This window comes from Saimiri boliviensis, chromosome 9 (genome assembly GCF_048565385.1).
Source record: "Saimiri boliviensis isolate mSaiBol1 chromosome 9, mSaiBol1.pri, whole genome shotgun sequence".
In the NCBI taxonomy this organism is placed as follows: Eukaryota; Metazoa; Chordata; class Mammalia; order Primates; family Cebidae; genus Saimiri; species Saimiri boliviensis.
Window position 1 is genome coordinate 74,018,758 of NC_133457.1, and position 142,302 is coordinate 74,161,059.

The following is a 142,302-nucleotide window of genomic DNA, read 5'->3' on the forward strand; positions in this document are numbered from 1 at the left end:
TAAGAAAGACAAGGCCTTTGCTACTGATACGATAACCAGGTTGAGAGACGTGTTTTATTTTGGCAGGCAAGTGTACTTTCTAATTGCAAACTCCAGAAGCAGACTTCCACCCCCTTGTGCGAGCCACATTGGACCAAACTAGGTCTGTCCATGAACAAATTCCTCTCCTGGAGGAGTAAAGGAAAATACGTGCCCCGTGTGAAGGAGGCCGAGCTGGTGACAATGCCCAGTTCATTCTTCCCAAGCAGACCAGTCAGATTAATCCCAGCAGGAGAGGAAACCCCAAGGACAGGGAGAAGCCAGGGGTGCTCTGTTCAGGGGCTTTCTCTCCACAGAGGGCACAGCAGCCTTGGGAGGAAGCAGCCCCCAACTCCGCAGCCTGATTCGAGATCTTAGATGATATCGTCGGGCTCACCCCACTCTCCTTCTTCCTCCATGTGGTCTCAGGGAGGCTGCCAGCAGCTCAATGGGTCAGGTGTGTCCTCATTCACATCCAGTAAGAAAGGAAGTCTTCTTCCCAGGAGCTCAAGCAGAAGCCCTGGGTTTAATACCACGGGCTAGGTCTTCTAGGGACACCATAGCCAACACACACACACACACACACCCCACCCATCTCCCTGTGGGGAGAGAGAGTTGGGGCATTTATCCAACAGTTCCAGTCAGTGTTGGCTCTGAGGGGACAGGGATTCTCTAGTACTGGGGGTCTGTGGCAGCTCCAGGGCAGAGTAAGCACAGATAAAGGGGCACAGAGGCTGGCATCTGGAAGTCGAGCTGGCACACACAGAAAGGGCGAGACCTGAGAGATTTCTAGGCAGAGCACCAACAGGAGAGCTCTTTCACGTGTGAACTATGAGCCGAGGTGCCCGGCGGCCACACCCACTCTCCCCGAGATGGTGTCTTTGAAAAATTCAAACAGGTTTTTTGGCTTTTACTGTCCTTACTGAAGTGCTGGAACGTCCTGTTTCAGGTGAAGCCCAGGCGGGGTTTCCCTCTGCCAACTGCCTGGGGTGATGCTAACCTACAATATCTCCATTTTTAACTGAGAATAACGGTACCTACTCCTTGAGGCAGTTGTGAAGACTGATGATGATCATGCATATAAATTGCTTACCATAGTGCGTAACACGAAGCAAGCATTCAAATAAATTTCAGCCATTAGCAGGAATGCCAGCAGGGGCAGTGGTGATAATTTAATACTTTTCTGACATTTTTGGCTATGGTGCCCCCAAGGCAGTCATGATTGTTCTTGGGGAGATTAAAAAGAGAGGGTGGAACATTTGTGCCCATTAATCTCATGGATTTCTCAGCCAACATTGTGGGGGCTTTCTTTGAAGTTTTTTTAAAAAATTAATACATATTCATAGGAAGTTTCAAGGTAGTACCGTGAAATCCCCCGTGTCCTTCCTCTAGCTTCCCCTTATGGTTACATCTTATCACATCATAGAGAAATATCACAACCAGGCAGCCAGCATTGGTACTCTGTGTGTGTGTCCACGTGCTATGTAGTCACGTGTACAATCGTGTAACCAGCACCACACTCAACACCTGGCACTGCTCCATCACCAGAGGGCTCTGCTGGGCTGTCTCCCTCTACTCAGCCAGGGCCTGGGTGCCCACTCCTGTCTCAATGCTGGCTCAGGCCGACCCTTCCTGTTTGCCAGTTATGAAAGCAAGGTGGGCGGGGGTGGGGTGAGAGAGTTCACTTTAAAAAATTCAAAGTTTTTAGCTGGGCATGGTGGCACGTACCTGTAATCCCAGCTACTCAGGAGGCTGAGGCAGGAGAATTGCCTGAACCCAGGAGGCAGAGGTTGCGGTGAGCCGAGATCGCGCCATTGCACTCCAGCCTGGGTAACAAGAGCGAAACTCTGTCTCAAAAAATAAAATAAAATAAAATAAAATAAAATAAAAATAAAAAATTCAAAGTAATGCCATAAAGTTTAGTAAAATATTATAAAAGGAAGAGTGTTAATGAAATTGTGTTTAAAAAGATACAGATACACACTGGGTACAGCGTGCGCTGCTCAGGTGAGGGGTGCCCCAAAATCTCAGAAATCACCACTGAAGAATTTATCCATGTAACCAAACAGCACCTGCTCCCTCAAAACCTATTGAAATAAAATAATAATAACAATAACAATAATAAGATATGACTCTAAAGTTGGAAAGCAAAAAAAAAAAGATAGAAATAAAACAATCAGATCATACAAATAAAAGATATTAAAAAGTAAGAACTTAGGGGTTAAACAAGATTTAAATCAATATGTAAGTAACATTAGAAAAGCAAATTAGGTAAAAACCATACAACGTTTGAAAGTCTTGAGGGCGCCGAGAGCGATGGCTCACGCCTGTAATCCCAGCACTTTGGGAGGCCGAGGCAGATGGATCACGAGGTCAAGAGATCGAGACCATCCTGGTCAACATGGTGAAACCCCGTCTCTACTAAAAATACAAAAAAAAATTAGCTGGGCATGGTGGTGCGTGCCTGTAATCCCAGCTACTCAGGAGGCTGAGGCAGGAGAATTGCCTGAATCCAGGAGGCGGAGGTTGCAGTGAACCGAGATCGCGCCATTGCACTCCAGCCTGGGTAACAAGAGCGAAACTCGATCTCAAAAAAAATAAAAATTAAAATTAAAATTAAAAAAAAAGAAAGTCTTGAGCAAAAAATAGCTAAAGGCTGAACATATGCACATCCTATTACCCACTAACTCTTAGGCATATATCCAACAGAAACACATGGTGTGGCCAGGCACGTTGACTCACACCTGTAATCCCAGCACTTTGGGAGGCCAAGGTGGGTGGATAACCTGAAGTCAGGAGTTCAAGACCAGCTTGGACAACATGGTGAAACCCCGTCTCTACCAAAAATACAAAAAGCTAGCTGGACATAGTGATGGGTGCCTGTAATCCCAGCTACTCAGGAGGCTGAGGCAGGAGAATTGCCTGAACCCAGGAGATGGAGGTTGCAGTGAGCCAAGATTGTGCTACTGCACTGCAGCCTGGGCAACAAAAGCGAAACTCTGTCTCAAAAAGAAGAAAAGAAAAGAAACAAAATGCATGCATGTGTCCACCATTAGACAAATACACACATGCTTGTTAGTAGCTATTGTTCTTAGAAGCTAAAAACTACCCAAAAGTACATTATCCGTAAAATAGATAAATTGTGGTATATTTACACAATGGAATTCTATACAATCATGAAAATGAACTATAACTACACACAACAACACAGATGTATTGAATGCAAGAAGCCAGAAACGAAAGAATACATACTGTATGGCTCCATTTCTAAAAATGCAACCAACAAGCTGTGTTAAGCTAGGCCGTTAGAATCTGGGCAGAGGCTGCCTTTGGAGGCTCTTCATCTATAACGTGGAGGAAAAGTTGTCATTTCGTAGGGTGGTCATGACAATCAAATGGGGCAATGCGGGCAGCAGGCCACTGTTGGTCACCCAGTCACCCCTCAATTAGCTTAGATTTGCAGGACTGGGTGCTTTCCGGCCCTTTTGTTTCTGTGATGTTTGCGGGGAAGTTGTTTCGGGTTTTTTTGTACGAGAATTTCACCTCCTTTAGCTCTCTTCATCTCCTCTTCTCCCTCAGGCCTTGCTGGCAAGTTTGAGGTTCTTGCTCTGTGTTTATTCTTCCCCTTTAGCAATACTCCCCCAAGTTGCCATTATGACCTGCTGGTGGCACTGGTGCCCGGGAAGAGGTTGAATGGTCTAGTGGTACACTGGGCACACTGTCAGCCGTTATCTGTGCCCCATTTCTGGCCTAGCATGCACCTCCCCTCTTTGTGTGTGTGTGTGTGTGTGTGTGTGAAGGAATCTCTCACACTGTCACCTGGGCTGGAGTGCAATGGCACAATCTAAGCTCACTGCAACCTCCACCTCCTGGGTTCAAGCGATTCTCCTGCCTCAGCCTCCTGAGTAGCTGGGATTACAGGCACCCGCCACGCCACCATACCAGGCTAATTTTTTTGTATTATTAGTAAGGTTTCACTGTGTTGGCTAAGCTGGTCTCAAACTGACCTTGTGATCTGCCCGCCTTGGCCGCCCAAAGTGCTGGGATTACAGGCGTGAGCCACCATGCCTTGCACACGCACCTTCTCTAATCAACGATCAACCAGAGAAGGGGAGAAAGCATGGGTCTTGTTATACCAGTCATGAGAACATGGGAGGCTCAATGACTTAGTGTGCAGAAGAGAGCTCCATAGCCCGCCTGAACTGCTGTCCTTAGAAAGGCTGCTTGCAAGGCTGGCCATGGCTGGAGTTTGGGAACCTGGATGATCAACAGCTCCCTACAGCGATGGAAAACATTTCCTACATGTAAGAGGTCCTCAGTGTCTCTACACTGTCTGTATAGCAGTGAGGTTGTTGAACCCCTGCTCTTCTCTGGGTGTCTGGAATTTCAGCATGTGCCAGGCAGAGGCTGCCTTCGTGACCAGCTGCCAATAAAAACCCTGGCTGCCAAGTCTTAATGAGCTTCCTTGTGTCACATACTGTCACAGCTCACTTCGGGGGGACCTGAGCATGCTCTGTGTGACTGCACTGGGAGAGGACTTCGGAAGCTCCCTCCTGGTTTTCTCCGGACCTGGCCCCATGCACCTTTTACCTTTGCTGGTTTCACCCTGTGTCCCATTGCTGTCATATCAGAGCCATGAGAATGACTCTAGGCTGAGTCCTGTGAGTCCTCTAGTGAGTCACTCTGTGTGCATTTTGTCTTGGGAGTCTCAGACATGCTCACAAAAATGTGTGTGTGTCACAGTGTTGTGTGTGCTGGGAAGAAATAGGTCTCCCCACACTAGGGTCCAACTCAGGGTCATGCTAAATTCAGAAAAGCCACAGAGAGGTGGGGTGACAGAGAAAGAATGATGAGGCTTCCCCAAAGATTATCAACATTCTATTCAGATTGCACCAGCTGGATGGGAGCACTGGCACACGCCTGTAATCCCAACACTTTGGGAGACTGAGACAGGACGATCACTTGAGCCCAGGAGTCCGTGACCAGCCCAGGCAACATAAGATGTTGTCTCTATGAAAAAAGTGTTTTAAAAAGTTAGCTGGGGCCGGGCGCGGTGGCTGACACCTGTAATCCTAGCACTTTGAGAAACCAAGGCAGGTGGATCACAAGGTCAAGAGATCGAGGCCACCCTGGCCAACATAGTGAAATGCTGTCTCTGTTAAAAGTACAAAAAATTAGCCGGGCATGGTGGTACGTGCCTGTAGTCCCAGCTACTCAGGAGGCTGAGGCAGGAGAATTGCTTGAAACCGGAAAATGGAAGTTGCAGTGGGTCGGGATCGTGTCACTGTACTCCAGCCTGGCGATAGAGCGAGATTCTGTCTCAAAAAAAAAAAAAAAGAAAAAAAAGTTAGCTGGACATAGCGGTGTGTGCCTGTCATCCCAGCTACTTGGGAGGCTTACGTGGGAGGATCACTTGAGCCCGGGAAGTCTAGGCTTCATTGAGCTGTGATTGCACTACTGCTCTTCAGCCTGGGCAACAGAGTGAGACTCTGTCTCAAAAAAAAAAAAAAAAGAAGAAGGAAAGAAAGAAAGAAAAGAAGAAAAGATTGCACCAGTCCTTGAAGGCCACTGAATGTGTGTGCCAGTGAGTGACATGTATAAGTGGGTGTGTGGGTGGGTGGATGAGTGTTAAAGTGAGTGTGCATGTATGTGAGTGGTGAGCATGTGAGGGTGTCGTGAGTGTGAGCATTGTTGAGTGTGTGGGGGTTGTGAAGGTAAGGGTGTGCATGTGCGTGTGTGCACGTGTGTGTATGTTCCTGTGTAATGAGACCCCAATAGGGAGATATGGTCCTTTACAGTTTAATAAGAGCAAGTACACAACCCACTCATCTGAGCCCTCATCCAAGGTCTCCACCCGCATGCTCAGGCCTCCAGACAGGAATTGTTCCAGAGCTGGAAATAGTTTATCCAGGGCACGGTGTAGATCAAAGACTCGCAAATTAAACTCTGCAGAAGAAGAAAGAAAACAAACTTTGGGGGAAGTATTTTTCAAAGGGGAGCAGCAGGCGCCTGCTCCTAGGGTCTGTCCCTGTGGCTACTCATGAACCCCATGAGCAGACAGGGAAGCTGCCCACAGTCAAGGGTAGAAGGAGAGAGGACTCCCGGCCTAGAACAGGAATGTCACCCTGCCTTCCTCCTCCCCGGCCACTTGGGACCCACAGCAGGGGCACCTGGAACCTGCGGTCTGGCAGGACCTTGTGATGAGGGCCATGTAGGCCAGCAAGGGACAATGGCATCCTCCCCTCCCTACCTCCCCAGGCATGGGGGAGACACTTGTATCTGCCAGCTTTCAAGGGGTGCCACCAAGGAACCGGGAAAAGCAGAAGGGAACACGGAGGAAATTGGACAACCTTAGAGGCCTAGAGAGGGAGAGAGAAGACAGAAGAAGGACCCCAAGGCAAGGGAAACACTGCTTTTCACGCAGAGGGTCTGGGAAGCGGGCCAGGCTGGAGAAGGGTGCAGGCGACCAGAGGCCTGCATGCAGGGCTGTGCCAGCCCAAATATAAAGCCTCTCTCCTCCCCCCAGCTGCCTCAGGAGGTGCCTGCAGCCCCAGGGCAGAGCTCCAGGGCTGGGCCCCAGCGGGCCCCAATCCACACAAGTGGAAAACTGCCAGCTTCTAGTTGGTGCTTTTTGAAATGTTCACTTCCCAAGTCCCTTTGGGAGGGCTCCCACTACACACCTTCCTCAGCTTCCTGCTTTGCAGGGGGCAGGAAGCACTGCTGGTGTCATTCCTCTTGCATTTGGTCCGGCCGATCTTCACAGTGACGATGTACTCCACACCCGTCGTCAGCTGCGGGAAGCATTTGTGCCGTGAGTGTGGACTCCAGGGTCCAGCGGCTGACACTCCCGGAGAAGCTTGGGCTGACAGTAAACCTCCAGAGCCACAGTCGGTGTTCCCAGAGCTTACCCACCAAAATCATGGCTCCCTTCTCCCTACTCCTGGCTGGAGGGAGGGCAGTGGCAGCCATAGTCCCTGGTCCTAGGTTGGCTTTGTGTGGCAGCCCCACAGAGAGCTTCCCACCTGCCTCCCTTCCATCCTCAGGACAGAAGAGGCGACATCAAGCTGGGTTCCCGGCCACCACAGGCCACTCCTGGGCTGGCACACGTGACCCTCATAATACAACAGAGCCAGCATCTTGTCCCCACCCTCCCGGTGCCTTCTGCCACTTCCTCTCTACCTACTATCCTTCCTGACCAACCTTCCTGTGGCTTAGCAACACAGTTAAAGACAGTTTCAGAATCAAATTGATTTGCGGCACGCATTTTCCATTTACTGACTCTGACCCTGAGCAAGTTCCTTAGCATCCTCAGCCTTTTCACTTACAAAGCACACATCACAATTGGGCCTCCGCGAGGAGCTGTTGCGTGGGCTAAATGGAAGCATGCATTTCCCTTAATGCATAAAATAAATTTTAAATATTTTCATAATTATAAATTATTAAATGTTTTAGCAAAGTGTCTGCAGCGTTACTCTGAAGCAGATTCAGAGTCAGGAGAGCAACGGGACACAAAATCTGGCTGTACCCACTGCAGACTCTGTCACCTTGAGGGAGTCCCTCCGCTCTCCCGAGTCTCAGTTTCCTCATTTAGGAAACAAGGAGATTGATGCCAATTTCCTCGTAGTGTGTAGAGAAACGAAGGAAGAGGGTGTGGTGGGTACACAAGCCGTGGAGAACACACACCAGGGCTCCCCCCGTGGCCCTTTCACTTGTGATCAAGGTGAGGCTATGAAGCCTACAGGGGGTGGAGCCTGGAAACGTGGTTGTGGGCAGGGAGGTCCTACACCCAGAAGGGAGACTCTTAGCAGAGAGCTTGGGGATTACTGTTCCCTGTCGGGTTCTGAGCTGGATTCCCTGAGTAGATGTGTGGATTAGAGGATCTTCACCCGTGCAGGAGGAGCTCTGGGAGGCTCCCTGCTGCCTCGCCCTGTCACTGGTCAAGCCCAATGAGAGGGCTTGGTAGTCTCTGGGGTGGTGACTGAGGCAGAGAGTGTCCCACACTGCTCCTAGGAAGACACCCTTAGCAAACGCCAGGACAGAGCAGCTGGGGCGCTAGGCCTGAGGGCAGTACCAGGCTCCCAGCACCCCAGCAAGCAGGGGATGTGCATGCATGGGCATTTGCAGGGTTGCGCCAGGCACAGTCACGCTGACCTTCCGCACGCTGCTCAGAATGTAAGAGAAAACTAAAACACCCGTCATCAGTGTAACTGACGTTCCAGCGTGTGAAGTGCTATTCGTTATCAGACCTATCTGTTTGATAATGACAGGAGTAGTCATCATCACAGCAAGGGTTTTTACAAGTGCGATTGGATGTTGGCACTGTGCTAAGCACTTCCCTCCTATGCTGAGCCACCTCGCAGGGGAGAAACTGAGGCCTGGAGAGTCTGGATGTCACTTGACCAAGAGCCTCAATTGGGAGGAGCTGGGTGTGAAGCGCCGAGACACACGTGGCAGCCCTCCGTGCCTGCTCTTGTCCCCTCTGTGAGGTGTCGGGACAGACACAGTCGTCGCCTGGGTGTGGGGGTGCCCGGAGGTCCATGCCAAGATCACCCAGCCACCAGGAAGCACGCCTGCTCTATCTGCTTATTGATGTGAATCACATCCAATGCTTATCGTTATTCTTTAACAGCTCACTTAGGGGAAGTAGATTGATTTCTCAAGACAAGCTTCCTTGGGGTCTCGACCAATTCAAAAGCGGAGGAAGCACCAAGTGGGCAACATCGCCATCTTGTGGTAGCAGTGCCTCAGTGAGCCAGCCCGTCCGCCCCGGGATGAGGACTTTGACCACTAGGGCTCGTCCTCCCCACCCTGCCCTCCTTCCTTGTGGATTCTCACGGTTCCTCTCTGGAACTTTCCCCTAGTCAGTTGCGTTTTCCCAAATCCAGCTAACGTCGTATTGCTACCCTGACTTCTGCAGTCCGCCCTCCATACTTAAAAGCTCCACATCTGTGGATTCAAACAACCATGCCTCAAAATATTCAGGAAAAAAAACAATGTATGGTTGCCTCTATCTGGAACATTTTTTTTTCCTCTTAAACTATTCCCTAAGCAGTACAGTATCATAATGATCTACATAGCATTTACCAGGTATGATAAATTCATCTGGAGATGACTGGCCCTGTGTGGGAAGGTGTGCATAGGTTATGTGGAAACACTACCCCATTTTACATAAGAAACTTGAGAATCTGTGGATGTGGACATCCTGAGGGGTCCTGGACCCAATTCTTCATGGACACCAAGGATGACTGTATCGTCTACTCTCTGACCTTGAGGAAATGTTGGACAAATAAAAGCGATTCCCAAACAACTTTTCTTTCTTCTATTACCCTTCACTTGATATATTTGAGAGAAATTGTATATGTAAAACAGAGGCGAGGTGATCTGGCCAAAACCTATGTCTGACATCCCCTCCACTCCCAAAATAAATCCTCTGTGCAATTTAAAATTCGTTTAACACAGAAAACCCCGTTTTGCTGTCACTGTGGCAGGGTCAAATATCAGAATGAAAGGCAGTTCTTCCCCAGGAAGAAGAGTTGGCTGGGCATGGTGGGCCACGCCTGTAATCCCAGCACTTTGGGAGCCCAGGGTGGGCGGATCACCTGAGGTCAAGAGTTCGAGACCAGCCTGGCTAACATGGTGAAACCCTGTTTCTACTAAAGATGAAACAAATTAGCCAGGTGTGGTGCCGTGCGCCTATACTCCCAGCTAATCAGGAGCCTGAGGTGGGAGAATCATCTGAACATGGGAGGCGGAGGTTGCAGTGAGCTGAGATTATGCCATTGCACTCCAGCCTGGGTAACACGAGCCAAAAAAAAAAGAAAGAAAGAAAGAAAAAGGGTTAAATCCTCAGTGAACATTTTTGCTTCTAAGTATAATGGGGTTAGAGTTCACGCCAGTCCTTAGACATGCATTTTGGAAGTATGGCTAAGGATATTCTGGGATCTGAACAATTCTACAATGGGCCCGCTGCAAGTGAAGCTGCTCCCCACTTGGGGCCTGGCGGAGAACTTAGTCGGTTCTCTCGGGAGTCACCCCAGAATTCTCACGTGTCTGAATGGGCAAGAATGGGGCCTGCTGATATCTGGGGAGAGCAAGGTACAAACCTGCATCTGACTTCGAATTAGCTTCTGGACTCGGTATAAGTAGGTGTCGTTGCTGGCATTGTTGTAGGACTGAATGAAGAAGCTGAGCGTTGAATTCATGTTCTTCTTGCTCATGGGCTGCTCCTGGAAGCCCTTCCACCTTTGCAAGTGACCCAGTTTGGCGGACAGGACCAGGGCAATCAGCAGCAGCAGGGGTTTTCTCCAGCATCCGATCCCCATGTCTACAGCGCCTTCCAGGGTGCGGCAGTGCCAGGCAGGAGCTCACTCACTCTCCCACAGCAGCCCTCATCAACATAGGCTTTCCTGGAAGACAGCCCGCCTGCATTTAAACAGAGATCCAGGTCCAAACCTTGTCACTTGCTTTCCAGCCAGTTCATTTTCCACCCATTTACACCACCCATTCCGTTCTTTAGTGATCTAGGCAAGCAAAATTTTTCAACACCTGCCAAGGCATGCAAAGCCCCTCTCCCTGTCTTCACAGGTCACAGAGAAGAAATCCCCCAGAATAGCCCCCTCCAGTGCTCTGCAGTCAGAGCTGGGGTAGCAGACAGAGAAGCTTCACTTACTGGAAGGGAGGAGGCCTTACGGAGAAGGTCATATCTGAGCTGAGACGTAAAGAAGCAGTGATAAGGAGCATGGGGTGGTACCTCCTTCTTACCTACCTTGGGTTTCAGCTGTCTCAGCAAGCTATCACCTGTTCCCGGTGCTTCCTTTAGAGATACGTTCGTTCTGCCACGCGCCCACCACAGCTTCTGCCTGCGGGATCCCAGCATACCTGCAGACCCCGCACTGGCTTTTGCTATCTTATTGTGACTCTAATGGAGCTTTGTGAGGTAATCACAGCCTCCCTGTGAGGGAGGAATAAACTGTGAGCCCCGTTTAGAAATTACTCTGCAGGCCCCTGAAGATTAGGTGTCACTTGCCTCCCAAAACCCGTAAGTGCCCTATTTTTTTTATTCTTAAATATGGTTTAATACTGTTCTCCATTTCTGTACATCACAACACCAAGATTTTGCAGCTTAGGATCTCTCTGCAGAGGCTATAGAGAATGCAAAGGCTACGGTTTTCACCCGCTCTTGTTTGTGTTTGTATGTGTAAGTGTGATACATATCAATATATATTGATACACACATCAATATATAATGCAATATATATCACCGAAGGGAACGCATTAATTAAAGAAATACAAAAATTTGGCATCATTTCCAAACTTAAATAGTAAAAATAAAAACTACAAAAGGAGCTGCATCCCCTAAATGTTTCATGTGAAACAACAAGCATATTCAAAAATGTCAATTTACATCCAATTAATCCGGTCTTGTCATATCACATCAGACCCATTTACAATGGCAAAACCCTAAGGTACTGCTGTGAAGAGAGCATGTTCGCTCGCTCCCGGGTGTTCTGCAAACAAATAGCAGAGCCCAAAGCAATAAAAGCTGTTCGGTGAAGTCTCCCCCAGTGGTGAACACCAAAGAATCGACTCTTCTCATGGGGGTTGAGACGTCAGGTTACACATTGACAGACAGCATTTGGACTTCAGAATACAGCGTGAGAACCAGAAACTTTACATTTAAGACATACTCCCTTCATTCAAGTGAAACAGGATTATTGGAACCATAGGCAGGTCTGTAACCTGGGAACAAGGAGCTGGCTCAGACCAGTAAAGCTACAAGTGACTGAATCAAGTCAGTAAAGAACAGGAGTCAGGCACTAAAGTGTTAAAAGTACCCAATCTGAAAACCAAATGTAGCCCACTACCCTAGTCATTGTGGAGGTGATACCAATTGACTTTTAAAACCTTTGGTCCTTCAAAGTCCATTTGGTATACTTTTTTCCATTGCTGCCACTGGGCACATACTATACACTTTGTTCACTGTCATCACCTCGAGCACGCCATGACCTTGCATATCAGCTGGGTTCAAGTCTGCCTTACTGGCCAGCTGTGAAGCATAGGCTTCAGGGTTTCAGGCCAACTTTTGGATCCAACATGGTCTTAAAGTCCCTGGTGCCAGAAGCTGTGTCCCATCCCTTCCCACCTGCCCCTAATTTCTCATGTGAGAGGTGTTTGTAAGTCCCACATTTGAAACAGATGCTCCAACCCCACCTGGAGGTCAGGAGTGTATAATTACATGCAGTCATACAAGTCTGTCATTCCTGTGAAAAGCCTTGCAGTTCATTTTAATAAATCAAAGCATTCACATAATCTCATGCCATCCAACACAAGGAAAACACGTCCACCTCCCTTTTAACAAGGGTTGACCCAAGCAAAACAAAATCCTCTTTAAATTTCTTCACTTCCACTTAACTTGCATGTTTTATTTCTTCCAATCCCAGCAAGAGCGCAGAAGTCCCATCATATCCCTTCCAAACTGGTTTCCAGTAGGTTAAGGTTATAGGGACCCATGTCAGAATGTCGATACAAAGGGCTCCCAAACACCGGGCACAAATGTGTCTGCAAACAGATGGAAGTAAACGGTGCACTGGCCCAAATGCTTCATGAGTCAGTTTGATTTTGCAATGCAATTTGCATCCTTGAAACTGCCAGTCTGGAGGGGGACGGGGGAGCATGAGAAAGTGAAGTTGAAATTGCCTCCTATTAGCTCACCCTTTCAACGTTAAACAGAGACCAAGAGAGAAATGGTTCCAACATTTCATCACATGTATTTCTTCATACGTAGTCAAAGCTGAGAATGCCATGCAAATGGGTCACTGCGAAATGAAACAATTTAATCTTTTTTCCAATCAAAATAAGAAACAACCCAGTATGATCTCACTTCTATTAACTTTTGAAGGTTTACAGCAGTTAAAGTATTTTTGCTTCTATATATGAAGGTTAAAAAAATCATTTTTTTTTCATAAAATACAAGAGCAACCAATTTCATCATTGAGTAAAAGTAAAAACTGAGATTCTTTTTTAAATTACTCCAAAGTGGCATTTTAGGAACTTAGTCGTAGGCTGCTGCACTGACACCATGACAAACCAAAGCGTAGGGTTGGGTCTGGTTTTGTTTCGGTTTCTTTTCAATATCCAATGCTCATGGATTAAGTTCCAGAAATGTTCCAATTGTAAGGCAGGGATCTGTTTGGATTCCATCATGGGTATGCTCCTTGGGTTGGATGCTGGAGGGTGAGGCACGTTTTGCAGGACCCGTGTCGACTACCTAGTAGTCATCAAGGTCAAAAAATTCATCGTCTCCTCCTTGGTATTCCATTCCCTGGAAATCTACTCGGTACCGCAAGATACCTCCAATACCACCAAAGCTTTTCACAAACTGAGATCCTTCTTGTGATTTTTCTGTGACAGTTTCCAATGTAGCTCCAAATTTTTTATAGTTGTTAGCAAACCATTCCAACAGGGGCATGCTCTCAATAAGCTCATGTTCCTGTCCGGTCTCTTTGTCTGTGAAATGAGATTTATCCCTTTCTTGCTCTGGAGTTAGACAGAGAATTTTCTCCTCTTCTGTGCCTTGGCAATGAAGAATATATCTCATTATATCCAGATTTTCACTGACTATTAGAATTTCTACAGCTCCCATTTCCAAAGCCTTTAGTGTATCTTCAACGCCAAAACAGTACTTGCCCGTGTCCTGGCTGATTTCATCAAAGTATCGTCCTATTAATTTCTTCTCTTGAATGAATTTCACATTGGAGAGGACTTCAGTAGATAACTCAATAGCTTGGTTGAATCCATTTTCACCACCATAGGATATATCAACTAATTTTAAAACTTTCAATTGTAACCTCTGATCAAACATATCAGATTGACTTAGTTCAGTTTTAAAGTCAGCAGATCAGCCACATTCACTTTGTCCCCAGAAATAAACAGCTGCACAGCAGTCTCGGCTACTTTCCGAACATAGTTTTGTCGCTTTGACTTTCTTTTCCTTTCCTTCTTCTGTTACACTTGTTCCATAGTAAACAACCAGACCATTTGGAGGTACTTTGTTAACAAAGTTTGTCTTTGTTGTACAGATGTAATGGCTTCCAGGACTGAAAGGCAGTTTACTCGTGACTTAAAGTTAGATGCAGTTCCAAACTCATCTGCTAACATTTTTGCCACTCGTGAAATCTGGTCTTTGGGAGCAATGATCAATGATATCACGCTGGTGCCATTGCCGCGGGCCGCCTCCAAACCGCCATCTTCTCGCCTCCACCTCCCTAAGGACCCAGTCCCGGGCGGCAGTGGCTGCTCCTCCCAGTGGCGGCTCCGTGGCGGGGGTGGCTCTGACATAGGACACCGGCTCCCTCTCTCTAGGCAGCTGCATGTGTTGCAATCCGCTCACATGGGGCCTGTGACATCACTTCCAAGTGCCCTATTTTAAAAACATTTTTGGCTGGGCACAGTGGCTCACCTCTGTAATGCACTTTGGGAGGCTGAGGTGGGTAGATCACCTGAGGTCAGAAGTTCGAGACTAACCTGGCCAACATGGTGAAACCCCATCTCTACTAAAAATACAAAATTAGCCAGGCGTAGTGGTGCATGCCTGTAATCCTAGCTGCTCGGGAGGCTGAGGCAGGAGAATCACTTGAACCCGGGAGGTGGAGCCTGCAGTGAGCTGAGATGCCTGGGTGACAGAGCAGGACTCTGTCTCAAAAAAACAAACAAAAATTGTTTGTTAAGGTGGGACCCTAAACGGAATCCCACCAGAAAAAAAAAAAATCAGTGGTATAGTAGATGAAATGTAAATAAAATCTGCAGATTAGTTAATAGTATTGCGTGAACGTTGATATTCTAGTTTTCACTATACTGTGATTGCATAATACGTTAACATTTGGGGACGTGGGATGAAAGGTATACGAGAATGCTTTATGCTATTTTTGCAACCTTTGTGTAAGTCTGAAATTATACCAAAATAAAAGTTAAAATATCCAAACGAAATAAAGCATTGGTCTGTGAGAAGGAGCTTGCTAAGGAAGGGGAGCAGGAGCCTTAGGATCCAGCTGTCCTGGCTCATGGCCTTTGCTGGGGACTCTGGGAGAGTTCCCTAATCTCCCTAGGCTCTGTTTCTTCATCTGTAATATGAGAATGGGGAGAAAGACTCCTCTTGGATTGTGGTAAAGACTAATTGGATGTGGGCAAAGAACCAGCTCCCAAGTCAGGTGTCGGGCGTATAAAAACATCTTCTTCGTGATTCTTCTGTGACTCTGAACCCAGGCTTAAATTCATGGCCTGTCAGGTCCCACCTGTCCTGGAAGCCAGGCCACCTCTCATCGTGACAGTGTTGCTAGGACCTGTCACAACATCCTCCCTTGGCTCCAGAGCCTGCCTTGAGAAGACTTGTCCAGCCAGTGGAGGTGATATGCTTGGAATTCCCTGAGCCTGAGCTGCTGAGGGCCATGTGCTGTAGAATAGATAATGAAGGATTCTGAGTGATCCAGAGGCTGCTCAGACCTGGGCCATCTCAGCACGCCCTGGACACGCCCCAGGATCCTCTCATCAGACCGAGGTCCTTAGAGAGGAAAAGTAATATTGGGTGGGCTATATTAGAATCCCCATGGACGTGGGGCTCAAAGCATAAACAATAAATCTGCTTACGAACTATCGGAGTTGATTGTGTCCATAAAGGGGAAAATGAGTCAGTGGCAATTTTAATTGATGAAAAGGAAAACGTAGACCCTGGCTATGCCACAGAAGGACATACAGGGGCCCTAACAAGTCACACTGGCATTCTTTAGCTTGTGGCAGCAGAATGCTGATCTCTGACTCTGTGGACATGGAATTGGGAAAAAATATGATTCTGGTAAGTTCTATGTATAAATGGAGACAGAGAGCTTGGTTAAAGCATGGAATAGGGGCTGAGCACAGTGGCTGATGCCTGGGAGGCCGAGGCTGGGAGGATACCTTGAGCCCAGGAGTATCAGACCAGCCTGGGCAACGTGGTGAAATCTCGTCTCTATAGAAAATGCAAAAATTAGCCAGGCATGGTGGCACACACCTGTAGTCCCAAGAAGGCGCAGGAGGCTGAGGTAGCAGGATCACCTGAGCCCAGGAGAGGTTGAGGCTGCAGTGAGCTGAAATTGCACCAGGTACTCCAGCTCCGGCGACAGAACAAAGGAAGATAGAGGACCTGGTTGTTGTCTGGTTACTGCCGTGAAATAAGTGAAATGTGGGGGCCTGAGGCCTGAGTATCTCTGTGGAGCAAGAGTAAGCTAGGAGTGCTGGCTATCACAAATAGAAGCCCTGTTCTTGTCAATACAAGAAGGCAGAAATACGAGCTCTGCTCGTGTCCATGGAATAAGGGGCATAGGAAAGAAGGATTGCAAAAGGGCAGGAGAAAACTTCTGGTGATAAATACGTCTGTTGTATTAATTGTAGCGATGATTCCACAGACGCATACGTACGACAAATCTCATCACATTGAACTTCAAATATGTGCAATTTGGCCAGGTGTGGTGGCTCACATCCCAACACTTTGGGAGGCCAAGGTAGGCAGATCACATGAGGCCAGGAGTTCAACACTTGCCTGGCCAACATGGTGAAACCCCGACTCTACTAAACAAAAAAAAAAAATTAGCCAGGCAGTGCATGCCTATGATCTTAGCGACTCTGGAGGTTGAGGTGAAAGGATCACTTGAGCCTGGGAAGTCTAGAATGCATGAGCTGTGACTGCGCCACTGCACTCCAGCCTGTGCAACAGAGTAAGACCCCATCTGAAAAAAAAAAAAAAAAAAGAAGAAAGAAAAAGAAAGAGGAAGTATCTTTTCCAGGTGTCCAGCAAACCAGGCCTCCTGTCTCATGAGCTGAACTTGGTAACAAGCCGCTACTGGACCAGGCATGATGGCAAGTGTGGGACTCCTGTTGGATCAACCCGTGGCTGAATGCTGTGTGGCGAGATGGTGCGTGTCCGACGGGAACCCTCTATGAGCTGCACAGCTTCCTGGTTCTGTCTGTTGACGACCAAGCTTGGGATTTATCAGTCCAGCTCCTGGGAGAAGCAGGAAATAAGAGCATGATGTGTTTTACCCCAGCAGGCTCTGCTTGCGTGGGCTGAGGAAGCTGCAGACAGAGTTTCCTAGCTGTAGCTTTTCATCACTCCTTCACCAGTAGATAAGGCATTGGGGCTAGGAGAGAGTCGCCCTGTGACACTCTTCGTCAGCCCACGTCTGCTATCTGAAATTTGCTCATCACTCTGGGGAAACAACCTCTGTAAACAGCATGGCTGAGCTCCATTGGTTTCTTCACTCTCTATGTTTTGTTAATTCGTTTGTTTGTTTTTGGCGTGTAGCACTATTTGACAAGCTCTTCCTTGTCCCCTAAATAACCCTGTTTTAGGCTAGTTACTGACCTGGATATAATCCAGGGAGAAAGCAAATCTATTTGCAACCCACCTGCTGCTGGGCACCCTCCAGAGATGGCCCAGGAAGGAACGGTCAGCAGTCTGTGCCTGCTTCAGAACTCTCCCAGCCTTGACTGCAGGGCTGGGGTCGGGGAGCAGAGTCCACGCGGCCAGCAGCAGCTCCCACTGCGGCCCTGAGCCCTCGACCCCAGGGCAGCAGCAGAAGGACATGGCTGACCTTGGCTGGAGATGCCCTCTGGTTCTGGGGAGCAGGCCAGCGGCAGGCCCACAGATTGTCAGTAAATAAGGCGCTGCTACAGATGGCTCCAAGCTGGCATCGCTCCAAAGGTTCCAGGGTACATTTTCTCTTTCCAGAAACAGAAACCTGAGAACTCACAAGGCTTAGAAAGCCGGAGCATGTCACAAGAGGCCAAGGACACCCAGGGTGGAGGGGCTTGTGGGCAGGTCATCCTCCTCATCCAGCCTTCGGTCTCCTTTCTGCAGACGTTTTCCACAACACAATATCTGTTTACCAGCTCTTAAATAGTCATCAGGTTCCATTTTGAAAGCAAAGAAAAAGCAAATAGATTCTGCAGGCTGCGGCACTCCTGCTTTCGCCTTCTCCTGTGATCTTTCTGGTTTTCTGTGAGCAGATGCTCTTCCCACTGAAGCAGTGAGCAGCAAAAGCTGAAGAAGGCCGGCCAAGAGTTTGTTGAAATCTGGACTTACATCTCAGGTTCAACCTTTCTGCTCATTTTTCTGTTTGGTTGTCTTCACTTGGTTTGTGGGATTTCTTTATCCTTCTTGCAAATATCATCTTCTGGGCTGTGGTTGTCTTTTCATTTTATTTATGGCATGTCGATGAAAAAATAATCTTAATGGAAGAATGTATTGATTTTTCTCTCTTATGGTTTGCATTTTTTTTTGTCTTGTTTAGGAAATCAAGGTCATAAGGCTACTTTAAAATATTTTTTCTGAAATTTTTAAAGTTCAGCATTTCCCATTTATGTTTCTAATTCACCTAGAATTTTCGTGCATGGTATATTTCCTAATGTTTTCTTCAGAATTTTTGTATCTATTTTCATGAGTGAAACTGGCCTGTGATTGTTTTTCTCATATTATGCTTTCCTGGTTTGGGTTTCAAAGTTGCCCTGGTCTCATACAATGAGTTGGGAAGCACATTAGTCCGGGTCTCCACAGTCAGCAAAGGCACACTTACAACAGGAGAGTTCAGGGCAGTTTCTATATGGTACATGGAAACCCCAGGGCACAGGACAAGTGTCTGCAGCTAGCAGCAGCCATGCCAGCACCCCTAAGCCTGAAAGATGAGTCAAACAATCTAGAAGGAATTCGAGTGCCCGCTGGCCACTTTGTGGAGGAAACAGGGGACAGACATTATGTTCTCAGTCCCCTCTGGCTTCTATCTCATGCCTAGGCATCTTGTTGTCAATACGAGCAGAAGTTATAGGGCACAAGAGCCCCACTGATGGAGTCCATAGCAGCCTGTGCTGTGCAGCAGAGAGCAGCATGGAGAACGTGCATTAGTCAGGGTTCTCCAGAGAAACACATAGATACGTAGAGATTTATTATAAAGGATTGGCTTGCACAGTTATGGAAGGCTCAAAGTCCACCATCTGCTGTTTGCAAGCTGAAAACCAAGGGAAGCCAATGGTATAGTCTGGAGGCCTGAGAGCTAGAGAGCCACGGGTATAGACTCCAACCCGAGTGTGAAGGTTGAATAACCAGGAGAGCTGAGGGCAGGAGACGATTGATGTCATAATGCAAACAGCCAGGAAGACCTGATTCAACCATCTGCCACTCAGGTGCTCGGTGGATTGGATTGGATGGCGTCACTCACATTGAACAGGGCCATTTGCTTTACTCCGTCCACTGATTCAAATGCTGACCTTTTCCAGAAACATCCTCACAGATCCATCCAGAAATAATGTTTAATAGGTATTGGGCATTCCGTGGCCCAGTCAAGTTGACACATAAAATTAACCATAACAGAAGGGTAGCAAATGGGGCCAGGGGGCAAACAGAAATGAGCCAGTACAAGATGATTTCCCTGTCTTAATTCTCTGGAAGAGCTGCTAGTTTTTACCTTTCTGCCCATGTCTTTTAGGGATGGGGAAAGGGAGATTCTGTGATCTGACTTCATTTCATTTCTTTATCCAGATACTCTCCCAATGTGCAGCTGGTTTCAATCATTTGCAGAAGTTACCTTCTGTACAATCTCTGCAAACACCGAAGTAGTAAATGCTAAACCATGGTCCCTAGGAAAAATGCAAGGTTTGGTTTCCTTGAGTCTCTGGTTACAACACTCTTTGTCAATCCATCAATATATAACCCTGTTTTATGTGTGTCTCTAGTTAGAGCTGTCTTTTTAAACATACATTTTTGACCCATTACCATCAAGCTCACCGCCATCAGCTCTGTAAATACCTGAATGAAGCTTACTGAAGACACACTTTCTCCATAAGGCACCCCACAGCTTTCTTGTGCTTAGGAACTAGATAGCACCACAGCACTATGCCTGGGGCCATTTTAAATGGCAAAATCATCAACATAAAAGCACAAAACTCAGACCGTGTGTGGCGGCTCATACCTGCAATCCCAGCACTTTGAGAGGCCAAGGCCGAAGGCATGTAAGATCAGGAGTTTGAGATCAGCCTGGGCAACACAGCAAGACCTCACTTCTAAAACACACACACACACACACACACACACACACACACACACACACAAATGTGGCACTAAACACGCTGTGAAGAAGGACACTTATTAACAGTATAAGAGCTGTAACAAGGCTGGGAGTGGCGGCTCATACCTGTAATTTCGGAACTTTGGGAGGCCAAGGTGAGTGGATCACCTAAAGTCAGGAGTTCAAGACCAGCCTGGCCAACATGCAGAGAACCCATCTCTACTAAGAATACACAAATTAGCTGGGTGTGGTGGTGTGTGTCTGTAATCCCAGCTACTTGGGAGGCTGAGGCAGGAGAATTGCTTGAACCCGGGAGGGAGAGGTTGCAGTGAGCTGAGATCGAGCCACTGTACTCCAGCCTGGTAGACAGAGTAAGACTGCATCTCAAAAAAAAAGAAAAAAAAAAAAGAACAGCTGGGACAAGAAGGCAGAGTGTTGCTGTGTTTGACCTCAGCTTGGAAGATATGTATCAAGCCACCTACAGTTTTTCCCACTCCGAGAGTGTCTGTGAATGACAGCAAACGTGCCACAAATGTTGATTTTAGGATTGCAACTTAATTTTAGCAAATAGGTGAGTTTGCAAATATGGAATCCTTGAATAATAAGGGTTGACTGTGTTTTCAAAGCTAGTGACTACCATGTAGAGTAGATTTGCGAAGACTCAGTTCTTCTCACCTGATTGTGAAGAAATTCTAGCACTGCACCCTAAATAAGCCTGGGACAGTGTAATCTAGGGATGGGAAAATTGTCTCACTTTCCAAAGAGTCCTAGATATTTCCATAAGAGCCAAATGTGATGCAAACTAAATATGCCACAGTGGGAACAGGTTTTGTAAAATTTGATTCATTCAGCTATTGGCCATTAACAATTAATTACAAACACTTATTGCAACAGAGAAAATACATGTTTTACAAACAAACAAAAAATACAAACTACACATATATCCTAATAATACATGTGTATATAAGTTATTTGGATAAAAATGAGATAGGAATACATATGTATAAAAAACTATAAATGTTTCATTGGGTAGGTAGAATTATGAGCATCTTTTTTTTCCCTAAAATTTCTTCTAGGAATTCAAAGATTATGTGGGAAATAAACCACTTTTCCCCTTAAGCAATTGTGTCAGGCTCACAGTAATAACTTATATTAAGCATAGATAAGAAAGGTCCTAAAATATATAAGATAAATAAAACTTGTCAATACGATCTTATGCCCATTTGCCATTAATAAAGGCATCAAGTTAATTTCAAATTTTGTTTGTAGACTTTCATATCAACTAATAAAAATAATAATATTTGGTAGGGCACAGTGGCTCATGCCCATAATCCCAGCACTTTGGGAGGCTGAGATTGAAAGATTGCTTGAGCTCAGGAGTTTGGGACCAGCCTGGGCAACACAGCAATCTTGTCTCTACTAAAAACAAAAGTTAAAAAAAAAAATAGCTGGGTGTGGTGGTACATGCCTGTAGTCCCAGCTACTCAGGAGGCTGAGGTGGGAGGACCACTCAGGCCCGGGAGATTTAGGTTGCAGTGAACTGTGATTGCACACTTCAGCTTGGGCAACAGAGTGAGACTGTGCCTCAAAAAAAAAAAAAGAAAAAAAAAAAGGAAGAAGAAGAAGAACACTTACTAATGACAATAAGTATTTTCTCATAAGAATTTATTTTAACTTAATTTACCGTTTTTTTGTTTCCCCTAACAGATACTTGTGTATATTTAATTTTACCTTTTCTAACTTTTTGGTCTGAATTTTATAGAGTAATATTTTAAGGAAATGTTAAGTAAGATTAACAAAGTTAGATTTAGGGCAACTTGTAACAATTTTGACATCATGTGAAATGTCGCCCCATACACCTATACAGAAACACATAAACTGATGTTGTTTCGAAAAAAATTTTAAAGATTAATAAAAGACAGCTATTTAATTATTTATCTAAAATGTGCCATTCAAATGTTCTTGGGTTTTGTTAGTCTACGAGAAAAATGAAAAGAATTACCGTAAATTGAACAATTAAATTCTGTCCTTAGAATTGTACAACCTCATCCTCACAGATGGAGGATTTATTTTCATTAATGCATTCCTTTAATGATTTGGAGTGAAGAGCCTCCGCAAATGGACTTCTTCCTTCCCTGCCTTCTGAAGCACAGCACTCTGCTTTGACCTTGTTCGATGACTGAGCCATGCTTAGCATTTCAGGAAGAACCAAATCTGAGATGTCATCAGAAGAGGCCACTGCAGATCCGGGCAGGGACCCTTGGGACAGCAGGGCCAAGTGAGGTGAGGGCTGTCCCCTAACCCCAGCCTGGGGGCTCCAGCTTCCCAGCTTTGTCAGTGCAATCAGAGTCGACCAGGCTAAACATGGACTCCCTACGACCTAACTGTTGTGGTCTGCAAACATCTGCAAATCCTCAGAGGCCTTCCCATCAGGAGATGGCATTTCATCTCCCTCCCCTTTAATGTGAGTGAGCCTTCTTGCTTTGCTTCAGTGAACCAGCAGTCACGCCCTGTAAATTTCCCTACTGGATGTTTGCCTGGTGCTTGCTCCCTTTCTGTGAACACATGCAGATGGCTATACCCCTTTTCCATATCAATTCTGTTGTTTTCTGACTCTGGCTTTCTTAGAGTTGGAGTTCTCTTTTCTTTTTCTTTCTTTTTCTTTTTCTTTTTCTTTTTTTTGAGCCCGAGTTTTGCTCTTATTGCCCAGGCTGGAGTGCAATGGTGTCATCTCGGCTCACTGCAACCTCCATCTCTGGAGTTCAAGTGACTCTCCCACCTCAATCTCCTGAGTAGCTGGGATTATAGGAGCCCACAACGATGCCTGGCTAATTTTGTATTTTCAATAGAGACAGGGTTTCCTCCATGTTGGTCAGGCTGGTCTTGAACTTCCAACGTCAGGTGATCTGTTTGCCTCAGCCTCCCAAAGTGTTGGGATTACAGGGGTGAGCCACTGTGCCTGGCCAGAGTTGGGGTTCTCAAGTAGCTTCAGCCCTGTCTTGATAGACCATCTTTCAGGGTGTGTGTTGATTTAGTCTGAGCATCCAGGTGTCCACCTCTATCTGCTCACAGGGAAAAGCCAGCAGTACTGTTGGCTTTGCCTTGTTCAGGCTACAGGCTCCTTTCCTGCTCTGCCTTCTTGAAAATTCCCTAAAGCCTTTTTCCTCTTTTCTTAAACGTTCCCAGAGCTGCTGAAAAGCAAGGCACATAGAGGCTCGTGCCGTTCACTAGGACTTGTGCAAAGTTAAAAATGTTCTCTGCGCAGTCCAATATGTTAGTGTAAGGGACATCCTATGTTCCATCCACCTAGGCTTCTGGTGGAGTCTGAGAATTAAACTGATACAAGACAAATAGCAAAAAAGCACACAGATGTATTTGATAGAAGTTTTACATGGCATGGGAGTTCTCGTAAGGAAATAAAAACCAAAAGAAGCAGTTAGAGTGTGTTACTTTTTACTGAATTGGACAAAGAATAGTAAACTGAAAATGCGATGAGGCAGAGGGGCTTGGGCTAGAGTAGTTAACTGGATAGAGAAATGACTAGGAAGATAAGGGTTAGTTTAACAGGGTTTGTTTTTACAGAATTCTCTTGGCCTCAATTTCCTGTCTTTGGTGATAAGAATGTTGCTTTATTTCTAGTATAGGAAGGACATCTTTCGTATGGGAATTTCATCTCTTGCTTTTAAGAAACAAGAGGCCAAAGTGTCCAGCATGTATTCTGTAGGTAAAAAGGAAAAGGTCAAAGTGATCCTCTTGCACTTGCCATTTTTCAGGTGTCTAACTTTTTTTTTTTTTTTTTTGAGACGGAGTCTCACTCACTCTGTTGCCCAGGCTGAAATGTAATGACGTGATCTCAGCTCACTGCAACTTCCACTCCGCTTCCCAGGTTCAAGTGATTCTCCTGCCTCAGCCTCCTGAGTAGCTGGGATTACAGGAATGCACCACCACACCCAGCTAATTTTTGGAATTTTAGTAGAGATGGGGTTTCACCGTGTTGACCAGGCTGGTCTTGAACTGTGCACCTCAAGGGATCCACCCACCTCAGCCTCCAAAAGTGCTGGGATTATAGGTGTGAGCTACTTCGCTGGGCCCTCAGGTGTCTAACTCGGTCAATCCACAGGGTGGTGTATTTTCAACTCTTTCAGTAGCCACTGGCTATGTGTGGCTATTGGGCACTTGAAATGTGGCTAGTAAAGCCAAGAAATGGAACTTCACATTTTATTTAATATGATTTAATTTGAATGTAAATGGCCACCAGTGGTGAGCGGCCCCACCCTGGACAGCGCAGGTGTGGGCAGTGGGTCCTTCGACTCTTCTCTAAGATGATTCCTCCTCTTCTGATCCACACCAGGGGTGCTTCTCCTTTTCTTTTCCCTCTTGTTTCAAGGATTCCTCCGCTGTCCCTCTAGTCAGGCCTTATTCTGTGAGGTTCATCTCTCTGCCCTGCCTCCTTTCCTGTCCCAGTCTCTGGGAGAAGAAAACACTTGCTCTACACAGTAATCAAGGTTTGAACATTTTCTCCCACTTTGGTATGGACTGCCGGAATGGTGGGAGTGCCCACAAATTTCCTGTGACAAAAAAAGAGAATGAAGGAAATTACCAGAAACCACCAAAAATGTCACTCTTAATTGCAAGTACTAGTTTTGAGGAGGCAGTCCATTTCATCTTCTTTTCAACTGACTTTCAGCAGATTTGAGAATGTAGAACTGTGTGCTTTAGAATAGGGGTGGAGAGTTCTTTTCAAAATGAAATGGTTTTGAATGATTTTCTAGATCCCAGCTGCTAGAGATCTTGATACCAAAACCTAGAAGTGGCCTAGCAATCGGTATTTCTTAAATATCCATTAGAGCTTCTGCATTGAACCATGTTTGGGAACTGATTTAATCAGCACACTGATTTACTTAGGAGCTTTTGATTTAGCCTAACTCCATTAAATCCCCCATAGACTGCTCTGCTTTCCAAATGCTTATGCTCACTTTTCACAGGTTTTCTCTAGTCTCTCCTGCATTTACTGTCACCTCCAATTTCCTGCCTCTTTTTTTCTTCCAAAGAGCACAGATCAGCTTTCAAAGTTAGAATAACGCAGGTAGTAATCGCAAATAAACTGCATGAAGAGCTGAGATTTCTATCTCTACAGAGACCTGCAATGTATGAATTCGGTGACATGTGCTTTAGTAAACTTTCTTTCTAAGAGTTTGGCCCCTCTTGCCTTGCTCTCTACAGACAGGCTTCACTGTTAAAAATTTTGCTTTCCAGTGCCCACAGTGTATTTATTAATAGTTTGAAACTGTCATCAATCTCACTTGGCAGTGATTTTCTCATTAGCTTCAGCATCTCTGCCTTAGCACTGCCAAGCCTGAATGGTCTAGACATTGTATTCAAAAATAACTCCCTCTGGGACAGGCCTGAAAGTCTCTGGCACAGGATTCCATCTATCTGTGGATTCTTCTCCTAGGACATTAGTAGTCTTCCTGACAGGCAAAAATTTTGTCCCTGGAGATCCATCCACTATGGCCAGCATTACGTAAAGGATGAGAGTTCAATGGCTCACATCTACTGAAAATAATTCATTCAACAAAAAGAGTGGATTATGCATATATCGCATATGCGCAACTCATTTATAACCAAGGAAGAGAGGACCAACATCAAGTTGCAGTCTGGGGAGATTTAAAAATAACCGAACTTATATTGGGGACGTCCTGCTCTTGGAGATAAAAATGGCTCTTATTGCCAGCTGTTGCTCGCTTTCTGGCGGGCGGTATCAAGCAAGTGATGCTTTTGGTGGCTACACCCGATTCTCTTTTGCAGAACTTGCACGTAGGGTGTGGGTTCCACCCAATGTTATCCCCTGTTCCTTCATCCATACCATTGCCATGTGAGTCTTACTGATTAGGTGGTCTTTACTTGAGGCCACCGATCATCTTCCATTTCCGCATACAAAAAAGATTAAAGTTCACCTTGGCCCAGGACACCTCTGGAGGGTCACGCCCCTGCCCCGGGAGCTGGCGGTGTGCTGGCTCGGCTCAGACTTCGCGCCCCGCGGCGTTCTGGGAACTGTAGTAGGCGGCTTGCGCATCCCCGCCGCCATGACAGGTCCCGACTACAACTCCCGACAGGACTCGCGCGTCGCGCCTGCGCTTGCGCCCTGCGACCGCCAGAAGGTGGGCTGAGGCGCCCCGGGCGCGTAGCAAGCCGGCTGAGGGTGCTGTGGCGGCCGCTGCGGGCGATATGGACAACGCGGGGAAGGAGCGTGAGGCGGTACAGCTGATGGCGGAGGCCGAGAAGCGAGTCAAGGCCTCCCACTCCTTCCTTCGAGGGCTGTTTGGGTGAGCGCCATACCGTGCGTGCCCTAGGGGTCTCCGCACTTGGCCCCCTCCCCTTCGGGCTGACTTCCCGAGTACCCCACGCAGCTTCTGGCGCACTCAGACCACGCCTAGGGGCCCTCAGCCTACAGGCGCCCTCCAGAAATCCTATAGGGCCCCCCCAGCGCCCCCTCGAACCCCTAGGGCGCCCAGGGGCCCGCAGTCCGCACGCACCCTCCAGAGACCCCCACAGGGCCCCCCCAGGGTCCCTGGAAACCCCGCATCCTCCCAGGGGCGCTCAGACTTCATGCGCACTTTAGAGACCCTCTAGGGCCGGCAGAACTCCCCAGGGTTCCTCAGCCCCTAGGCGCCCTCCAGATCTCCTAACACGCCCCCTTGGGATCCCCAGAGCCTCAGGAGGACCCTCAGCCCCCACACGCCTTTCCGAGAATCCCTAGGACCCCCAGACCCCCCCCCCCCAAGCGCACCAGGAAGCCCTTAGAACATCCTGGGGGGCTGTCAGCGCCACGAGCCCTTTGGAGACCCTGGATACCCCCTCGCCTTGGCCCGAGTTGGTGCGGAGGTCCCATGACCTCGCAGGTCAGCGTCGCCCTGAGCCCCGCGGGCGCGGTTGCCCGGGGCGCGCGTGGGGCCCCCTTCTCCGTGCGTGGCGAGTCTGACTGGTGCATTTCGCCACGCTGAAGCCCGCATCGCTCCGGAGAACGGTCCGGGTGAGGCGCGCCCGGGAGGAGCCGGAGGGGTCGGTACGGGGACCGCACCCTGCCGCTAGGCACGCGCATCTGGGGGCGTCTCCGGAGGGGGCGGCCTGGCACCCGGTTCCAGAGCTGGTGTGCTTGTTGGCCTCCCACCAGGGGCCTTGCGCCGAGTACACCTTGAGTAAATACTTGAATAATAAACGAATACATTTTCTTAGCGTAGTATTTTTCCTTCGCCAGAGATTGATTGATAGCCAGGGCCTTCTGTTTGAATAACCGTAAGGCAGCTCCGGTTTCAGTCAGCGCCCTTTGGGAATCCCGTTAATTTCCTGTAATTCTTCCGTGCTCTCCTAAGGAGGATTTTAAATTCCAGCCTCTCAAAAAGCAGAGCCCGCACTGACAGCCCGGAAGAATTCTGGGCTGTTGAATATGTGAATGATTCAGCTGTTTAGGAAGAGAAAGGCAGAAAATTTCGTGTGTGCCTGTTTTGTTTTTTACTTTTGAAAATGAAAGCCCCTTTGCTGTTTCCAGGAGCAGATACTTAACACATTGCACGATTAGACACTATTTTATTTCTGTGCACCTTCAGTTCAGACTCTTATTTCAGAAGACACACATAATGGGCTCTTAGCTTGTTTTGCCAACGTTATTCTTTTGGTTATAAATTATAATACTTTATCACTATTGATACATCTTTAGGAAATGCTTAAGGACAAGTTTCATGCAGTCCGCATAACTGCAGTAATGTATAAAGGGCTGCAAAGATGCATGAAGATAAGGATCCCTGTCCTCAAGAACTTCTCAGAGGACATTTATCATAGCTGCTTTTTAAATTTCTCACGTGATGTGTAGGAAGTATAGGTATGAATTATGTTTTGTTTCGCATTTAAAAGTTACGACTACCGTCAAATGCTAGCGCCACACTAACTCCTTTTAAAGTTTTGATTCACAAAACATTTAAAATTCACTCTGATAAAATTTGATGTCATAGTGCCTCATGCCAGGAGGTTATTTTAATGTTACAGTGTATTTCAACTCAGGAAGTGCTTCCCTGGGAGAGTCTGTAACTGGCAGAGGGAAAAGCATGACAGCACTTGGTGCTTGTCTCTGGAGAACACTCCTTTTGGGAAAGAGATTTTCAATGTTTTTAGGAAACTAGGCCAAATCTTGAGCTTATAATCCTTAAAGGATTTTGAAAAGCCTTTGTTTTTAAAGAAACATCTCCCTTTTAACTGTTGCTACCTGTGTTTTCGACAGGACATATAGGAAGACCCATCGTCACCATTCACACTCAGTTTACACTAAAGTTAGTACATCTTACTTCTTACCTGGGTACAACAGGTCAGTTTATTATCTAGCTTTGGGACCTGCGGCAAGTTACTTAGCCTCTCTGTGCTTCAGTTTCTAGTGTATAAAAAAAATGGAGGCAATAATATATCCTAGAATTTATGGGGGTTCAACGAGTTTATGTTTGGAAAACATTTAGAACCATGGATGTTGGAGACAGTGACTATGAGATGTTAATTAGCATATTCATCAAAATTGTCAGCTCCAGCTATTTATCAAAGAAGCAGTAGGCTAGACAGATGACTTTTCCAGAATTTCAGAGCCAAAAGGCTTTTCAGACTCCATCATTGATCTTTTTAATGAAATAAAATATATGAAAGAGCGTTAATCATTAATGTACCATGCAAGTGTGATTTGTACTTTGAAGATTATTTCCAGTAATACTTGCTCCACGAAAGCTGCTTCTTCGGGAAGAAGAGTAGAGTTGTATCAGTTTAGTAATACATAATTATTGACGCCAGAAAACAGAGGTAGTATCTCTGTGACAGTAGGAAAATTAAGATTCTGTATCAATTTAGATGTTTAGAATCCTACCTTATAGATAGCAGCTATGATCACCTTTCTAGACTGGAATACATGTTACTCCACCCTGCCCCTGCCTTCTTAGTTATAGAATGTCCCCATTTTCATTCCTAAAGGTCTACCTGTAATCCTTTATTTAAACGCAGGGCAACCCATCTCTGGAATTAAGTCAGACTCCTGAATTAACATAACAAAATTAATCAAACACATACTGACTTGATTATCGTCAGAGCTCATGTATTTAAGAGCTGACTAGGTACTGCTTTAAAGAGGACAGGAAATACTGTTTTGAGGTTGTGGCAGTCATTAAAAGGTGCTTGGCATACTGCAGATATTTCACATCACAGACATTATGAATGTTCTTTCTGCAGAGTAAAGCCTATCATGTGTTCTCTAGTGTTTACCACTCACACTGGTTTTGTGGCAATACTGTGCTCTTAGTAGTAGTCAATAGCTTTTTTTGTTGTTGTTGCTTTCAGTAAAATTAGATGAAAATATGCATATATATTTATGAAAACGTGCTAGTCAAATTATTTTTTCCCCGTGTAAGGCACAAATCCTCTGCCTTATCTGCTTGATAAGTAAGGTATCAGTATTCCTTCCCAACCCCCAACCTTCCTCCCCAGGAAAAGAGCTGACAAGGGATGCAGATGTCGCAGGAAATCACTGTTGTGGTAGTTTGTGTTTCTGCTTAATTTCCAGTTAAACAGTGATGTGCTTTTGTTGTTGTGGAGTTAAACCTTTTTCTGAAGTTTGTAGTATAGTACATGTAGTAAGACTACTTCCAAAAGAGTTGTATTGTCCTTTAGTTTTTTTGCCAGGAATGAGCTATGGAATTTTGTAGTTAATTTCAAATTCCAACTTACAATGTTAATGAACTGCTAGTATGATTTTAAATCGGCCTGAGTCTGATGGTAAGAGTGTTTTGAATTGGCAAAGCCTCTTATAATACTCTCCCCTCCATCTTGTTGCTAGGAGACTCAATTGGGAATAACCTGCACGATGTGCATAGAAGAAAGTGCTTAAATATGACAGCGGAGGCTGTGTGCGGTTGCTCATACCTGTAATCCCACCACTTTGGGAGGCCGAGGTGGGTGGATCACTTGAGGTCAGGAGTTTGGACCAGCCTGATCAACATGGTGAAACCCCATCTCTATTAAAAATATGAAAATTAGCCTGGCGTGGTGGCAGACACCTGTAATCCCAGCTACTTGGGAGGCTGAGGCAGGAGAATCACTTGAACCCGGGAGGAGGTTGCAGTGAGCTGAGATTCTGCCACTGTGCTCCAACCTGGGCCACTGAGCGAGACTCTGTCTCAAAAAAAAAAAAGAATGGCAGTGGAAAAATGTTCTTTATGGTTAATGCTGTCTTCCTTTGCCTTTCAGTGTTCTTTAGTCTCAGAGTTTACACAAAAGCTATAAATCTGGCAATGTCAATGTAAATTTAATGAAGGGCCCCATTGGGTTATCTTGAAATATTTATGAATCTATAATTTATTAGCTCTTTGTGAAAATTGGGAATATTTCTTAAGCATTGCAGATTGTAAATTATCAGCATTCGTCACTGATTTTTATTTTAAGAAAGGTTGGTTTTAAGGTTTGCCAAAATGTGGTGGAGCCATGTGATAACATAGGTGAAGCATTTAGGTTTTCCTCAGTTACAATTGTTCAAATGCAGATCGAACTTCTTAAAAAATTATTAGGTTCAGGTTTACTTACAGAGACAGGTGATACAGTGTAAGAGATACATATGTGTATTTGTGTATCTTTCTCATAAGAAATAGATTATAAATTTGAAAACTTTTATAAGTTATATACATAAGAAATATATTATTATGCATTGGAAGACCAATTGGAGGCTTGAATTCTCTCATTTACTAGTTTGGTGACCATAGTCAAGAAAATCATACTCAGAACATTTTTTTTTTAGTTTTCAGAGGCAGAGAGACAGAATTTACTTTTCATGGTTGTTAAGGATTAAATGAGGTGTCAATGCTTATTCAGTTGCACAGAGCTATATAACTTTATTATAATTGTTTAGTTTTCTGATCTTAGGTTGTTATAGCTTGGTATCAAATGATAAGCTGTTACAAGACTGGCCTTTTTCTTGTTGCGTTCTTGCAGTTTTCTCCACGTATTCTTTCATTCTTGTGAGCTACTCAGGAGAGAGAGGGAGGGCCAGTGGTCATGTGTGACTCCTTGGAAGTCTGCCTGTTTTGCTGCTGTGGCTAACACCTCACCCAGCCCGAGGCATGCAGTAGCCACATGGTAAATATTGGTTAATTTTTGTATTTTTAGTAGAGACAGGGTTTTATCATGTTGGCCAGGATGGTCTCAAACTCCTAACCTCAAATGATTTGCTTGCCTTGGCCTCCCAAAGGGCTGGAATTAACAGGTATGAGCCACCACAGCCCATCCCATGTATACTTTAGAAGGTGGATATTCTCGATCCCTCATATCTAGTTATTGATTATATTGTCTATATCTTTCATGTCTGTATTTTTTTGTTCACTTGATCTGCTTTGGAACTTTGACATATTAATATCTGCTTTCTTATAAGTGTATTTTTTTTTTTAAACTTTTGCAATTCTTTATAAAGGGGGCTACGGTGTTTTTGGTACATAGATTTTCACAACTAGTATTACTTGATTTTGAATTTAAGATTTTAGGATTATGAAGTGAACTTCTTTATCTCATTTAAGGCCTTTGAGCCCAAATTCTGCTTTGTCTGATTGCAAGGTAGCAATCTGTTTTCTTATTGCTCGTATTTGCATTCCTTAGGATTGTATTATGTAAGAGGATCATACATGCTGTCTGTTGCTGTGTGCCCTGTGCTGCCAGTCGTGGCTATGTGACTGACTTTGACTGACGAAGTATGAGTTGAAGGGATGCAGGGGCCACCCTGCACTTCTGCCGTGGCTTTTTCCCTTTAAGAAATTAAGAAGAGTATATATACCAGATAAATGCTGCATTCCAGAGTAGAGAATAATGACATGTGGAGAAAGAACCAGCAGTCACAGCCAACCTGCAGTAACACGTCAAGCGAGCGAGAGAAGCCTTTGGGAGATGTCAGGGTTATTTGCTGTTGTGACAGCTCTAACAAGAACTGCTTGATTTGTTTGGTATACTTTTGACTATCACTTTATTTTAAGCCTTTCAGAATAGATATTTTAGTTGTGTTTCTTGTATTGAGCATAAAGTTGGGTTTTGTTTTGTGAGCAGATCTGAAAATGACCTGTATGTGATTGGTTCTTAACTGTCATATTCTGTCATACATAAAATTCATTCATAAAAACTGTCACACGTAAAATCACTACTATATTTATTATATTTTCATTGCTTTTTGTCTTCATATCATCTCTTTTCTCTTTTTATTTAGGAAGGTTTGTAATTTTGTTCTACTGCTTACCTTTATGCTATAAATCTTTTTAAATATCCTTAGCTTCTTTTCTTTATTTAGGTGCCTATTATTTTGTTCACTCTGGAAAACTCCTATTACCTTTATGCCTCTCAGTGTGCAGGTTCTACATCTCTTTTTCTCTAATGTGCCTTTTTAAAAAACAAAAAACAAAAAACTGTACTTTGTCAGACATAGAAATGTTTCCCTATTATATTTCTACACTTGTCCCTACATTTTGTTATAGACCTACAATACAACACCATCAGTCATTTCAGCTGTGTTTCGTAGTCATCTCTTAGTTAGGCCTTGGATCGTGGCTTGCATTGGGGTGCTTGGCGGATGGCATAGTTGTATAATCCTTGGCTCATACTTTTTTCGCCCTTGAGTTTCTGGTAAACCATTGTTCCACTGTTACTTTGCTCTGTATATTGCTGTTGAAGTCTTAGCCTGATTTTCTTAGTTTTGTAAATGACTTTGCCTTTTTATGTGGAAGCCCAGAAATGTGCTTTATTTATAAAATCTAGTCATCTTACTAGGTTATGTTTCATAGTAGACAGTTCCGGGTAAGTTTTCCAAGTATATATAGGCCTGTTCAGTATTTGATTCATGCCTTTTGTTTCCAGAAAATTTTCCGATTTTCTGATATTCTGAAAATGTGTGGTTTTTTTTTTTTTTTTTTTTTTTTTTTTTTTTTTTTTTTTTTTTTTTTTTTTTTCCTACCTCCCTCCTTCGGGGACTCTAATTACATGGATGCTGGCTCTTTGCCTATCCTCTATCACTTTTACTTAAATCCCTTTCATTTTCTCTTGACTGTTTTCGTAGTTTTCCTTATTGTCAGTAGAATCTGCTCTCCCCTTAGTTATGCTATAACAAAGGTTTTATTTCTGAGATCAGTTTGTCCTTTTATTTTTGTTCTTCTAGAATTTGAAACAAGCGTTCATCATCTTTTTTGTATGTGTATTTCCATGATGAGTTTTTAAATTTCTAGCTTATGGTGTACTTTCATATCGATTTAATTTTATTTCAGTCATGTGGGATTGTTTTCCTCTGCCTTGTGATTGTTGTAGGGAACATATTTTGATTCTTGTTTTTTTAAAAAACATATTTTAATTTTTGTTTTCTAGGATAATTCATTTTTAATATTTATTTGTTTCTTTTTATTTCAACTTTTATTTTGGGGGTACATGTGCAGGGTATGTTGTGTGATACTGAGGTTTAGGGTACAAATGATCCTGTCACCCAGGTTTTGAACATAGTACCCAGTAGTTTTCAACCGTTTCACCCCAACCCCTTTCCAGAGTCCCTGTGCCTACTGTTGCCATCTTTTTGGCCATGGGCATCCAGTGTTTAGCTGCTACTTGTACGTGAAAACATGAGGTATTTCGTTTTCTATTCCTGCATTAATTCACTTGAGATCTTCTTATATAGTAGCTTCATATGGATGCTGTTTATCCTTTCTGTTTAGTGTAGGGAGTCAGTTTCTTGGACACACAATAGCATGTGTTTCTGTGACAGGAGATGAGGGGTTTGTGTGACTTCACAGGTTTCTTAGTTTAAATGCTGTCTTGTGTAGGTACAGTTAAATGTGGTTTCTTTAATGAATGGTGCTGTGGAGGGGTATGTAGAGGGTTGGTGTGACTTCTAATTCTGTGATACTCTTTTGTTTCAAGAATTCCAGGCCTCCATAGAAGCCTCCTACCTGCTAAGTTGCCTTCTCCCAGAAGCAGTGACTTCTGGAAATTGCCACCTCTGGCAAAGCCCCTCCATTCAGTTCTCAACTGCAGTGCTCTAACCTGCCAGGTCTTCCGCCTGGTCTGAGGTGTTTGCCCACCCTCGTAGGATACTTCCTTGCTGAGAGTTCTTCCCTGGACAGCCATTTCCAGGTTAAACTCCCCTCTCCTGTCCACAGACTCCCTTCTGACTTGCAGCCGAGGCAGGGTTGCTGGCTCTGCTGGTTTTGGATTTTTTATTTACCCAAATATATTTAATGGAGGACTGCTGAATTATGCCTCCTTTTGCTATGGGCATGGATTATGAGTGGTTGTGTTTGCTCTTTGTTGATCTGTAAGGTTTTTGGAGGATGTGTGGATAAGTTTACCTTTAAGCAGCTACCATCATCTTTGGGAATCACTTATCTCATCAGTATTTTCTCAAGATGGAAATTCAGCCTAAAGATTGAATTATGTAAAGATTGAAATTCAATTTAAAAAGTGCTCTTGGCAAATCAGCTTGTGTTTAACAATCATTTCTGAATTAATCTAGCAGTTACCGTTATCTTTCTTAAGTATTGAAATATCTTTTTTTTATTAATAGATCCAGTTTATACCTATTATTTCTCTATAAAGATGGCTCCTCCCCATATAAAGTTGAGGCATTAGAAAACTATTGTCAAAATAAAGTCTAACTAGCATTCTTTGGTATATTTGTTCTCATAAGCTTTATTTCAGGAAATTGTGGTTAAATACAGTTACTTTGGTAACAGTTCTTAAATGTCTCTGATTATTTTCTGTGTGAGCAGGTATGATTTTTGTCCTTAATTAAACAGAAGTGAAGTGAAAAGTTACTAGAAAATTGACATATCATATTGCACATATTGATGGTTACAATTTGATTTTTTTATGTATGTCTGTGTTGTATATTGACCAAATAAGGATAGTTAGCCTACTCATCACCTCTTGCATTTATCATGTCTTTGTCTTGAGAACGTGCAAAAATCTCTCTTCTAGTGGTTTTGTGTCTTCCTGTGGTCTCTGTGTCTCCCCCACTGAAGAAATCTCTACTTCTGCATCACATAAAAGATTTGTACTGTTTTAAAATTTATTAAGCCCTGAAATAAAGTAATCTTGGAAGGGTTAAGTTTATCTAGGAAAGCTCCAAGTTTTTAGAATCTGTGAAGATTCCAGAAGTGAAGCATCAGGTAGAAACAGATTGTTTATAGAGCCTATAATATCACACAGTGGTTCTATATGGCAGAGGCACTTTTAGACAGATTTTGAACTTTTCTCTCTTCTGGATACTTTCCACATTTGCTTATTATGTTGAGGGATACCTGAGAAACCTTAAAAAATTTATGTGGACAATTTCTTCCATCCAGACACTAAGTAGTCAGCCTTGTTATTGTCGCCTATGTGCCAGGCTCTGTGCTGCTTCCTCTCCCCGGAGCATCAGTCTAGTGGGAAAGGAGATACTGCTGGTAAATAATGAGAAGAGGGAGCTACCCTGCTTAGTTGGGTTCCCTTTAGCCTCCTGGGCAAGTACCTTTTCAGTTTTTTGATGTGGCTTGACACACCCCTTCATAGCATCCTGATGTTAGAGCTGAATTTTGCCTCTGAGTCTACGTGCTTATCTTTATAGTATTGTCACTGTTACTTTTTGTGATATTTCTACCCTAATATCTTGTGATTTTACAGGCAACTTTATTTCTACCTCAGGAGTTGTCACCTTTTTCTTTCAGATACATCTCAGGATGTCTGTGTCATTAGTTCTTAAAATTCTACGATGTCTCCCTCCTCCCACCCACAGTTTTAAAATAGTACAGACTATAGTTGTCAGAGTTTTACAGTGCTCTGAAATAGTTATGATTCAGGATGGGGGAAAATCAAGATTTTAGTTATTCGAAGATGAATTAGTTTTCACGGCTTTGCTGTTCACTGGCTCCTGGTGGGCCATCTGTGGCTTTGACCATGTTTCTTCAGGCGAACATGGGGAGTGGATAGGCTTTTTCTCAGACCCTTCTAGCCATGAAGCTTGATATTCTTTCTTCAATGTTGTGACCTCTTTGTGGGCGAGAAGTTTCTTTCCTTAGTGTTTTCTGGCGTATATGGATCTCAGTAAAGATTTCCTAAATAAATATAGTCAAGAAGAAGAGAGTCTGCCTTGCCTCTGGAATGCAGGGTAGGTGGTTCAGCTGGGGCAGCCGGGTGGCAGTGGTTTTTGTGCTAGCTGGGCAGTGTTTATTTCATGGTGAGGAAAGTGTTTTCTTCTTCCAAATCAGGATCCTGTAATTAAAAAAAAAAAAGTTAATTTAATTCAGTTTAGCTTCTTAATATCAACTGAGTGCCATGTCCTTAGGTCTCTATGTAATGTGGACTCCTCACAGAATATTGTTTGCAAGGATCTTCTGCTTCACTGTGGGACCTCTGGATAACAGTTGAGTTACTTTGAATGCAAATTCTGGAAACTTGTCCATAAAATGTATAAAAATTCACTTTCATATAAAATAAGCATCCAGGATACTTTCAAAAGTACATTTTTTTCATGAAGTTTTAAGGTTATGGTCGGTTTATGACAAGTAAATTTTTAAAGTGATACTACCTCTGGAGATTCTGTTTCAGGAGAGATGAGACTCTTATAGTTTAGCAAGGTTCAAAGATCACTGAACTTAAAGTCAGGTATTGGGTATACTACTGACCTTGGCTGGGTAGCCTTGGTTAAGCCATTGACCTCTAGATACCGTTTTCTATTCCATAAAATGGAGATAGTGTCTTTCATGGTTGTAATAACATATATAGAAATATCTAGCATAAAACCTAGAATAATGTAGGAGCTCTGTTAATTCTAGCTCTGTCTCTGAAAATAAGTGGATAAAGTACATTTTAATTAAGCTAGTTTTATTTAGAAACCTTTAATAAGAGTGATTGCACTGTAATTACGGTTCAAGATTCCCAGTACTCCATAGAAAAACAAGACACAGAAAGTAGCAAGACTTTGTTTCAAGGGAGGTATGGCTAAGGTTGAGAATGTTTTCATGTCAGGAATTTTTCATTTAGGAAACTTACTAACTATTTTTTTTAAATGCTTAGATTTGAAGTGGAGAGAAAGAGACATGAAGGTGTGAGAGGAAGCTTTAGTTTATTCTGACACTTCATTTTTGGTATGGCTTGTTGCCATTTCCATCTTTCACTATGTAACATAGTCCCCAAAGGTTTTTGTTTGTTTTTTGATTTTTGTATGTGTGTGTTGGGGAGGAAGCTTTATTGAGATTTAATACATATACCATACAATTCACCCATTTGAAATATACAATTCAGAGGTATTTATCATGTTCACAGGGCTGTGCAACCACAGCAGTTTTAGAACATCTTCATCAACCCAAATAGAAACCCTGTACCATTTAGCTGTCATTTTCCCTCACCTCCGTGTTTTTCCCTAACACTCCCACCTCCAAATGTCTTTGCCTGCTTTGTGGTGCTGCAACACAATACCTTGGCCTGGGTAATTTATAAAGAATAGAAATGTATTTCTCACAGTTTTGGAGGCTGGAAAGTCTAAGATCAAAGCACCAGTGTCTGGTATCTGGTGAGGGTCTTCTTGCCTTGTCATCACATGGTAGAAGAGAGAACCAGAGAGAATGGAAGTCCCTTTCACAAGCTCTTTTATTAGCGGCCTTAGTAAATTCATGAGAGGAGAGCACTCATGACCTAAACACCTCCCAGTAGGCCCTACCTCCCAACACTGTTGCATTGGGGATTAAATTTTAACTCAGTTGCCCTTTTGCGGCCATCACCTAAGCGGGAGCTGTCAAAATGAAGTTCAATCCCTTTGTGACTTCCAACCGAAGCAAGAATCGCAAAAGGCATTTCAATGCACCTTCCCACATTCTCAGGAAGATTATGTCCTCCCCTCTTTCCAAAGAGCTGAGACAGAAGTACAACGTGCGATCCATGCCCATCCGAAAGGATGATGAAGTTCAGGTTGTACGAGGACACTATAAAGGCCAGCAGATTGGCAAAGTAGTCCAGGTTTACAGGAAGAAATACTTTAATCTACATTGAACGGGTGCAGTGGGAAAAGGCTAATGGCACAACTGTCCATGTAGGCATTCACCCCAGCAAGGTGCTTATCACTAGGCTAAAACTGGACGAAGACCGCAAAAAGATCCTTGAACGGAAAGCCAGATCTCGCCAAGTGGGAAAGGAAAATACAAGGAAGAAACAACTGAGAAGATGCAGGAATAAAGTGATCTTGTATACAAGCTTTGATTAAAACTTGAAACGAGGAAAAAAAATTTAACTCAGTTTTGGAGGGGACAAAAACATTCAAACCATAGCATTATCAACCACTAACCTGTTTTCTGTCTCTAAAAATTTGTCTACTGTAGATTTGTCATATAAACGGTATCTCATTGTGGCTTCTCAGCCATAGTGTGGCAAGTATTGCTACTTCATTTTCTTATTGTCCATTAATATTCCATTGTATGTGTATACCACATTTTATTTATTTATCTGTTAACCAGTTGATGGCCTTTTGGGTTGTTTATACTCTAGCTTTTTTTTTTTTTTGACAGTCTTGCTCTGTTGCTCAGGCTGGAGTGCAGTGGCACTATCTCGGCTCACTGCAACTTCCGCCTCCTGGGTTAAAGTGATTCTCCTGCCTCAGCCTCCCAAGTAGCTGAGATCACAGGTGCCTGCCACCACGGCAAGCTAATTTTTGTGTTTTTAGTAGAGATGGGATTTTGCCAAGTTGGCCAGGCTGGTCTTGAATTCCTGCCCTCAGAGTATTGGGATTACAGGCGTGAGCCACTGCGTCTGGCCCACTTTTTAGCTATTATGATTACTGCTTTTATGAACATTTGTATACAAGTTTTCATGCGGAGATAATGTTTTCTTTTCTTTTTCTTTTTTTTTTTTTTTTTTGAGACGAAGTCTCACTCTGTTGCCTAGGCTGGAGGGCTAGAGTGCACTGGTGTGATCTTGGATTACTGCAATCTCAGTCCCCTCACCCCAAGTAGCTGGGACTACTGGGACTACAGGCATGCCTGGATAATTTTGTATTTTTAGTGGATGTGGGGTTTCTCTGTGTTGTCCAGGCTGGTCTCAGACTCCTGACTTCAGGTGATCCAGCTGCCTTGGCCTCCCAAAGTGCTAGGGTTACAGGTGTGAGCCTCCTTGCCCTGCCGGGATGTGTTTTCATTTCTCTTGGGTGTGTACTTAGGAATGGAATTGCCGGGTTATATGGTAACTTTAGGTTTAACCTTTTTGGCAACTGCCAACCCATTTTCCAAAGTGGCTTTCCTTTATATTCCTGCTGGTCATATATAAGGTTTCTCCACATCCTCCCTGACTCTTGTTATTGTCTGTCTTTTCACAGACAGTAGCCTGTCCTAGCCATCCTAGCATGAGCCACTTGGTATCACGTATGTGGTTTTGATTTGCATTTATTCCAGATACATGTTCCTTACGAGACATATGATGTAATATTTCCAAAGATTTTTATGCCTTCCATACATGGATCTAGCTATGATAATTCTGTTTGAGTACCTACTCTGAGTGAAGTTCTGCAGTGGCAGCTATATATGGATTATTTCTTTTGATCCTCATGATAACTCCTAGGTATACATAATATTCAGTTTACATATGCCAAAACTGAGGTGTGAAGGAGTTAAAGAGCTAGTCCAGGGCCAAACTGTTATTGCCTAAGGTCTGAGTCACACCCGAGCCTTGCTGTATGCCTCTGGTCTGTAGTAGGATTTGTGTTGACACAGAGCTGCAAGCTCCTCTCCTGGAGCTTGGAGCTTATTGGAGTTCCTGGCACATGTGTGTACACTTTTTCATGTACATATGTTCATACCAGGCCAGCATCCAATGTCAGCCTTGACCTCTCCTGTCTGTGAGTCCTTATGTCCATACCCCACAGAGTTCCTTGTTATGTGTACTGTACAGAGTCTACTGCGTCTCAGTTTTCCACTGGATATTTTATGATTATGTATAGACAAGATAGATAAATGTCTTTCATGGAGGGGCCTTAGCATAGTAAAAGCAAAGTAGAATTAGAAAACTCTGGGAGGATTATGGAGGATAATTTTGGCTTTTATGTGAGAAGAAATTTCCAAGCAGCTTGATGCTGTCCCTCAGTGGTATTAGCTGCTTGGTGAGGAACTTCCCAGAACTGTATATGTTCAAGCAACAGCGGAGGTACTCTTCTCTCAGGGTGTTGTAAAATGCATTTCTCAGGATGTTATAAAATGCATTTCTATACTGGCCTGGACCCTGAGGCCTCTTCCACATTGTGGAGCTATTTGCCCTTACTAGAGTTGACATAATACAGCTGTAGAATGGCATGCCGCTTTCTCATATGATGTGGCTTCTGAATAAACATAGTGCTGAACTCTTGGAAGATAACAGAGTAAAGAGTCTTTATCCTTCAAAATTTAATCTCCTTTGAAAAACATAACTTTTAACTACTCAGACTGTTATAAAACTTCCAGCTTTAATAGATGGGAAAGATTCTGATTAAAGATGTAATCAGGGTAACATCTTTAGTCTGTAACCCCTCTGGTTCTGGGGTCAGCCATATCTGAGTTTGAGTCTTTTTTTTTTTTTTTTTCTTTTAGTCATAGTTTCACTCTCGTTGCCCAGGCTGGAGTGCAATGGTGCAGTCTCTGCTCACTGCAACCTCCACCTCCCAGGTTCAAGTGATTCTCCTGTCTCAGCCTCCTGAGTAGCTGGGACTACAGGCTCATGCCACCCGCCCAGCTAGCTTTTGTATTTGCAGTAGAGAAGGGGTTTTACCATGTTGGCCAGGCTGGTCTCAAACCCCTGACTTCGGATGATCCACCCACTTTTGCCTCCCAAAGTTCTGCGATTGCAGGCATGAACCACCATCCCTGGCCGTATGTTTGTCTTAGTTCCGACCTATCCTTTCTACAATACCTTGGGCTAGTTACTTTACCACTTAACACCCCAGTTTCCTCATCTAGAAAACAAGGATAGTAAAAGTGTCTCCTTTAAACAGAGGTTAAGATTCTGTAATGCTTGTCTGGCACATGGCAAGTATGTACTAAATGTTTATCATTTGAGGGAGGGAGAATTAGAGATGTGGATGGTTGTTAAAATGTAACCTAATTTTTAAATTTTTTCTCAGAGGAAACACAAGAATAGAAGAGGCTTGTGAAATGTATACCAGAGCTGCAAATATGTTCAAGATGGCTAAAAATTGGAGTGGTATGTACAAAATTTTTGTTTGTTTTTTAGGCAAATGGTTTAAAAACACTTTGAAGGAAGAAATGACTGTTTTCACCTTAAAGAGCAAGACTATTGGCCCCAGAGACAGGTGTCAGTGCTGAATAACTGGTGTGGCTGCTGCTGACATATGGAGACTGAAGGAGTGTGTCTAAGTGAACGAAGCTTGAAAGTCTGACAAGTACAATCACAGGGACAGTGTCTGTCTTAGTTTCCATACACTTCTTAATACAGTAGGCATGTGGTAACTAATAATAGTTAAAAATTACTTGGAATTAGAGTAATCTTTGCTTCTTACTAATATGCTTAAATAAATACAGCACTATAAGGAATGAAAGTAGGAATAAAAGTCATTAAAACTAGTGAGATAAAGAGAAATGCCTGGTTTTCTTTACGTGAACATTGGTTGAGAATGACCATTCCCTGCTATTCGATAACTGATTGTAATTCCACTGAGAACTATGGCAGTTGGGGGTCGGGGTGGGGGGATGGATTTAAAATCATCAACCTCAGCAGACTCATGGTTATTTTTTAAAGTAAGCTTTCTACCTGGTGAGTCTGGGCATAACAAAATTCACAGGATGATTATTGTCATTGGTCTGAGAAGGGGTGGCTGTTTCAGAGAAATCATCTCTCTTCCTTCAGCAAAATAAATCTTTCATGGCTCAGTAATGGTGTATTTCTATAGTGAAATGGAGACCACCTCTGACCAGAGCAGGGGACGTGGGTGTTGAATTCTGCTCACAGCTGCTGTGGGAATGGAAGTGGGACTCTTTCCCTCTACAGGCTGTTTCAAGGCAGACACCTTAAAATCATTTCAAAGGAGAAAATGCTTTTGAGTTAGAAGAATCTAAAAGATCTCTTCTGACTTTAAAGATCTTAATAAGAAGTTTAGTTTTAGCTAAGGCTTTAGTATAAAAGGATAGGCTATTTTTCAAAACATACTTATGCCTGAATTGTATTTTTAAAATGGAAGAAAAAATGGTTTATTTCACATTCCATCTTTTGTTTTGTTCAGGTCTTGTAAGTAGAAAGTGATCTTACCTGAAGAGACCACATATTTATTTATTTATGTATTTATTTTGAGACAGAGTCTCACTCTGTAGCCCAAACTGGAGTACAGTGGTGCAATTTTGACTCACTGCAACCTCCGCCTCTGGGCTCAAGCGATTTTCGTGCCTCAGCCTCCTGAGTAGCTGGAGCTACAGGCGTGTGCCACCATGCCCAGCTAATTTTTTATATTTTAGTAGAGATAGGATTTCACCATGTTGCCCAGGGTGGTTTCGAACTCCTGAGCTCAGGCGATCCGCCCACCTCAGCCTCCCAAAGTTCTGGGATTACAGATGTGAGCCACCATGCCCGGTGGAGACTATGTATTACTTATTTTATTTGGTGATCAGATATTCTAACCTTTGGAAAATTTCACTTCAGAGAGGCCACTGATCATGTATGTAACTAAGGAGGCTTTGTGTGTATAACCCCCCCACCCCCTGTCATCTGTTACCTGGGGTGATGCTCTAGCCTCCTGACATTGCCATATTTCTGCACTTTCCCAGTCTGTTTCCGTTTATGCCCGAGGTTGCAATTTTTTTGAATTTTGGATGATGACCTTGAGCAGTAGGGTAGGATATAAATAACTCCCACATGCTTAGCGTTCCAGTAATGGAACACTAGGCATAAATGTAATGAAGTAACATAACACAAGTAAGGTCATATCATTCTGAATAACAGCTGACATCCCTATAGTGGCCCTCAAAGACTATCCCCTTCCTTGTATACCCAGCTCCCACCTCAGAGCCTTTGCATACGCTGTTCCCTCTGTCTCCCTACTCTTCCCGCAAACAATGTTGCTGGATCCCTGCCTCCTTCAGTTCCCTCTTCATATGTCATCATCTTGGTGAGGTCTTCTCTGGCCACCCTTTTAAAAAATAACGATCTTCTCCTTCCTGGAAACACTTTTTTTTTTTCCCTCCAACACTCTTATCACCATCTAGCAAAAATAAATTACATAATGTTTTATTCATTTATATTTACATGTTTTTATTATATGGTGATTCTCAAAATGTAAACTTTGGAAGGCTAGGATGTTTGTTTTATCTCTGCTGTATCTTCAGGACCTAAATTATTACCTGCAAAGTCATAGGCACTCAGTATATTTGTTGTATGAATGAATATTAGACTCTTTAAAGGTCTATCCATATTGCATTGGTGATGATTGTAACAGCATTGCATCTCTTTATAGTTTTAAAGTTCTTTTATAATGATTAAGCTAATTTGTTTGATACTCAGCTTTCGAGAGATCATCATGACAGGTATTATACCAATTTTGCAGGTGAGCAAATTTAGCCTAAATTGTGCGGCTTCCCAGAGGCCATTTAATTTAATTTATGCTCCTTTAAAGACACTTCAAGTTTAGATACACCAAGCTAGCATTTGCTGTCAGTGATTGGAATGAGTACTCAGAGTGAAAAAGTAAGCCAGCAACTTTTTTTGGAATGTGGGAATGTGAAAATGTAAAATTAAGGCCGTTACTACTATCTGAAGAAACGGAAGGAGCCCAGAAGAGCCTGGGTGTTGTGGTATTATTGAGCAAGAAAAGGATGGACCATGACTGATTCTGGGTCAAACATAGATAAGTTATCAACATGAAATGCCAGCAGGAGAATAAGGATGTAGGTTATAAAAAAAAATGATGGCATTTAAATATGCCAAACCACAGATACGATCTAAGGCTAGATTTGCATGTAATAATGAAAGTGGCCACTGTGTAGAATGGGAGTCAGGCCCCTCTATTAGCACTTTACATGCAGAGTCCAAGCTATTACTACATTCTTCTGAGGCAGAGCCCATCAAAGCTCTCACTTAGCAAGTATGTTCCTGAGCTGCCACTTCATGGTTAAGTGCTGCCCCTAGTACCCCAGGTGCCTGCCCACTGCCCTGGCAGTGGCCTTTACCCCTCCTGAATGCCCCCCCCAGCCTCTCATGATTCACCAGGGGCCAGCAGAGCTTCTTTAGTTCCAGCTCTAGCTCTGTGGCTGGCATCTACTCTGTTCAGTGCCTTGGTTTCTTCCTGCCGCTATAACAAAATACCTTAGACAGGGTAATTTATAAAGAAAATAAATGTATTGTTTAGAGTTCTGGAGGCTGGGTAGTATAAGAACAAAGTGCCAGCAGATTCTGTGTTTGGTGAGGACTGCTTTCAGCTTCCACGAAGGCGCCTTCTTGCTGTGTCCTCATGTGGTGGAAGGGGCAAGGCAGCTCTCTTCAACCTCTTTTATAAGGGCACTCGTCCCGTTTATGAGAGTGGAGCTCTCATGACTTCATCACTTCCCCAAAGACCCCACCTCTTCATACTGTCTAATTGGATATCAGGCTCCAGTAATATAAATTTTGGCAGGATACCACCATGCAGATCATAGCAGTACCCACGTCATGCTGGTGGTTACATATTTTTCAAAATTGCCTGGGTGTTCTTTTTATCAGAAACTGAGGTACAGAGCAAGAATTGAACCTGGGCAGGTTGGCTCCAGAGTTTATACTGTGCCTTTGCCCTCAGGTTCAGAAACCCATGTGAGAATTAAGCATGTTTTCTGGGGAGAGGGAGTTGGGACAAGAGATGCAACTGAAGCTTTAGCAGAATTGGATGTTTATGGCCAGGTGTGGTGGCTCACACCTGTAATCCCAGCACTTCGGGAGGCCAAGGCTGGAGGATTGCTTGAGCCCAGCAGTTCAAGACCAGCCTGGACAACATAGTGAGAGCCTGTCTCTACAAAAATTAAAAATAAGTAAAAAATAAAAAACAGCCAGGTGTGGTGGCACATGCTTGTGGTCCCAGCTACTTGGGAGGCTGAGGCAGGAGGATCTCTTGATCCTAGGAAGTGGAGGTTGCAGTGCCCTGCGATCCTGCCACTGCACTGCAGCCTGGGTGACAGTGAGACCCTGTCTCAAAAAAGAAAAGAATTGGACTTTTTTTTCTCACAAAGAAATTTATAGCAAAGGTTTAATATCAGCAGTGAGTACTGCTTTCTGATTTTTTTTTTTAGAAATCTGAGGGCTTTGTGATATTCTTAACTATGCTTTTCCTGGTAGAGCGGATACTTTCTTCTCCATTTCTACTGTACTGACTTCCCCAGTGTGACTCATTTGTTGGAGGCACTCCTCCATGTTGCTTTCTCTGAACTCAGGAATTCATACATGTCGATGTTTAAACCCTGTTGGAAGTGGCCTGATGCAGCTTCAGCCATGATTTCCGCTGCCCTCCTCCAGTCAGGACAGGCTTGTCAGTGGCCTCCACTTTCATCCCTTTCTTACCTTCGAGCATGCCTTCCATGTTCATGTAATTCCTCTGCTAGTGATTCCTTCTTCTTTCTTTTTCAGCACTCCAGAATCAGTGGTCCCTGATCCAAAATGTTTTCTGAAAAAGATTAGTTAATGTACCTTATACATTGTGCCATGTCCTCAGTTGGAGACCTGGCCAGTATCCCACAACCAGATCCATCAGTGATTCTGCAGGGAAATGTGTAAATTCTCATATTAAATGGGGTAAAATAGATTAAACTTCTTACAAATTTCAGTCAGATTTTACTGTAAACTGAAGAAAAAATTTTGGATTTTTAGACTTTTGGATTTCAAAATCATGGGCCTGATTTTGGCCCTTTACGAAACTTACTTTATCCATAAAGCCATTATTAGTAGTTTCTTCCACACTGACAGCTAAGTCCAGTAGACACTGGGAAAAGTGAACAAATAATCCTCGAGCTCAGTGTTTTACCTTTCTTTAATCATTTGCAGCTTGAAGCCCTTGGTTGGTGTTTATTATATGTTTGTGGAATCAAAGTGAGTAGCCTAAGACTTGGCTATTGGTATTGAATGGCCAGACCAGGGAATGGTGGCTTAGTGCCCAGGGACACTTGCCAAGTCTGCTCGGGCAGAGGCGGAGAAGCTTTTATCGCTGTCTGACTTGATTCTGGTTATTTTGATATTTGTCCAAGATGCACTGGACCACAGGGATTTTTGCTTCTGATTGGAATGCTTCTTCAGTGGAATATAACTTTTCTAGGGAGGCCCAGTACTTAGAGCATGGGCTGCTCTGTGGGAGGATTTGTTCCTCTGTGTTTAACTGTATTGTCTTCTTCAGCTGCAGGAAATGCATTTTGTCAGGCAGCCAAGCTCCACATGCAGCTTCAGAGCAAACATGACTCCGCGACCAGCTTTGTAGATGCTGGAAATGCTTACAAAAAGGCGGATCCCCAAGGTAAGCCAGCCAAGTGCATATCATGTCTGTCTCTGTGTGTAACTGACCAGTCAGTGCTTCCCTCAACGTTAAGGTCAGTGTTGGTGTCCATCCGAGTCCTGGTATAAAGGATTTTTCGTATTTTGGAATAATAGAGAAATTTTGATAACCTTAGGGATTTCTGTTAATCATTTAGGAGCTTTTATAAGGAAAAAATATGTTAAATTTATACTGGCTGTTTAGTTCATAGCATCATTTAATTAAACTCCATTTATACTGCATTTTATATAATTTTTGGAAATTACCTTTACTTTTATCTAAGATTTCTTATCTCTTAATTTTGTGAAAATGTATATTGATCATAAAAGAAAACTCTTATGTTCCCTTACTCCTAAATACCTAATGAGTTTCAAGATCCAGTTAATGGGAGATTGCAATATCCAATCATTAAAAACATCTTATTCATATGGTATCCCTTTGGTTTTTTAAAATATGTTTTTCAAAGTATTTGTTTTGAGGAAAGAATGCAGTTGGATATTTAATGTGATAAATTTTGCAAAGGTTGCTTCTTTTTAGTTAGAAGACTGTAATTAAAGGTGTTAATTAAAAGTGTTAATTTCTTCTCTTTTATACATGTGCATAGAGGGAACTTTTGAATTTTTCCATTTTTCTTTTAGCAGTCCATTTTGTTTAACACACAAATCCCAAATTTTGAGAATAAATATGTCATAAAGAAATAGAGTCTCTTCAAGACCTTTTGTATAAAGATTAATCACAGTTGATTTCCCAAAGTGAAAAACTGGACACAGGTTAAATGAGCTGTTAGAGTGGTAAAATTGTGATGTATCAGTACTTTTGAATATGGTGCAGGCATTAACATCTTTGGTTTCAGAGAACCTTCAGTGACCTATTAAATGTTTACTTGGCAATTAAAGAAGCACATGAGACTGAATGTTGTATAATCTCATTTTCAGAAAAAAGTTTGTGCACATAAAAATGTGTCTAATTAACACCAAGGAAAAGTACATCTAGTACTAGCAGTGGATTTGAGTGGAATTATAGATAGGTTATTTTTTCTCTTTATATTCTGTATTTTTAAAGGTATAACATCCACATTTTTTATATAGTTTAGAGGGAAATTGTTTCAATTTTTGTTCATCTGCTTACCTTTCTAATTCTGTAGTCAGGACTTTCTACTTTGCTGACTCTTTTAAACCAGAAGCAGTAAATTTGGAGCTGTCACTATATGCGAGCATTATAAACATCATCATTTTATGATAGGTGAAATTTTTTGGTTCACTTTTTTAGAAATAATTTATTAGCATAACTCTTTATTAGATTTGTTTCTTTTGTTAGTATACTAAAATTTAGCATCTTTGAACATGATACAGAATGTTGGCTTTGCTTAAGAATTGTTTGAATAGGCATTTCAAAGTGCTTTTGCTTTTGGCTGCATGGAGAGTACAATCTGTTGAGGTGATTATTCTTTTGATGTGGTGCCATGTTCCAAAATTAATATATGTGCATGATATTAATGAAGAATATGTTTGCATTTGTATTTTAGCAGATAAAATTTATCAGTGTTGGTGACAACCTCCATGGTTTTGTTTTCTTTTATAAATACAGTCTTTCACCTGGATGGAGTCCTCACTTTAAGGTTTAAAGTAACTAAGTCAATATTACTCCAGCTACAGTTCCCTAAATTATAATGTAGCTGCTGGGAACAAAGCCATGCTGATGAATCTGAACTTGTGCATGATTTTTGTTTGCTTCTCACTAACTAACCTGCTCACCCTCCACTCCAAAATTATACCTCATTAACCTTCTAATAACAGCCAAGAAGACAGCCTCACCCTTTGACTGAATGGATTTTTCATTGTTTTTCTTAAATGCCTACGCTTCAGAGGCTATCAACTGCTTAAATGCAGCCATCGACATTTACACAGACATGGTAAGACATTCCATTGCTTGAGCGGCTGTTGGGTGGAGTCGAGATGGCTTAGAGTTGTATCTTTCTTTTTTATGTTCCTAAACTGGCATTCAGATAGGTAAAATGGGTATGTGACCCTTTCTTGTTTTTTCCCCTAGGGAAGGTTTACAATTGCAGCCAAGCACCACATTACTATTGCAGAGATCTATGAGACTGAACTTGTAGACATTGAGAAGGTAAGCCGTGGGCACACTTCCTCAGATGTGAAGCAGGCAGATACATTGACTCAAAGAACTCCCTCCTCCTCAGTTTGAGTGATCATAGATGCAGAGTGATCATAGATGGCCTTGCATGGAGACTTTCAGGGTCTAGCTGGCTAAGTAGATGGGCTGTTTTCCTGGAGGGGGCGTATAAGACATGAGAGCTGATTAAGATTTACAGAGATCACCCATTGTTTCCACTCTCTGATTCATGTCAGATCATTAGCATTGCCAAAAGAACCTTCAGCTGTATTATTTAGTACTCTAAGACCCAGTGAAGAAAGCCTAAGAGGTGACCATAAACTTGAGAGCAGATAAAATGAAATGTGACGTACTCTTTTTTTCTCTCTCAAACTTAAAGGCCAGGTACAGTGGCTGATGCCGATAATCCCACCGCTTTGGGAGGCCAAGGCTGGAGGATTGCTTGAGCCTAGGAGTTCAAGACCAGCCTGGGCAACATGACAAATCTCTATGTCTGCTAAAAATACAAAACAACTAGCCAGGAGTGGTGGCACATGCCTGTAGTCCCAGCTACTCGGGAGGCTGAGGTTGGAGGATCTCTTAAGCCCAGGAAGCGGAGGTTGCAGTGAGCCAAGTTGGTACTACTGCACTTCAGCGTGGATGGCAGAGCGAGACTCTATCTCAAAAAAAAAAAAAAAAAAAAAAGCAAAACCAATTTAAGAATATTACTGAACGCACATACACGTGTGCACACACATGCGTGCACGCACGCAGGCACAGGGCTACGTTGTTATGGTCCCAAATGTTTGAGCTCCTATGTTGTTTAGAAACATCATTACCTGGCCAAGCGTGGTAGCTCATGCCGGTAATCCCAGTATTTGGGGAGGCTGAAGTGGGAGGACTGATTGAGCCTAGGAGTTGAACAACGTAGTGAGACATCTTCTTAAAAAAAAAAAAAAAGGAAACATTATTACCTTCTCTTCCCTGGTTGGACTCACAATTGTGGTTGGTGGGTTGTGAAATTAATGTTTGAACAATCAGTTACACCCAAGACAGTTTATATCTGGCTTGTTACAGATGACTTTCTTCTCCTTCAGCTCTACTACCCAGTGTCTCTTTTTATTTTAGCTCATTCACAGATTTTGGCTAGTGGACAATGAAGTGTGTAGTTCATAACTTCACATTACTTCTTTTTTTTGAGAGAGTATTTTAGTAGCCGAAAATCAAGCAGATGTAACCTACTCAATACAAATAAAAATCTTGTGAAACCTTAAAAATATATATAACATGTTTTGGGAGTTTCTAAAATTTTTTAATGTTTAGGTTCAGGGCTACTGGTGAAGATTTATTATACAGGTAAACTTGTGTCATAGGGGTTTGTTGTACAGATTATTTCATCACCCAGACATTTTGCTTTTCTGCTCCTTTCCCTCCTCCCACCTTCCACTCTCAAATAGACCCAAGTGTCTGTTGTTCACGTCTTTGTGTTCAGGTGTTCTCATCATTTAGCTCCCACTTATAAGTGAGAACATGCAGTATTTGGTTTTCTGTTCCTACATTAATTTGCTAAGGATAATAACTTCCAGCTCCATTCATGTTCCTGTGTAAGACATGATCTTGTTCTTTTTTTATGGCTACGTAGTATTCCGTGGTATATATGTACCACATTTTCTTTTTCCAGTTTACCATTGATGGACATTTAGGTTGATCCCTAGTCTTTGCTATTGTGAATACTGCTGCAGTGAACATTCATGTGTCTTTATGGTGGAATGATTTATATTATTGTGGCTATATACCCAGTAATGGGATTGCTGGGTTGAATGGTAGTTCTGCTTTCAGCTCTCTGAGGAGTCACCATATGCTTTCCACAATGGTTGAACTAATTTATACTCCAACCAACAGTGTATAAGTGTTCTCCACAACCCCACCAGCATTTGTTGTTTTTTGACTTTTTTTTTTTTTATTTTTTTTTGAGGTGGAGTTTCACTCTTGTTGCCCAGGCTGGAATGCAATGCGTGATCTTGGATCACTGTAACCTCTGCTTCCCGGGCTCAAGCGATTCTCCTGCCTCAGCCTCCTGAGTAGCTGGGATTACAGGCATGCACCACCACACCTGGCTAATTTTGTATTTTTAGTAGAGACAGGGTTTCTCCTCCTTGGCAGGCTGATCTTGAATTATCAACCTCAAGCGATCCGCCGGCCTCAGCCTCCCAAAGTGCTGGGATTACAGGCATGAGCCATCGTGCCCAGCCCTTGACTTTTAAATAATAGGCATTCTGACTGGTGTGAGATGCTATCTCATTATAGTTTTGATTTGCATTCCTCTAATGATACTGATCTTTAACAAGTGCTTGTTGGCTGCATATATGTCTTCTTTTGAAAAGTGTCTGTTTGTGTCCTTTGTCCACCTTTTAATGAAGTTGTTTTTCTCTTGCAAATTTTTAAGTTCCTTATAGATGCTGGATTAGACCTTTGTCAGATACATAGTTTTCCAGTATTTCCTTCCATCTTGTAGGTTGTCTGTTTACTTTGTTGGTAGTTTCTTTTGCTATGCAGAAGCCCTTAAGTTCCATGTGTCAACATTTGTTTTTGTTGCAATTGCTTTTGGTGTCTTTGTCATGAAATCTGCCTTTTCCAATGTCCCTAATGGTACTGCCTAGGTTGTCTTCTAAGATTTTTATCATTTATGTTTTACATTTAAGTTTTTAATCAATCTTGACTCTATTTTTATGTATGTTGTAAGGGAGGGGTCCAGCTTTAATCTGCATATAGCAAGCCAGTTATTCCAGCACCATTTATTGAATAGGAAGTCTTTGCCATTTCTTGTTTTGGTCAGCTTTGTTAAAGATCACATAGCTGTAGGTGTGTGGCCTTGTTTCTGGGCTCTCTATGCTGGTCCATTGGTCTATGTGTCTGTTGTACCATATCGTTTTGGTTACTGTAGCCCTGTAGTATAGTTCGAAGTGAGGTAACAGGATGCCTCTAGCTTTGTTCTTTTTGCTTAGGGTTGCTTTGGCCATTCAGGCTATTTTTCACAGGCTATTGATTTCACGTGAACTTTAAAATAGTGTTTTCTAGTTCTGCGAAGAAGATCGTTGGTAGTTTAACAGGAATAGCATTTAATCTAAATTTCTTTGGGCAGTATGGCCATATTAATGATACTAATTCTTTCTATCCATGAGCATGGGATGTTTTTCCATTTGCTTGTGTTTTCTTTGATTTCTTTGAGCAGTGTTTTGTGATTCTCTTTGTAGAGATCTTTCACCTTCCCACATTACTTCTTTTACTCTAAACCACTAAACCACATAATAAATGGATCTTCTTTAGATGATTTTTTAAATGATCTAGAGGAAATATAATTCAGTTCTGTTTTCATCCTCTGGAGAGCCTAATTTAATACTGTTTGTTACAGCATAGAATAGGTATATATGGCAGGTTTATGTTAGGTCTCATCTAGGTGCATTTGTTCTAAAGAATTGATCCCAGTTTAAAGCTACTTAAGACTATTTCACTTGCATAGTGGACTCTTAAGCCTGGAAATTGCATTTGCTTTATGGCATCATTGATACAATCATAAGGGCCTTGTTTCTTATTCCAGAATTTTATGTATCGTGACACTCATCTAGGTGCCCCAGGTGGAAATGTTGTGACCTCTTTGTCCCTCCACTTAAATCTCAGGATAACTAGGCTGGTCTTAGTTTTCTGGATTTATTATTACATGTGCCGTTGTTATTGGTGGCTGTGTTCTGCTTTTGACATTTATTATAGTCCTTGGGATTGTCAGATATCTAGATGGGCTGATTTCTGGTGTGTAAGGATCTGCTTGTAGCTGGTAAATTTTACTACATGTTAAAATTCCAAATGAGATGTGAACATTTAGAGGTAATGCGTGGCCAGTCTCTTCCCTGAAACTTCTCTGTTAAACCAGCAAATTGTGCCTTTTTTTTCCCCAAGTACAAACTGTCACAACTTGGGAAAATTATGGAATTTAATGATTGGTTTTAATTAGCATTATTAAAAACCAAACTTGAAATTTTTTCTTTCACTATGATAAATGTAGTTGTAGTTTACATCTCTAAAATTCTAATGAGCCAGTACCATTATAAAGTGTTAAGTTACACCAAATTGTCAACATCTAGCCTTTTCTTTTTTATCTCCAAAGCAGCAGTTACATATGGTTTAACCCAACCCTATTTATTCATTGAGTCCTGGTGCTATAAGAATTAGGAAGATAAGTAGCTATACTCTGTCTGCCCTGAAAAGAGGTTATGTAATCCAGTACTCTTCACAGAAAGATTTGGTCAGGATTGTCATGATTTACCTAGTTTATTATGATGAGAAAGGGTGCTAAGCACTTTAGAGAATGAGGCTAGTTGAAAGGAGGTTATTGATTAATCATAAATTCACTGAAAAACTTTGATTTCCTGAGCATTCCACATAATGATGATATTGGCAGTAGTTTAATAGGCAGCCTTCATTTCTGAGGCACTTTGCCTTCATTCACTTAGCATCTGTTACTGAGTACCCTCTTTTGTAATAGGCATCATGCTAAGCTTGGGGCTGTGATGATGAGCCAAACAGTCATCGGCCCTGCCCTCACAGAGCTCACATTTTAGTGGGAGGAGATAAACCTTCATCAGGTAATCCCACATGTGTGTACGTGACAGCTCCGACAGGTGTTCCAAAGAAGTGTTTGCTTCCAGACTATTTCTGTATGTTACTAAGTATTTGCAGAGAAGAGGACCATAGTGTCCCTATTCTTTTATAGCTGCATTTAAAAGTTCACATTCCATGAAGGCCAGGCATGATGGTTCATGCCTGTAATTGCAGCATTTGGGAGGCCAGGATGGAAGGATTGCTTGAACCCAAGAGTTTGAGAACAACCTGGGCAACATGAAAATACCTCATTTGTATGAAAAATTTAAAAATTGGCTGGACATGGTGACACATGCCTGTAGGCTCAGCTACTTGGAAGGCTGAGGTGGGAGAATTGCTTGAGCCCAGGAGGTCAAGGCTACAGTGAGCTTTGTTCATGCCACTCCAGCCAGGGCAACAGAATGAGACCCTGTCTCAAAAAAATGAAAGAAAAACTTTTTGTATTAACACTTGCCATCAATTACCTTTAATCATAGCACAGTATCCCATTATATTTAACCACTTAAATTTTCTCCACGTTTTGTCCTAGTCTAAATAATGCTTAAAAATAGGTGTGTTTGGGGAGCATATTACTGAGTTTATGCTAAATGACTGAAGTCATGGATCCAAAGTGTAATCATATAAACACAGTATAAGTGCCTGTTTTTCACAGAACTGTTCATGTGAATGTCATAGGAGGGGTCCTCTGCAGTCCAGAGAGGCTGATGTTGGCTCTGTCACTTATAGCTTGTGGCCTTCTGGTAGCTCTGCTTCTGCTCTTGGTTATCACCACCACCGTCTGCAGGGAGGTAGGGGCCTGGGGTTTGATGGGTCTAGGTAATTTTCTAACATAGTTCCATGGCCTGTTTTGTTTTATTTGTTTTCTTGTCCCTGTGGCTGTCTTCTAACTCCTAGGAACTGTCTTGAAGCCACTGAACTAATGGGCTTGGGCAGGAAGGCAGCACCTTTAATCTGATTTTTGAAGACTGCTAGCTCCCTCCTTTGCATTTGCTGGGAAACCTTTGTAATTCAAGCAGTCTGCAAAACCACTACCTGCTTCTGTATGTTTGCACACTAAAAGTGGTTTTTACAGTTTTTGATCCTGGAGACAAAGAAGCATTTTGCAACACGTAAAAATTATGTGAAATCAGAAATTTCATTGTTCATATAATTTTATTGGAACACAACCACACTTATTTATTTATGTATTGTCTGTAGCTGCTTTTATGCTACAAGAGAGCTGAGTAGCAACAAAGATTGTATAGCTCACAAAATCTAAACTATTTATTGTCTGACCTATTAGAGAAAAACTTAGCTAGAGCCCTGGTTTCAAGAACTGTTCATACTTACCTCTTGTTATTTGGGGTATAGAAGGGTTTTTCAGTCGTAGGAGAGCCTTATTTCTAGACATTGTCTACTCCCTTTTACAACTGTCTACAAACCAGCTGATTCTTTCCAGAGTTCAGCACTCACAAAACTGTTCTAAAAATAATGGTACACGCTATCGTCTGGCTCTTCTTGGCCATTTTGCTTAGTTTTGGTAGGCACATATTCTTTTTTCTGAGTTGTCACGTGCTTGATTTCACTGACTTCCATCACAGCATTACAGGGACTTCTAGCTTTCTGGCCTGTATGTAACCTCTGTTTCCTCTCCACTCAATGCCATGTATTTTAGATTGAAGGCAGCACCTTTATTCTAAGTGACAATTAAGGTATTAGTAGTAGTCTTTGCTGCAAGTCATAGACCTAAAGTGTAATTAGGGCTTCATATTTCTCTAAAATAACAATCCAATGTGGCTGCTGAGGGTTTGGCAGTGGTAGGGTCACTGGGATGGGAAGTACATGGTGTCCTTTGTAGTTATTTAGGAACCCGCCTGACAGTTCTGCCATTTCGATGTTTAGCTTCCAGTGTCACTCTGGACTTGGTCATTGCCATCCTATCTCATGGGAAGTGGAAAAGGCCTGGAGGAGGATGCAAAGTGAGATCTATGGCCCCTTGCATGTCTGTTTACATTCCGCTGGAGAGAACTAGTCACGGGCTGCCCCTTACTATAGAGGAAGCTGAGGAAATGGTGTAGCTGGGCATATGCCACATGGGGAGGGAGGAAAAGAGTTTGATGGCTATCAAGCATTCTGCTTACATGCTTTCTTGTATTTCCTAAAGAAAGTAGACTGAGTTGTTAAAAGTTTACTGGTGGAGTAGATTTATTTACAGAAAAATACCTATGCAAACGTAGTTTTAAAATGCAACTCTCCACATAAATTGTGTGTGTGTGAATAAAATATATATGTTTTCAGGCTATTGCACATTATGAACAATCTGCTGATTATTACAAAGGAGAAGAATCCAACAGGCAAGTATTACTTTTCTTAATATAATTTAATAGGTTTTATTATGTGTAATAAAAGATACTTCTTCATACTCTGTGAGTGCATTTGACTATACCAAATGAAGATGTACTAAGGCCCAACACACATCTTTTGTTTTTCCATTGGCTCGTTATTCACTCTGCTTTTGTTCTTGATTTCAGCTCAGCAAACAAGTGTCTGCTGAAGGTGGCAGCATATGCTGCCCAGCTTGAGCAGTACCAGAAAGCCATTGAGATCTATGAGCAGGTGAGGATATTGTTGTTTTGTCGGAGAGAAATTTTCTGAGTCATTTTTTTAAACTTTTAATTTTTCTTTTTATTGAGGTATAATCCACACATCATGTAATGAGTATAGTTCAGTGGTTTTTAGTCTGTTCACAAAGTTTTGTAACTGTTGTTACCACCTAATTCCAGAACAGTTTCAGCATCCCCAAAACAGGCCTAGCAGTCCATTCTCTCCTTCCAGTCCCTGGAAGACACAATCTACTTTCTGACTACATGGATTTGTCTGTTCCGAACTTTGAATATATATGAAATCAAATACCAGGTGGCCTTCTGTGACTGCCGTCTTTCACTTAGTGTATTGCTTTCAGTGTTCATCCATGTCATTGCAAATGTCAGTATGTCATTTTTTTCATGGCTGAGTAATACCTCCTGGTTTATTTATTAATTTATGGATGTTTGGGGTTTTTCCACTTTGGGGTTATTATCAATAATGCTGCTGTGAACATTTGTGTTAAGGTTTTTGTGGGGATATTTTCAGTTATCTTAGTTATATACCTGGGAATAGAATTGCAATTGCTGGGCCATGTGGTACGTCCATGTTTAACCTTTTGAGGAACTGCCAGACTTTTTCACAATGGCTGCACTATTACATCTTCCCACCAGCAATGCACAGGGTTTCAATTTCTCCACATCCTCACCAACGCTTGTGTTTTTTTTTGTTAATAATAGTCACTCTAATGAGTGTGAAATATTGTCTCATTCTGTGTTATTTCTCTAATGACTAGTGATGTTGAGGTTCTTTTTATTTGCTTATTGGCCATTTGTATATCTTTGGAGAAATGTCTATTCCAGTACTTTTCTCTGGATTTTAATTAAGTTTTTTGTTTTTTTGGGGATGCGTTTTAAGTGTTCTAAAATAATATATATTCTGGATATTAATCCCTTATCAGATAGGTGATTTGCAAGTATTTACTCTCATTCTGTAGGTTGTCTCTTTACCCTGTTATTAATGTCCTTTGATTCACGGAAGTCTTTAATATTTTTGAAGTCCAATTTGTCTTTTTTTTCTTTGGCTTTTGTTGTTATATACAAGAAATAATCGCTAAATCTGATATGAGGCTTTTCCCTTCTGTTTTGTTCTAAGAATTGTATAGTTTTGGCTGTTAGGTTTAGGTCTTTTAGCCATTTTGAGTTAATTTTTGTATACAGTATGAGGTAAGGGTCCAACTGTATTCTTTTATATATGGGTATCCAGTTTTTCTAGCATCATTTGTTGAATAGGCTATCTTTTAAATATTCAGTGGCATCAGGACCCTTGTGGAAAATTATTTCACTGTATGAGGGTTTATTTATGGGCCCTCTATTCCATTGGTCTATTTATCTATCTTTATGCCAGTATTACACTGTTTTGATTACTGTAATTTTACGGTAAGTTTTGAAGTCAGGAAATGTGAGTCCTCCAACTTTTTGTTCTTTTTTGGAATTGTTTAGGCTATTCCTGATCCCTTGCATTTTCGTCTGAATGTTAGGATCGGCTTGTCAATCTCTGCAAAGTGTCCAGCTTAGATTTTGATCGGGATTGTATGGAATGTGTAGATAAATTTGGAGAGTGTTTTAGGGTTTTCCAGAGAAACAGAATCAGTAAGAGGTGTAGGGGTGTGTGTGTGTGTGTGTGTGTGTGTGTGTGTGTGTGTGTGTTTAGAGAGAGAAATTACTGTAAGGAATTGACTCACTTGATTATATAGACTGAGAAGGCCTAAGATCTGCAATCTGAAGAACCAGGAGAGCCAATGGCATAGCTCCAGCCCAAATCCAAAGGCCTCAGAACCTGGAGAGTTGATGGTGTAAGTTCTAGTCTGAGTCCAAGTCTGAAGCAGGAGAATATATGTCCTGCCTCTAAGGCAGGCATTGAGAATGAATTCTCCCTACCTTTTATTCAGCTTTTCATTAGATTGGATGAGGCCCACCCACATTGGGGAGGGCAATCTGCTTACTCATCTTACTGATTGAAATATTAATCTCATTCAGAAACACACCGCAGACAACTCAGAGTAACACCAAATATCTGGGCACCCTGTAGCCCACTCTAATTGACACATAAAATCAGTCATCACAGAGAGTATTGCCATTTTAACAATACTAACTCGACAGTCTATGGATACACAGTGCTTTTTAAATTTATTTATATCAGCATTTAATTTTGCTCAACAATATTTTGTAGTTCTCGGTGTGCAAGTTTTGTACTTTCTGGGTGAAATGCACTCCAAAGTATTTTATTTTTTTTATGCTACTACAAATTGAATTTTCTTAATTTCCTTTTAAGAGTGTTAATTGCTAGTGTATAGAAATACAGTTGAATTTTTATATCAATTTTTTGTCCTGCAACCATGCCGAACATGTTTATTAGCTCTAATAGGTTTTTTTTTTATGTAGTTTTACTTCTTCCTCTGCAGTCTGAATGTATTTTACTTCATTTTGTCCATTGCCCTGGCTAGAATCTCCAGGGCAGTGTTGAATAGAAGTGACAAGAGCAGACATCCTTGTCTTGTTCCTGATCTTGTAAGGAAAACTTTTAGTCTTTCACATTAAGTATGATATTGGTATTAGCTGTGTGGTTTTTGTAAATGCCTTTATCAGTTTGAGGAAGTTTCCTCCTCTTCCTAGTTTGTTGAGTGTTTTTATTATCAAAGGGTATTGGATTTTGTCAGACATTTTTTCTGTGTCTATTGAGATAAACATAGTTTTTGTCTTTTATTTGTCAGACTTTTTTCTGTGTCTGTTGAGATAAGCATATGGTTTTTGTCCTTTGTCAAACTTTTTTCTGCTTCTATTGAGTTAGCATATGTCCTCATCAGTGTAACATTGTATATTACATTGATTGATTTTTCATGTGTTGAACCAACCTTACATTTCTGGAATGAATTAGACTTGGTCATTACAAATTTTAAGGGGTTTTCTAAGAACACCCTCAAGTTTAATAATTCATTAGATAAACTTACAGAACCCGCTGAAAGCTGTTTTACTCACAGTTATTGTTTATCACAGCAAAAGGGTACAGATTAAAATCATTGAAAGGAGAGACTCATAGGGCAGGGTCCAGAAGACTTCCAGGAAGAGCTTTCACTTGTCCTATCTCATTGGAGTTATGTAAATAGTACTTACTTCCCCCAACAGTGCTGAGTGAAAATAAGCATAGACTACTGCTAGCCAGGGAACCTTTCCTAAACCTGATGTCCTGAGTTTTTATTGGGAACCAGTGACATAGATGTAGTGGCTGCCTTTGTGGCTAACTTCACTTTTTCTAAGTGTTAGAATTGGTTTGCTAACATTTTGTTGAGGATTTTATATCTATATTCATAAAGGATATTGATTGTTAGTTTTCTTTTCTTGTGGTATCTTTATCTGGTTTTGAAATCAAGGTAATTCTGGCCCCAGATTTCTATTTTCATTGTTATTTCCTCCATTTTGTTTTCTTTGGATTTGTTTTGCTCTTTTTCTGGGTACTTGATGTGGAAGTATAGCTTGCTGATTTTCATCTTTGTTGTGTATGCATTTGTTATACAGGTTTGGCTTACTTCCTAATTTTATTATGTCATTGTATTTTTATTTTTATTCAGTTAGTTGTATTTATTGATTTCCCTTGAAACTTCAATGACCCATGGATTATTTAGTAGTTTTATTTAATTTCCAAGTGTTCAGTGGAGATTTTTCTGTAATCTTTTGGTTGTTGACTTCTTGTTTGATTCCACTGTGGTTAGAGAACATATTTTGTGTGATTTTAATTTTTACACATTTGTTGAGATTTGTTTTACGGCCTAGAAGGTGGTGTGTCTTGGCATATGTTTTATGATTATGAAGAGGAGAAATAATGGCAATAATAGTAAAAAACAAACCTTATAATTTGTAGTTGCCATATAATAAATTTTACTGCGTTGTGCGCTGTTAAACATAAAACTTAACCCCCAGCTCTGCATAAAAGTAACTAACTCCCTGTAAAACCTACCTTATCTATTCTCCCCACATTCTCAGCAAAGTTCCCAGGCATGTCAACACTCCTATTTTTCTTGCTAACCAACTGCAAGAGCACAGGGCAAGATAACACCCAAAGAATGTACAATGCGTTTCTCCAAGTGCTATTTTTCAAATGTAATGTACATCATAAGACATGTTACAAATTAATTAAATGTTCTTGATTCTGACTTCTGTAAACCTGTTAGCTGCTACATCATCCTGGATGTATAAAAGTACCCCATTTTCTTTCTTTGGGGCTCAGACTTGGGATGCTAATCCTTTGAGCCAGTTGCCACCTTAATAAAATCCTCCTGTTTCACCCGCTGGTCTCTCCCATCTCCTGGATATTCTGTAACAATTATGCTGTTACTGGGTAATGTTTATAAATGTTGAGTAGCTCCCGTTGGATGATGATGACATTGTTGACTTCTTTTATAAACTTGTTGATCTTATTTCTTTTCTTCTCCCTTTCCCTTTTCCTTTTCCCTTTCCTTTTGACAGAGTCTTGCTCTGTCACCTAGGCTGGAGTACAGTGACTTGATCTCAGCTCACTGCAACCCTCCACCTCCCAGGTTCAAACGATTCTTGTGCCTCAGCCTCCCGAATAGCTGAGATTACAGGCATGTGCTGTCACGCCTGGCTAGTTTTGGTATTTTTAGTAGAGATGGGCTTTTACCATGTTGGCCAGGCTGGTCTCGAACTGACCCTCAGTGATCTGCCCGCCTCGGCCCCCCGAAGTGCTGGGATTATAGGTGTGAGCCACCGCACCTGGTCTAGATCCTGTTTTTTAATCCACCGTGCCAATGAAGTTATTTGTATGTTAGGGCTTAATTCTGCCTTCTTCCATTTTATTTTCTGCTTTCTATTTGTTCTTTGCTTTTTGTTTCTCTGTTTTCTTTTTCCAACCTTTTTGTGAGGTTTTTTTTTTTTTTTTTTTTTTTTTTGAGATTGGGTGTCACTCTGCACCCAGGCTTCAGGGAAATGGTGCAGTCTTGGCCCACTGCAGCCTCCACCTCCCAAGCTCAAGCAGTCCTCTCACTTTAGCCTCTGGAATAGCAGGAACTACAGGAATGCGCCACCACACCTGGCTATTTTTTGTAGAGATGGGGGTTTTGCTATGTTGCTCAGGCTGGTCTTGAACACCTGAGCTCAAGTGATCTGCCCACCATGGCCTCCCAAAGTGCTAGGATTACAAGCGTAAGCCACCATGCCCAGCCTACTTGATTTTCTAGTATTTCTAAGTACAGTTATTCCTCATTGTCTACAGGGTATTAATTCCAGGACCTCTCTCATATACCAAAATCTGTGCATAGTCAAGTTTCACAGTCAGCCCTGTGGAGCTCACATATGCAAAAAGTCAGCCTTCCATTTATGTGGGTGTTGAATTCCTAAGAATACTATATTTTCAATCCACGTTTGTTTGAAAAAGTCCATGTATAAGTGGATTCACACAGTTCAAACCCATGTTGTTGGAGAATCAATGATATATCTCTTTGTGTAGCTTGTGGTTAAATGCTCTAGGTATTACATTATATTTACATAACTTTGTCACAGATTAATGGTGTCATCATTTTATCAGTTCTGGTGAAATATAGAAATCTTTCCTCTCTTTTCTGTTCTTCTACTCTCCCTATTCAATATATAGTTGTCTGAATGTTTCCTTTACATACATTTAGAACCACAGGAGTAAATGTTAGAATTTTTGTTTCAGCCATCAAACATAATTTAGAAAACGCAAGAAGGAAAGCTTGTTATATTTACCCATATTTTTGCTTACCATGTTCTTTCTTCCTTCTGGATGTTCCAAAATTACTGTTTCCTTTCTACTTAGAGAACCTCCTTTTGTCATTTTAGCGTAGGTTTGCTGACAGATTTTCTTTTTTTTTTTTTTTTTGAGACGGAGTTTCGCTCTTATTACCCAGGCTGGAGTGCAATGGCGCAATCTCGGCTCACCGCAACCTCCGCCTCCTGGGTTCAGGCAATTCTCCTGCCTCAGCCTCCTGAGTAGCTGGGATTACAGGCATGTGCCACCACGCCTAGCTAATTTTTTGTATTTTTAGTAGAGACGGGGTTTCACCATGTTGACCAGGATGGTCTCGAGCTCTTGACCTCGTGATCCACCTGCCTCGGCCTCCCAAAGTGCTGGGATTACAGGCTTGAGCCACTGCGCCTGGCAGATTTTCTTGATTTTCCTCTATTTGGAAATGTTTTGATTTTGCCTTCATTTCTGAAACATAGTTTCTCTGGGAGTACAAGTCTAAGTTTATTATTCTTTTCCTTTAGTTTGAAAAATGTATACTTTATGGCTTCCTTGGTTTTACCAGCTTTTAACATCAAGTGATCCACCCACCTCAGCCTACCAAAGTGCTGGGATTACAATCATGAGCCACCATGCCCAGCCAGCTTCCATGGTTTTTGATGAGAAGTCCGCTGTCATTCAGCTTGTTTTTTTCCTATAAAAAAGGTGTTATTCTCTGGATACTTTCATAATTTTTTTCTTTGTCTTTAGTTTTCAGAAGTTTAATTATAATATGACTTGAATAGATATATTTGGTTTTAAGCTATTTGAGTTTCACTAAACTTACAGAATCTGTAGGTTTATGTTTCTTGTCAAATTTGAGAACTGTTTAGCAGTTATTTCTTCAAGTACTTTTTCAGCACTGCCCCCCTTTTCTTTTTTTTTTTTTTTGAGACCGAGTCTTGCTCTGTTGCTTAGGCGCGCCAGTGCAATGGCGCAATCTTGGCTGACTGTAACCTTTGCTTCCTAGGTTCAAGCAATTCTCCCGCCTCAGACTCCCAAGTAGCTGGGACTACAGGTGCTTGCCACCATGCCTGGCTAATTTTTGGATTTTTAGTACAGACAGAGTTTTGCCATGCTGGTCAGGCTGGGCTAAAACTTTTGACCTAAAGTGGTTCACCTGCCTTGGCCTCCCAAAGTGCTGGGATTACAGGCATGAACCATGGCACTCTGACAGTCCCTTTCTCTTTCTCCTCCCCATGTAGAACACAGATGCCACAGAAGTAAGACACTGTTTTCTCATCCTATGGGTCCTTGATGTTCCTTTTTTTTTTTTTGTCAGTCTGTCTTCTTTTTGTTGTTCCTGTTGTTGTCTTCTGTTCACTGCTTCTTTCCTCTGTCCCTTTATCCTGCTCTTGAGCCCACCCAATTTTTATGTCTGGTACTATTTTTTTCAGTTCCGAAGTTTTCATTTGTTTTACTTTATATCTTTTTTGTTTTTTTTCCCCTGTGGCTTCCTTTTTCTTCGTGGATGCTTTCTATTTTTCCATTAGTTTCAAGTGTTATTGTAATTGCTTGTTGAAGCATTTTTATGAGGGCTGCTTTAAAATCTTTGTTGGTTATTTTGGACATTTCCGTCATCTGGATCTATTATCTGTTAATGGTATGTTTTCATTTAGCCTGAGATCTTCCTGTGTGTTTGGTATTGGGAGTCATTTCTGATTGAAAACAAGGCATTTGCACATTAGATTATGAGACTGGGTCTTATTTAAAACTTCTTTTTCATCTGGCCTTCTTTGACACTTCTCTGGCTGGGTGAGGTGAGGATGTTGCCTCATTACTGCCAGGTGGAGGTAGAAGTGTCAGCTCCCTACCAGGTCTCTGTTGATATCTGAGGGGCCTAGTCAGCCCTGGGCAGAAGTGACATCCCCTCTTCCTATCCATTTCTGCCGGCACAGTGCTGGTTTGTTCTTGGTGATGGCGAGCGTCTTCACCTTTCACTAGACCTCTTCTGACAGCACCCCAGCTCGGGAAAGGAGAACCTCATTCCTGCTGGGTAGAGACAGGATGCAGGCTCTCCCAGTGTGGTCTGCACTGCCTTAGTGGCAGGGTGTTGGGTGGGTTTGAAGCCCCAGCTCCCTATTTGGCCTTATCTGAAGCTCCTCAGCAGAGGTATTAGGGTCCTTCTTACAGTCTTTCAAGAATAGACTTCGGAACTCCTTCTTCAACCTTTGCTGATGTCAGTGGGGTTAGAGCCTCAGTTTTTTCTGCAGTGTTTGGCTGCAGTAGAGCGGTTATTGTCTTAAGTGTTTTCTCTCTTGCTGCTGTGCCCCTTTTCTAGTCCTTTGGCCAGAGAGAGCAGCTTTTGTCTGTTCCCTTTTGATCTGTGCATACTGGCATTTCTGGGTTGCTGATTCCTCAGGTTCTTGCCGTGGATATAGGAAGGGAAAAGAAACCCCAGTGAATTCACCATGTTTTTGTTCGTAGCTGGTCGGCCATTTTCTATCCACCTTTCACGGTTGTTTGTTTTTAGAAAATGTCCTGGGCTTTTACTAGTGCTTAGTGGGAGGAATAGGGAAAAAGGATGTTTACTCCATCTTCTTGGAAGCAGAATTCTTCTGAGCCATTTTTAACTGGTTAAGACTTCATGTATTGAATGGTCTTGTCTAGTAAAATTTCTACTATGTGTATTGGTTTAAAAGAATATATTTCATAGGTAAACTAACATATGTAATTATTTTCTAAAGGACAACAGATGAGACTTACTTTGCCTGATACAAGAGGGTAAACCTTTTAAATTTAACGTCTCTTCTGTGCCTAGATTGGGGCAAACACAATGGATAATCCTTTGTTGAAGTACAGTGCAAAGGATTACTTCTTCAAAGCTGCCCTCTGCCACTTCATAGTAGACGAGTTGAATGCCAAGGTAAGGAGTCCTTCAGCACTGATTGCCTGATTTCATGCCTAAGAACAGGTACACATTGTCTCTTGTTGTTTTCATTTCATTTGGATGTTAGTAACAAGAATAAACTGGATACACTAAAAATAAGTATTTTTCTGTGGTATGTGTCCCAGTTGTAATCTTTTAACAGCTGTCAAAGCTGTTCTCTAAACTTACCTGATGGTTAACAGTCATACCACCCTGAACATGCCCAATCTTGTCTGATCTCAGAGGCTAAACAATGTAGAGCCTGGTACTTGAATGGGAGACTGCTTGGGAATACTTAGTGCTTTTGGCTTAAATATATATATATATATATATATATATATATATATATATATATATATTCACTGGTAACCACATTTTTTTCTTTAGTAGTTTTGCTTTAAAGAAATTAAGGGGCCAGGTGTGGTGGCTCACATCTGTAATCTCAGCACTTTGGGAGCCAAGGTGGGTGGATCACCTGAGGTCAGGAGTTCAAGACCAGCCTGGCCAATATGATGAAACCCCGTTTCTACTAAAAATACAAAAATAAAAAAAAGTTAGCTGGGTGGGGTGGTGGGTGGCTGTAGGTCCAGCTACTCGGGAGGCTGAGCCAGGAGAATCACTTGAACCCGGGAGGCAGAGGTTGCAGTGAGCAGAGATTGCGCCACTGCACTCCAGCCTGAGTGACAGAGCTCGACTCTGTCTGAGAAAAGAAAAAAAAATTAAGGAACTAAGGGGAAACGATAAAAGTAGGATAATGTCTTTTTTAAAAACAAACAGAAAAACAAGCTCAGAAGCAGCGTTGGAGTGAGGACTGGGAAGAAGTTGGAAAGCACAGTGAGCATGGGGAGCCACAAGGCAAAGACAGGCAGCCTTGGCGTGGCCAGGGTCTGGGGTTGGAAGAGCAGAATTAAAGCTGCTAAGAGAAAGTGTTCTTTCTGCCAGCCTCAAGCAGGAAGCTAAATGTAATTTTTATGGAATCTGGACTATATTAAGAGCTTCTGCATTTAATGAATGGACATAGATACCTGGTCTGTGAGTGTTTAAGAATTCGTTTTCATTTATACTGTCTTCTCTGCAGCTGCCTAACTCAGAAAAAAAAAATGGTTTAGAAATTATTACTTGAAATGGGAAATTCAGAATAAATAGATTTTCTTGTTGATTCTGCTGTTGAGTTTAACCATATACTTCTTCAGCACTTAATAGGATATAGGTAGATCCTATTTGAAGCTGATAGAATGTCAAAAGCTTTGTTGGACATTCTATCAGCTTCAAATAGAATGGAGAGCAAAAATCTGTCTCAAAAATAAATATATAAATTTAAAAAAACCTAGTAAGTCTTATATTAATGAGTGGTTTTTCTCTTTCAGCTTGCTCTTGAGAAATATGAGGAAATGTTTCCAGCATTTACTGATTCAAGAGAATGTAAATTATTGAAAGTAAGTAATATTAGAACTTTGAAGAAAAGTGTCTTTACTCTGTCAGGTGACAACACCTAAGTGGGATTGGGTATGAGGTGAAGTTTTAATCTGTGAAGTCTGCTAACTGAAGGGCCCTGGTACTTTCCTGCTCTAGCATTGTAGGTATTCTAATGCAGCTAAGGTCAGGAATATGTAGTTGTGTTCTGAAATAGGCAACTCAGAAATGTTAGTACAAAAGCTAGATCCTTAACTTGGATCTTGACTTGTATTTGAGTATTTCCTCAATTGCATGCAATGTTTGGCAACATCAGTGTTAAAGTATTTATTTAGAAATGGGACTTCATCTTACGGAAGTGTTTTTAAAATATTTTTATGCTACCAGAAACTCCTAGAAGCTCATGAAGAACAGAACAGTGAAGCTTACACTGAAGCAGTAAGTTATGCTTTTGGGACATTGTATATTACTTGAAGATTTAAGTTAGAGAAACTTCTTTTCATTATGTAAATTCTAAACATTTATTTGAGCATGACTCCAGCATACCTAAGTTGTATTTTCCAAAGGTCACCTTTTATATATTGCACAAATTAAACAGTTCGATTAGCCATGCTGAGATTCCAATTGTATTCAATGCTGTTTCCTGACTTACACTCAAACTAATTTAGCTGTGAAACTAGTTTAGGAGCAAATATTCCATATATATTCTTCTAATTTGCTGTTTTAATTTTTTCTTTTGAAAATAATCTGACCCATAAATAAGTATAAAGTAAAATTAGTTAAGGCTGGACACGGTGGCTCACGCTTGTAATCTCAGCACTTTGGAAGGCCAAGGTGGCTGGATGAAGAGGTCAAGAGAACAAGACCATCCTGGCCAACATGGTGAAACCTGTCTCTACTATAGAAAAATTAGTTGGGCGTGGTGGCATGCGCCTGTAATCCCAGCTACTCGAGAGACTGAGACAGGAGAATCGCTTGAACCTGGGAGGCAGAGGTTGTAGTGAGCAAAGATGGCATCACTGCATTCCAGCCTGGTGATAGAGTGAGACTACGTTTCCAAAAAAAAAATTATTTAAATATAATTTAAGATATAAAAACTAAGTAGTAAGAATTTGCTGTATTTATGGCATAAAATAAATGGAAGGTGGCCAGGCACAGTGACTCATGCCTGTAATTCCAGCACTTTGGGAGGCCGAGGCAGGTGCATCATGAAGTCAGGAGTTTGAGACCAGTCTGGCCAATGTGGTGAAAGCTCGTCTGTACTAAAAATACAAAAATTAGCCAGGTATAGTGAAGTGTGCCTATCATCCCAGCTACTTGGGAGGCTGAGGCAGGAGAATCGCTTGAACCCAGGAGGTGGAGGTTGCAGTGAGCCAAGATTGCACCATTGCACTCCAGCCTGGACAAGAGCAAAAATCCATCTCAAAAATAAATATATAAATAAAAAATAAAAATCTTTTTTAAAATGAAGGTTTTTTTCTTTATATTTGTATGTTTTTCCATCTTTTTCCATCTCATGTTTAGAATCAAGCAAAAAAAATTTTTTTTGATATGTTTAGAAACAGCCTCACTCCGTCACTCAGGCTTTAGTGCAGTGGTGTGATCACAGCTCACTGTAGCCTCAGTCTCCTGGGCTCAGGTGAGAGCTTCCCACCTCAGACTCCTAAATAGCTGGGAGTACAGGTGCACACCACCACACCCAGCAATTTTAATTTTTTTTGTATTTTTTGTAGAGACAAGTTTTCACCATGTTGCCCAGGCTGGTCTCTTAACTCCTGGGCTTAAGCTATCCACTTGCCTTGGCTTCCCCATAGGGCAAGGACTACAGGCATGAGCCACTATACCCAGCCTCAGGCATATTTCTCAGTAGCCTCCTGTAACATGTTCATCATAGCTCAGGAGTAATAGTGGAAAGGAATGTTTTCCTAACTTTTGCCTGCCATATCATTTTCATCCTATTGTAATTTTAATCTTTGGTAATGCATTGAAATGTGTTAAAGAAATTCCGCTTCCATACATTCTAACTCTGCAGTTAATGTTTACCCATGTTCAGTGAAGTATTAATTTTTCATATTCCTTTAAAATTTTTATACAATGTTGTTTCTTTTGTCACATTAATTATGACTGTTAATGAATTTTTATCATACACATGTTTGAAAACAGAGAAATGTCAAGCCCAGAAACTTGTCACTAGTACCATCAAAATAGTAACAGGATAATGAAAAAATAAACAGTTTTTTAATGAAGAAAGTTATAAACTGAAATGATTAATTTCAAATGATGAGGAAAGTAGATTATGGCTATAAATGTATAAACAGCTTGGGGTACTATTATTTTGTGTTTTTAATGTATTTACATGGGTAATTTCGGTTCCTCTTTTTTTGTACTAGGTGAAGGAATTTGACTCAATATCTCGCTTGGATCAGTGGCTGACCACTATGTTGCTTCGCATCAAAAAGTCCATCCAAGGGGATGGAGAAGGAGATGGAGATCTAAAATGAAGTGTTTTTGTCTTCGTGGCATGCAGCTAACTCCTCTTTAGTTTTGTCTTAGGGTCAAGTGATCTTTATGGGATGCCCATTTAATGGCTTAATTTTGTTGCATATGAGCCAGATGGCCTGTGTACTGTTTAAGCTCGCGGAGTCTGTGTAGCTGTAAAATGAATGAAGGAGAGGCTCCTGTTCATCTTGTGGTAACAATAGGTTGTTTCCTGCTTATCAGATCCCCCAGCGTTTTCTGAGAGGTACTTCAGAATCTCATTCCTCATATTTCATTGGTGTTTGTGGAGCCTGTGTTCAGTGTTGCCATGTGTTTTTATGTCCTTTTTGTTGGACTTGAGTACTCAGCCCAGTTGTTCTTGTAGATGCTTTGCATTTTCTCTGTGCTTTGGCATCTGGATATGTTCTTTAAATGTGTGTTTAGTTTAGGACAGTTACTAGGAATGAGTTTATAACTTTATTAGAAATCATTTGTATTTTTGTTATCCTGTGATTATTTTGATGGTGCTAGCGACTAGTTTCTTTGCTTTTTGTGTTGTTCTGTATGCTAACATGTGCATGGCAAAAATATAGAATAGCCAGGGTCTGTAGGCATTACACTGTGAGGAAAGGAGCTTTCTGGAAGCACTTGCTTCAGGTATGGATGAGTGTCAAAGTGAATTTGATTTGTACTTACACACACACACACACACACACACACACAAGATTTATTAGAAATGGAATGTTCTCTTTTTCTGGAGATAGTTTTCACTTGTAGTTGGAGTGAAAATCCCTTTATGTTTGCATTAGAGTGTTTCAATTGGTACAGCCTGCTCATTATTTTCATGTTTATATACTACATTGAGGTGATGTGTCCTGTGCTATGGCTGTAGAAATCTTGGTCAGGGCTGGATAGATTAAGTCAAGCTCAAGAATGAATGTATGTAATTTTCACATTAATTGCACATTACGGGTTAGGTGGGGTAAATGTGCTATAGGAGTAGACTTTATGCCCAAGTGGGCAAGAACCCCAGCTTGTTTCTCAGGGGACTTGATTGTTCTCTTAGTTGATGGAATATTTTGGCTTGTTTGAACTCTGTCATGTTTAATTGGTTTATATAATATATATGTGCTATCTTAATTCATGAACTTGATTCTATTATTTTATATGCTGATATTGTACTTTAGACATAGACTTGTCCCCGAATGTCTTTTTGCATATTTTATAGTTGAATGATTTATATTTGAAATGTGTTTGTTGCAAGACTTAACCCAGCAGACACTTTGATATCATGGATCTTCATTAATGACAGATAACCAAACTTCCTGTGTTATGTCAGGTAGTAGTAAGTAGTGTTGGAATGACATTTTCACTTTTGGTGGCTCTCAACTAGAATTGGTAGGATTTTATTGCGCTGAAGTAGAGTGAGTGTTTCCAGGCCAAGGGTTGAGTGCAGGCTGTCTGAGGACTGGTGAGTAGGTCAGTCTAGGAAGAAAGAGAAAGTAGCAGGAAATGAAGTGGGAAGGGCCAGCCAAGGCCAGATAGTAGAGGATCTACATCTGGTGGCCATGAGGACTTGCTGGCCATAGTTACGGTGGTGATGTGCATGAGGTGGGCTGGTTGGTAGAGCGGGAAGCTCTGTGATGTCAGAGCGTCCACTGGGGTTGGCAATGAGGATGCTGTGTCCATGGGCTCTAGAATCTAATGTGGATCCCCTCCTTCCTTCCAAGTTCTGAAATTCTTAAATGAGAGCTGGCTGTCTCTGGAGATAAGATCTGGAATGGAGTCCAGTTGCTACTTTTTCACTCCCTTTTAGAATCTCTTATGAAAAAATGCAGAGAGAAAAATGGGGTTTTGTTTTCTTACCTAATAATATATCCTACAACCAGCCAAATGCACTTTTGTGAAAATGGGGTGTGAGGAGTGGTTCTGAGCGGTTAAGTAGTTTGTTTCTACTTGTTTAAAGAATCTTCTGGTCTGACAACTTAAAGTGAAAATCAAATGGTTTATTGTAGGGCATTTTTGTTTAACTTTTATCATGATACCCCAACAAACCCCTGTCTGAAGGGGTATTTTTTTTTAGCAATAGTGTTTGTAACGTGTCAATTAGAGGGTCACTTGTTTGTATTGCAATAAACACTGGGACCAGCTCCTGGGTTAATAATTAATTTTTGTTTTTAATATTTCACATGAAAAGAATCAAAGTAATTGTAATGGCTGGAATAGACCTGCCAGAAGATTAAAAAAAAAGAATGAGAAAAGCCCAGACTGTGATGTGCAAACTTCCTTTCTTTAAATGTCCCATGGACGTAGGACAGTGCCATGTTTTAAGATGCCTGTGAGCTAGGTCTTCAAGACATATAGAATGTTACATATGAACAAAATATAATTGTGGTATAATTCTTGTACTTTAGCAAATCTGGAGTTAGTTCATAGTCAAAGTCAGTTAATATTTCTTACAGGAAAGGTTTACTTTTTGTGGCAACATTTTTATGGCTTGTGTGAGTTCTTTTATTTAATGATTTGAAACCAGTATTTTTGCACAGTCATGACCGTGTGTGGTGGCGTCACTGTAACCAAAGTATATGCACCAGCCTTGTGCATTTGTTTCTCCTGATTTTGTGCATTTAAATGTCCAAATGCAAACCTTTGTGACTTCCTTTGGAGGATTTGGCAGCACAGCATGCCCCCGTGACCTGCCTGCTGTGTTATGAGCAATGACCAAGAGCAGGCTTCTGCTCCATGGAGCCCTGAGTTGCTCTGGGGCAGGGGATTACATAATGAAAACTAATCATGTGTAACAATAAATCTACCTTAACAGAAAGAATATGTTTGTTTTATTTTAACCTGTACAGTAAAGTAGAAATTATCAGTAATATTCTGACAAGTCTTTTCTTGCTAAATTGGCATGGGTCAAAAGTAGCTTCCATTGCTTCAAGTTGTTCTCATTAAGATTAAGGCAACATTTGGGAGGTCAAGGCAGGCGGATCACCTGAAGTCAGGAGTTGAAGACCAGCCTGCCCAATATGGTGAAACCCCGTCTCTACTAAAAATACAAAAAAAAAAAAAAAAAAAAAAAAATTAGCTGGGCATGGTGGTGTGCACCTGTAATGACAGCTACTCAGAAGGCTGCAGCAGGGGAATCACTTGAATTCAGGAGGTGGAGGTTGCAGGGAGCCGGGATTGTGCCATTGCACTCCAGTCTAGGCAACTGAGCACAAGACTGTATCTCAAAAAAAAAAAAAAAAAGGATTAAGGCAACAGATTTTTTTTTTTTTTTTTTGAGATGGAGTTTCGCTCTTGTTACCCAGGCTGGAGTGCAATGGCACGATCTCGGCTCACCGCAACCTCCGCCTCCTGGGTTCAGGCAATTCTCCTGCCTCAGCCTCCTGAGTAGCTGGGATTACAGGCACGCGCCACCATGCCCAGCTAATTTTTTTGTAGTTTTAGTAGAGATGGGGTTTCACCATGTTGACCAGGATGGTCTCGATCTCTTGACCTTGTGATCCACCCACCATGGCCTCCCAAAGTGCTGGGATTACAGGCATGAGCCACTGCGCCCGGCAAGGCAACAGATGTTAATATTCTCTAGGCTCTGGTCATTTGATGGGAATTCCAGGGCACTGTAATGGTTTTCCAGAGTGAGGGTTTAGAAGGAAACTGGTTACTTCTGTTGATGCAGTCCACTAAAGTACATGATAACTCTGCAGACCCCACATTCTCATCCCTTCCTTGAATCCTTTAGGGTCTACAGTTAGTCCATAAAGTTGAGGAAAGCATGGTTGCTGGAAGACAGGTGGGGAGGTGAGGCAGCCCTAGGCCTGACACTCTCCTACCCTAAGAAAGTACTACTCAACTATCTGGTCAGTGTAGACATTTATCTTAATTTTCCAAGTATCTGTACAGGGAGAGGAGATGCCCCTGGGGAAGGGTCAGCCACTGGGCCTGAAGTTCTGGTGAGGAAGAGGACCCATGTGGGGGAAGGGCAGGCTAGCTCATCCTATTATCCTAATATCGAGCCTTGATTTCATGTCCCAAAGTATATTCACAACACTTCAAGCAAAATGTTTTAAATGATAGAACAAGCTGACCCATCTAGGCATTCTGAGTTGTTGATCATTCAGAGCATAAATGAAGTTGCTCTTCTCAGAGTCATTTTCCTAGTGAAGATGCCACCGTGTAGTTTACAAGCCTTGTTTTGTCAGCTTAAGAGTCCACATACAGACTGCCAAAGGTATGCAGATAATTTCCAAGTCTCATTTAGGATGATATGATAGATCACAGGTCCGCAACTCATTAGGAACTGGGCCTCTCAGCAGGTGAGCTGCGGCCAGTGAGTGAAGCTTTATCTGTATTTGCAGCCAGCCACTCCCATGTCTTGTGTTACTGCCTGAGCTTTTGTCTTTCAGATAAGCAGCAACATTAGAGTCTCATAGGATGCAAGCCCTACCGAACTGCACATGCATGGGATCTAGGTTGTAATGATCTGTCACTGTCTCCCACCACCCACAGATGGGACTAAGTTGCAGGAAAACAAGCCCAGGGCTCCCACTGATTGTACCTTATAGGATGTTCTATAATTATTTTATTGTATATTATAATGCAATAATAATAGAAATAAAGTGCACAATAAATGTAGTGCACGTGAATCATCCTGAAACCATTCTGTCCCCCAACCTGTGAAAAAGTTGTCTTCCATGAAACTGGTCCCTTGTGCCAAAAAGGCTGGGGACTGCTGTGCTAGACGACCCTCTGACTTGCGTGGCTTTCTCAGTTACACCTGCTCCCATGCAGCTCCATGTGAACAAAGGCCCTTTGCACAAGCGCCCCCCTCCCAAATGAAATATTGTTAGTCCTGAAGGCCAGGCGCGGTGGCTCACGCCTGTAATCCCAGCACTTTGGGAGGCCGAGGTGGGTGGATCACGAGGTCAAGAGATGGAGACCATCCTGGTCAACATGGTGAAACCCTGTCTCTACCAAAACAAAAAATTAGCTGGACATGGTGGCGTGTGCCTGTAGTCCTAGCTACTCAGGAGGCTGAGGCAGGAGAATTGCCTGAACCCAGGAGGCGGAGGTTACGGTGAGCCGAGATCGCGCCATTGCACTCCAGCCTGGGTAACAAGAGCGAAACTCCGTCTCAAAAAAAAAAAAAAAAAAAAAGAAATATTATTCGTCCTGAGTACATGAATATCATGATGTTTTGTTAAATAGACAAGTATCCATCTTCTTTCTTGGAGTGACAAGATTTAAGAGTTTAAAAATTAAATTATAATATAAACTCAAATTTACTTGTTTGGATAATCACTTAGAGCAAAATCACATTTCTGTAAAAATCACCTTAAATAAAGGTCTCCACCACGTGGCCCATTTTTCCAAATGACAATAAAGAATTTGGTAAAACCAAAGGCTGTACATCCCTTTAGAGTGTGGGTTAACAGCATTTCACAGAAAATGGTTGAAGCAAGCTCCTAAATAGCCTTTCTTGAGGCGCTGGGAGAGGCAGTGTACCCACACCTGGGCGCTTTGCTCAGTACACACTTGGGACCAACCAACTCAGAGGGTGGCTTCATTTCCAGTCAGCGTGGCTGTGCTTGGATTTGGAGGACTGGGGCATCGCCCAGGAGGTCCTCTGTAACCAGTCTCCTACAGAGTTAGGTTTCTCTGTTCTTGGGGACAGAAGTCATATCTTTGATAGTAGAAGTCATATCTTTGATGCCTACTTTAACATTACATTGAAGACAGTGGCAGAGAGCCCCACCTCACTCACACGCAGCCTGGTTGCGGTCTGTGCCTGAGCAGAGGTTAGGATTTCTCCTTTCCAGGATCCCACTGCCAGAGACCAACTGGGATCCGAGCAGTTAAACAGCTTAATCCTAGGACTGCATGAAATCAATGCTTATGGCCCCTGATTTTACCTTTAATTTTTCATGTAATTAAGCAAATTATATGTTTCAGTTAAGAATCCTGTTTCTGCAGAGCCTAAATTATAACACAAATAGATTTTTTTTTAATTGCAAAACTACTTTTACAAAGCAGACATTTATTAACACCATTTTTTGGGTAAAATTTCTAAAGAAACAAATTCAAGACAAAAATCCCTCCAGTAGGTAACAAAATATTGTTTCAATTCCTTCTGATCAAGTGACTTTATTTCATAAAACAGTACAACAGCTGGGCAGGTTCAGTCTCCTCTGGATGTGTGACAGTCACCGTTTCTTCTGTAAACATAACTAGGATACAGTTACACTGTTATAACTAAATTTTAAGTAAATTAGTACTGTGACCTCCAAGGGCAGGTGTGAAACATGTGATCAGAGCCTGAAACACCTTGTAGTGGTTTCACTAAAGTTAAAACAAGAGAAGCACTTAGGAAGAAAGTCTTCCCTCATTAATTTCTGCATGGTGCAGTTACATCTTCATGCTAGAACTTATGGACAAAGTGTATCTTCCACTTAGAAAATCCAAGTGTTTTCACAGCAAGTTTAATAAATTAAAAATGTAGGAAAAAAAGGAACTAGTGAACAAAAGAATTCTTCAAGGTTTTCTTTTTAAATTAATGTTTAAATGTTACATGTGAATCAGCATTTCACAAGCACATGGCACGTACTCAAGGCCCTAGAACCAAATGTCAACATTTAGCAAATACAGCAGAATCATCTTTTCATTGTGACTTTTTTTTTTTTTTTCCCCTGAGACGGAGTCTTGCTCTCACCCACACTGGAGTGCAATGGTGCAATCTCGGCTCAGTGCAACATCTGCCTCCCAGGCTCAAGTGATTCTCCTGCCTCAGCCTCCCAAGTAGCTAGGATTACAGGCATGTGCCACCACGCCCAGCTAATTTTTGTATTTTTAGTAGAGATGGGATTTTGCCATGTTGGCCAGGATGGTCTTGAACTCCCAACCTCAGATGATCCGCCTGCCTCGGCCTCCCAAAGTGTTGGGATTAAAGGCATGAGTCACCATGCCCGGCCTCATTGTGAATTTTTTAAAGCGATAATTAAGTCCTGCATAAAACAGCCAAAGGAGCATTTGAGACAAAGTTACTGGTTCGTCACAATCAACTCTTTAAGGCATAATCGGAGGTAAGTGTGCTGAGACTTTTGGTCCCTTCTGCTATGTTCTCATATGCTCCCAAGGAAACAGATGTGTCAGTTACTTGCCTGCTTCCACCTCTAGGTGTGGAAATGAAGTCTGGAAATTACAGAAATCAAGTCATAAAAACCTGGCAAAAATATTGATGCTCGCTCTGTTCTACAATTTGCCACAGTCACCTCATTTTTCAAATAACATGACTACACAACTTTCAAGTGCTCTAAAACGTCTTAATTTTTCATGTCTCTACAGAAAAATACTCTACTGTTTTGCTAGATTCTTTGGTAGGACAGCTTTTACCTAATCTGATTTTTTAAAGACTGAAACTGAACGGTCTCATCTCATCTCTAAGTTGATTTTATGACAAACTCCCTAGCTGCGTATGTGCTGAGATTACACTAAGCAGTTGTGCAGGTGTTCAATCTGTCATACCTTCTTTACTGCCTACAAATGGGGGCTGGGGAGGAACGAATGCAACAATCCATTTCTTTAGTCGTATCTGAGGGTCCCCACAGAAAATCCGATTTGCTTCAATTTAACAGGGAAAAATGGCTGAAAATATGTGGCCCCAGTTTTATTTCAGCTTGGAAGAAAAATACCTTAAAAGTAGTTATGAGATAAGTAAACCCACATGGAACTATAAGGCGGGGTGAGAAGCCAGGAAGACTGTTGACGATGATATCAGGAGCTGGTTCAGTGCTCTGTACTCTGCAATTAAGACAAGCAGTTGTCTAAACAAGATAAGCTTTAGAACGACTAACACACCCTACGCCAGAATTAAGTGAGGTTATGTTCACTGCTTTGTTTGTGAAGTGTAATTGAGATCATGCAGATCAGGATTTTTGAGGGAAAGCTTTAAAAATGCTGTGATAAAGCCGTGCAAGTTAGAGGTTCAGGAACATCTGCAGAGGCCGTTCTTCCCACATCCTTGCACATGGACCATTATTTTTCTTCACCCCACATCACCTTGAGTTCAGCTACCACACGCGCAGACTAACAGGATGGGAACTGCTTGGTGCTTAACTTGAAGCTCTTACTCCATGTTGCTCAACGAGTGAAGCTGTGTGGGCACCGAGTCTGTCTGTGGGGTCAGCTCACTAAGCTCACCAATGGTGGTGGCCAGCAGGGCGTCCTGGGGCACCATGGTGGCGTCCGACTTGGAGGCTGTGTCTGCAGAAGTGTCCTGCATGGTAGGTACAGTCCCTTGGACTGTAGCCAGGTTGTGGAAATGGCCATTTTCTGCAAAAGACAGCAATTTATCTGAAAGTTTGGACGACACATACTCTTCGTCAGGCTGTTCAGTCTTGTGCCCGTCATCGTTCTTGGGCGAGCCATCTACAATGACAAGGAAAGACTTCCATGGAGTATTCTTATCGTGTATCTACAAGTCAAACATAAAACAAGAGTCACTGAATGTGTCTGAACAAGTGCATCTTTGAAAACAAGACCCTCTACAACTTCAATTTTCGACTTTCAGTGACAAGTACCCCCTGCCACCACCCTCACTATTACAGAGTAGTCGTCGTGGACTGTGCTTTCCCTGAGCCTTGAGGTTTGGAGCTCCACTTTATTCACTCTGTGAATGTTCCACTGCAGAGACAACCCAAGGAGAAAGTACCTGTTGTCTCGACCCCTAACCACCTTGGAGAATGGTGGTAGGTATTTCTCTTTAGGTTCCGTGTATCTAAGGGCAGCAGCTTGTTTCTCAAACAAGCCATCCCACTGCTTACTGAGGTGTGCCGCCGAAGCGTGGACTTGTCGGTGAAGGTTCGTCCACACGCATTGCACATGAATGGCCTCTCCCCTGTGTGGATGCGACGGTGGCGCTGGAGTGCGTTGAGCTGCGTGAACTGCTTGCCGCACTGGTCACAGCAGTAGGGACGCTCCCCTGAGGCAGGGAGAGAGGAGACTGGTGGTGGGTCCTTTTGGCCTACTGTGCTTAATTCTGAATACACACTTGAATGGATTGTTGCAAACCACTGGGAAGCCTCAGCATCCAGCAGAAAGGTTACGTTGGCAACAACTGAAGGGCTACAAATCTACCATCTCTATAATCCCAAGAGTTTATGTTACACAAAAAAGGGGCCACAGCCTCAGAAATGACACTTGTTTTCCACAGTAATGGAGTATAAAATTACAAGTCCCCTAACAACTAAATATGCATGTATGTGTGGGCATAGACTGACATACAGAGATCATTATCCCTGTGTCCACACATCCACATCCGCTCCCAACATTCACACCCTGACTTTTCACTGAAAAGGACTAAGCTGTCTCTCCTTTTCGGTAAAGACTCCAGGTAGCAGAGGGGCTTCATCTTCTCATTAACACACGTAAGTGCTCCCACTTTTCAGTTTTTCAGAATTAGAAACAAGAAACTCTAAAAAAATGCCATCATGACATACAAAGTTTGTCCAGTTTTTTCAAAAACTTAATTCCAAGTAATTTACTGGTAAATCTACAAGCTTTGGGATTTTTTTTTTTTTTTTGGCCAAACTAAACTCCCTTCCCTGGGACATTCCAACCATACCTGTGTGGACTTTAATATGCTGGTAGAGTGAATTACGCTGGGCAAAAGTCCTGAAACATACTTCACATTTAAAAGGTTTGGATCCAGTATGGATTCTGTTGTGGTGTTTTAAGTACTCCTTAGAAGCAAAACTCTTGCCACATGTTTCACACATAAAAGGTCTTTCACCTACATGAAAAAATGAAATAAAGTCATAAACAATACAGCCTTAAAAACACATGGAAGAGTCGGTCTATACTCTCAAAACCCATGTGAACTCCTCAAAAGTGCCTTGGTAGGTAGGTAGCATGTAACATTTTCTAGTAAAAACTATCGTAAAATATTTATTCATGCAAGATGCTTGCTGCTTACTGAAAGTTGGTATAAAATATCCTTGAAAATCACAAGAAAAACTTCATTTGACTAGAATCAAAGAGGTATTGTTTGTTCAGCTGGCTCACATTTTAGAACTGTGGTCACTCCAAACAAGAAAATAATTTCACAACTTCTGTATGGAGAAACTGCTGGATTATTTTCAAAGGAGCACTTCTATGAATCTTTATCAGAATAAAGGTCCCTCTTCAAAGGAGAAGTAAGTTTACAATAGATATATATCACTATTCTATTGTAGGAACTCCAATCAACTTGATTGAATTGCAGGTCAAAAGTTATAAATACCAGCTCACTTCCTTTTGTAGTTTAATCCCACAAATCAAACTTATCAAATTATTAGGTGTGCCCCTGATTTCACAGACATCAAAATAAAAATACTGACTTTAATAATAAAATCTTACCATGTTCATATTCTTATCAAAGGACCAATTCCAACTTAATCCTTCAATATAACCTGACATTGTCCCCAATCCCAAGCTTTCTTTAGATACCAATTCTACTCATTCTGTAGTCATAAGTCATGTCATTAAATGCTAATTTCATGACATTAAATGAGGTTTGCATTTAGTGACATGAATGATGACTACAGAGTGCACAGAACTGGTGTCTAATCAAACAGACATGGTATCTCATGAGACAGACATGTCATCCCTGTCTCACTTGCATTTGAACTTGAGGCTTAAAAGCCAGTGTTTACAAGTAAGAGTGAAAAATGCAAGCAAAGAAGAAGCTGGGTTAGAAGAATTAGAACACTTCAATGCTGTATGCTTCTGTATCTTACACGAGATTCTGAACCTCAGGGTTACTGTGATGAAGCAGAATAAAGCCAACTTAAATTCTCACATAGTAATTCATAAAGACTTTGGAAAACATAATGAGATAATCCTATTACCTTAATATATAACAGCTTATTTTCTTCTTGTCTTTTGTGTGCAGGTTTTCAGTACAGTTGAGGTTAACTGTAAGTTTCACTGTGCATTTTAAAGTTGAACATCCAAGCACAGACCTTTTCATGTCATTCAGAGCCCTTACTCTGAATAGCCAGGGTGATAAGCCAGGGTATAGATTTACCAGAGTTTACTGGAGTGCTTCCTTGTGAATGGACAATCAAGTTGTTTCCCATTCTTAGTTAATAAAAATAGCAAGAAGGGGGATAACAACATATAGCTCTTCCCACATGTTGGACAATTTCTTCAGAACAGTCTTAGAAAAGGAATTTTTCGTTATAACAGTAAGAACTATTTTAGATCTCTTGATACCTAAGACCTGCATGCCAGATCCTATGGCCTAGTGGTATAAAAGCCATGGCCACGTGCACACGAGCCACGAAGGCAATGGGTGTATGTTTATTCATTTTGCTCACTTAATAGATGGAAAAGCTATATCATGGCTTTAACCTGCACCACCTTGGTAGATGCCAACTTCAAAATTAATCAATTGCATTTCCTTCTACAGCTAGGAAAGACATTCAATCACAACAGCATGGGTATTTACCTGTGTGACACCTTTTATGATAAATCAGCATGTGGTTCTGAGTGAATCTTGCACCACATTCATCACAGACAAAAGGTTTTTCCCCTGTATGAATTCTGAAAGTACAACATTCATATGGTAACTTAGGATGTATTTCAAAGCTCACTTTGCAGTACAATTTCCACTCTATCCTGCAAAAATCATTTATTCCAAGAGACCTAATGAGAATGACTGTAGTGACAGGTCAACAGCCCATAATCTCCATCCCAAAATAAACTGAGTTTCTGCACAAGGTCAATGGATCCACACACTTTCCATAAATCACTGACTACAATGTTCATGTTCACCTGCTCACAAGCCCTACTGCTGATGCCATAAGGCATGTGCCGGTTTTTGAAAACACTAAAGACCACCATCTAATATTTGTAAAGCTGTCTCACACAGAATAATCAGCCACAAACGCTTTAGGAACTACTGCTGACTATGTCACATGATCAAAAATTTTACTCTAATTTCCTAACATGATGTAACCAGTCGAGAAAGGAGAACTGTTCTCAAAACGCTGAAGGTGGCATTTTTTTTGCATAAGCATTTTAATGTCACAACTAGTATGAAGTAGCAATCAACCATAATTTACCGAGCACTTCCTAAACCAAGTATTTTTAACGATTACATAGAGTAAAAGATGATGACCACTATGCTGCTAACCCAAGACTGACGTAGGCTTGAGGGCGGATCTCGAATAGAACAGAAAACAACTGCTTGTTGGGATTTCAAGAATAAATATGCTAACAACCATAAGGAAACTTATTTAAAAACATCACCACACACCTACAGTTCAGAAACGTATTAAGAAACAGAAAGCATTCTCTGTGCTGATTCTGGAGTGTAGACTGCACAGAGGCACTCCTAAGCCTGAGAACCAAAGACAAGCTACAAGTCCTAAAGCCAGAAACGGCATCTCACTGAGGTCTCTACTGAGACTGTGGGACCCAGGCAGGTGGTCACAGAACCTGAGATCTAAATGAAGAGTCAGGAAAGGAGAAACAAAGGTAAAGAGGCCCAACTCTTCTTCCAGCACGGCAGGGCGAGCCTGCGGCCACTGCGGCAAGCCCCACCAGGGGGACATCCCAGCCCACAGGGGCACCCCGGGGTCTCAGAACAAGGGAGCAGAGCCATTGCTTGCAGCCCCTCTACCCTGACAGTGAACCCAATGCTGTCTCGAAAGAGGCCCCCAGGTTTGGAGCGGACAAATTAGGAAGAAGACATCACCGGGTCCAAATCCCGGACGATCTCAGTGCTTGACACGCCCCTCCAGTGCACAGAGACCCCTCTGGGCGGTTCCCCGCGTACCTCATGTGCGTCTTGAGTGCAGACGGCTGTGAGAACCTGGCGCCACACTCGGTGCAGCCGTAGGGCCGGTCGCCCGTGTGTGTGCGCTCGTGCAACCGCAGGGCTGTCTTGGAACTCAGGCCCTTGCCGCACTGGCCGCAGCGGTGCCGCTCGCCCCCGCCCTCGTGCACCTGCAGCACGTGCCGCTTCACGTCCTTCTTGCGCTTGAACTTCTTCCCGCACAGCTCGCATGGGAAGTGGCGCTCGCTGCTGTGCACGTGGCGCTGGTGGCTCTTCAGGTTGCAGCGGTTGGCAAAGGTCTGGCTGCAGGTGTCGCAGCGGTACACCACCTCAGTGGCCACGCCGTGGCGGTGCTTGATGTGCTTCAGGAAGCTCTTCTCGTACAGAAATGCCTTCTCGCAGATGCTGCATTTAAAGTTGCTCTTTTTCTTCTCCCCCTCTTCCTCTTCCTCCTCTTCCTCTTCCTCCTCCTCTGCCCCTGCTTTCTTCGACACTTCCTCCAACTTAGCACCCGCTTGGCAACCCTCATTTTTGATCACCAGCTCCATCTCTGCGCCCACCCTGTCTGGGCTTTGGTCCTGGGGATACCTGAAGTCCCCCACATCACTCTCAGCACTTTTCTGCTGCTCTCGGAGTCTTCTCGTGTATTTCTTTTTAGGGATCTCCACAAAGACCTTCCTTCCAGCCAGCCTTCCACTAGCTCTCCTGATTTTAGGGTAGGAAGGTTTAACTACCTCTTTCTTCTTGTCTAGTTTGTCCTTGGACTTCCTCGGCAAATCTGAAGACATGCCATTGCTGGCTCGCTCTCCTGGGCCACCCAAGGAATCAGTGAGGCCATTGGGGTGAGGGCTATCCGTGCCCACACTTGCCCTGGGGACAGGAGCAGCACTAACTTGGGAGCCACTGCTCCCCTCAACCTCCTGAGACTCTGAGAAATTTTGCAACTCCAAAAGTACTGACTCTAACATCTGTTTCTTTAACTGAAAACAAGTTTCTGAGAGGTCCAAACATTTCAGCTTTTCAGCCGTTTCCAGCATTCGCTGCACCCGATCTTCTTCTACCTGTACCTTTGCAGTGTAGACAAACTCAAGAAATGAAGCAAAGTCAGCAACCTGCACTTCATTTAAGTAGACATTAGTCCTAGAACCATCCACACTCTTCTCATTAAGGAACACTTCCTTAAAAAACTTGCTGGTGGCAGCCAGCACTGCCTTGTGGGCCATGAAGTCTTTGCGGACGCCCTGATACTCCACGCTGACTGTCACGTCACACAGGTGGCCCAGGAGACGAAGCTCATGCATTTCATGCAGTAGGTTAAATGGTGAGGACTTGGATTCCAGCAGAACCGCACCACTTTCCATCTTTCTTCCTTCCAAAAACAGCTTTGAAAAAGAAGTAAGAATTATGCATGAGCAATCACTGAAGCAAAAGGACTAAAATTTATGAGGATGACTTCAGTTCTTGGGAGGATATTGACTCATTAACAACCTAGCTTTACTCAGGTAAAGATCTGAATGACACTTCACCTCTTAACACAGTTTTCTAAAGTGAATTTCCTCATGCATTTTCCTAAGGTAATAAATTGGCATAAAAAAATGGTGTATTCTAAGATTTCCTCCAGTGATAAACAAATGATGGAAGTTGTGATTAGTGAAAATACATTAACACACTAATTTGCTCACCAAGGTCCCTGTCTAATTTGCTTACAAACCATAGACTGAAAACTGTAAAAGAAATCATGGCAACAATACATCTAGCTCTCTGATCAGGAAACCAGATAATTAAGATAAAACATACATCCGCCGGGCACGGTGGCTCAAGCCTGTAATCCCAGCACTTTGGGAGGCCGAGGCGGGTGGATCACGAGGTCAAGAGATCGAGACCATCCTGGTCAGCATGGTGAAACGCCGTCTCTACTAAAAACACAAAAAATTAGCTGGGCATGGTGGCGCGTGCCTGTAATCCCAACTACTCGGGAGGCTGAGGTGGGAGAATTGCTTGAACCCAGGAGGCGGAGGTTGCGGTGAGCTGAGATCGCGCCATCGCACTTCAGCCTAGGTAACAAGAGCGAAACTCTGTCTCAAAAAAAAAAAAAACAACAACAACAACAACAAAAAACATACATCCACCACCATCTGGGAGCAAATCGAAAAAACCTAAAACCTTAGGCAATCATTTCTGCCTTTGAAAAGAACCAAGTAAATAACTACTTTCCATGAGGAAAACTTCCTGGAAAAGTAGTTCACAATTCATCGCCCATTCCCAACACCCTAAATACCTCATAATTTGAATTATTCTTACTCTACTGAAATAATGACAGTTTCACAGCTTTTACAAGCTGTGTTCCTTTGAACAAGCAACTTCTCTGAACCCATTTCCTCCTCTAAAGAAGGCTGACCGGCTTTTCCATGGGCCTGAAAGTTGCTGGCTAGTTGTTACTGGTTTCCCCCATACAGGCCAAGGTGATATAGCGATCCCCATTTCCTAGATGAGGACCTAACAAGGTATCAGTCAACGGCTGGTTGGGACCAGCTGAGTAGCTGGGAATCAAACTACTCAACACACTATTCCCCTCAGCCTCGCCAAGGGCAAAGGGCTACCTTGAGCCCCTAAATCTTCCCACTGCAGTGGGCATGCAAATTTCACCAAACCCACCTAAGGCCTCCAGATACCTTCACCCCATCATCATTTCTGCTGCTTTGCCACAAACTCCCTGAATATGTGTTTTCTCCAGGAGATTCGCCCCTGCCCTTCAGCTCTGGAATCCACCTTCCTCTTTGATTCCTGTCTCCACCCATCCAAAGCACGTTACCTTCCTTCTAGCCTCCTTCCGCCAGACCACAGATGTCACCTCGGATTCAACATGTCTAGGAAAAAAGTTGTCATCATCTTTCCTGAAAAAACCAGTCCCATCCCTCACTCCTTCTCCAGTCTCATCAATGATACTGCTCCCCAAAACCACCGGTCCCCATACATGGAAAAGACTACCCTCTGGGAGTTCTGCTGTAAACAAGTACCTAGGAGGTTCGAGCAATGTCACCTGAAGGGGACTCCACAGTAAATTGTGAGCACACTGACAAAGCCTAAGCAAAGGATCTATAGAATCGGGGCGGGGTTTCAGTGGTCCCAGCCCCAGCCTGCGAAAACGAGGATGCCGAGGGCTCTATTAGCCTGACATCCACACGCACGGCCAGCCCCGACTTCCCTAGACCTCTGCCCACAGGGCCCTCGAGGGGACCTGACTTCTCAGCCAACCAGCAAACTGGGTTCTGACCACGATTTCCCATGTTGTGTGGCCACCGGAGCGCAGGCACTGGAGGCGGCGACGGGGCCCTGTGCGGCCGGTGACAGCTGCGTGTCCGCGGAAGCTCATTGGCATTCCGGCCGCCTCCCAGCGCGCCCGACATCTGCACCCGCGCCCCCGGGGCTCACAGGGCCGGAGCCCTTCCCAGGAGACGCTGCTCCCCGCAGCCCCGTCCCCGGCCGCAGGGGCCGGGCTTTCCGAGGGGGCTTCAAGCCGCCGCCGTCCTCACGGCACCTCCCACCCGGCCAGCGCCACTTCGCCGCCACAGCGCCCAGACCTTCCTCGGCCCCTCCAAAGACGAGCCGGCGACCAAACTACCAGAGCCACAGAGAAGCCCCTCCTCGGCCGGACGCGCCGCATTTCGACGCCGGCCGCGTGGATCGGGCCCTCGGGCCGCCCCTGTCCCCTGCTCCCGCACCCCCGAGGCCTGCCGCTCCTCAGGGCAGCCCCGGCGTCCGGACGACAGTGGGGAAGCGTCCAGAGGCGAGGAGCCGGGGCCAGGCCTGCGGGCCGCGAACTCACCTCTCCGCGGGCTCCCCCGCCACCGCCGCGGTCCGCTGGCCGCCGGACCAGGCCGGTAGGAACTGCCGGCCCAGCCAGGCGGGGCGCGACACCCGGCGCGGGCGCCTCCGATTGGTCACTGCAGGTCCCTCCCCTCCCCCGGCTGGCCCCGCCCCTGGCAGGGCTGAGGAAGGCGCTGCGCGCACACGGCGGACTGCGGCGCGGTTGGGGCAGAGTTACCCGATCTGACGTACGCTGGGGCCGCGCGACGGGCTGGCGACGTCGGATTGCGTCATCCGCCGCAAGCCAAGGCCTACGCCTGCGCAGGAGACATCGACGTCTGCGCTGCGGCGCGCTGCGGCACGCCACAGCACGCCACAGCGGGGCGGAGCCAGCCGCGAAAGGTCACGTGAGCGGCCTAGTCACGTGGTCACTTTCGGGTCCCTTCCGGGCATCTGGCCCCGAGACCTGGGAGCTACCGGGCTTCAGGCAGGGCGTGGCCTGTGGCTGGTTTGCTAAGAGCTGCTCAGGTCCGCGAGGCCGAGCGCACCCGCGGGGCACAGTGGCCTCGCAAGGAACCTCGCCGGAGAGCGGGCTCGAAGCAGGCAGGCGCCGCGGCGACCGAGGGTGCAGCCGCGCGCAGATAACCTCCGCGAGCGCTGGAAAGCCTAGCGCGCCGCGCCCCTCGGGGGCACTTCTTCCGCGGTGCCCTGCCCCTGCTGGGAGACCCGGCGCGCCGGGAACCGGGGCTGCACGCCGCCGTCTTTACTGTAGGGCTTTATTTTTCCGGGAGTTCCCATCCGGGCGAAGGCTTTGTTCACTACGGAACTTCCCAGAGATCCATCTACTTTTCTGAGGAAAGCGCAATTGGTGCCTTAAGATTCGCTGACTCCTCGAATTTTTGCTGTTTCCCCAGAAACACCTGCCTTAAGTCAGACTTCAGTTCTCCATAGCCATTGCTAAAGCTTTGACGGGTCCATGCTGTTCCTTACTGAGGCCAGCAGTTAACTCAGCCTTGTCTTATCAATAGGTTTAGGTTGTAATGTTTGAGGAATGTCAGGACAAATACAAACTTAACATAAGAGCTTTACTACCTTCTGTTGAAAATAAGAGGTTTCCCTCCCTTTTTCTTGGAACAATTACTTTTAAAAATTGGTAATTAGTGTAAGTACTTTTTCCACGCTTGAAATATATAAATCCTTTTGAAGACTGGTTAGGCCTTTTTGTCTGCTTTATAACCTAGAAATATCTTTCTCTAGGACCTAGGAGCCATCTCTTTAAATATCAAGGGAGATACTGCCCGTATCTTCCAGTTTTCATGGGAGCGAAAGAGCCTAACTTCAGTGGGCCCTTTGCCCCAACTTAAAAAATTATCTCCTATCATAAAGACACAAGTTTCTTTTTCCTCTAGATAAAGCCAATTGGCTAACACAGAGGATCACGCCAAATATCAGATTAAATAAACTGTGTGATGAAAAGTGCTGCCAGGTTCCCTTGAGAACTAGTTATTATCTTGAAAACATGTTTGTAATAGATTGCTTGGCTGCACAAGAGTGAGATTTCTGTCGTTGCAGTCTCTTAGTGGATTGCCTGTGATGGGTATCACGTTCTAGTTTAATGCTTATTCATTTAAAACGTGTTTTCTTTCTCCACTACCTTTCTGAAGAGGGTTGGGAGATTATACTTGTAGTTACATTTCCTGAACAGGAGCCAGCTTCCCCCACATAGTAGGTGCTCAATAAATATTTGAAGAATGAATAACAGAATTCTTTCTTAGGCTAACTCTCTTTATATTTGCATTCCATGATTTGAGGAAATGAATGCAGTTTTCACCCGTGGCTCCAGTAGGCCCAGAATGGTGTTTTATGATTTTGTTTTGTATTAGAAAAAGGTGGCCGGGCACAATGGCTCATGTAATCCCAGCACTTTGGGAGGCCAAGGTGTGCGCATCACTTAAGGTCAGGAGTTCGAGACCAGCCTGGCCAACATGGTGATACCCCTTCTCTACGAAAAATACAAAACTTAGCCGGGTGTGGTGGCACATGCCAGTAATCCCAGCTATTCAGGAGGCTGAGACAGGAAAATCACTTGAACCCGGGAGGCAGTAGTGGCAGTGAGTGGAGATCCTGCCACTGCACTCCAGCCTGGGCAACAGAGTGGCATTCTATCTCAAAAAAACAAAACGAAATTAGCTGGGCACTTGTATTCCCAGAGGCTTGGGCTGAGGCAGGAGAATCACTTGAACCCAGAAGATGGAGGTTGCAGTGACCCTAGATCACATCACTGCACTCCAGCCTGGGCAACAGAATAAGATGCCATCTCTGATTATGTTAGCTAGCATTCAGTGCTGAAAAGATTGCTTTAGTTGGGTGTCTTAATAGCTTTAATGCCTAACCAAATAAAGAAATAGCATATGATAGTCATATTTTATATTAAATTACCATTAGAAATGCTACAGGAATTTATAAACTAGATCAAGTTCCATGGTAGAAATTACAACAAGCTTATTCAAAGGAACTCCTGGAAATCAATAAGGTAAAAAACACCAGCCAATACAAAAGTAGCAAAGTATATTGCAAATTAAAATAAAATTCTAAGTCTCCCAACTGACTGAACAGACTCCCTCTTGGCTGAGAGAGAGAAAATACACCTTAAAAAACAGTTTTTTGCCCCAGAGAAATCTTAAAAACCGTTTCCTTGGAACAAGGGGTTGGATGGGCCTCATTTCCACGCACCACCCATCCTAGCATTAAGGTTAAAATAGAGGTGATAAGACTCGCAGACTCTTTGTGGCAATAAGATATTAAATTATAAACAGAATTATGCCCAGCAAGGGTTAAGTCATGCCCTTGTACTCTCAAAGAAGAAACTATGCCCTAACTGCCACGGTTTTAATTCTTCTCTAGCTGCCAAACAAGCTCTGGCTTCTAGATAAACAATGTTAAAACAACGTGCATCTCATCCGCCTCCACGTGCTGACTAACTGACCCCGGGTCCACAAATAACTGCTGCTTTGAATGGACCAGAGACTGACTACAGTAACTTTCTCCTGATGGGAAACAACTGAACGGGCTGATTCTGGCTGGTTTACAGAGGCTGCACATGAGTGCATTAGTGTCCTGAAAAGACCTTTCAACATATAGGGTCTAAGTGTAATAGATGCAAATGCTAAGACTCCAACCCAAAATGAACATGGGTCACCTGTAACATGCATGTTTGTCCAGTAAGCATAGGTCAGGACCCCTTTCATGAATATTCATAGCTCTTCCTGTGGTCTGTTGCATATGTATATTTGGCCGAGCCTTTCAGCTTAAATTCGTTTTGGGCCCGCTTCCTTGCAGGTGCCTGCGGAGCTTCTGCCAGAGGCTATGCTTCCCAGCCTGTCAGAAGGGCCACCTTGCAGATTATCACCCTTTAAAGAAATAAGGCTCGCCTTTCTAAGTTTATAAGTTTGTGATTTTTTTTTTTTTTTTGGTCAGTAATACCAATAGACAATTCACATGAGAGTGTGAATGGCATACTTCACTGACAATGGAATACTATAAAAACAACGATAAACCACTGATAAACGTCAGACTGACAAAGTTAAATATAGTGTTTCATGCTGCAGAACTCTGCATGAGAAAAGTACAAGGAAGTGAACAATTTTTATGGAAGGGTGTTCACTGCGGTGCACTTAGTGAAACTTTGGAAACAATCTATTCACCTATAAGGAGATGGCCGAATATTTGATGATATATGCAAGCACTACATTGTTATGAGGTCATTAAAACAACGTTAAAAAATATGTGTAACAGCCTGGGGAAATGCTCACCATGTTATAATGAGTAAAGACGGCTATGCTATTTTACACAGGGTCGGATCTGATTTGAAAACAAATCTATAGAAATAGACTGGAAAGAAATGATCCAATTCTAAACCCCACTAAGAACAACGCTACAGCAGGCACCGCCCAGCGCCCCGCCCACTATGCGCCCGCCCATTGGCTGTCTGAGTCCGGCCCCGCCTCTCCCCGCCCTCTGGAGCTGCCGGGATCGCTCGTTCCAGGGCTCTTTGGTGACCGAGGGCCGTGCTAGGGCGCCGGAGTCACGTGGAGCGCGCTGCAGCAATTTCCAGCTGACAGAGTCCTCCGAAGGGTCCTGCGCCGTCGCAGGGTAATGTTGTCGGCCGTGTCCGTGACGCTGGAACCTGCGGTTGAGGGTGACACTGGCGCGATCCCCTGCGTCTTGGTCTCCGGCTGGTGGCCAGCGGGATCTGAGCTGTGGTTTCCCCCAGCTCCTTTGCGGAGCTGCTGTCCATTCCCCAACAGCACCACTCGGCTGGTCAGCCCACCCTCGGTCAGTCGGTCCTGGCGAGAACTGCCCATGGGCGCTCTGGGTTCCGAGAACTGCTCTGGGCGTGGCGTTCGTAACGCTGGGGTCACGGCTCCCAAGCGAGGGAAGAGCAGCCCGCAGACGGCCGCGCCAACAGTATCCCAGGTTAGGAGAGGGCGCCCCAGGAGGGGTGTGGGCTCCGATTGAGAAAGAACGCCACCGCCTCGTGGGAGCTCTACAATACTGCAAAATAGGTTACAATCCACATCAAATTAAGCATGACCAAAAGGGCAACTGGGGTTCAAGACTTGAGTTTTAATACACGCCTTTACCTGCCTTAAAATTAGGCAGGTTGTCACAACATTAGGATAAACCATTTCTCGCAAGGTTCGTTGGTTTTGTTTCCCCCCCACCCCCAGAGGGAGTCTCCCTCTGTCGCCCAGACTGGAGTGGAGTGGCGCGATCTCGGCTCACTGGAACCTCCTCCTCCTAGGTTCAAGCTATTCTCCCGCCTCAGCCTCCCAAGTAGCTGGGATTACAGGTGCCTGCCACCACGCCCAGAGACGGTGTTTCGCCCTGTTGGCCAGGCTGATCTTAAGTTTTGCATCCTGGGTCCCTCCTCTTACCTAGTCCCAGCCCTTTGTCTACAGGACAAAGCAACTTTCTACAGTTTTCTGTTTGCTCTTTACAAAGCAGAGACTGGGCCCTAATTTGGCAAGGTGGTAGGGGAGGCAGGGCTGGTGTTTAAGGTCAACTAAAGCAGCATCTAAATCTCTGCTCTTCCCCTAAATTGTTCAAATTAGCAACAGGTGTGCACCTTCCAAGCTTGCAACAGACCACATTCGGAAGCTTCTTGATTTCCTGGTGTTCTGGGAATATCTGGATCAGAGGGAACGTGGTTCACTAGGACCCCTCAGCTTCGCTCAATGTCCATTTCACCTTTCCAATGTCTCTTCTTCCAGAATTCTCCAAGCCACCCTCCCCTTCATCTCCTCCAGCCCCCCAGGCCCCAGCTCCTGCTTGTCCCACCCTAGCCCGTTCTCCTTTCCCACCTCCTACCCCACTGGAGTGGCCTTTCATCAAACCCAAACTAAAGAAACCAACAGACCTTGCTGTCACCACTACTCCAGGCCCTGGAAGATGAAGTGGGGAGACGGTGAAACACAGAGAAAGCAGAACACCTTCTGTTCTTCCACACCACGTGGTTTGTGGACATGGTCACTATAAGAACTCACACTGCGTGCTGATTACACTCCACAGCACAATTAATTTCTTAAACAACTTTTCATAATTTAAAATTTACAAAAAGTTGTAAAAATAAGAAAAGGCAGTAAACTCTTCACTTTCAGCTGCCTTATAATTAAGGCATCGGGCAGCGTGCAGGACAAAATGGGAGGGCCTTGGGCTTTCCTTCGGTGGGAAACCCCGCCCGCAGGGACGAATCTGGGCGTACCCGCTGCACCGCCGCTGGGTGGAGATGGGTCCCAGAACCCTAGGAGGGAGCCAGGCACACCTGTCTTGCCTTCCTGGTGCCGGGGGTGTGGCGAGGGCAGAGCTTCCCGGGATGCCACCTGCAACCAGGCTAGTGTGGGTGGGGACGCAGAGCCCCATACCCTATCCGCCCAGCCCACGTGGGGGTCTGGCCTGGACCTGAGGGGCGGTAGGTGGGGCCCTCCGCGCGTCCTATAGTTAACAGTCTGCCCCATTCAAATCCTTTTCCTTACTTGGGATTATTGCTGTGTCAGCCTCACACACCCCAAATTGATAATGGCTTAAGATGGGATTTCTCATTTAAAAAGAAGTCTTAGGGTGACTGAGCTGGGGCTATTTTGGCGTTTCCACATGGTCACCAGGGACCCAGGTTCCTTTTAGCTCAGCACAGTCCTACCTCTACGGTATAGCTCAACTGTTCTCTTGGCCAAGACAGAGCCAGAGCCGGTGGTCAGGCCATCATAACCTTCCCAGGCAGCAGGATGGAGGGAGGGAGGAAGAAGGGTCTGTTGAAGCAAAATCCTCACAAGTTCAGTCCTCCTACTTCACGGGCCAGAACTTAATCACATCAGCCCTAGCTACAAATTGAATGAGAAAGTCTTCTTTCAGGTGGGTCCCTTGTCCCTCAAAACACTGGGCTTCAGATAATAGGGAAGGGAAAGGTATCAAGAAATGGCCGCCAGTGCCATTGTGCTCATCAGGACTCTTACCCTTCTCAAAATTTCCCATTCCAATATCCTGACTACCCTATCCCAAACCTAGCACACTCTCAACAAAGACAACTTAACTGGGGAAGCCGCAGCATGGCACATCATCTATCGGTCCAACTTCTACGGGGTTTGCTATTCTTTCTTTGGAGAAGAAATTTGGAGAAATGCAATTGGGGTTGGCGTTTAGGATCAGTAAAAACAGCTTCCAGTTCTGAAGTCCTCCATCCCAGTTTCAGTGCCCCTTCGTCTCAGAATCAGTGCTGATTCACTTTCTGCGTGAGTTTAATATGGTGGCTTCATTTGTAAGCAGTTATGGCTAACTCTAGTATTTCATCTGTTCTCATCATTTAGTTCTCCTAAGGTGCTAAGGTAGGGCCTAGGTGCTTTTAAAAGCTGCCCATGCCCAGCTCTACCCTCAAAGATTCAGACATACAATTAGCTGGGCATCCTGGCGTGTGCCTGCAATCCGAGCTACTCGGGAGGCTGAGGCACAAGAAATGTTTGAACCTGGGAGGCGAAGGTTGCAGTGAGCGGAGATTATGCCACTGCACTCCAGCCTGGGTGACAGAGCAAGACTCTGTCTCAAAAAAAAAAACAAAAAACCAAAACTACCACCACACACATACACAGACTCAGGCATCGTTAGGTCTGGAGTATGGCCTTGGCATAGGTAATTTTCCGTGTTCCAAGGGATTCTAGTATGCAGGGGGCTGTGAATCACAGCTTCAGGTGGGTCACCTGTGTGCATACTGGTGCCTGGGGTAGGTACTCAGCCCTGATCGTCACCCCTCTGTGGGTGCTTCCTATTACACTTTCCGCCTTTAGCCCTCCTCCTCCCTCAAAACCTGGTCAAACACATCAGGCAGGGGGAAAGAAGCAACATGTGTATTATTAAATTATTTGTCAGAATTTCCAGAATCAGAGTATCTACTGAGCAAGTAGAAAAATAGAAAAGTTTACTACTTTGAAAAGGAAACTATGACAAACAAATATATATTCAGGAAAGGGGCTCCTAGAACTTGAGCAACAAAGAGTTCAGCCTCAGCACAGTGGCATCTGCAGAGTCTCTGCAACAACAGAAATGAACTTGTGTTCCTCACATCCTTGAGCGCTGAGATGTGCATTTCTCTACAGAGCTAGGGCTGAATGAAGCAGAGCCTCTACCACTGGCACTAGCTGGCCCAGTCCTGGAAGCGGAAGCAATCACTTGCGATCTTCCACACTGTGTTGCTGGGTGAGGCCTGGGCAGTCAGGATGAAGTTCTGGTTGAAGTCCCGTTGTTTGTTGCCCTCAAATTTCACTGATCCACAGATCACAACAAGGACTGTGGTCTGGCTCGGTGTGGCTTCATCATGAACAGGCTGGCAGTCTACTACGTTGATTTGGAACTCGCTGGAAGGCAACATTTCAAAAAACTCACTCAAGGATTCTTGTCCTGAAACAGCATTGCCATTCCAGACCAGGGTGGCTGTGCCCATGTATAGGCGGGAGAGCAAACGCCGCCGCTTATCCATGGTGGTGTAGTAGACGTTGACAAACTCCTCAGCAGCTCTGCAGGCCTGATCCACGTAGGTCTTGAAATCCACAGATGCCATCTCTGGTTCTATGGAAAGAGGGCTCCACCAGGGTGTTTCCTCGGCCTTGGGGAACCAAGGGCTGCAGGGAAGTAAGGTTGAAGAGAACCCACGTGAATGCCAAAGTTCATTTTGCTCTAACAATGCAACAGTCCTCCTTTCCTACTACCTGCAAAATAGTTACAAATGGCAGAACAATGACTGGAGGCTCAAATAGTATACAACGCCTCAATGCCTAATCTTACTAAGCTTCCATTTGCCCACTGTTAAAATGGGATTACCACTGTGGCATAACTGTAATGTGAGAATAAATGAGTAATATACATTAAGCGTTTAGTTAAAAACATTTAGTTACAGTCAACACTCCATATCTGAGGGTTTTCCATCCACAGATTTAGCCAACCTCAGGCCGAAAACTGCGAATACGTTGGGCTGTGCTATGCCATTTTGTTTTAGAGATGGAGTCTCACTCTTACCCAGGCTGGAGTGCAGTGGTGCAATCTCTGTTCACTGCAACCCCCAATCCCAGGTTCAAGTGATTCTCTTGCCTAAGCCTCCCAAGTAGCTGGGACTACAGGCGCCTGCCAACATACCTGGCTGATTTTCCTTATTTTCAGTAGAGACAGGGTTTCATCATGTTGGCCAGTCTGGTCTTGAAATTGAACTCCTAATCTCAGGTAATCTGCCCACCTCGGCCTCCCAAAGTGCTGAAGATTATAGGCACAAGCCACCCCTGGCCTTAATGCCATTTTATATCAAGGACTTGGAGCATCAGCTGATTTGGTCTGTTGCAGAAGTGGGGAGTTGCTGGAATCAATTCCCAGAGGATAAGAAGGGCTGACTAGCCAGGAGTTTTTAAAATCCCATTTTATAAAATGGAGTTAATTTGACTATGGAAGGCCGCTCTTTCCTGAATGCCTGCAACAGACACGACTGCCCCTGGGCAAAGACAGTGGGCCATGTTGAAGGGAGGAGTGCTCACTGGCCCCATAAAGGCCAACCAAACCAATGAAATGCTCCTCAGATGCTGAGTCTGGGAAAGCCCATCATGAGCTCACCCGAGAGGAACTGGGAGGGCAGAGAAGGCAGGTTTCTTAAGAGGGTGGAAACATGTGACATGAGGACAGAACCAAAATGGCAGCCATAATCCCCACGATAAGCTGGAGGAAGCAACCCTCCTGGGTGAGTGGGGATTAGAAGGGAGGACACTCAGCTTACCCGGGTACTAATATCCACCAGATGAGGCACTGTCAGAAAGACATGTGAGAATTCAGAGTTCCCGGGGTGTGGGCACAGAATTTGAACTGTAGCTGAAATGCCTAATTGCCCCCTCCAATAAAAAAGTCCTAAACCATTTAAAAAAAAAAAAAAACACATTTACTTTTTTTGGGGTACAGGCACAACTGTTATGTTCTTTTCTCCGTAACTGAAATATTTCACTTAATAAACAAATCGAGAACATTACTAAAATAGTGGATTACTAAAATACAGGACATTACCAAAATAGTTCATATTTACAAACTTAAATAATGATTAATTTTTTATTTCAAAGACCTTAACTTTTTTTTTTTTTCTTTAAATGATTAGTTTATGAAACAGATAACACATTCCACATAGAGCTGGGAAGAGCCAGGTACTTGTAAGGGCTGACAAAGGTGGTGGTACAGTCATTGCCTCCGGTAAAGCCCTGGCTGGGAGGGAAGCTGTTCTAAAAATGAGCAGTTAAGAGCCAATTTCAGTCACGGGTCTTTCCAATCCCTCCACAGACCTCAAAGTTAAGCCTCAACTGTACTCTGAACTGAGTACATCGGTCCCACGGTATCTGGGAGGAACTGGATTCAGGAACCCCAAGGATACCAACACGTGCAGACGCTTAAGTCCCTGATAAAATGTTGTACTGTTTGCATATAACCTATGCACATCCTCCTATATACCTTAATCATCTCTAGGTAATCTGTAATACCTAATACAATGTAGATGCGACGTACATAGTTATACTGTATCGTTTAGAAAATAACCACAAGAAAAAAGAAAAGTCTCCACATGTTCAGTACAAACGCATTTTTCTTTTTCTGAAGAGTATTTTTGATTTGAGGTTAGCTGAATCCACCCCACGCGCAACTCACGAATAAAAGTCACACATACATTACCTCATTTAAATGTCACCACGAAAGGATGAGAAAGGTATTACTGTAACAGTTTTACAAATGAGAATAGGGAAAACTAGGGCTGTATCAAGGAAATGACGGTAAGTACACTCCTGATCTAATCATTCACAAGACCAGACTGAGGGCTGAAATTCTGTCAAGAGGATGCTATCCTTTTACTTACGTAAACAAGGCTCCATGAGCACCACTCCAGGACTGCTGGCGTGGATATTTTCTCCCAGGGACCCCGTTTCTCTCTGGCTGGAATTCCCGACCTCCACCTCACTCCTCCTCCCTCCATGGCACCAGTACAGTGCCCCCATCATCTCAGAGACGCCCCTCCTCTCCAGCTCTGCCCCTGGCTGGCTTTCCAAACACAATCCAACGATCGGCCACGCCCCCACACCCCATAGAAGGATCATCTCCACTTTCCGGTTCTCAGTTACCTATGGGGCCGTCAGCCCCGCTGCTTGTTTAATCAGAAAAAGAACCAGACCGTGAGGACTGGAGTAGGAAACCGTGAAGCCCGCCGCCTCCTCCCACGGCCCGCACCGTCGAGTGTCCGGGGCTGGACGGAGAAGCCGCCACAGTGGCACGGCCTCCCTTCCCCCGAGTCGCCCTTAGTTCACACCTAGACCGAAGCGCGCCCTGCCCCGCCCTCCCCACGCCCGAGAGCTGCTGCGTGCGGGGACGCGCCTTTCCTTATCGCGAAGCGAATTCGCTGCCACGCGTTTTGCACAGGCGAAAGCCTCACGCCGGCGGCAACTCTACCACGTGGACAAAGGCACAGCCGTGTCTCATTCTCGGCAATGGAGAAGAGCGTGGGGTACGCACTACGGGCTGTTTCGGGGGTCAGACCGCCAGGGGACGGCAACCTACCTGCGCCGCGACGTCCCGGGTCAGCGCCGGCAGCGGCGCCCACGGTCGGGGCGCCCCCCGCGCGGGCCGCAGCTCCACGGAGGGGCCGGCCGCGGAGGTCACAGGGTGGGAACACCGAGGCCTCGGGCGGGGGCACGGGAAGAGCTGCCTTTCTCGCCTCCTCTTCCTTCTCGGAGGCTTAGTCTGGGTCACCAGGGCCCCAGAACCGGGGGACTTTCCGGCGCAGTTCCGCGGCTTCCCGCGCGCGGCCAGTCCGGCTCTGCGCAGACGCGAGCGTCCCGGCCCGCCCTCTCCCGCCTTCCCGTGACTGGCAGCGAAGTCAGCCCGTGGGACTGCGGGCTGGAAGGCTAACTCCGCCCAGGTGTGGCGTAAAGGAGGCAGTAGTTTCCGGGAGCATCACTTTCCCAGAAGAACCTGGCGAATCCGCCCTCGAGTTTTCATTGGTCCAACCGGGTCACAGACTCCGGCCCGTCTGGTTAGGTGGAATCCCTGATTGGGTCAAACCTCTCAGGTCTCGCCCCTGGAGCTGGGAAGGGCGTTCGCTTTTCTTTCTGCTGCGCGGTGGACGCTTGGCGGGAGAAAGAGGGAAACGTGGGTGGGGTCTGGTGGGGCGCTTTCCCCACGTCCCGCATGCACCTGTATTGGAGTGACTTCAGTTAAAAGGTTCGTGAACGTCGCCGCCTAATGCAGTCAGGACCAGCAGCAGCCGCCCGACCCCAGCGAGGCCTTCTGTCCCGCAGCATGTGCGGCGCCGCGATGCTTGAGGCCATGGCGAGGGCAACGCCGGCCGCGCCCGGTGGAAGCCGCGTGTCCGAGTGCCTGAGCCGATCGCGCTTCTTGGGAGTTTAGGCCACTTAGAGGCGACGTCTTGGTGGACGCGGAGGAAGCAAGTTTTAGACGGGAAACGTAGCTAAAAGTGGGAGGGGACTGGGGCGAGGGGAGCACGTGAGTGAGGCGGGGGGTGACGGCGGCGCCCCGCTGCCCTGGGGCGTGAGGAGCCCCGGGAATCCCGGGTCCGGCCTGGGTTGAGACTCTGTTCTTCCGGGTCCTTAGCTACGTTTCAACTGTTCTGGGATGGGGACTGGATTTTACAGAATTATACAAACAGGCTCAACTAGGTGTGACCACTGTGGAGGCTCGAGAAACTTAGCTTGTAAAGTAAAAGAAAAACCTCATTTCTTCAGACGCAAAATTCTCAGCTCCATCTGCTGGTCTGAGGCTGAATAATTAATTGCAGAGCCAGCTAGATGAAGTGACATAACCTGTGCTTTCTTGTGTCCTGTGGGCTTCCGTGGCTTGCATTCCTAAGACAACGTTGGTCTCAGATTTCAGGACAAGTTGAAAACAGTTCGGCAATTTAGTATAGCCCCCCGCCACCCTCAAACACACACACACTTCAGTTAAGTAGGTCGAAAGTTTGGATTGTTAAAAAGACACGTTTGAGGCTGAGCAGAGAGGGTGAAGGAGCATTTTCCGGGCTTTATGGAATAAAACGGCTTTATAAACTCCAGGGCAGTTATACTTGATCTAAATCAGCATGGATGGAATGGAAGTGGGAAGGAGTTGATTTACTGCACGCTCAGTAGTTTGGATGTTGTACTGCTTTTAAGTTTCCTGTATAATAAGCTCCTTTCATTTCTTTCACATAACTTTCTGGGGGAGGTACCATTATTTCTGATTTTATCGATAAGGAGGCTGAGAGACAACCATCCTGGTGTCACAGTGTCAATTCATAGTTAGAAAAGAAAAACATTAATCTAGCTCCAAGACCTTTTAAAAATCCGAGACTTTAGTCTTGAGAGGCAGCTGTTCTGCCTTGCAGGTTTGTGGGGTCTGCCTTTATGTGAGAGTTCTCTCAGGTTTGTGTCTCCAGCATATAAAATTGTACCTGACCCATAGCAAGGGCTCAATAAATACTGTTTGAATGAACAGACAAGCCTGGGTTCAAATCATTGCTTCTCAACTGCATAGTTGGGATGATCAATCCTCAACACTCAACTCCGTGCTCTCTTTGGAAGCAACCCTGGCGTTTATTTCCCCATGATCCTGGAGTTTGGGGGTCAGAGACATCCCTGGCTCCAAGGGGCAGAAGACTGGCACTGTATGTGCTGAGCCCAGCTGAGGGTGGTGGGAGGCCCAGTTATGAACACTGACCCTGGAGGTGTTTGCTGAGGGATTCTGGGAAAGGAGATTTTTCTCCCTTCCCTTCTGGACCCCTAGTGTGTGGATAGCGCTGCTGCAGCCATCATGCTGTCCTGAGTGGTAGACCCTTGATGGTAATGAGGCAGACAGGAAAGCTGGGAAGAAATCAGGCTCTTGATGACTATGTTGGGAGTCAAATCATCCCTCAAGTTTGGACTTTTCAGTTTCAAGAGCCCGGAAATCCCTTTTATCGTTCATACTTTTTAAAATTGGGCATAAACATAAAGTTATTTGCAACTTGACTAGTGTGGCTTAAGCATTAGCAGGGTGGCTGTGGCAAGTGAGCCTTTTTGGGGCTTAGCTGCCTCCTCTGTAAAATGGGGACAGTGGTCATACCCATCTCCTCAGGTTGATGTGAGGAGCAAAGGAAACAGTGCATGCTGAGTGCTTCATACGGGGCCGAGCAAGAAGTAGCATCCAGAAAGCGTTAGGGAAGCAGAATCATGCTTTGACATTTTGCCTCTACTGCAGCTTCCTTATTTGCCAACAATCCCTCCAATGACTGGCTTTTAAACTTGGAAGAAGTGTATTTACAAATTGGTGGCATCTGTCACCAAATCGCATGGGCACCTTCTGAAGATGAGCCCAGTGGTTTAAGGAGCCATGGAGCCAGCGGTCCCATGTGCAGCGTGGAGGCCATCCAGGGAGGAAGGGCACATCTGGTCACACAAGCAGAGTCCTTGGCAGCTCTGACAACAAGCTTGACTTAAGGATCTTTAAGCCTGTAAACACAGGATTGATCTTTTCCTTCATTGTCAATATTGTTCTCTGGAGCAGAATCTTAATAGCATTTGCTTGCCATGAAAGGCTTCATGACTTGGAGCCAGTCGATCTATAGTGACAGAAAAGCAGTTGTGACTCTAATGCACTGCCACCAAAAACACTTTTTTTATCCCTCTGTCTCTCAGCCTTAACAGGATCATCTGAGCCACTGCCAGTTCAGAGTGAGCTGGGGCTGCATTTCTGGGAGGTCAATTGGGGACCTACTTTTGAAGAGATTCTGAGGATCACTGAAGGAACAAACTCTATGAGGTCAGATAATGTTTTGCAAAATCTGAGCTCTGCCTTCTCTGCCCCTCAGTTACTACCTCTGTAAAATGGGGATGTGGACACTATAGACATTAAATGGCCGTGCATCAAAGAGGCACCATCTGGAGCATTTGCCCAGCCTGCAATTACGCCATTTGTCTAAGAAGGTTGTAGGGATCATTTCTGGTTTGGATCTCAGCTCTCTTCCCAGCTTAGCCACCAGCCATCTGAAATTGTGGGAAAGGTCAGATGGCTGCAAAGCCTCAGTCTGGGGTTGGAACTAAATATGCGTATTTATCAGTGTTTAATGGAAGACTGCAGGATGCTTGCAGAGTCTACAGAAGGCGCTGGTAAGGTGGCTCCTTGGGTCTAGGAACAAGAGCTGGGCAGTGGATGCTTCAGGAACTGAGTTGAGCTGACAGAGCTGTGACCAGTGTCCAGTACCTGGGAATCTCCGCTAAAGTCAGATTCTCAGGAGAGACTTGGATTGGCCCAACTTCAGTCACGTGCCACCCCTCTGCTGCCCAGGAGGGGTGAGCGGTCTGAGGGAGAGTCCCACCAAAACCACCTAGGGAGGAGGTTTCTCAGAAGAAGTAAAGTGGAGGAGCTGTTCCCAAAGGAAGGAGTGGGGAGTCTGAGAAGGCAGGAAGAACTGAGGCCATGAGCACAGACAGAGGAGAAAGCAGAGGTGAAGGCCGTGTGACCAGAGAGAGAGGACAGGGCTGGAGTAAGACATGAGTGCACACACAGATGCACACATGGAGACTCACATGCACACACATGAGCTATAGAGAATGATTGCCTTGATGCCTTACTGTGACAGATTATATTTTCTGAAAATAACTGCAGAAAAGTTTCTGGTCCCATGTGCTCATCTAGAACCTTACCTTGCCACCCCCTCATCAGGAGATGGTGTTGAGTCCCTCCCTTGATGAGGCAGGCCTTTGTGACTGTGAGCTCGGGCTAAATGGTGTTACATGGCTGTCAAGGTTGGCCTATAAAAGGAGATGCAGCCGGTGCTGCTCTCTAGCCATACATGTCCTTAGAGCCCAGCGCTGTGCTGCAAGCAAAGCCCAGCTCCACTTCAGCCACCCAGCAGCAACACGTGTCCAGTAACCAGCTGTGTGAGGGACTTGTGTGAGCCACCTTGGTCTCAGGTTGGGTACCCAGCTGGCATGGCTTGGAGAGAAATGAGCCTACCCTGCCACACCACACCCTAATTGCAGATTTGTCAGCAAAAGGTTGTCGTGTTAACCCACTAAGTTTTGTAGTGCTCTGCTATTCCACAAGACAGCCAGAGTTCTTACTCATTGCTTTCCTTCTCCCAAGTCCTCATTGTGGTCCTGCCCCAAGGCTCCAGGGAATAGCCTCGTACCGGCAATAACTCCTTCTTAATTTATGTGTGACCTGTTTTTGCCACTTGCTGCTAATGGAAACTTGAAAATAGGGCCCCTTGGCCGGGTGTGATGGCTCATGCCTGTAATCCCAGCACTTTGGGAGGCCGAAGTGAGCGGATCATGAGGTCAGGAGTTAGAGACCAGCCTGGCCCACATGATGAAACCCCGTTTCTACTAAAAATACAAAAATTAGCTAGGCATGGTGGCAGGCGCCTTTAATCCCAGCTACTCAGGAGGCTGAGGCAGGAGAATTGCTCGAACTTGGGAGGCAGAGGTTGCAGTGAGCTGAGATCACGCCATTGCACTCCATCCTGGTCAGCAAGGCAAGACGCTGTCTCAGAAACAAAAGGAAAAGAGAAAGAAAATAGGGCGCCTCAAGGCCTTATATAGTGATGCCACCTTAAGGAACTCACCACAGTCCTGAGACTGGCTTTGCCCTGAGCTCTGAAAATGGATCCATTGGCCAGGGACAGTCATAGGAGCAAGCTCACAAGGCTGCACTCCAGAGGGGGTGTCAGTTAGTTCACCTGCAGCCAGAACCAACTTCCCAGGGACTAAGCGGCATATGTTCTCTGTGTGAGCTGGTGCAGGTGGCTATAAGAGCATGGGTCGGAACAAGGAAACACAGTCGATGGCATGATCCCAGTGACCAAGGGCACAAGCTGACAGGGCCTGAAGGGTCTGTGTTCCCAGGAAAGAACGTGGTCACCAGGGAGACCAGACACCCCACCTGAGTCTGGTGACCACAGTCCCTTCCCACCAGCCCTGCCCACATTTGCCCCTGTAAATTACCCCACCCTTTTTTGGGGGCGTTTCCACATTCGGGTGATGAACATTTTAATTTGTTCACCTCGTGGCTGGGAGCCTCTTTTCTTCTAAAGGTTACATTACATAGCTATGTTCCAAGTCTGACTGACTTTTAACTCTCAGGGACAGTGTTATTTCTCTGCTTCTAGGCAGGTTTTTTTTTTTTTTTCATTAATTCTTTTTTTTATTGTTCTGGGGTACATGTGCAGATCTTGCAGGATTGTATGGTGGTTTACTGCCTCCATCCCCCCATCACCTACATTAGGTATTTCTTCTAATGTTATCCCTCCCCAATCTTCCCATTCCCTGTTGTCCCTTCCCTAGCCCCCCAACCCCCAACAGACCCCAGTGTGTCCAACATGTGTTCTCTCTTCTTACATCAGTTTGCTGAGAATGATGGTTTCCAGATTCATCCATGTCCCTGCAAAGGACATAAACTCATCCTTTTTATGGCTGTGTAGTATTCCATAGTATATATGTGCCACATATTCTTTATTCAGTCTATCACTGATGGGCATTTGGGTTGGTTCCAAGTCTTTTATTTATTTATTTATTTATTTATTTATTTAATTTTTTTTATTGCATTTTAGGTTTTGGGGTACATGTGAAGAACATGCAAGATTGTTGCATAGGTACACACATGGCAGTGTGGTTTGCTGCCTTCCGTCCCCTCACCTGTATCTGTCATTTCTCCCCATGCTATCTCTTCCCACCTCCCCACGCCCCCGTCCCTCCCCCATTTCCCCCCAACGGACCCCAGTGTGTAGTGCTCCCCTCCCTGTGTCCATGTGTTCTCATTGTTCAACACCTGTTCTAGGCAGGTTTTATAAATTACTGTGTAGGAGGTACCTAGCACATGGCACATGTCTTAGTTTGTATTCTCCAAGAAGCAGATACGGAGCAGGTATTTGGTGCAAGTCATTGATTTGCTAGGCATAAGGGTGTGGGGAATTGGGATGGATAAGGAGTAGATTACCCAGGCTGCCACCACTGTGGGTGACTAGATCCTAATCATGCTCTGCAGCTCCTCATAGAACAGCATAGAACACGTGCTTCAGAATTCTTCCCCCTGGAGGGCAGGGAGGGGGTGGGAACTGGGGAATTGACACACAACTCTTGAGACTTGAGGGCTGCTGGGGAGGGTGTCTGGCAAGAGGGGCAGAGAATCTTTTCTTCCAAGGACCTGGAAAAAAACTCTTAGGCATTTGGAAATCAGCTGGACCCCTCTGAGAAGGGAAGTACCAAGCCTCAGACAGGCACTGAAGTGTCAATCATAGCAGTCATTGTAAGAGGCTGCACAAGCAACCTCTGGAGGACCCAGCACATTCAGTGTCTTTCACAAGCAACACCGTGGTGACCTTGGGCTTAGCCTTGGAGGTGGCTATTCCTATTGACTCAACCGTGCATGCCAACTGTAAATCTGAGTGGAAAGGGGCTGTGAATCTCATGAAGCCATGGGTGCTCAGAGCTGATGACACAAAGGAAAGGTAAGTGTGTGATCCCTGCTTTCAGTGAGCTGAGCTTCGAGCTGAAGGCATGGCACTTAAAAACACAAGACCCTCAGGGAACAACGGCCTTGTAAAATGGCCTGTGCTGCTTTGTTTACCAGGAATGTGCTTCTCTGGACTTGCAAATCAAAACCCCAGTAAGGTGCCAGCTCTGCAATCTTAAGATGCCTAGAATAAAAAAAATGGAAAATAACAAATTTTGGTGAGAATGTAAGGAAATTTGAACCCTTGTGCGTTGCTGGTGGGAATGTAAAATGGTTCAGTCACTGTGAAAAATAATTCCAAAAAAAATTCAGCATAGAACTGCCGTATGACCTAGCAATTCTACTTCTAGGTAGATACCCCAAATAATTGAAAATAGGTATACAGAGGCGTATTCATGATTGTTCATTATAGTCAACAATTGAAACAATCCAAATGTCCAATGGATGAATGAAAAAACAATGTGGTATATCCATACAATGGAATACTATTCAGCCATGAAAAATGAAGCATTGGCCAGGTGTGGTGGCTCATCCCTGTAATCCCAGTGCTTTGAGAGGCTGAGGCAGGAGGATCACTTGAGGCCAGGAGTTCCACAACAGCCTGGGCAACATCATGAGACCCAGGCTCCACAAAAAAAAAAAAAAAAAAAAAATCTATCTATCTATATATATAGATATAAAACATATATATAAAATATATGTAATATATATGTGCAGAAATATATATAATATATATGCAATATATAGTAATATATAATGTAATACATATTAATGTTATATATATATATATATATCTCGGCAGAAACCCTACAAGCTAGAAAGGGAGTAGGGGCCAATATTCAACATCGTTAAAGAAAAAAATAAATTAAAATTAAAAATAAAAATAAATGAATAAAATAATTACCAGGTGTGGTGGGTCACACCTATAGTACTAACTATTTGGGAAGATAATGCAGGAGGATCTCTAGAGCTCAGGAGTTCAATGCTGAAGTGAGCAATGATCATGCCACTGCACTGCAGCCTGGGAAACAGAGACCCCATTTCTAAAATAAATAATTACATAGATAAGAAGTACTGATACATATTGCAATGTAGATGAACCTTGAAAACATACTGAGCGAAAGAAGCCAGACACAAAAGTCACCTGTTCTAAGATTCCATTTCTGTGGAATATCTAGAGTAGGTGAATCTGCAGAGAGAAAATGCCAGTTGGTGTTTGCCAGGGGCTGTGGGCAAGGAGGAATGGGAAGAAGCACCTTCATGGGTACCACACTTTTGAATCATGGAAATGTTCTGGAACTGATAGAGGTTGGATAGTATTATGAAACTACTAAATGCCACTGAATTGCTTGCTTTAAAATAGTCCATTTTATGTTGAACTTCACCTCCATAAATTATTAAACAGAAAAAATGTTCTCTCTCCTTGAGGCTCAGTTGACATGCCAACTGCCCAAAGGCGTGTCCTGTGGTCCAAGTGGCTGGAGGTGACTTTTGTGACCTCATGGCCACTGGGTTCCTCTGCTTCTAGTTGCTTTGTCTCCCAGGTGCTGTATGTTCCTTTCTCCTGGTTCTGAGTGCTGAGGGCTGGGGCCAGCGTCTGTGTCCTTTCCTCCTGACTCAGGACTGAGGGCAGGGGCCGGCCCTTCCTCTCACGCTCTGAGGCTCACACTTACTTCAGCCTTGCTGAGTCGCTCATACCCCTGCAACTCCTACTGTGAGTCTGGAGTCTGGGCTCAGCTGTCTTTCTCTGGGGCCATTTGAACAATCCAGGGGGACAGAGCAGAAACATCAGGCGAATTTGTATCCAGACAGACTTGCGTGACCTCCTGTGAGGATATAACCCTCCGAGTCTATAAAATCAGGGCACCCGCTTCCTAATGCTGGCATGTGGATAGCTGAGCAGTGCCTGAATAGTGGACACAGCTCCTGTCTTGTGGCACGATTACCCCAACTCTACTCCCATCTTCTCTTCCTCTCTTAACCAGGTACTGGTTTTTCTGATCCTGAATCCACACATGCTCCTCAAAGGGACTTGCCTGGGCACAACTGTCACTCTGCAGCATGTCCTAGACTAGGGTCCCAGGCCCCAGGCCCTTCATAATGAGACATGAGCTGGGTCTCCACCATTCTCCATCTGTCCCATGTTTCGGCCACGTGGAATCCATGGTGCTTGCTCCAGCCCTCAGGCTGCCCTCTCTGCCTTGAGGACCTTGCCCCGTTTCTGCACACATTCCCACCATCCTTCAGGGACTGGCTCAGATGCCACCTTCTTTTTACAGCCATCCCTACTTTCTGGAAAGGTCTGTGGTGTTCCTCCTCTCTCAACATTCCTTTGCTCCTTTTGTGGCATTCATTTCTCACTCCCAAGTGTTCTTTTTTTTTTTTTTTTTTTTTGAGACGGAGTTTCACTCTTGTTACCCAGGCTGGAGTACAATGGCGCGATCTCGGCTCACCGCAACCTCCACCACGTGGGTTCAGACAATTCTCCTGCCTCAGCCTCCTGAGTAGCTGGGATTACAGGCACGCGCCACCATGCCCAGCTAATGTTTTGTATTTTTAGTAGAGACGGGGTTTCACCATGTTGACCAGGATGGTCTCGATCTCTTGACCTCGTGATCCACCCGCCTCGGCCTCCCAAAGTGCTGGGATTACAGGCTTGAGCCACCGCGCCCGGCCACCCAGTGTTCATCATTAGTGGAAACGTCTTGAGGTGGGGGCAGGCCAGGCCATGTGGGCTCAGGGCCAGGCCCTGGTTTGTCTCGCATCAAAGACGTTTGAGTGATGCGTGGATCTGAGGGCTGCTCTGTGTGCAAAGAGAGGCCACTCCGAGTTGGGAGATGCTGAGGTGCTTGGCAAAGATGGGACTTGAGAGAGGCCTTGATTGAAGAGTGGGCTTTGAATAAGGAATCAAAGAGTCTTGGGACTCAGAAGTGGGTGGCAAGCACTTTCCCTCTCCCCCTGCAGCCTGGGAAAGCTGAGTGGAGCAGGCAATGAGGGGCCCTCTTCACTCCTTTTCAGACCAGGGTTTTCTGGCCACAGTCTTGGACCTTGCCAAGGTCAGGGCAGGAATGCCCAGAGTTAACACTCAAGAGCGTCCCTCAGTAAGGACAGATGGGAACTGGAGGATAAATACCCCAGCTTACAACTCCTCGGCCAGGACATCTCTGAGGCACACCCTGTACCATCTTGGGTACAGGCTCAGAGACTGAGCCCAGGCACCTGCAGTGCTGCTCTGTGATGGCTTCTCTTCTCCCTGCCCGCCTCACATCCCCACACCCCAACAGGTGCCCCTGGGATCACATCTCAAATGGCTTGCAGTGCAATTATTGTCTCAGGGGCTGCCACTGGGGACTCTGCCTAAGCCAGGGAGCAAAGAAAGGACTTTCTCTCACTACTAAAACTCCTGAAGAATGTCCAGATGGGTTTTCCTAGTCCCTTGAAGGGTCAGCACCTTGGCTATCAGCTCTCTTTTGCTGCCAGACAATAACAATTCGAATGCTAACTACAGTTCTCAAAGTGAGGGAGCGTCAGAATCCTTGCTAACACAAGGGTGCCAGAGCCTTAGCTTCTAAGTTTCCGTTGCAGCAGGACCCAGGCAAGGCCAGAATTTGCATTTCTAACCAATTTCCAGGCATCCAGGATGCCTGGGGACCACACTTTGAAAACAACTGCTCTTAACTAGAGAATAAAAGAGCCTGGGTTGAAAAGTGCTCCACAGCGTATTTAATGAAATCAATGATGATTTTACACTCTTCTGCAATTAGTTCAGGCTTGACTGTTGAGCTTGACTGTTTTTTTTTTTTTTTTTTTTTTTTTTTTGACAGAGTCTTGCTTTGTCACCCAGGCTGGAGTGCAGTGGCAAGATCTAAGTTCACTGCAACCGCTTCCTGGATTCAAGCAGTTCTCGTGCCTAAGCCTCTGAGTAGCTGAGACTACCAGCATGTGCTGCCATGCCCGGCTAATTTTGGTATTTTTAGTGGAGATGGGGTTTCACCATATTGGTCAGGCTGGTCTCAAACTCTTGATCTCAGATGATCTGCCTGCTTCAGCCTCCCAAAATGCTGGGATTACAGGTGTGAGCCACCACGCCTAGCCAGTTTTCCTGTTTTTGAAGTTGTCTGATCTTACTCTTCGATTCTGAATTGCATTCACAGAAGCAGCCACACGAGGGTGATGTAACCTTTGACAAGAGCTGCTCTGCTGCTTCTTTTCTGATCAGGAAACGAGTGTTCTTCCCTCTTATCAAACATTGGTATGTTAAAAAGTCCAAGGAAATCTCCTTTCTCTTGACAGGTGGTTGCTTAGAGAGACTTTTTGTTTTTCCCCAGGAGATTTTAGAAACGGCTCAGGAAAGTAGAATTCTCTGCCTCTCTAAAGCGGCACAGCTTTTAGTTTGGTGCTATTTCAAATTTCTAAGGTGCTGTCTCAAACATGCTTCCTGGTGAGCATTATGGACTAATGGCTGGCTTTGGCACTTTGTCCCGGGATGGTTCCGAGGTGATGAATGCACAGTGCATGATGGAATGAGCCCGATGGAGGGCGGGGGATCAGCTCAGCGTGCCGGCACGGGCCCTGGGCAGCCCTTTCTTGGCAGCCAGTGCCTAGGACCAGCGAGGGCTGGGGTCATTGAGAAGATCCTGCCTCTCTCCACGGGCCCTCCCCTTCTCCTTCTGACATCAGAGGGTCATTCCAGCTGGAACATCCCCAGTTTCCATTCCTGTTCCCAACTGTGGGTCCCTGGAGGGCACTCAGGGTGGTGAGGATTCTCATCCGTGCTGGGTTTGAAAGGGGCCCACTGACAGGAGAGCTGACCATTCCCCAAGCCTCCCCAGCCTTGCCCTCCACGTTCCTTGGGGGCCCTGGCTTCATGGAGATTGGGGAGGGCAGCTGTTAGCAACTGGCCAAGTGGTTCTCTCCTCTTGCTGGCAAATCTTCTGTCCCCAACCTTGGGTGGAAGCAGAGGCTGCCTTAATTTAATTTAAAATTTTAAGCCAAAGTGATCCAAGAACATAGAAGGTTTCTAAGGAGAACAGGTGCCTCTTGTCCTGCCCCGTGCTTTCCCTCCCATTCAGGCTCATGGGGTAAACACTTGGAACTGTTGCTATTTTTTGTTCTTTTGGCAGTTACCTCTGTAATTCTAAATAATGTGCTTATAATTCAATTGCTTGACTTACCAATTTTGGACAATCTTCAATGACTCTACTACAATGGAATGTTACAAAACAGTCTCTTAGCTAATGTCATTAGATTTAGTTCTAGAGGTGAATAAATACATCATTCTTCTCTTCTTTAAATACATCATTCTTCTCTGCTTCTTATTCTATCAGTGACAGAGACTGTTGTCTAACTCCGCTCTCTGGGATGAGGATAACCGTTCTCTCAACCATCTCTTCCTGAGTCCCATCTCTGTGACTAACACCTGAGCCGCTGTCACCTCCATGCTCTCCTTCACCTGTGGAAATAGAACCCTGACTTGCATGTGGCCACTCAGCCTGAAGACCGTGCTTCCTAGTTTCTCTCCGCCTAGCTGTGCCTCATCTGGTTGATGAGACGTAGTTTCAAGTGTTGTGTGAGACTTCCCAAAACTAGGGAGGCTGGGTCATCTCCCGTGCCTTCATTCAAGTGCCTGAAATGCAGATGTGATGACTGGCGCTTTGGCTGCTGTTTTGGACCATGCAGATGTGGACCATATCCTAGGGATGGTGTGGGGAGGGTGGAAGGACTTGGCTTCCTTTATTTCATAGAGGTACTATAAGTTCTCTTTTAGGCAAGTCAGAACTACGAGTTTATTTTGTTTACATCATTTTGAGCTCATTAGTTAGATGCCGTCAAAACTAATTCTAGTTAATATAGTAAGAACTGTCTTCACATTTACAGCATCAAGGATGACTACATTTACCTTCTCTTCTACAGCAATGATTAGGTTTGTTCTTTGTCTAGACTGAGTCTAAGCATTGAAAAGAAATAAGCAGCATTTTCACTATTAGGCCTAACTGTTGATTGCTATAGAACCACACATAGGTAGGATTCACTCTGTTGTCTCCCACAGTATCTGTACCGCCTAAAGGGTGACATTCCCAGATTCAAAGTCCAGTCTACAGCCTTCTCTTTTTCAACTCTCCTTAGGCCATGCTTATTTTAGTTTACTTCCTATTTGGCTATATCTTTGTGGAAGAGGATTTTATTTTTCTTGGACTTCCTAATTGTTTTTATCTTTGTTACTTCTGCTGTTGACAAAATAATGTGCCTTAATCACACTGTCTGGTGGGCCCGCCTTTCCAAAGCACCGCTCATTGCTCGAAAGGCCCTTTAGCCCTGGAGTCATTCCCTAATGATCCTTCCTTTCCAGTCTGTTTGAATTTCCTTCACCCTCTGGAAACGTTAGTTTATTTTTTTGGCTGGCTTTCTCCCATTTACTTTCTCGTGTCTTTCTTTTTTTTGTTCTTGCAATTTTGGCCCCTCTCTCTCACTTTATTTTTTTTACCTTTTTGTTTTGCCTGTACAGGCAAACAAATTTAATTCCCAGGAATTAAAAACAAACAAACAACTTTATTTTGTATCCTTTCTACTGACTTATTATTTATCTTATCTTGCCAATCATATCTTTGTTTTCTAAGGTTACTTTCATGATCTCATGTTCCTCACTGGTCCTTTTTTCTAGTATTCTGTTCTATTTTCCTTTTTGGCTCATTGCCTTTTATACGTAAGGAGTGCAGTTACCTCTCAAAATTTATGAGAACAGGCCCTCGGTTCAAATCCTGGCTCTACCACTTACCAGCTGCATGATCTTGGGCAAGTTAGTTACCCTGCCTCAAGGCTTTGTCAAGATCAAAGGGTTGTTATGACCTGATGCACCCATGGTACCTACCTGCAGGTAGGCACTGAGTGCGGGTCACTGGTGGCAGATTCCATTGCCCAAAGGTGTCTACACAGTTTTAGATCTCCCAGACCTCCTGCTCTAACAGGGACAGAGGTGAGTTGCCACTAGAGCTAGGGCAGGGCAGGTGGACAGCAGTCACTCTGAAGAGAGCCTGGGCAGCCCAACTGGAGCATCATCCTGTGAAGACAGGGGTTGGAGAAGGGTTTAATGCAGCTGAATTAGGCTCCAGGTACTATGGGCTATGAACAAATTGCCCCACAACAAGAGCAAAAAATAACCATTCATTATGCTCACAAGTTCTGTGGCTCAGAGATTTAGACAGAAAAGAGATTTAGACAGAAAAGGGCAGAGACGGTTTGTCTCAGCTCCAAGACATGTGTGGCCTCAGCTAGCAGGCAGGAATGACTCAGCAGCCAGAGGCTTCTCTCACTTGCTGGTGGTTGATGCTGGCTCCTGGCGGATCTCCAGGGTCCTTTCCTGGGATTCTTCAGAGTGTGAGGCTGGGTTCTAGAGCTGCAGATGTGATGTGGGGGGTCACACAGAGAGAAACAGATGGAGTGAGAGGGAAAGAGCCTGCAAGTGAGCCCCGTGGGCACTGTATATCCCTTAGCATGACCAGGCCTCAGTCATCACACAGCATCCCTTCGTGGTAATCAGGTTTTGCTCTACACAGACCCCCATCTCGGTGGGAGGAATGTCGACATCACACCCTATGAAGAACATGTGGGATGGGATACAGATTGAGGGGTTGTCCTTGAAAGTTACATTTGCCACCAGCTACATGGCCCCACTAACACTAGCACTGTGGAGGGGGCTTGGGGGTGCTGGACGTAGATAGGAGGACCAGTTGAAGACAAGTACAAGGCTCTCTTGTTTGCAGTAGCACTGAAGGTGCGGATTAAGTATTATTAGAAGAGTCCCCAAGACTTGGAGACTAATTGCAGGTGGTGGGGAGAGGGAAGAATGAGAAGGAATCCAGCATTTTTCCTTGGATAATTCCATCCCTAGTGATGGACTGGGGAATGCAGAAGGGGATGACTGAGGGAGAGGTGGATGTGAATCTGGAATGCTGTGCCGCAGGGGTTGGTTATGGGATGTCAGGTAGAGAAGACTGTTTGGGGCTGGGGCTGGAGCTGGAGCATGAATAAGACTGGGGCTGAAAGCATACATCTGGGGATCTGATTGCAGCTGGAAGACAAAGCCTCAGGAATGACTGGCCCAGCTGACCTTGGCGGGGTGGATGTGTATAAGGAGAAGCGAAGGAGCCTGAGATGTTATGCACCTGCCTTAGAGAAAGCTCTTTGTAGGTGGCACCCATCACGATCACATCATACCTCATGTTTTTCTGAGGGTTCCTTGTGTGGTTTATATCAGCCAATAGCCAATATGCTAACTCCATATTGCTCTTTTATAGGTTCTTCTGTGTCTGCTGAATATTAGAATTTGTTATACTTCTAGTAGGAGGGACAAATGAAAATGGCAAATTGGATGGAAAATAGAGTGATTTTTAGGGCTCACTGGAGCTCAGGAGGGGGGCTTGGATTAAGAGTTTACATTGGGGATACCAAGTGATTTAAGTACCTGGGAGTAGCACAAAACACGTTGATGATTCTTAGGGGAAAATTACCAGGAAGAATTAAGGGAACATTTTGAAGACTAAGGTGGAGGGGAGGGCTTTAGCTGCAGTTCCAGGAAAGGGCAGTGGTTGGGACCTTTTCCTCTTTCCAGACTCCCCACATTCCAAGAACTGAGGTCTTGAGCCAGAGATGGTAGTGCATTGTGCATTCCTGTAGTTCCAGCTGCTAGAGAGGCTGAGGCTGAGGTGGGAGGATGGCTTGAGCCCAGGAGTTGGAGGTCAGCCTTGGCAACATAGTGAGACCCAATCTCAATTAAAAAATAAAAAAGAACCGAGGCCTGATGTCACTGGAGAGATGGGATGCAATAGTGACATGCTTGCTACAGCAACTGGTCACTCTCAGGCCTAAGTGGAGAGACTCAGGAGAAACAGGGTAGGTAGGGCTACCTGGACTTCCTGGCTGGACGAGGCTCCTTAGCCCCAGCCCCAGCATCCTGTAGCACTTGGTGATTATCCATCCAGACCCCTTTCTGAAGCATTGTTCTGCAGACCCACCAGCCAGAGTTTCCATTAAGTATCGTTAAGTCATAACATGAAGTAATAAAAGAAGCATGCATAAAAGGGTGAAGCTGGTCACGTCTGGGACCCCCAAACCCCTCAGCAAAGATTGGTGCATGCAGTGGGCTGGCCTTGGGAGGAGACTGGAGAAAGAGTGTGTTGCAGGTGGGAATATTATTTAACCAGGGATTGATGGAGGAAAAAGGGGTTTCTGGTTCCATGAGGCAGGAGGTAAATGAGATGGGAAGCCTGAATCATGCATTTTATTCATGTCTCTGCAACAAGTTTCAGGGGCTTGTTTAGCAGAGAAATTAGGACAAGAAAAACGGACTCAGCTGGCATTGGACAGAGCCAAAGCCAAATGACGTCTGGGTTCTAAATTGTCTTTGTCTTTATTCATGTGTGTTGGTTGTTTGGGTTGGTTTTCGTTGACCATTGTAAGTTAAATCTATATCAGGAGGATCTGAAAAGCTCATAATAAAAATATAAAGTAGAGACCAAGAGTTGTAGAAGTGGCATTTTACTCAAGATATAGTAAGGCTGTTTTATAATAGTGGGTAGTAATATTGATTTAAATGAAAACCTTCAAGGGTTAGATGATGATAGAGCTGATGCTCTTCTTAACGACCAAGAAGCACCAACCAGTCTTGAAGAGGATCTTGTTTTGTAAATGAGCAATGCGGAAGAATTCTCAGCGGAAGCCTAATGTCTGTGAAACGTCATATATCGCTGACACAGAAACCAGTTACGCAGCTATGCTGTTCTTGTGCTCTGCGATGGATCCACTCGGGAGAAAGATCAGAGCCTATCTGCTTACCTCAGCCTACGCAACTGATCTTTCTTTTCCTGAAGCAACATGTCATGCCTTCACATTGTACACCTGACCAGTTCCAAACCAAAAAGGGATGTGCCTGGATGTGTGTGTGGATAGATGGTTGAGGGAGACATTACTGCTGTTGGTGAGTGAAATGGTTCTTTCTTCCTGGGTCTGGCATTTTGTTTGAATGATTCTTTAGAAGTTACTTAAAATTGCTGGGCGCGGTGGCTGAAGCCTGTAATCCCGCACTTTGGGAGGCCAAGGCGGGTGGATCACGAGGTCAAGAGATCAAGACCATCCTGGTCAACATGGTGAAACCCCGTCTCTACTAAAAATACAAAATATTATCTGGGAATGGTGGCGTGTGCCTGTAATCCCAGCTACTCGGGAGACTGAGGCAGGAGAATTGCTTGAACCCAGGAGGCAGAGGTTGCGGTGAGCTGAGACCACGCCATTGCACTCCAGCGTGGACAACAAGAGCAAAACTCCGTCTCAAAAAAAAACAACAACAGCTGGGCATGGTGGCGCGTGCCTGTAATCACAGCTACTCAGGAGGCTGAGGCAGGAGAATTGCCTGAACCCAGGAGGCGGAGGTTGCGGTGAGCCGAGATCGCGCCATTGCACTGCAGCCTAGGTAACAAAAGCAAAACTCTGTCTCCAAAAAAAAAAAAGAAAGAAAAAAAGAAATTACTTAAAATTTTTCTGCCAGGCAAAGGTTTGTGCAAGTGTCAGTAGCTCACCCTTACCCCAAACAGGTGAGGGTAGTTTGAGGTCTGGAAGTTAATGTAGAAGTGAAGAGGTTGATTATTGCGGTTTTAAGGTTTATAATGGGAAGTAATGGGGATTTGTCAGCATTCTATTGTGATTTTTAATGAAGCTATTGGGAGAGAAAGTCGAGTTGATGATCTCAGGATTGTGTCCCTTGTCAAGGACCTTGGTTGCTTAGATATGACTCTAGGGAACATTTGAGAAGCAGAAAAGAAGACTTGAATGTGGTCCATTTCCGTTACTGATACCGTTATCTTTCCAGTCAGTCACGTGTAAAATATCAGCAATAGTCAATTCTTCCTTCTTCCTTTCCACAGTCCCTGCCATGGGTCTCTTGTAGTATTTTCCAGTAAGCTTTGCTTAGAAAAAACACTAATAAAAATCCTTGCAAACAAAATCACCACATCCTGAAGAAGTAGCATCTTCTCTAGCGACTGATTCCTTTTCTCCTTCTAATGCAAATAATACCTCCCTTGACCAGCCACTGATACCCTTTAGGGGATTGTATTTTTGGCTTGAAACTTGGCCTGTCAGTAAATTTGAAGGAGTATGTGTTGTTCCAGGGCTGATGTATTATAACTCGGCAGGTGTCCTGCCCAATTCATGTTACCAAGTGGTTGCACTCCTAGCTGTTGTGTGTGCTGGCTAGAAATAGCCATTTTACCAACATGGTGCCTGTGAGTCAAGGTGGATCAACGCTACAGCACAGACCCTGCTCCAGAGCCCCCGCGGGGCCAGGCTGAGGTGTGACTGCAGCAGGTATGAGGCCGTCTCACTCCTTCCCTGACTTGTTCTGCTTCCCTCCCTCTCTTCCTCCTGAGTCCTCCCTCTAATCATGAGCACCCACACCCCTGTCTCAGGATTTGCTTTTACAAGACCTGACTGCAGGCTCTGCCCTCACACTGGATTATTGCGAGTGCCTCCACCCTTCTTTTATCTTCTCCAGGTGTCCAGCACTCCCTCCCCTTAGTGCATATTATGTAAACTGCTGGACTGAGCTTCCTAAAATTCAGCTCCTGCATGTGTCCTTGTTCCTAAATATCTATGGCATTGGTTCTCAAACTTGTGTGCAACCACAAGCAAAAAAAAAATATGAAGTTTGGTTAAAATGTTGAACTCAAGACACATCTCTAATGTTTTGATTCAGTCCGTCTAGGCAGGACCTGGGAATCGGCAGTTCCACAAGCCCCTACTCCCACCCTAGATGATTTGTATTTTGAGAAATATGCTGTAACACTGATTCTTTCCTGCTTGCTATTCAAGTTCTGAACCTGTTTTGGTTTCCTTTCGGGAGCATCTCTGAGGCGATTATGTGTGACTTTCATTTTTGTGGGAGACAAGCTTGGCCCTATCTCTGAGTATAAGTAATCCCATGTCATAAATATTCGTTAAGGAAGAAAGGAAGAAAAGAGAGAAAAAAGTAAAGCCAGTAAAGGAGCAGTTGTAGCATGTGTGTCGGTGATCACCCTGGGATACTGTGGGCTACCCAGAATGCTACTACACTTGGTACAGTAGTCAGGGCTCTCCAAAGAAACAGAACCAATAGGATGGTGGAGATACAAATATATAGATCTTCAATTGGTGCTGTTATATATAATATATATTTAAAAATATAAATTATATAAATATAAATTATGAATATAAGAATTATATGAATAAATATATGTCCAGATATCTAGAAAAAGGAGATTTATTATCAGGCATTGTCTCACATCACGGGGGCTGAGAAGTCCTACCACGTGCCATCTGCAAGCTGGAGATTCAGAAAGGCTGGTGCTGTAGTTCAAAGGCCTGAGAACTGGAGAGCCAATGGTGTGAATTCCAGTTCAGTCTGAAAGCCTGAGGACCAAAAGCAGCCAGGGAAGAAGATCCATGTCCCACCTTAAGTGGTCAGGCAGTTCTTCAACCCAAGAACTCAGGAGACAATGTTCTAAGACCTGGCTGAGCCTGAAGACCCGAGAACTAAAACCTTCGGTGTCTGAGGATGGGAGTAGATGGATAGTTCAGTTCCAGAAGAGAAAGAGTTTGCCCTTCCTCTGCACTCAATAGATTGAATGATACCCATCCACATTGGGGAGAGCGATCTGCTTTTCTCAGTCCACCAATTCAAATGCTGGTCTCTCCGCGAAACAGCCTCGCAAATATACCAGAAACTCCCCATGACCCAGTCCAGTTGACACACAAAACAGCCGTCACACTTGGTGAAGTTTTATTATAACCTTGATTTGTGTGTGCTGGACTGTTGAGAATAGGGTACAGCCATGCAAAAGCAGACTGAGTTCCACAAATTATGCTTGATGGAGAAATCCTCCCCATCTCAAACATTGGGTGGTGGCAACAAGGAATGAATGCAATATGCGCTATGAAGCCAAGAAGAGCATCTCACTTTATCAGATACAATTCTTCAGCTAGCGTGGTCATTTCAGCTCTCAAGGACCTCATCTTTTTAGCAGATGGCAAATAAAGACATCTGTGTAGGTAGCAGGGCAACAAAAGAGATGGTATCCATCCAAACCAGGGACACTGAGCCTTCCTCATTTTATCTAATTTTAAAAAACTGATAGAACCCACTGTTAACCACAGCAATGGCAAGCCCCAGTCGGGGTTCTGGTTGGCTCCATGTGTTATGAGCTGTACCATGAAGGACGAAGACTGAAGAGATAGGTCTGGGCCCCCAAAGAAGGGATGGGCAAGGACTAAATGGGAGCCTGCTGGGCAACTACAGGCATGAGGAAGAGGTGGGGTTCTAAAGGCTTGAGAAATGCCTTGGTGGTACCATGGCCCATGAAAACCAAGAGGTCTCAGGAGGGCAGTTCAGCCCACAGGTGTGTAGAGCAGGGGCCCCAACAAGCCAGAAGTCAGCCACCTGCACTTTGTAGGTACAGGGACCTGCAGAGATGCACTCCCAGCCCTGAATAAGAATGTGGTGCATGAACCTTGGGGGTTTGAAGCAGGACCAAAGGCTGAGAGCAACAGGGCAGCCAGGAGGTCAGGTAGAAGCCACTGGCCCACCAGGCCAATGCAACAGGCGTCAACTGCTTCCACAAAGAAGAAAGGAAGGCCACTTTATTCTTAAGATCCCCAGTGCAGAGGGCAATGGTGAGGGAAAGGCAGACACCTTTGGCCATGGCTTACCCTCACCCAGCACAGCTGCTGCTAAAACACAGCCCTGGATTCTCTCTGTTTTTGTGTGTTTTTCTTAAAGCCTGGGCTGTTGCTTAGGAGCAAGCCCTGTAATTTGGAAATTAGATCAGATATTTTATTTTAAATAACTTGTGTGAAACAAGCAAAATTATCATTATGCACTGTCAGGATTCATGACTGGCAGCAGCTTCTAAATTGTGGAGTTTTTTGTGGGGAGGGAAAAGCAAACTGGTGCTCCGAACTGAACATTGTTCTTCAAGATTCTGAGTGAATTGCTCCTTTTCTCATCTTAAATAGCAATGACTGCTTCCGTATGGGTATGGCTTTGTAGTTTTAGCAGATCTTCACCATGGTCCTGTCAGGTGGGTTTTATGACTGTCTCCATTGTACAGATGAGGAAACTGAGGCTGAGAGGTGAGGTTGGAGCACTGTGAGAAGCAGGTCATGCTCTTTGTTGGGGCAGGGCCCCAGGGAGGGGCTGCACATGCCTAAAGAACCAACCAGCTACACCTCAGGGCTCTGGCTGGATGTTGCCTGTTGACCTGGTCAAACTCTGTGACCTGAACCCCTTCCTTGCATGGCTCCAGGTTACAGTTGGCCAGAGAGAAACTTGCCTGAGGATCCAGGAAGCTGCAGTAAGGTGGCTGTCGTCAGTCTCAAGCATCGTCGAGGTAGGGTATGGTGATGGGACAGGTGCAGAGATGTTGGGCAGGTCCTGGTGTGGCATGGCCCTCCTTTGCTCAGGTCCAGCCTGTCCTGACCACCACCCCTGCTGCCCAGCAGCGGCTCAGGCTTGGAAACTATGAACATCAAGCAGTTCAAGGTCCAAGTGCCAATTAGAGCAGAATTTGTTTTTCCCTTGAGTTCTTAAATGTAAGAAGTGGACAATTACATAGAACTCTTTGACCTGCAGCTTGAGGCAGCCACTTTGCTCTTTTGCCAAAAGGGAGAAATCTAATCTCCAGGGGCCCACTGAGGCCCAGCAGCTGCTGCCAGTGTAGCGTCCCTCTGTTCCTGCCGCAGTCTGTGTTATGCAGACACTGAGCCTCCCGTGAGCCCTCTTCACCGGCCAGCTGCTGGTGAGACCTTCGGATGGTGGCCAGCACTAGAGTGGTATAGAGCTTTGAGGTCCTCACTCTTCAGACGCATGTGACGCTGGAATCCCTAGGCTTCTGCTGGGATCCCACGGCCTCCTGTGGCTGCCTCTTTTCTTGCCCCGCACTGCTTAATTCTCAGAAAAAATTCCTTGCTACAGCACTGTTGAGAAATGATAGCTTCTTGAGGCCATCTGGGAAGACAAGGGTGTTTTTGTCATTCGCAGGTTGTAGCCATCTAAACCATCCCCACCAGAGGTGGCCCCTCCCCCAGATCCTGTCCCGTGGCCCTGGTTGAGGGTTTTCCCTCAAGCTTTCCCAGGCTGCAGCCTCCTTTGCGTGTCTTGGGCTCTATCTTGCTCTCTTTACAGCCCTCCTGTGACTTAGGCAAAGCTGATGGGTAAGTTTGTGACATGCCCCTTGTGCCTCATCTGGGATATGGATGACATCCAGCCCAGGACACTGGCTCTTCCTGATTTCATCTAATTTTTAAAATTATTTTTTATCTAATTTTAAAATTTATTATTAATTATTATTATTATTTTATTTTATTTTATTTTTGAGACCGAGTCTCGCTCTATCACCCAGGCTGGAGTGCAGCAGTGTGTTCTGAGCTCACTGCTACCTCCACCTCCCAGGTTCAAGTGATTCTCCTCCCTCTGCCTCCCAAGTAGCTGGCATTACAGGTGCCCACCACCGCACTGAGCTAATTTTTGTATTTTTAGTAGAGAAAGGGTTTTGTCATGTTGGCCTGGCTGGTCTCAGGCAATCTGCCCACCTTGGCTTACCACAGTGCTGGGATTACAGGCATGAGCCACTGCACCCGACCTCATCTAATTTTTAAAAACTGGTAGAACTCCCTGTTGAACTCAGCAGCAGTGGGGTCTTGTGGGCATGCGTGGAGAGAATGTTTACAAGCACTTCCTGTGTTCTACACATAGCTGTCTGCCTGTCACTGGCTGGTTCCATGGGGGAGCAGCTCGGTGTTGAGACTGGAGAGCAGGAGGTTCAAGTGGGAGAAGCAAGGCTGCAGGTGTTTCCACAGAGGCCTCAGCCAGCCCCTGGGGACCCGTCAGACTATAATGGCTCTTCAGAGCAGGCCAGCTCAGGGGAAGACCTCCACCCTGCAGGCGGATCAGTACAGGGTGCAGCTGCTCCCAGGAGAGACAAGGCTCCTTGTGGACTCAGCTGGGCTGAGGTGGCTCCTGGGGAGAGCTGATAGCTGAGAGCTTCGGCTGATACTGAGAGTACCTCCCAGCAGCTGTGGGACAGATTCCTTGGTCCTGAGAGCAGCACGGCTGCTGCCCTCATCAGGGTGCAAGAGAGGCCTGGCTCGGGAGGGAGGACACTGTGTGTTTCTCTTACATGTGGGATATGCCAAGCCCTGGGTTTCCAGTGGCTGCCCTGGTGGACGGGGAGGTTGGAGACAGGGAGGCCCTGTTCCTTCCCCACAGCTTGTTTGCCAGTTCCTCATGTCCTCTGACATAAGGAATTGCATTTGATAACCTCCTGAGAACCTGTGCTTTCCGCCCTCTTCATCCCCTGAACCTGAATTGGTTATGACCTCGATTTGCCTGCTGTGATATTGACCCCAAATAAGAGAGGTTTCATGAAGAAATAACTTGCATTCTCTCCAGGTAATAGTGCAGGTATAGGAAGTCCAGGCAAATGGATGGTCCACGGTGTCTGGTACTTTTTTGTCCTATTCTGTATCTTCTTGACCCAGTCAAGATTGTATATTCTGACCAAGGAGGGAAGGAAAGGGGAGACAACTCTTTCGGTATCAGCAATCTTGGTGGCTGGAAACGTCCTCACCATCACTCAGACGGCAAAATCATTAACTCTTCTTTTTAAGGACAACACCAAGAAGTTGTACGCTTCTTCCTGCTGGCTGGATATGAGACACGTGGCTCCCCACAGCTGCAAAGGATGCTGAGGAATGTGGCTTTTATGCTGAGTGGCCATGTGCTCAGAGGAATATTGGGGAAGAAGGAGGAAATGGATATTGAGGGACCATTTTCTTCCTTGATAGACAGCCTGCATCTGTCACTGTGGATTGGGTACCTCTTCTAGAGCTCCCCATGAATGGAATTGCACTTGTGTGTGGTCCTTTGCACTTGGTTTCTTTTGTTGAATACAGTATCTTCGAGACTCATCCATGTATGACGCATTGATGGTTCATCCCTTTTCATCACTGAGGAGCTCTCCATGTTTGGCTGTTCCACAATCTCTTTATCTATTTACCTCTGGGCTGTTTCCAGTTTTAGGTTATGACAAATACAGCTTCTAGGGAATATTTGTCTAGAAGCCTTTTGTGGGGTTATCTTTTTATTTCCGTTTTCTTTTCTTTGAGACGGAGTCTCAGTCTGTCACCCAGGCTGGAATGCAGTGGAATGATCTTGGCTCACTGTAACCTTGCCCTCCTGTATTCAAGCAATTCTCCTGTCTCAGCCTCCCCAGTAGCTGGGATTACACGTGCCCATCATCATGTCCAATTAATATTTATATTTTTAATAGAGATGGGATTTTGCCATATTGGCCAAGCTAGTCTCGAACTCCTGACCTCAAATGATCCACCTGCCTTGGCCTCAGAAAGTGCTGGGATTACACGTGTGAGCCACTGCACCCGACCTTTATTTCCCAAGTAAGTATCTAGGAGTAGAAGTGCTGTCTTGTGGCAAAGTGTACGGCCAGTTTTCCAAAGCCCTTGTACCATCTTACATCCCACCAACACAGCGTGAGAGCTCTTGTTCTTCCACATCCTCACCAGGACTTCGTAAGAACAGTTAAAACACAAAGGACTTTCTCTGAGGTATCAGCTGGCAAAACAGCCTCCTGCAGGGACTGCAGTGAATGGAGGGTCGCTGTAGCTGGAGAGCAGGCTGCACGCTGGAATCAGCAGGAGAGCTATTCAAGCTCGTTCTGTCTGGGCCTCACCCTAGATTAATTAAATCCAAAATTCATTCGGTGGTTCCCAAGCATTAGCATTTTTCAAAGCTGCACCGCTGAGACTGAGATCCACTGTTGCAGGAAAGGTAGCATCCAACAGAAAGAGCTATTTTGCAGAGAAGGTTGGGACTTGGTGCCAGGGAAGGTGCTGCCCCCACCTCAAAGGCAGGAACTGTCAGTCTAAAAGGACCTTGCTACCCCTGCTGGCTCCTAAGATGGATTCAACCTCCCAGCTGCCCTCTGTCCTGTTTCCGCTGCCTCAACCTACTGCATTTCTTCCTGAGCATGGGGTGCGGTGGCAGGGGTGTTGGGCAAATGCCAGAGAGGAAATCCTGTTTCTTACTGTTCTCAGTGTAACTCATAAAAGGAGCAAGAAACACTCTCTGGGTCTCTCTCTCCCCATCAGAAGCTCCTTTTCAGTCTCCTGTGCTGGTTTTTCCTCATGGCCCAGTCTTCTAAGCACTGGCAATCAGAGTTCAGTTCCCATACCTCTTTCTTTCCGTGCACAGTGTAAACAGAGCCCGTCCCTGGTTCACACATCCTATCCAATCGCCGCTGTCCCTGCAACTTACATTTCCTGCTCAGATCCCTGAATTTCAGGTTTAACCTCCCACCACCACCTCCACTTCTCTTCATTGGGCGTCTAGTAAGATGTCCCAAATCAACACTGCCAAAACCAGGGCTTGACTCTTGACCCCTTCCCACAAACCTTCTCCATCTTACTAAATGACAAGTCCAGTCTCCTGGTTATTTAGCTAAAACTAATGTGGTGGCAGAATAACCGCCCCCAATGATGACCATGCCCTAATCCAAGGGACCTGTGACTATGTGACCTTACATGGCCAACGGGACCTCTTGTGTGTGGTTCAGTTGAAGATCTTGCGATGGGGCAATGATCCTGGCTTGCCCATCAGGTGAGCCTGATGTTCTGATAGGAGGAAGGCAGGAAGATTAGAGTCAGAGAAGGGGAGGTGACTGCAGAAGTAGAGGCTGGAGTTAGGTGGCCATGAGCCAAGGAATGCAGGCAGCCTCTAGAACTGGAAGAGGCAAGCCAAGGATTCTCTAGAGCCCAAAGAATTCAGCCCAGTGAGACCTGCACCAGACTTCTAGAGGGCTGTTTACTAAATTTGTGTTGGTTCAAGCCACTGGTTTGTGGTCATTTGTCGTGCAGCCATAGAAACTGAATACAAGTTTGGTTCCTGGCTCTCCTCTGTCAATCACATCCATACCTAAGCCATCAGCAAAACAGGTCAGCTCTGCCTCTAGAATGTTTCCAGAACTTAACCACTTCTAAATGTCCACTGTCAATCTAAAAAGAAGAAACTGGGGCAAAATTAATATAAGTGGAGATTTGATGCAGGCCAAGCTTGAGGATTGCAACCCAGGAGCGTGGATTCAGTTTGCCCTGAATACATATACTCCTGTTAGCAGCACTTACAAGGGGATTTTCTTTCTTTTTTTTTTCCTGGGTTCAGGCAATTCTCCTGCCTCAGCCTCCTGAGTAGCTCGGATTACAGGCATGTGCCACCATGCCCAGCTACTTTTTTGTATTTTTTTTTTTTTTTTGAGACGGAATTTCACTCTCGTTACCCAGGCTGGAGTGCAATGGCGCGATCTCGGCTCACCGCAACCTCCGCCTCCTGGGTTCAGGCAATTCTCCTGCCTCAGCCTCCTGAGTAGCTGGGATTACAGGCACGTGCCACCACGCCCAGCTAATTTTTTGTATTTTTAGTAGAGACGGGGTTTCACCATCTTGACCGGGATGGTCTCGATCTTTTGACCTCGTGATCCACCTGCCTCGGCCTCCCAAAGTGCTGGGATTACAGGCTTGAGCCACCGCGCCCGGCCCGGTTTTGTATTTTTAGTAGAGACAGGATTTCACCACGTTGACCAGGATGGTCTCGATCTCTTGACCTCGTGATCTACCTGTCTCGGCCTCCCAAAGTGCTGGGATTACAGGCTTGAGCCACCGCGCCCGGCAACAGCGTCTTTCTTCACACGAAAAATCAAGATTTACAAAAATACACCTGGCAGGGCTGGGGCAGGGAAAGAAGGCAGGTGAGGATTCATATTGGCACGGCAAGATTAGTGGGACTGCTTTAAAGAGCTCAGCCTCCAGCAGCCATGCTTTGCCGTAATTGCATTGCCACGTGCCCTTTGAGGAATCCACTACTGGATTTCCACTGCAAACTATTTCATCCCTTCTTCCTTCTTCCAACAGCTTTTAGATATGTAATGCATCTAAGATGTTCACACTTTAAAATACAGATTGTCTGAAATTAGCAGAAAAGAATACGTCCATGTGGTTAACTTTGCCTAAACTTAATGAAAACCAGAATTACTTCAGCACTGGCCTCCACCCTCTGCACAGCTCTCTGTGTGGGCTTCTCTTGCAGAGCTCAGCCACTCGTCACTCTAGGACCCATTTACAGCATTGCATCTCATCTTGGAATATAATGTGTTCAGTTGGCAAGGGTGAGGGGTGGATGAAGAAGCATAATTCAGGGTGGACAGTGCCTGCAAGGTCGGGATGCAACAAGAACACAGAAAAGATTATGTTGATTTTATCCTCTCACTGCTGTTAGCTTAATTATTATTTAGTTAGAGGAATAGGGCAGACGAAAATTAAAAAATAAAAAAGGACTGGGTGCAGTGGCTCACACCTCTAATCCCAGCACTTTAGGAGGCTGAGGAGGGTCAATCACCTGAGGTCAGGAGTTCAAGACCAGCCTGGCCAACATGGTGAAACCCCATCTCTACTAAAAATACAAAAATTAGCTGGGCCTGATGGTGGGCACCTGTAATCCCAGATACTTGGGAGGCTGAGGCTGGAGAATCGCTTGAACCCAGAAGGCAAAGGTTGCAGTGACTGGAGATCTCACCATTGCACTCCAGCCAGGCGACAAAGTGAGACTCCATCTCAAAAATAAATGAATGAATAAATACGTAAATAAAACTAACACAAGTAGTTTGCAAAACGAACCTGTCAATGAGTGGCTTCCTCTATACCAGTGTAGTTTTGCTCTTGCAGCTTCTCATGAGGGCTTCTGCTTGGGCATAGGACAGAATCTGGTAGTGACACAGGCAAAAATACTGTACGGAAATCATCAAAGTCCTTCCAAAAATATCTTCCCCCATGGGGGTGGAAGGACAGCTGGCTCATTTTGCTTTATGACTCTTTTGGAGGTGCTTGAGTTTTCATTTTCAAGCAGGGACCTCAAATCTGAGCATCTGAGTTTGGGTCCTGTATTTCCTGGGCAATTTGCCAATCTTGAGTTGACACAGACAAGTCTGGAAACGGGAGAGAACATTTGCAAAATATTTTGAGAAGGTCAGTCGAGAGGGTGGGGCAGGAGCTCCCTAGCAAGGGTAGAAAAAGTTTCTGGGTTACTCTGACCTAGTTATAAAATAAAAATGACACCTTTCCTTTAAGGCAAACAACTCCTACAGCACAGGGTTGGCAGTTTCAAAGCATGGAAAGAATGAAGAAGGAGCCAGAAAACCCAAGCACCAGTCCTGATTCCTGCCAACTAATAGGTTTCTTTCTTCCTGGCTTCATTCAGTTTTTAAATTCATTTGCTAAGCACTTTGGAGGGGTGGAGTAGAAGAAAGCCATGGAAAGTTGCACAAACATAGAGCATCTTGGCTTCCTTGCACATGTGTCACAGGAACTTTTGGCCTCTGACTTGCTCATGAGATCCTCCTCACCACCCGTGCATGGCCACCCAGGTGCCTGGCTCCAGGGCTGACTTCCCAGCATGTGGTATGTGCAGTCACACCGGGCTCAGAAGGGCCCCGTGCTAGGTTAATGCTTCGTGGTCATCATCTTGAGATTTTTAGTTAGCTTTGAACAAGGGAACCTGCATTTTCATTTTGCACTGGGCCCTGCAGATTATGTGACTTGTTCTGCTAAGACGTTGGTTTTTTAATCAGAGGAGGAAGGGGCAATGTGACTGAGCATGGTGGCTCTTATAGAAGATGGCATGACATTTGAACTCAGTGCTGTGGACACGGTCTGGGCAAGGCAGAGGTAGAAGAATGGGTCTTGAGAAAAGAACCCTTGGGACATCTGGATGAAGGCCGAGCTGCCTTGGGCCCAAGGGACCACATACATGATAGAAGAACTCGATACCCTGCACAGATCCCAGCCCTGGCTTGACATCCAAATAGCTGGGAGAGCTCAGGATGTGGAGCGTGGTGTGCCTGAGACAGGCATAAGTGGCAGATGGTTTATGGACAGCAGAATTGACAAGGAACAGCCGCTGAGGGGACAGGGAACATGGTGGACAATCTGCGCTGGCTGCTGAGTGGCCTGTGGACCCAAGTATGTTTGTCATCTGGGAGCGGAGTGAGGATTGGAGCCATTTTATTGGCACTTTGGGATAATTTGTACCATGAGAGTTAGAATCCCAGAGACATTTGGGGGACAGGTAAACAGGAGTCTGAGAACTTCTAGCTCAGGGTTGCTGTGAAGCTTAGGAACGTCAGTGTTACTTTTATTAGGACACAGCCCGAGGTTGATTAGGTGCTCAGTAAGCAGTAGTAGTCACAGTGACTACTCTGCAAAACACGCCATGATTATATAAAGCTGAAGGTAGAACATAGAAAAGCTGGGATTCTCTGCTGCTAGATAGAATATAAGACTGAATGGGCTTTCAGAGTCATGAAGTCCACATGCTTCCATAACTGGAAGGAACTAAGCCCATAGCTGAGAAGTGTCATTCCCTGGATCCTGGGGCAGGAGAAAACATTTCCATCTCCTGACTCCCAAAGGAATGCTCTTTTCCCCTAGACCAGGCCACGACATCCCTAGGTGGTGTTGGGTCTGAAAGTCTAGTGAAGTTTGGTGCAAATGAGCTGACGGGAACTGAGGGAGCTGGCAGGGAGCGGCTCTGCTGGATCTTCCTGATCTCTCACACCAGTGGGCCTCATTTATCTCTCAGGATCTCAGTGTAGATGTCATTAAACAACAGAGGCTTCTTGGAACCTGTCAGCCACGTTAAGGGTGCATGATATACCCAGAGGAGCATGTAAGACTGGCTATCAAACTATGCATTGATTCTGTGAGTTCTTAGACAGCTTTCTACTGAAATTTCCCTTTCGGCCTGCATTAGCTGGCTTCAGACTCTGTTGCTTGCAAACAAGGTTCCTGACTGTTCCACATAGCCTGGGTTTGTGAGGACAGGTGAAATGAATGAGGATGAATGTGTGGGGGATATACAGGAATGATCTCAGTGTGGCGGGGGGTTCAGGGGGATCCTGCAGCCAGAGCGCACTGAAGTCTTGCCAGGTGATGGTGGACCAAAATGAATGAGACATTTGTTCTTCATGACTTGCCTGGATATTCTTGAATTCAGTGTGCTTGTTTAGAAAGTGGGGGTTAGTGTCCCTGCTCAGGTAGGGCTGGTTGATGGGAAAGGGCACGGAGGTGGGACTGGAGCTGCTTTTCATCTGGTGTACATGGGTCTCCAGGTGCGCTTACCTTCTTAGGAGGGGATATTCTGTGCTGATCAGAACTCTGTGTCTTGAGCAATTTCCCTTGTGGCCCCAGTCTGGAGATGGAGCATAAAAATGCTGAACTCCAGAGAGCAGTCCTGCAGAGACAGGAGTTTTTGGTATGCCAAGAATAGCATGTTTGTTTGGGTCAGCCAGGGTGTGGAGGAACCTTGGGTGACCCAATGCTCTCTTTGAATAGGAATGAAATTGACCTTCAGCCGGAAGTGAGACCAGAAAAACACGTTTTCTCATAGTCCTGTTCACTGAACTGGCGGCTGACGCATTGACACATGCCCGCTGGGGTTGTACCCCCTGGGTGCATGCTTGTTTGCAATTGTATTTCTGAGTAAAAAAGTGTTTTTAGTGAAGGCCATAGAGAGACAGGCTGATGGTCATTTCCCCAGGAGTTTGAAGGAAATACCTTAATGAGACACAGCAAATGCAGTTTTGACACTGGGGCCAGGTACCCGTCCTACGTGTAGCAGCCTGTCCCCTTGAGCATCAGAAGATCTCTTGGGGAATATCTGCCTTCCTTTCAACCTTTAGCAGAGGTCAAAGTGTTGTACATCCTGAGGTTCATTTGTGCTTTGCCTGGCACTGTGACCGATGCTTATGGTGGAATTGTCCCAAGCGAAGCCTCTTATGGCCACACCTTTCTGTGATGTAATTGTTGCTGCTTCTCCCAGCAAGAAGTGAAGCCGGCTTTTCTACCCCTCCAGTTTGGATTAGCCCTGGGAATTGCTTTGACCGGCAGACTGGAATGATGACATTCTAGTTCTGATCTCCAATTCTTACTCACTTGGAGCCTGAGACCTCCATGATAGGTGGAAGTCTAGTGCAGCCTGGGGGAAGACAGACATCCCAGCCAGCAGCCAGCTAGATGTGGGCGCAAGGCCATCCTGGGCTGTCCAGCCCAGCCCAGCCCAGCATCAGCTGAAGACAGCCACGGCAGCAAGCTCTGATGAGTACAGGAGAATTGCCTAGGGAACCCACAGAACTGTGAGAAATAGTACATTGTTATTTAAGCTACAAGCCTTGAGTTGGTTTGTTACACAGCAATAGACAACTGAAACAGACACACACTGGGCCAACTTACTGAGAGTGGCTGAAAGGTTCTCTGGAACCATTTCTTCTACTTTGACAGCAGCAGCAACTACTCTATATTGAGAGAAAGTAAATAAATGACAATCTAAATGTAACTGCTATTGCCCAGACACAGTGGCTCACATCTATAATTTTAGCAATTTGGGAGGCTGAGGCAGGAGGATCTCTTGAGGTCTCAAACCAGCTTGGGCAACATAACCAGGCCCTGTCTCTAAAAAAAAAAAAAAAAATTATCTGGGAGCAATGTTGTGTACCTGTAGTCTTCGCTACTTGGTAGGCTGGGGTAGGAGAATCACTTGAGTCCAGGAGTTTGAGGCTGCAATGAGTTAGGATTACACCACTGTACTCCAGCCTGGGTGACAAAATAAGAGCTTGTCTCAGAAAATAAAATACAATAAAATAATAAATAAATGGAGCTGCAATTACCCACTCCATGGAATTCACTCTCTGTAAAAACTTGAAATATATATATATACATATACATATATAATATAATATATTATATATACATATATAATATAATATTATATATATATAATATAATATATATATTTAAACTCCTTAGCTCTACACCAAAAATCTAATTCCTTCTACATGTTCCTTCTGTGTCCAAGATTATTATTGTTATTATTTTTTCTGGAGACATGGCCCTGCATCTACCAGAGCCAATTTTAAATTATCCTCATGCCAAGTATGTAGGGGTGACGCATCATGGTGTCTGGAGTATGCTTTATATATTTAACAGTTGTAAAAATTCTTTATTCCGTATTCCAATGTTTTCACCATCTGTATAATCATTTTTAAGTGTTTGTGACATCCACCAAACATGGTGAAAGTTTCAGCATTGCTGTTTTCTGCCCACTCCCCTGTCCTGTGCTCTCTGCTTTCTGGAAGTGTGTTCTCTGTAAATCTGCCATTGGCTGGAATTCAGGAGGGAGGAAGGGAAAGACAGAGTTGGGGAAGGAACTCAGCTGACAGTGATTTGTAAGGGTCCCATTTCACTTTACACATGGAATGGGAGTTTAAGGAGATAATGGAAGTCCCGGCCTTCAAGATCTGCTTAATTGTTGTACCTGATGGTATCTTCCTCATCTCTGTGCCCTCAACACCTGGCCCTGGGCCTGGGCTAGGACTGTTTCCAAAAGACGTTTGGTGGGAGGGGTGGGTGGTGAAGGAAAGAGCTTTCCAGGTCTTTGGGAAGATGGAACATAACCAAATAAAAGCGTGTCTTCATTGAGTGCTCTACGAAGAGAAGGTGCCATATGCTATGGCTACCAAGTTCCTATAAAAGGTGTTTCTACCTCTAGCCATTCCCTTGCCTGGCTTCCTATGGGCAGAGCTCTGCATTTAATCATGTTAGATGCTAAGACTTGGACAAAGAACGTAGGCCAGTCTGCTGAATCCCATCACCCTCCAGCACTGACATTCTTGACCTCTGCCCAGAATGGAGCTCCTCCAGCCGTCTGACCTCCCTGGAGCTCTCCCTGCCTCTTCTATGGCTGCCCTCACTCACTTCTCCATCATGGGTACCTGGGGAAGCCTGGGGACACGTCCATCACAGTCCTATCCTGCCATTTTGGAATTGTTTGCTTATTTCTCTGCCTTCTTCACTTACCGGCAAATTCTTGGGGATCGGGATTGTGTCTTGGTCATTTCTGTTTCTTGGGATCTGGTTTAGTGTTTGACTCAAGATGGGTGCTCAAGATGTTTTTAAAATAAATGAACAGGGTACTCTGAGAGAACCATCTCATTTCCTGTCTTTGATAGGCAGGATGTGGGGGGACACTAAAATAGCCTGTGTCTGTCATGAATTTTATTTCTAAAAATGAAAGGCAGATAAGCCTATATCCTTTTTTCCCGAGGATCATTTTGGGAACCTGACAATGTTTTAGAAAGAGCTTTTGATTTATCTTTCTCTGCTTGTCTCATCGTCCAGGACAAACACAAAATACCACCTAGGTTTCCTGAGCTTCATCAGTAGAAGCAGTGAACCAGGATGTTGTTAGCTCAGAAGCCTGGTGACAAAGGTTCCCAGGTTGCTGTTAGTGCAGTAACATCTATGGCACTTCTAACCCAGGAGTGCTTTTATTTGAGGCAGCCTCCAGTGTGGGAAATACTGACAGCTCCTTCTTGCCTTATGTCTCCTAGGAATAAAGACAGCTGTCAACTCACTCCTAATGCACAAGATGATAGCCATCTGAGCTGATCTGATTTGTCAGCTGTTTGTCAGGAGGTTGTAGACAGAGTGCACAAGTCAGAGTGACGCCTCCTCCCTTCAGTCCCTGGAGAAAGAACAGCCCTTTTCCTGTGATTAACAAGTCTCTAAATTTTTGTCCTGTTTATCAACGTCCCTGAGAGTCACACAAAACGGGAAACGTTACTGATGACAGCACTTGGCATCTTTTTTTTTTTTTTATCTTCTGAGATTCAGGATTATAAAGGAAAATCCTGCAGTGTCCTTGGTGTTGCTCATGATATACACACATTCACTCACGTGCTTGTTCAACAGATATTAACTAGGCATTGACATACTGCCAGATGTGTACTTTTTCATGTGAAATACAGCAATAAACAAGAGTCATGGCCCTGGGTGCTAACAACAGAACACACACACACACACACACACACACACACACACACGCACACACGCACACACAGAGAGAGAGAGAGAGAGAGAGAGGGAGGGAGAGAGAGATGACAAATTTGGGACACATTGTATGTTATGAAGCAAATAGAACCTAGAACCTGCACGATCCATTTATAAATAAAGGAATTGTAAGGAAGGAGTGAGTAGCAAGTAAGAAAGGGAAGACTGCCTGTAGATAGGACTGCCAAGAGAAGGCCTCTGGAGAGTGGGCTTTTAGCCGAGTCCTTGAAGATCAGCAGGGAAAGATCATCGTAGGCAGAGAACAGCTAGTGCACAGGCCCTGAGATGGGCTACATTTGGGAGTGTTCGAGGAGCAGAAGGAGGACCCTATGGCGGGAAGGTAATCCCACCACAGATAGGATGAGGCTGGAGGAGCCTCTGGAGACAGGTCATGCCTGGCCTGGTGTGTGAAGGAACAGGGAGGAATGCTGTTCGCACCTGATGGGAAGCAACAGAAAAGTTGCAGGTGCAGCATGATGTAATGCATGCACATTAAAGGGCACCTCGCCCCTGCACCCCGCTCTGTGGGAAATGGGTTGGAGGGCTGGGGTGGGAGGAGACAGGGGCAGGAGAGGTGGTGGTGGGTGGGAATGGATGGGGGCTATCTGAAGCACTTGAAGAGAGATCACGGTGGTCAGGGAAGGTGACAGGAGTTAAAAATGGAACAAAGGGGCCAGGGATGAGATGCATTTTGGGGGTTGCATAAACTGGCATCGCTGTTGGGGGTGAGGAAAGGGAGGAACCATGATTTTCACCTTTCCTGCCTTGACCTACCGTGCGTGAAGGAAGCCAGAGTGCCTGTGAGCCCTTCTGTGTGTGAAGTTCATGAGGCATCCTCATGGGGCAGCCCCTAGGAAATCCAGACTGGAGCTGAGGGGAGAAATGGGTCTGGATTTATAACGGAGTCATCAGGCTAATAGGGTTATTTGGGTTTACGAGAACGGGTGAACGTGTCTATAGTGAGAACTTCCAGGGGTAAGGAAAGAGCACTCAGGGCGGGAGAGACGCGCAGAGCAGGCCAGACTCTGATGGGACTGCCGGGGCCAGGGAAGGGGCACAGCCCCAGAGAGGATGTGTGCAGGTGAGAGTTCCTGAGGCCAGCAGAGCCCTCAGCTCACCGGCGACTGGCGGCGGCAGGGGCAGCCAGGCCTGAGGGTAGAGTTGGCCTCTGTTTCTACTTTTTTTGGGGGGAAGTAAGAGTAAAGGTCATGAGCAGGGGGAGGAGCAAGTGTGGGGGGAGGATGAGGAGCACATAGTCCTAGGTCTGGAGGGAGAGTCCGGCCCAGGGCAGGTGGGAGGCACCCATGTCATGGGGGCTGGCGGGTTCCCTGCAGGGTCTTGGAATCCAGGCTAGTATAGGAGGGGCTGCTGGGGTTGAGGAAGTGGGAGTGGAGTGGGCTGGTGTTTGGGTGAAGCTTTGGATGGATAGCAGGAGGTGTCAGAGCAGACGAGCTGAAGGAGAAAGGAGGTAGTGGCTGCAGACAGGGGCATGTGAAATTAGATTTTAGTTGCTGTTAAATGTCATGTTAACATGTATTTCTGGGGTAAAGATGATCTCAGTTAATGAATTATTTCTAAAAGTCACTTTGTTATCACTGTGATTATCCAGAGTACATCTTTGTGCAGAGGCTACAGCTCCCAGGTCATCTCATCTGAAATGTCACCGCTAATTGGGAAGCCGTGTCTCTCTTAGATGGCCAAGCTGTAACCTGGCTCCTGGCTGCTGGATCTGTGGCCTTGCAGAGACAGCTGAAGCAGGAACACCTGAAAGTAATGACTGCAAATGGGTCCACAAGAGCTGCCACAGAAACAAGAGAGCAACCTTACCAGCTTGAGCAGTGGGGCCTTTCATGAGAGAGTGAGTAGGAGAGATGGGTGGAGCAGGAGAAGCTGGCGGGCGGCCTGAGCAGAGGAATAGGTGAGGGGGCAGGAGGAGGAGGGTGTGGAGCTTTGACCTACTGGCATATCATCTCCATATCCACCTGGATTTGTTGTTCTTTACTACATAACACGTGACCTCTAAGAGTGGGGGCTTCCAGCTACAGTGATCATTTTCCTATCTCCCACAGTTTCTCCAGGTCAGAAGTTCAGACACGGCGCAGTGGGATGGGTTGCTTTTGCTCCACCATGGGCCTTAGCTGGAAGCTGTGAAGGCCATGGACTGGAATCTCTGAAGACTCATCTAGCCACAAGCCTGTAGGGTGCTGGCTCTCAGCTGGGACACCACATGAGCCTCATGTGGACTGGGCTTCCTCACAACATGGTGGCTGATTCCATGGGCAAGCATGGGGGAAATAGAAAGGGAGATGGAGGAGCAGGCAGAGGGAGACGGGGAGAGAGAGAGATGAAGAGAGAGAGGAAGGCAGGGGAGGAGGAAGATGAGAGGGAAGGAGACAAAGAGGAGGGAGTCGGGGAGGGAGGAAGGAGGGTGGGAGAGGAGGGAGACAGGAGGGATTGGGAGAAAAGGAGGAGGAGGGCGAGAGGGAGGAAGACATTGGTGGCTGCTGACTCCTTTTGCTGTCTCGCTCATTTGAGAAGTCACACAGGGTTGTGTCCATTCTGGGGGGGCATCAGGAGCCTGAATTTTCAGGGGTGGGGGTGTAGACCCACCTTGGGTGGGAGGAGCATCAATCACATTAGGAGAAGAGCTTCAGGACAGGACTGCCATGGCCACCATTGGAACAAGGTCACTGTCACACCCTCTCAACTCTTCGGAGCCACACACTGTTTGACTTTGCTTATTGGCCCACTTCATTCTCAGAATCTGGGAATCTCAGATCTTCTGGGAGACTGAGCAGAATCTTTCACAAGCATCGTAGATGCTCGTCATTCACCCACAGGGGAAAGGCCTCTGAGATCTTGCAGGGGAGGGTATTGGGGTGTCGTGACACTGAGGAACACTGTACAAAACTCAAGAAACGATGGATTGTCCACGGCCGGAGTGAGGAGATTTTGGCTCAGACAGAGTTGGGATGGCTTCTGCACTTCCTTATTCACTTTCCCGTGCCCTGGCGCCTTACTTTCTCTCTCTGCCATTTGCTCTCTCTTTCTGGCTCATTGGTAATAGTAGTGCTGTGCAGAATTAGATCACACAGGCAGCGCAGGGGCGTGGCAGGTGCGTGTGTGTGCAGTCATGGGGATGGGACTGACTACTGTCGCTATCACTGCTGTTACGCACCAAATGAAACTAACCCGGCCTTAGTAAAGAGAGACGTCATTGGAAGATTCTTGCAAGGGGAGGAGGGCTATTGCCACAGGGATGGAGATCACTCCAACTGTAGGGTCTGCCAGCGTCACAAGGGGGAGGGAAAGAGGGTGTTTCTTTTGTGAAGCGGAGCAAACAAGGCTGAAAGAACCAGGTGGGGAAAGCAGCTTGAAGGAGCAGAGGTGGCGTGATTGAGAGCAGATGAGTGTTCTCAGGAGGGGCTGTGCACTGGCTCAGAAGGAGAGACAGAGCGCTCTGCCAAAGTGTGGTTAGCAAGCATTTTGTTCCAATTGATCAGTGGGACAGGAAGTTCAGTGCATCACTTATGACTCAAGGAATGGGAGTTTGGAGGGTCTGCCTCTGACCTTATCATAGATCAACAGCGAGGGGCAGCCGTGACGTGTATCTAAATCATATGAGGGGATTTTTGTGGTGTTCTCAGAACGTAAAAGGTGGGACCATTTCTTAACCTTCGCTGTTTTCTAAGATCACAGTGCTCCTATGAAGTTTAGCCTTGTTGCATGGTTCCAAAGGACAGGGGTCTGTGAGATACCGCCTTTACACACTTAGAGCAAGGCCAGGCCTGAGAATGTGGTGGCGAGAGGAGCCTGCCCGCCCTGCACGCAGCATCATGGGGAGTGGGTTTTACCCCTGCAGGCATTCAGCGAGGGCTGGGCAATCTGTATGAACGCCTGTGGCTTAAAGGTCCAGCTGTTGCCAGGAGCTCTGGGCTCCCTGAAGTCTCCAGGTCGGCTGTCTTTCTCTGCAGCGTCCCAGACCGGAGTGGGGAAGGCTTGAGCTCCTCTTCACTTCTGGTCATCGGCTCCTAGGGATTCAGTGTTACTCTCAGGTGGGAGTCAGTAACTAAGGAGATGTGCTTTTTCCTTCGGCGGCAGATGTATATCTGGAAAACAACTGTCTGAGAATTTCATTAAAAATCAAAGCCTGTTGTCATGTTTGGGACTTTATTTCATGCTGTGATATAGCATTGGAATAAAAAACTTGCTGTAATGTTATCGCTTTATTCTCCACACAGTCTGGGCCACTGCACTTCTGACCTGAGGCACTGCTGATAAAAGGGATCCTCATTTTCCCTGTGAGGGGCTCCCTGGCTTTTATGTGAGCAAGCGACAGCATTATGTTTGGACCAGTGCATCAGTTAAGCTGCTACTGCGGATAAAAATCCAGGCCTCGTGCATCACACGAAGATTCCATTAAAAACAGTGGTTAAGCAGTCAGCTCCCTTGAGACTCCTTGGGTAAATCTGGATTTTTATGTATTTCATTTTTTGTATTTTATAACTCAATGATGGTGACTTTCCTTGGGCTCTGGTTCTGGTTTGAAAGCACTGAGTTGGGTGTGCAGTGCTGTGTGCATGGTTGCCAGAGGTCTGCAAACCTGGCATGAAGGAGGCTGGAAACAGCCACACACAGTGCGTGGAAGGAGGTAGGCTCGGGCCGTCCCTGCCTGCTGGAACGAGTGGCTGTGAACAAGAAGTTCACAGAGTTCCGTGGTTTGGTAAACATTTTCAGTTGGCCAAGTGTTTCCACCCTAGACACCGTGAGTAGAGAGCAGAGAGCGGTGACCTCAGGGCCCTGTTGGGGCACACCCTCAGTAACAGCTGGTTTTGGCAGCCGTTAGTGTGTCTGGGGAGGAGAGTGTCAGCGGAGACAGATGCTTCAGCATGACGCCTGTAGCGTGAGCCCAGAGAGAGATGGAGGGAATCGTGAGGCTGAAATCTGAAAGAGAATTCTAGGGGAATCACAGGTAAGGCTCCAGGTAAGAACAGCAGCAAAGGAGATGCCCAGGATCACACCCATGGCCTCAAAGAAGGGAGGTGGGATGCTGCTGGGGAGGCGGGAGGCTGTTGGGGAGGAGGGAGGATGTTGGGGAAGAGGGGGGCTGTTGGTGGGGGGATGCTGTTGGGGGGGGCGTTGGGGAGGCGGGGCCGTTGGGGACTGGGGAGGCCGTTGGGGAGGCGGGGCCGTTGGGGAGGCGGGTTGGGGGGGTGGCCATTGGGGAGGGGGGAGGCCATTGGGGAGGCGGTGGGGGGGCGTTGGGGAGGCCGTCGGGGAGTGGGGAGGCCGTTGGGGAGACGGGGGGGCCGTTGGGGAGGTGGGGGGGCCGTTGGGGAGGCGGCGTGGCCGTTGGGGAGGCGGAGGAGGCCGTTAGGGAGGCGGGTGGGGGGCCGTCGGGGAGGCGGCGAGGGGGCCGTTGGGGAGGTTGGGGGGCCGTTGGGGAGGAGGAGGCCGTTGGGGAGATGGGGGATCCGTTGAGGAGGGGGAGGCCGTTGGGGAGGCGGGGGGGACCGTTGGGGAGGCGGGGCTGTTGGGGAGGGGGGAGGCCGTTGGGGAGGCGGGGGGGCCGTTGGGGAGGCGGGGCCTTTGGCAAGGCGGGGGGCCGTCGGGGAGGCAGGGGAGGCCGTCGGGGAGGCTGGGTGCTGTTCTTGCTCTGGCTGTCCTTGTATACCAGGGCATTGTCTCTGTTCAGTGTTCCTGCAGGCTGCCTTCCCCATGAGGCTGTCAGTGGGAAGAACAGGGGGCGCAGGTCAGCAGGGAGAGGAGATGGGGAGGCCCTTCTTTTTTTGCCTCAGACCCTGGGGGACAGCAGCTGCACCTGTGTGGCCTTGCCTTTCTGGGCTGCAGTAAGGCCAAGCAGTTCTGTCTTGCAGTGCCAGGCTGTAACAGCTCCCAGGCATTGCCAGTCCCAGGTGCTCATCATTCTGGTTGGCTCTTTCACACCTGGGTAAGTGCCTTCCATTAAACGTTCCTATCTGAACCCTCTGAGTAGAAATCTGTTTTCTGCCAGCATCACAATGATACAGTAAAAAAGAACTTTAGGCTGGGCATGGTGGCTCACATCACGTGTAATCCCAGCACTTTGGGAGGCTGAAGCAGGTGGATCACTTGAGGTCAGGAGTTTGAGACCAGCCTGGCCAACATCGTGAAACCCCGTCTCTACTAAAAAGCAAAAATTAGCCTAGCATGGTGGTTGGTGTGTGCTTACAATCCCAGCTACTTGGGATGCTGAGTAACAAGAATCGCTTGAACCTAGGAGGCGGAGTTTGCAGTGAGTTGAGATCACGCCACTGCACTCCAGCCTGCATGACAAAGCAAGATTCTGTCTCAAAACCAAACCAAACCAAACAAAAAACTTTAAATCACATCAAAGCAGAACAGGCTCCCCAGTGAGTTTCTTATCATTGGAGAAACTCAAGATAAATTTGGATGATGCATTGGTTCAGGAGGCAGATGCCAACATGAAATGTGACTTGTGGACAGTCTGCAGAGAAACCGTGTCGTCTAAGAGGGTGAAGGAGGAGGGATGGGGAAGAAATGGTAAGAGATCCTCAGCCAGCCCCATGGGGAGTCGTGGCACACAGGCTGCTCACTGGGTGGGGGTAGGGGGAGCTGCCTTGGACAGGTGGCCTGGCTCTAGTCCCCTGCCATGCTCAGTCATATTGGGTGAGTGGGGCTTCAGTGGGAAGCCTCAGTGTAGCTGAAGGGGCTGCTGACCTCTGACTGCTCTCCTGGAGAGATCTGAGTGGCATGCCTCCATAGCCATCACATTTTGGCAATGCCTTGGAGGGAGCCTAAACAAATTGACCTCCCAGCCCTGTGTGTGTGTGTGTGTGTGTGTGTGTGTGTGTGTGTGTGTGTGTGTCTGAACTCAAGTTAGGCCAGGTGGGGGCTGCTCCCATCACTGCCCTCCTGGGTCAAACTTGTCCAGATCAGCTTTCCTATCATCAATCATTCCTGCACCAGGCGCACTAGAAGATGAGGGCCCCACCCGCTCCTTGGAGGACAATAGGTTCCTGATCGGTCACTGAATGCTTTGTCATTTGGAAACAAGTTAGATGTGCAGGCAGACTGGCACAAACAGTGTATAATTTTGAGAATGCAGCCACAAGTCAGCACCTGGAAAGAAGTTTGGAAATGCAGATGCTCAGCTGCTGGGCTTCAGCTTGTGTTGCAACAGCCAGAAGAGAGGGTTCCTTGTAGGGGACCCTGGAGTCTTAGCAGCAACTCCTGTTGAGACTTGCTGAAGCATCCTGAGACGTTACCATCAGTCCCTTCTCCTTCAACCTCTCCATCATCAGTCACACTATACGTACCACTTTCCTTTTTAAAGACTTCTAGGAAGAGAGGTGGGAGGAAGCAGGAATTTTGTCTCTGCTGTTGGCTGCCACCCCCATAGCTGTTCAGCTCTCTGGAGGGTGCTTTCTCCACAACCCTATCAGCAGGGAGAAGCAGGGCTTTGATGTCCACTGGAAGACAGCCCCAAGCCACGTCCTCCCTAGCACATCACAGAGGCTCTGGCCCAGCAAGTCTTTGCCCCAGCACTTAGGCTCCAAGACAGACAGGCCCTGGTGAGGCAGCACTGCCTGCGACTGGGATGCACTGGTCCAGGTGGAGCGGCTGGAGTAGGTGAGGGAATGACAGTGGGGAGCGGGGGTGGGGGAGAGGGAGGAGGTGAGCCACCTCCCTGCTCTCCACGGAAGGCAGCGTGCACAGCATCTGTGCTTGTGGATGCAGCACGAGACTTCAGACTCAGGAGGTGCCCTCACATTGTGCTGTTTTGTGTGGAAGTCCTTGATTCATGCTCATACTTTTGAGACAAATGTTGGGTCTCTGTGGCACATTTTTTTTTCTTTTTTTTTTTTGAAAATGGGGTTGCTCTCTGTCACTCAGGCTGGAGTGCAGTAGCATGATCACGGCTCACTGCAGCCTTGACTTCCTGGACTCAAATGATCCTCCCACCTTGGCCTCCCTGGTATCTGGGACCACAGGTATGGGCCACCAAGCCTGGTTCTTTGGCCTGTTGTTACTTAATGATGTTTCCTTGTGGCTGCATTTTAGTTCATGGCGGTTATTCCATTGCAGTTCATGTCACTGGACCTTTTTCTTAAAACAGCTGCCCCCATTTCTCTGTTCCCCTGGGGACAGCCTCACATGGGTCTCAAATGCGCAGATTCTCCTTGTGGTGGGAGTAGATCCCTTGGGTCCCCTCTGACCTCACCTCCCTCCATGTTTCCTGCAAACTGGACACTTCCCGGCACAGATGCACAGGTCGATGTCACGTGCATCTGTTAGCAGCTGCTTTCGGCTGATAAAGAGGGCTGAAAACCCTTTGCTGCTGCATCCACTGAGAAGTGGTGCCTCAGTCCCCTCCCCTTGAGTCTGGGCTGGCCACAGGGACCCACTTGACCAGCAAACTGCAGCAGCGAGATGCTGCAGGACTGCCGAGGCGCCGAGAAGCCTCAGTCTCCACCCCGCTCTCTCTCCAGATGTTCCCTCTCGGGACGTTCACTCTTGCCACCTGCCCACCACACTGTGAGTCGCTTAGTCCCACAGGGAGGCCATGTGCAGGCCCTTGCTTCAGCAGCCCTGGCCGAGCTCCCAGGGTGAGCCATGTGAGAAAGCCACTGTGCCAATCTGCTAGGGCTGCCCTAAATGCTACCTGCTCTGGGTGGTTTAGACAACAAAAATGTATCATGTCACAGTTACGGAGGAGGGAAGTCCGAGGTCCAGTTGCCATGGAGCTGGCTCCTCCCGAGGGCTTGGAGACAGAGGCTGCTCTGCGCACCTCCCTGACTTCTGGTGTTTGCCGCCATCTTTGGTGTCCCTTGGTTTGCAGACACCACATGACTCCAACCTCTGCCTTCGTCTTCACATGTCATGTTTACTTTCCCCTTTTCAGATCTTTTCTGCTCAGAGACTCCTCTCTTTGGAAAGAGAGAGCGCTGTTTCTCTTCCTCTTCTCTTCTGCCTGTTAAACCTCCATTTCTAAATTCCTTGTGTATGTCCGTATCCAAAATTTTCCTGGTGCAAGAAAACGATCCCCAAGGTATATACCCCAGACAGTGTATCTGCTTCATAGTGGGGACCTCATCCAGGATACCAAGGTATGACATTAATTGAAACAGTGAGTAGAGGAGCGGACTCCAACTCCTTCCTTTCATTCCAAGGCTCTCAGCCTCCATTTTAGAACCAAATCAAACCAAATCCAACCAAATACAGAGCCCCCTTCAGACATTTAAAAACGATTAACATGGCTGCCAGCCTTATAAGACTTGGGGGACAGACTTACTGGAGGGAACATGGAGAATTCCCCAGCACCCATGGGTTGCTGGGCATATTGGCCGTGTTTGAACTGGCTTTCTTTCACAGAAGACTTAACCATTGCCTGCGGCTGGAAGAAGTCCTAGGGAAACTGAGGATTTCTGGCTGACACTACCTCCTTCCCATGTTATCCAAAGGCTTCTGGACTGACTGCAGCCTCTGACCACCCGATGGGGTTTGGCAACAGGATTTCCAACTTTTCTGTCACAGTTTTCTCTTTTCCCTTCTGCGGCTGTCATGTCTTTTATCTCCTCTGCGTATTCAGTGTGTGGGAAGTTTTACAGTTCAGGGAAGTGATCTGGTTTGGGAAAATCAGCAAATGTTGTGGTAACCAGGAGTGTAGCTCAAGGGAAGTGGTCTTTGTGAGTTTCTAGGAACAGAAGGTCCTTGCTGCAAAATAAGATTGTGGGCGATTACCAGCCTTCCCGGCATGCTATGTAAATGTCACATGTGATGGAACTAATCTGTGAGCCCTACGTAAATCAGACACTGCCTCCTCAAGCTGGCACATCCGCCAGCAGTCTTTTCCCCTCAGAGACCCCTCTCTCTCTAGAGAGAGCTGTTTTCTCTTTCTCTTCTCTTCTGCCCATTAAACCTCCACTCCTAATAAAAACCACAATTCACCTTTTTATTAGAACACAAGTGTATTGGGTCAGGGCCCACCATATTTAAGCGTGACTCCATCTTAACTAATTACGAATTTCCAAATAAGCTCACATTCTCAAACACTGGGGATAAGACTTCAACATATGACTTTTTGGGTGGTGGCCACACTTTGACCCATAACAGCCATCATGGGTGTTCAGCCTGGTAGTGCCTCCAGACAACTCCAGCTCCAGACACCATCTGACGGAGGTCTCCTGAGAGCCCCTGAGTGAGAACCGCCCAGCTGAGCCCAGTCACCCCAGAGCTGCGGGAGTTGATTTTAGCCACGAAGTTTGGGGTGGTGTTTACATTGCCACAGATGACTGTGACCTTCCCTGGTTTTCAGAGATCAATTGAAAATCAGGCTGGGGACATCAATTCTGAGTTTTTTAGGATGCCAAGGTCCAGTGTGGGTCAATTCCCATATATTTTAGCAGTGACACTTGACAGTGTCTGTGCAAGATTTAAAACGAAGTTCCTGTGGGCAGCTGGTTATGTCAATAGGTGCTGTTATTTCTAACAACAGCAGCACTGTGCACGTGGCTGGTAGCTCTGGTGGCTTCTTTCTTTTATCCCCTGACAGCCAGCCAGATCCTGTGCTGCACATGAGATCCTATGGGCCCTGCAGTCAAGCAGACACGATCCCAGGCATGGCCTTGTGGTGGGGCTTGATTTCTGCTCTTCTTAGCCTATTGATTCTGACACCACTGCTCCCAACATCATCAGCAGCAGCCTTACTGTCTATTTGCTGCTCACCATGGACAGTGCAGCCAGGCTCTGCCTGGGCCATCAAGCCAGGCCGAGGGCAGCTTGCCCTTTCCGCTTCACAGATGCAGGCAGAGGCTGAGTCTCGCTGGGGTTGAGTGTGACTGAGACCACACAGTCGGTGGGCAGGGCACCTGGGATTTGGACCAGCCTCACCTGCACATGGGACCAGCAATCCTGAATCAGAAACAAAGCAGGGTGGGCCGAGGGGAAGGGCACTGAGGGGTGGAACATGGGGCTCTGTCCTCCTGACTTCTCTGATGATGATGGTCTCCTGGGTTGCTGTTGAACATTCAGGGCATGGGCTTCTTCCTGGAAATCTTGCTGGGGCTGGTGGGGGCCGGAGGATCTGTTATTTGGAATCAGTGGATTCCAAATTGCAAACATGGCTGTTGGAGGAGTTCTGTCCCTGTGTTCATCCCACCCCTCTGATTACAAAGCCTAGGCAGCTAGGGCTGGAGATTCTGTGAATTATCAAGACTGGTTTGAGAGAGATCCAAGATGGCTGATCACTAGCAGCTCGGGATTGTAGCTCCCAGTGAAAGCACAAAGAAGGAGAGGACGCCACACCTTCACATGAATTCTTGTTGCGCACGCACCAGGAGATTCCCAGCGGAGGAGCCCCACGGGTCGCCAGCGCGACTCTTGTGACTGGCGAGGCGGTTTTGCCGGCGCCTCGGAGCGTTGGTTCTTGGTGCAGAGTCAGAAAAGCACCATCAATCTTAACGCCGCTGATTTAGTCGGCACAGTGGGTTGCTCAGATTTCGGCGCTGAGAATCAATAAGTTGGACGTCCACTCAGAAACCCAATTACAAAGACGGTAATTATAAAGACCACATGGATAAATCTACAACGAAGGGAAGAAAACAGCCAAAAAAGGCTGAGAATACCCAAGATCAGAACGCCTCTCCCTCAGCAGGGGATCACAGTTCCTCATCATCAACGAAACAAGGCTTGATGGAGAACGAGTGTGTTCCAATTACAGAAGCAGGCTTCAAAATGTGGATAATAAGAAACTTCTGTGAATTAAAAGAACTTGTTCTAACACAATCCAGAGAAACTAAGAACTTTGAAAAAAGGTTTGACGAAATGTTAACAAGAATACACAATTTAGAGAGGAATATAAGTGAATTGATGGAGTTGAAAAACACAATACAAGAACTACGTGAAGTATGCACAAGTTTTAACAGCCGAATTGATCAAGCAGAAGAAAGGATATCAGAGGTCGAAGACCAACTCAATGAAATAAAGCAAGAAGACAAGATTAGAGAAAAAAGGATAAAAAGGAACAAGCAAAGTCTCCAAGAAATATGGGACTATGTGAAAAGACCTA

At 45.2% G+C, this 142,302-nt stretch overlaps 4 protein-coding genes and 1 pseudogene across 9 annotated transcripts; 1 reads left to right on the plus strand and 4 right to left on the minus strand.

Moving 5' to 3' along the window:
* Positions 1–5,803: 5,803 nt before the first annotated feature.
* On the minus strand, positions 5,804–10,889 carry CSTL1 (cystatin like 1). The gene is made up of 4 exons (XM_003942929.3): positions 10,780–10,889; positions 10,122–10,440; positions 6,699–6,809; positions 5,804–5,964 (listed from the first exon to the last, which is right to left on the minus strand). Exons 2-4 carry the CDS (start codon positions 10,338–10,340, stop codon positions 5,881–5,883), a joined length of 414 nt encoding a protein of 137 aa, XP_003942978.2. The 5' UTR covers positions 10,341–10,440; positions 10,780–10,889; the 3' UTR covers positions 5,804–5,880.
* A 2,178-nt stretch (positions 10,890–13,067) lies between these two features.
* Positions 13,068–14,355, minus strand: LOC104650068 (eukaryotic peptide chain release factor subunit 1 pseudogene; annotated as a pseudogene).
* Positions 14,356–26,236: 11,881 nt separating this feature from the next.
* NAPB (NSF attachment protein beta) lies at positions 26,237–71,360 on the plus strand. 2 transcript variants are annotated; one of them, XM_003942930.4, is made up of 11 exons: positions 26,237–26,431; positions 41,254–41,333; positions 46,489–46,605; positions 48,489–48,535; positions 48,673–48,750; positions 55,669–55,724; positions 55,902–55,986; positions 64,535–64,639; positions 66,010–66,078; positions 66,443–66,493; positions 68,446–71,360. In XM_003942930.4, exons 1-11 carry the CDS (start codon positions 26,334–26,336, stop codon positions 68,554–68,556), a joined length of 897 nt encoding a protein of 298 aa, XP_003942979.1. In that variant the 5' UTR covers positions 26,237–26,333; the 3' UTR covers positions 68,557–71,360. The 2 variants fall into 2 exon arrangements, with proteins under 2 accessions (XP_003942979.1, XP_074262272.1); XM_074406171.1 differs by lacking the exons at positions 26,237–26,431; positions 41,254–41,333; positions 48,489–48,535 and having other exon boundaries at positions 46,494–46,605.
* A 3,291-nt stretch (positions 71,361–74,651) lies between these two features.
* Positions 74,652–85,270, minus strand: GZF1 (GDNF inducible zinc finger protein 1). 4 transcript variants are annotated; one of them, XM_074406169.1, is made up of 7 exons: positions 85,180–85,270; positions 84,166–84,220; positions 81,354–82,735; positions 80,022–80,116; positions 78,156–78,323; positions 77,356–77,513; positions 74,652–77,006 (listed from the first exon to the last, which is right to left on the minus strand). In XM_074406169.1, the coding sequence occupies exons 3-7, from the start codon at positions 82,712–82,714 to the stop codon at positions 76,659–76,661; spliced, it is 2,130 nt and encodes a 709-aa protein (XP_074262270.1). In that variant the 5' UTR covers positions 82,715–82,735; positions 84,166–84,220; positions 85,180–85,270; the 3' UTR covers positions 74,652–76,658. The 4 variants fall into 4 exon arrangements, with proteins under 4 accessions (XP_074262270.1, XP_074262268.1, XP_074262269.1 ...); XM_074406167.1 differs by having other exon boundaries at positions 83,151–84,220; XM_074406168.1 differs by lacking the exon at positions 85,180–85,270 and adding an exon at positions 83,151–83,266 and having other exon boundaries at positions 84,166–85,159.
* Positions 85,271–92,611: 7,341 nt separating this feature from the next.
* Positions 92,612–96,548, minus strand: NXT1 (nuclear transport factor 2 like export factor 1). Of its 2 annotated transcripts, none has more exons than XM_010330775.3 (2): positions 96,273–96,548; positions 92,612–93,328 (listed from the first exon to the last, which is right to left on the minus strand). In XM_010330775.3, exon 2 carries the CDS (start codon positions 93,265–93,267, stop codon positions 92,845–92,847), a length of 423 nt encoding a protein of 140 aa, XP_010329077.1. In that variant the 5' UTR covers positions 93,268–93,328; positions 96,273–96,548; the 3' UTR covers positions 92,612–92,844. The 2 variants fall into 2 exon arrangements, with proteins under 2 accessions (XP_010329077.1, XP_074262271.1); XM_074406170.1 differs by lacking the exon at positions 96,273–96,548 and adding an exon at positions 94,465–96,231.
* Positions 96,549–142,302: the final 45,754 nt, after the last annotated feature.

Bases quoted from the DNA above. Each gene is read 5' to 3' on its own strand.
- NAPB (XM_003942930.4), top strand. From the start codon at position 26,334: ATGGACAACGCGGGGAAGGAGCGTGAGGCGGTACAGCTGATGGCGGAG. The intron at 64,640-66,009 runs GTAAGGAGTCCT...TTTCTCTTTCAG, and splicing joins TAGACGAGTTGAATGCCAAG to CTTGCTCTTGAGAAATATGA. The intron at 66,079-66,442 runs GTAAGTAATATT...TTATGCTACCAG, and splicing joins GAGAATGTAAATTATTGAAA to AAACTCCTAGAAGCTCATGA.
- GZF1 (XM_003942932.3), bottom strand. From the start codon at position 82,714: ATGGAAAGTGGTGCGGTTCTGCTGGAATCCAAGTCCTCACCATTTAAC. The intron at 78,324-80,021 runs GTAAATACCCAT...TTTTTCATGTAG, and splicing joins TCATAAAAGGTGTCACACAG to GTGAAAGACCTTTTATGTGT. The intron at 77,007-77,355 runs GTAAGCAGTGGG...TTTGACTTGTAG, and splicing joins CGCTTCGGCGGCACACCTCA to ATACACGATAAGAATACTCC.
- CSTL1 (XM_003942929.3), bottom strand. From the start codon at position 10,340: ATGGGGATCGGATGCTGGAGAAAACCCCTGCTGCTGCTGATTGCCCTG. The intron at 6,810-10,121 runs GTTTGTACCTTG...TGCTTCCCGCAG, and splicing joins TAATTCGAAGTCAGATGCAG to CTGACGACGGGTGTGGAGTA. The intron at 5,965-6,698 runs GTGTGTAGTGGG...CTTCTTCTGCAG, and splicing joins AAAGCAGGAAGCTGAGGAAG to AGTTTAATTTGCGAGTCTTT.
- NXT1 (XM_010330775.3), bottom strand. From the start codon at position 93,267: ATGGCATCTGTGGATTTCAAGACCTACGTGGATCAGGCCTGCAGAGCT.